The 144,179-nt window shown below is 46.4% G+C and overlaps 1 protein-coding gene across 5 annotated transcripts; it reads right to left on the bottom strand.

The window, feature by feature from the left end:
- Positions 1–48,666: 48,666 nt before the first annotated feature.
- LIN9 (lin-9 DREAM MuvB core complex component) lies at positions 48,667–116,683 on the bottom strand. 5 transcript variants are annotated; one of them, XM_056568496.1, is made up of 15 exons: positions 116,416–116,668; positions 107,909–107,941; positions 105,452–105,540; positions 104,225–104,329; positions 92,405–92,538; positions 92,010–92,135; positions 89,123–89,280; positions 88,400–88,533; positions 78,522–78,641; positions 77,758–77,859; positions 74,993–75,073; positions 64,435–64,560; positions 63,360–63,539; positions 63,170–63,267; positions 48,667–51,876 (listed from the first exon to the last, which is right to left on the bottom strand). In XM_056568496.1, the coding sequence occupies exons 1-15, from the start codon at positions 116,513–116,515 to the stop codon at positions 51,771–51,773; spliced, it is 1,692 nt and encodes a 563-aa protein (XP_056424471.1). In that variant the 5' UTR covers positions 116,516–116,668; the 3' UTR covers positions 48,667–51,770. The 5 variants fall into 5 exon arrangements, with proteins under 5 accessions (XP_056424471.1, XP_056424472.1, XP_056424470.1 ...); XM_056568497.1 differs by lacking the exon at positions 48,667–51,876 and adding an exon at positions 56,923–57,040 and having other exon boundaries at positions 116,416–116,670; XM_056568494.1 differs by lacking the exon at positions 48,667–51,876 and adding an exon at positions 58,516–60,533 and having other exon boundaries at positions 116,416–116,681.
- Between the last annotated feature and the right edge of the window lie 27,496 nt (positions 116,684–144,179).

Here is a 144,179-nt window from a genome sequence, read left to right as displayed (position 1 = left end):
AACTGTCCAGAGCAGCATATGTTTTCTATGGGGATTTTCTCCTACTCCGGACAGTTCATAAAATGGACAGAGATGTCAGCAGAGAGCTCTGTGTTCCAAAAAGAAAAGAATTTCCTCTGTAGTATTCAGCAGCTAATAAGTACTGGAAGGATTAACAAACCGGTTAGTCGCCTCTGAGCCTCCCGTTACATCCACCTGCTTCCTCGTTGTGCCTCCACTTGTTCGGTCATCTCGGCGGTGAGTTGCTGGATCCTTTCTCTTGTTTATTGCATATTTGTTTCTATTTCTTGGATCCCGGCACCACTACCGGACTATAGTTTATTATATTGGTTGGACTGCATTGTTTTTTTTTACTTTGAGACCCTAATTTTGTTTGTTCACACTACTTCCACCCTTATACCTGCACACGTGGTTTTGTTATGTGCCTCCCTTTATCACTTCTTTATTTATTTGATCATTTACAAATCTGTTAAACTTTCTGGCACCAGTTGATTAAAAAAAAAAAAAAGTTGTCCACCGGAGTACCCCTTTAATCCTATAGATTGCAAGATCTAAAATTGGCAAAATACTGGTGAAGGTTGGTTGGGAGCGGTTGGTTGGTTGGGAGCTCTGATCGGCGTTCTGAAAATACAGGCAGCCTCTGCAGACTAGAGAAGCAGAGCACCGATAACACTGATCTATGCTATGTCTATGGGGCAGCATTGTTCAGTGTATAACATTTAAAGATTCTATGTAATATTCCCTGATGGAGACTAAAACATAATTAAAATAAATGTAGTAATAAATGTGAATTAACCCCTTCAAAGTTGTAAATCACCCCCTTTTTCCAATTTTTACATAAAATTATGTAAACAAAAATAAACATATGTGGTATCGCCGCGAGCGTAAATGTCCGAACTATTACAACGTTAACCCCTTGGACCAAAGCCCATTTTTCTAATCAGAACTGTCCCACTTCAAGTTGTGATATCTTTGGGACGTTTTAACTTATCCCAGTGATTCTGAGATAGTTTTTTCATGGTAAATTTTGGTCCATACTTTTAGCATTGTTTCATGTGAAAAACTCGCAAATTACATGAAACATTTGAAAAAATATAGCAATTTTCTGAATTCCATATTCTCTGCTTCTAAGGGTACCTTCACACTTCGGACTTCCGCGAGTAGAATTACGCACAGGGAACAGTACCATCAGTGTGAATGGGTCTTCCGCGAGACCCGTTCACACTGCGGAATTTCAGCGGCGGACAATTCCGCAGCTGAAATTGTTCCGCGCAAAGAATGAACATGTTCATTTTTTGCGCAGAATTCCGTGAGTACTGCATAGCCGTCAATGGTGACGGCGCAGTGCCCCGCGATCCTGCGGAGATTCTGCAGTTTGAACATACCCTAAGAAAGATAGCCATAGCACATGAATTAGAAATTAATTCACATCTACATTGGGGGAGATTTATCAAAACCTGTACAAAGCAAAAGTTTCCCATAGCAACCAATCAGATCGCTTCTTTCCTTTTTAACAAGACCTCTGCAAAATGAAAGAAGCAATTTGATTGGTTGCTATAGGCAACTTTTACTTTGCACTGATTTTGATAAATCTCCCCCTACAGTGGGGATCAAAAGTTTGGGCACCGCAGGTAAAAATTTGTATTAATGTGCATAAAGAAGCCAAGGAAAGATGGAAAAATCTCCAAAAGGCATCAAATTACAGATTAGACATTCTTATAATATGTCACCAAAAGTTAGATTTTATTTCCATCATTTACACTTTCAAAATAAAAGAAAACAAAAAAAATGGCGTCTGCAAAAGTTTGGGCACCTGCAGAGTTAAAGGGGTTATCCAGGAAAAAACTTTTCAACTGGCCCCAGAAAGTTAAACAGATTTGTAAATTACTTCTATTAAAAAATCTTAATCCTTTCAGTACTTATGAGCTTCTGAAGTTAAGGTTGTTCTTTTCTGTCTAAGTGCTCTCTGATGACACGTGTCTCGGGAAACGCCCAGTTTAGAAGAGGTTTGCTATGGGGATTTTTTCCAAGTTTTTTCCTGGATATCCCCTTTAAACAGATTTGTAAATTACTTCTATTAAAAAAGTAATAAGGATAACCCTTTTAATATTTTGTACTGCCCCCTTTGGCAAGTATCACAGCTTGTAAATGCTTTTTGTAGCCAGCCAAGAGTCTTTCAATTCTTGTTTGAGGTATCTTTGCCCATCTTTCCTTACAAAAGTCTTCCAGTTCTTTGAGATTTCTGGGCTGTTTGTCACACACTGCTTTTTTTAAGGTCTATCCATAGATTTTCAATTATGTTGAGGTCAGGAGATTGTGAAGGCCATGGCAAAACCTTCAGTTTACACCTCTTGATGTAATCCCCCGTGGATTTCGAGGTGTGTTAAGGATCATTAACCATTTGTAGAAGCCATACTCTCTTTACCTTCAGCTTTTTCACAGATGAAATTTGCTGAAATTTTATTGAATCCATTTTTCCTTCTTCTCGTGAGATGTTCCCTGTGCCACTGGCTTCAATACAACCCCAAAGCATGATTGATCCACCCCATGCTTAACAGTTGGACAGAGGTTCTTTTCATTAAATTCTGTTCCCCTTCTCCAAACGTACCTTTGCTCATTCCGGCCAAAAAGTTCAATTTTAACCTCATCAGTCCACAGAACTTGTTTCCAAAATGCATCAGGCTTGTCTATATGTTCATTTGCAAAGTTCAAACGCTGATTTATGTGGTGAGGACGTAGAAGAGGTTTTCTTCTGATGACTCTTCCATGAAGACCATATTTGTACAAGTATCTCTTTATAGTGGAATAGTGTACCACAACTCCAGTGTCTGCCAGATCTTTCTGGAGGGATTGTGCAGTCAAATGTGGGTTTTGAATTGTTTTTCTCACAATCCTGCGAGCTGTTCTGTCTGATATTTTTCTTGGTCTTCCAGATCTTGCTTTAACTTCCACTGTTCCTGATGACTGCCATTTCTTAATTACATTCCGAACAGAGGATATTGACATCTGAAAATGTTTTGCTATCTTCTTATAGCCTTCTCCAGCTTTGTGAGCGTCAACTATTTTCAGTTTCAGATTTCTAGACAACTGCTTAGAAGAACCCATGGTGCTGGTTGTTGGGGCAAGGTCAGATGAGTCTGGGCATTTAAAACCTTTGAGAATGACATCACCTGGTCTTCCCAGATGATGATTGAGAACAATCCATGACACTGGCAGGTCTCAGCTTTGCAAAGGGGGCAGTGCATGCAATAAATTCTGCAGGGTGCCTAAACTTTTGCATTTTTTTGTTTTCTGTTATTTTGAACGTGTAAATGATGGAAATAAAATCTAACTTTTGGTGACATATTATAGGAATGTCTAATCTGTAATTTGATGCCTTTTGGAGATGTTTCCATCTTTCCTTGGCTTCTTTATGCACATTAATACAAATTTTTACCTGGGGTGCCCAAACTTTTGATCCCCACTGTATGTGTTTTACAGAAGTTTAAGCAAAATAGGCAAAAGAAAAAAGAAAAAAAAAAAAAAATATATATATATATATATATATATATATATATATATATATATATATATATATATATATATATATATATATATATATATATATATATATATATATATATATATATATATATATATATATATATATATATATATATATATATATATATATATATATATATATATATATATATATATATATATATATATATATATATATATATATATATATATATATATATATATATATATATATATATATATATATATATATATATATATATATATATATATATATATATATATATATATATATATATATATATATATATATATATATATATATATATATATATATATATATATATATATATATATATATATATATATATATATATATATATATATATATATATATATATATATATATATATATATATATATATATATATATATATATATATATATATATATATATATATTTTTTTTTTTTCCTTTTTGCATACATTCCATTTCACTTCATTTTACCTGTAACACAGCGGTTGCTGACAAAGAAATGCAACTTAACATTTTTTACCTTAATTCTGCCATTTTTAGAAATATACCATATGTGGCCCTAGAGCGCTCGATGACTTACACGCACACAGGCCTCAGACATGACGAAGCACCGTGTGGATTTTGGGGCCTTCTTTTAATTAGGATATTTTGTCAGCATCATATCAAAATACAGAGGCCTTGGGGTGCCTAAATATTTTTTTTTTGTGAGACAAATTGATGTTTTTATTGGTGCCATCCTGGAGGACATGTGACATTCTCATTGATTTTTATTCCTTTTTATGAGGTTATGTGAATAAAAGAATCAGTTCTGTCATTCTTATGTTTTTTTTTTTTTTTTAAATATAGAGCTGTAACTTTTAAATTGTTATTTACCAATGAAATTGTGTAAGGGTTTGTTTTTTTGTGGTATAAGTTGTGGTTTTCAGTGGTACTATTATGGGGTGCATGTGACATTTTGATTGCTTTGTATTTCATTTTTGCAGAGGTGGGATTACAAAAAGCAGTAGTTTTGGAAATGTTTCTTTTTATTGATCTATTTATTTATACCACGTATAAATGACTTGGTGATTTTATTCTGCTGGTCGGTGTGTTTATGATACCTAATTTATGTACCGTATTTTCCGCCGTATAAGACGCACTTTTTCTTCCCCAAAACTGGGGGGGAAAAGTTGGTGCGTCTTATACGGCGAATACGCACACCTATCGCGGCGGTCCCTGTGGCCATCAACGGCCGGGACCCGCAGCTAATACAGGACATCACCGATCGCGGTGATGCCCTGTATTAACCCTTCAGACGCGGCGATCAAAGCTGACCGCCGCGTCTGAAGGGAATGTGACACTAACCCGGCTGCTCAGTCGGGTTGTTCGGGACCGCCGCGGTGAAATTGCGGCGTCCCGAACAGCTTACAGGACACCAGGAGGGACCTTACCTGCCTCCTTGGTGTCTGCTCCGTGCCTGGATCCCCTTCATGGCCGGCGCTCTCATTCGACGTTATCACGTCATCGCGCACGCCGTCCCGTCATTCAAAGGAGCGGCGTGCGGAGCGACGTGAAGGCAGCGACAGAGAGCGTGGATCCCGGGGAAGAAGACGTCCGGAGCGTCGGGGACACAACAACAGCGATGGAGCGACATCCAGGGCAGCGGTGACGGTGCGGAGTGGCGGGGACATGTGAGTATTACCTCCTATCCAGTGGTCTTCAACCTGCGGACCTCCAGATGTTGCAAAACTACAACTCCCAGCATGCCCGGACAGCCGTTGGCTGTCCGGGCATGCTGGGAGTTGTAGTTTTGCAACATCTGGAGGTCCGCAGGTTGAAATCACTGTTGGGTTCAGAATCTTTTTTTTTTAGATTTTGCACCTTCAAAATTGGGTGCGTCTTATATGCCGGTGTGTCCTATAGGGCGAAAAATACGGTACTTTTTTATGTTTTATTATATGTACACCATATAAACTATTTTTGATTGAAAAAAACAAAAAAATATACAGTGCATCACCATATTCTGAGAGATGGATTTTTATTTTTATACCAACAATGTTACATTAGGGCTTGTCTTTGAGAGATGAGCTGATAATTTTAGTGGTACCATTTTGGGATACATGTGACATATATGTGTGTGTATATATATATATATATATATATATATATATATATATAACACAAAAGAGAAAAAAAGGTGCGCACCTAGTGCAGATTACCTAGGTAGGATATGAATGGGGAAAAAAAGGAAAAGAACCGTAAGGATGGCCCCTTACCTTACGATGTTATGCCAAGAGCGTGTAATTGAGAACGCTGCCTCTAAATCCCTCCAGTCGTCCGATGCAGGGAACCGGTAACATCAAAGCGAATGGGAATAGGAAAGAACTTCCAGGAAAAGCGGGACATCGAATAGGGCGCAGGACGATATGGTTAAATCGTTTATTGGAAAGGTGAATAGCACCAGCGCCCAGAGTCCAGCGCCCTATTCGATGTCCCGCTTTTCCTGGAAGTTCTTTCCTATTCCCATTCGCTTTTAAATATATAAAAGCAACACAACCAAGGTGAATCCGTAACAAGGTACGGGGTGCCAGCGGGGTAACAGTCCCAGTCGCAGACTGTATACAGATCCAGAAACAAATTAATTCCAGTGGCACGCCCAGAATAAGGTGCAAAATCCAAAATCTAAGGTGCTTTATTGACCCATGAAGGTGCAACGTTTGAACGGCATCCCGCCATCTTTATCCAACTCGATAAAGATGGCGTGATGCCGTCGAAACCTTGCACCTTCATGGGTCAATAAAGCACCTTAGATTTTGGATTTTGCACCTTATTCTGGGCGTGCCACTGGAATTAATTTGTTTCTGGATCTGTATACAGTCTGCGACTGGGACTGTTACCCCGCTGGCACCCCGTACCTTGTTACAGATTCACCTTGGTTGTGTTGCCTTCTACACGTGGTCATATATATATATATATATATATATATATAAACTAAGTTGCACTAAGTTCCATGTGCTGCTGGTATCTGGTATTGATATATATATATATATATATATACATTTCTTTTGTTTTTTAAACCAGATCCCATTGTCATTTTTCTGGTGGGTGTTCATTAAGTCTGTGGAGGGGACGGGGGGGTGCCTCTACAATAGACCACCATACTGGTTAACCTGTGCTTACAGTCCTCGCACATGGCCACCATAGGAGGAATCCATTAGGTCACCTATACTTTACACGATGCTGTGGGGGAGGGGGGATATGAGGGTGAGACAACTCTTTCTGCCCGAGGTTCTCACCGGTATATGATGCGTTCTGTAGACATTGTAGACTATGTGACCAAGAGCAGTGAAGAGTAGAAAGTCATTGTCACCCCTGGTCTAATGTCCTCTGACGTCTCATGATGAGGGGAATACAATGTGCTAAAACAAACACAACTAATGGACTAAATCGTCTCTGCGTACATAGCAGAAATGGGTTTCAGCCAAGTTCTTAGTATGTAAAGTTTATGATTCTTCCCTCCCTTTATTCCAGCTGGAAATGTTATGGAGTTTACTACATCAGACAATATAAAATTAAATAAACATAAAATACCTATCTATATGGGGTGTGATCGGACTCGTTCCTCCAGCAGAAGCCACAGATGATCGATCGGATGAGATCTGGGGGAATATGGAGGCCGAGTCACCGACCTGGATCTTTTTGTCATGTTCCTCATTCCCAGACAATGGGGGAGATTTATCAAAATCTGTCAAGAGGAAAAGTTGCCCATAGCAACCAATCAGCTCGCTTCATTAATTTTGCAGAGGCCTTGTTAAAAATGAAAGAAGGGATCTGATTGGTTGCTATAGGCAACTTTTACTCTGGACAGGTTTTGGTAAATCTCCCCCAATGTCTGCAGTGTGGTTGAGGACATTATCCTGCTGATAGGGACCGCTGCCATTAAGGGGGTCCTGATACCATGAAGGGGGGTAACATGGTGTGTACAATGGTCAGGTAGTCGCTATTGCAGGTTCAGGGATTTACCCCATTTACTCCCCTCTGAAGGAATCCACACCTTCCGGAAATTTTTCGGTTGGAGGGATTTACCCCGTGGAGAGAGGCTGGTGTTCATACTCTGTCTGATGTGATGGGTGATGACTCTATTCTATCTTTTCTGGATCTGCAGACTAGGTTTGCTCTCCCACACGGGACTTTTTATCAATACTTACAATTGCGCCATGCTATAGATCAACAGAGGAGGGTGACGCCTTTGACCTTGTCTTCGCATGGCCTGCTGCAGGATACGGGGAGGGTGGGTGACCAGAGGGGTGCTATTTCTATGGCATATTGCACGCTACTTGACAAACATCTTGACGCCTTTCCTCTGACGGTCAGGGATCGTTGGGTGGGGGAGGTTGGACCCATTTCTGATGAGCAGTGGAGTTAGTTGCTGGAAACTGTGCCTCTCTTGTCCTTGAGTGAGCCGCTTCGTCTCTCTCAACTATTCCTTATACATAGGGTCTACCGGACGCCAGCGTTTCTCTTTAAAATAGGTTGGCGAGCTGATGCTTCCTGTCCCCGATGCTCCGCTGACAATGCTGATCTCCTTCATATGTTCTGGGTGTGCAGAGAGTTGGAGGAGTTTTGGAGGGGTGTAGTGGCAATCATACTTAGGGCCTACTCAGTGACTATCCCCTTGACTCCTGCTGCTTGTGTGTTGGGGTGCATAGCTGGCACTCAGGAGGATGGCAGTTCCCTCTTGGGTGTGCAGCGTATCTTGTACCAGGCGTGCAAACTGATTGCATCACACTGGGCGCACCCAGCTCCTCCGACACAGCAGGAGTTCCTGAACAGGATGAATGCCATTATTAGACTTGAACGGGGGGTATATTTGAAGAGGAATGCCATGGCTAAGTTTGAGCGGATCTGGGGACCATGACTAGACACTGCGGGACTGACCACCCTGCTTCTTCTACAGTTGTGTAGGGGCCCCATGCAGGTCTTCTCCTCCGCTGGTAATAGTTAGGTTCCTTTATGCCAGGGTTGCTCCTTTACCAGGGTTTATTATTTGGGGTTTACTCGTACATTGGCGTACCTGAGGCTATAGATGTGCATCCGACTCCCTCTCCTCTGTGGTGTTGGTCTCTTCCTTCTGGCCTCTCTTCTTATCTCTCTTTTTGTAGTCTGGCTTCATGGGATTGTCTCCTTACCTGTATTGTCTATTCCGTAATGTGTTGCTGTTTCTCCTAAACTGACTGGTTCCTCCCGACATTGTCCTTATTGATACCTACCTGTTATTCCGTGCCATACTTTTATAGCTCCTTATCTTGGTTCATTGGTCGAGACTGCGCTCTGCTATTTTTGACTGCACTGTTTATGGGGATACATTCCTCTCTTTGTTTGGTCCCCCTCCCCCCTTTTTTTATGTGAGTCACATGTGCAGAATTTGATATCACTATAATATGTATAATGCTACTTAAGTCTCAGGATGACTACTATCGCTATTGCAATTTCTTCACTTGGTTGGGACGCTCTGCCGATTGTGCGGCCTCTGTAGAATGTGACTCGCATGGTTTTTTTCTGTGTTGTACTCTTGTTTGAAATGAAAAATAAGTTTAATAAAAACGATCTGATTTAAAAAACAATGGTCAGGTAGGTGGTACGTGTCACAGTAACCTCCACATGATACCAGGACACAAAGTCTCCAGCAGAACATTGCCCATCACACTGCCCCCGCCATATTGTCTTCTTTCCATAATGCACCCTGGTGCCATCTCTTCTCCAGGTAAGTGACACCCACGCACCCAGCCGTCCACATGATGAACGTCATCCATCAGACACCAGGTGCCTTCTTCCATTGCTCCAGTTCTGATGCCCATTGTAGACACTTTTGGTGGTGGACAGGGGTCACATGAGCACCTTGATCAGTTTCCGTGCCCAATATCACAAGCTTTTCTGAACGGAATTTCTGCGGAATTGCAAAAATTCTGCCGCCTGAACATATCCTCAGGATGGACAAAGGCAAAGTCACCACTCATTCTCATGGATAAGTACCAGTGATCTTGTCTATGCAATCTATGGGGCCCCATAAAATGGACATTAGCTGAACTATACAATGTAAGTGCTCTCATAAAAGCCATGAAGCATCCTTAGTGGCCGCTCATAATCGTATCCCCGGCTCGTGCGTATTTACCTTCTCAGGATCATTTCCACCAGAAATGCCCAATTCTCATGCTGTTACAATAAAGGTAAGTGGTTCCCTGTAATAGAGCAGGGCCCTCTCTCCTGTGCCCGATGGGAATTAAAGTGCTGGATTAACATACAATATTCCCCCCAAAAATAGGGGAACACCAATGTCACACACAGAACCTTCATGAACGATTAACCTTACTAATATAAATTATTGTTACGCCGAGCGCTCCGGGTCCCCGCTCCTCCCCGGAGCGCTCGCTACACTCTCGCTATTGCAGCGCTCCGGTCAGATCCACTGACCCGGTGCGCTGCGATCCTGCCTCCAGCCGGGATGCGATTCGCGATGCGGGTGGCGCCCGCTCGCGATGCGCACCCCGGCTCCCGTACCTGACTCGCTCTCCGTCGGTCCTGTCCCGGCGCGCGCGGCCCCGCTCCCTAGGGCGCGCGCGCGCCGGGTCTCTGCGATTTAAAGGGCCACTGCGCCGCTGATTGGCGCAGTGGTTCCAATTAGTGTGATCACCTGTGCACTTCCCTATATCACCTCACTTCCCCTGCACTCCCTCGCCGGATCTTGTTGCCATTGTGCCAGTGAAAGCGTTTCCTTGTGTGTTCCTAGCCTGTGTTCCAGACCTCCTGCCGTTGCCCCTGATTACGATCCTTGCTGCCTGCCCCGACCTTCTGCTACGTCCGACCTTGCTTCTGTCTACTCCCTTGTACCGCGCCTATCTTCAGCAGTCAGAGAGGTTGAGCCGTTGCTAGTGGATACGACCTGGTCACTACCGCCGCAGCAAGACCATCCCGCTTTGCGGCGGGCTCTGGTGAACACCAGTAGTGACTTAGAACCGGTCCACTAGCACGGTCCACGCCAATCCCTCTCTGGCACAGAGGATCCACCTCCTGCCAGCCGGCATCGTGACAGTAGATCCGGCCATGGATCCCGCTGAAGTTCCTCTGCCAGTTGTCGCCGACCTCACCACGGTGGTCGCCCAGCAGTCACAACAGATAGCGCAACAAGGCCACCAGCTGTCTCAACTGACCGTGATGCTACAGCAGCTACTACCTCAGCTTCAGCAATCATCTCCTCCGCCAGCTCCTGCACCTCCTCCGCAGCGAGTGGCCGCTTCAGGCCTACGACTATCCTTGCCGGATAAATTTGATGGGGACTCTAAATTTTGCCGTGGCTTTCTTTCGCAATGTTCCCTGCACTTGGAGATGATGTCGGACCAGTTTCCTACTGAAAGGTCTAAGGTGGCTTTCGTAGTCAGCCTTCTGTCTGGAAAAGCTCTGTCATGGGCCACACCGCTCTGGGACCGCAATGACCCCGTCACTGCCTCTGTACACTCCTTCTTCTCGGAAATTCGAAGTGTCTTTGAGGAACCTGCCCGAGCCTCTTCTGCTGAGACTGCCCTGTTGAACCTGGTCCAGGGTAATTCTTCCGTTGGCGAGTACGCCGTACAATTCCGTACTCTTGCTTCAGAACTATCCTGGAATAATGAGGCCCTCTGCGCGACCTTTAAAAAAGGCCTATCCAGCATCATTAAAGATGTTCTGGCCGCACGAGAAATCCCTGCTAACCTACATGAACTCATTCATCTAGCCACTCGCATTGACATGCGTTTTTCCGAAAGGCGTCAGGAGCTCCGCCAGGATATGGACTTTGTTCGCACGAGGCGTTTTTTCTCCCCGGCTCCTCTCTCCTCTGGTCCCCTGCAATCCGTTCCTGTGCCTCCCGCCGTGGAGGCTATGCAAGTTGACCGGTCTCGCCTGACACCTCAAGAGAGGACACGACGCCGCATGGAGAATCTCTGCCTGTACTGTGCCGGTACCGAACACTTCCTGAAGGATTGTCCTATCCGTCCTCCCCGCCTTGGATTCCGGATCTGCAGGAAATTTTATCTTGGCCTCTCTCATCAACAGGTTCAACATCCCGGTGACCAGTCTCGCCAGACCCCTCTACATCAATTGTGTTAACAATGAAAGATTGGACTGTACCATACGTTTCCGCACGGAGCCCCTCCTAATGTGCATCGGACCTCATCACGAAAAAATTGAGCTTTTGGTCCTCCCCAATTGCACTTCTGAAATTCTCCTTGGACTACCCTGGCTTCAACACCATTCCCCAACCCTGGATTGGTCCACAGGGGAGATCAAGAGTTGGGGTACCTCTTGTTTCAAGGACTGCCTTAAACCGGTTCCCAGTACTCCCTGCCGTGACCCTGTGGTTCCCCCTGTAACCGGTCTCCCTAAGGCCTATATGGACTTTGCTGATGTATTTTGCAAAAAACAAGCTGAGACTCTACCTCCTCACAGGCCTTATGACTGTCCTATTGACCTCCTCCCGGGCACTACTCCACCCCGGGGCAGAATTTATCCTCTGTCCGCCCCAGAGACTCTTGCTATGTCTGAGTACATCCAGGAAAATTTAAAAAAGGGCTTTATCCGCAAATCCTCCTCTCCTGCCGGAGCTGGATTTTTCTTTGTGTCCAAAAAAGATGGCTCCCTACGTCCTTGCATTGACTACCGCGGTCTTAATAAAATCACGGTAAAGAACCGCTATCCTCTACCTCTTATCTCTGAACTCTTTGATCGCCTCCAAGGTGCCCACATCTTTACCAAACTGGACTTAAGAGGTGCTTATAATCTCATCCGCATCAGGGAGGGGGATGAATGGAAAACGGCATTTAACACTAGAGATGGACACTTTGAGTATCTGGTCATGCCCTTTGGCCTGTGCAACGCCCCTGCCGTCTTCCAAGACTTTGTTAATGAAATTTTTCGTGATCTCTTATATTCCTGTGTTGTTATGTATCTGGACGATATTCTGATTTTTTCTGCTAACCTAGAAGAACACCGCCAACATGTCCGCATGGTTCTTCAGAGACTTCGTGACAATCAACTTTATGCCAAAATGGAGAAATGTCTGTTTGAATGTCAATCTCTTCCTTTCCTAGGATACTTGGTCTCTGGCCGGGGACTACAAATGGATCCAGACAAACTCTCTGCCGTCTTAGATTGGCCACGCCCCTCCGGACTCCGTGCTATCCAACGTTTTTTGGGGTTCGCCAATTATTACAGACAATTTATTCCTCATTTTTCCACCATTGTGGCTCCTATCGTGGCTTTAACCAAAAAGAATGCCAATCCTAAGTCATGGCCTCCTCAAGCGGAAGACGCCTTTAAACGGCTCAAGGCTGCCTTTTCTTCTGCTCCCGTGCTCTCCAGACCTGACCCTTCTAAACCCTTCCTATTGGAGGTTGATGCCTCCTCAGTAGGAGCTGGAGCGGTTCTTCTACAAAAAAATTCTTCCGGGCATGCTGTTACTTGTGGTTTTTTTTTCTAGGACCTTTTCTCCGGCGGAGAGGAACTACTCCATCGGGGATCGAGAGCTACTGGCCATTAAATTAGCACTTGAGGAATGGAGGCATCTGCTGGAGGGATCAAAATTTCCAGTTATTATTTACACTGATCACAAGAATCTCTCCTATCTCCAGTCTGCCCAACGGCTGAATCCTCGCCAGGCCAGGTGGTCTCTGTTCTTTGCCCGGTTTAATTTTGAAATTCACTTTCGCCCTGCCGATAAGAACATTAGGGCCGATGCTCTCTCTCGTTCCTCGGACGCCTCGGAAGTAGAGCTCTCTCCGCAACACATCATTCCTCCTGACTGCCTGATCTCCACTTCTCCAGCCTCCATCAGGCAAACTCCTCCAGGGAAGACCTTCGTCTCTCCACGCCAACGCCTCGGAATCCTCAAATGGGGTCACTCCTCCCATCTCGCAGGCCATGCGGGCATCAAGAAATCCGTGCAACTCACCTCTCGTTTCTATCGGTGGCCGACTCTGGAGACGGATGTTGGGGACTTTGTGCGAGCCTGCACTGTCTGTGCCCGGGATAAGACTCCTCGCCAGAAGCCCGCTGGTCTTCTTCATCCTCTGCCTGTCCCCGAACAGCCTTGGTCTCTGATTGGTATGGACTTTATTACAGACTTACCCCCATCCCGTGGCAACACTGTTGTTTGGGTGGTCGTTGATCGATTTTCCAAGATGGCACATTTTATTCCTCTTCCTGGTCTTCCTTCAGCGCCTCAGTTGGCAAAACAATTTTTTGTACACATTTTTCGTCTTCACGGGTTGCCCACGCAGATCGTCTCGGATAGAGGCGTCCAATTCGTGTCAAAATTCTGGAGGGCTCTCTGTAAACAACTCAAGATTAAATTAAACTTTTCTTCTGCTTATCATCCTCAGTCCAATGGGCAAGTAGAAAGAGTTAACCAGGTCCTGGGTTGATAAAGGATATAGGAAAATGGTTATATACCAAAGGGTATCCTAATGATAAAGGATATCGCCAATGATAAAGGGAATGTATAAATATATTATACTATTCCTCCTTCCTTCCTTCCTTTTCCAAGTGTTAACAACTTACTATTGTTTCCCTTTGTAGATGTACGGTTTAAGTAATTCCCAACACAGGGTTAATAATACAAAGGTTTATTCACTAACACACTATATAACTTTAGCTAACATATATACATATCCGTATAATATCAATGTATCTCAGTGTATACAACAATGGCAACTTCAATACATTAACATTATACTAGTCACATTACAATTTAACCCAATACAATATCTTACCCACCCACCTAATTACACACCAATACACTCACACAGGCGCTCAATCCAGAAAAGCTTTCTGTCCCTAAGGCTATAGGAGTTAGTGATAGTAATGAGAGGGTCAGTGCTTGAACAGGGAGAGAAGAGGTTTGTGAGTCTTGGGGTAGGAAGGATAGGGTTAGACTGTGGAGGGGAGGTTACTAAGAGAGGGAAGTTGGGGCAAAGTTATAGGTTGCAGGGAGGAAAGAGGATGAGATTACTAAGAGAGGGAAGTTGGGGCAAAGGTAGAGGAGGAAAGAGGGTGCCCAGGATTATACTTAGCAGATTATCGGAGTGTTGGGAGATGAGGCAGGACAGCAGTCTATATTTCTTGGGCCTGGATCCTCAGTGCCTCATGGAGTTGTTCCCGTGTTGGTGGCTGCCTCTCAGGATAACTCCTTCCCTCCCATTCAGCTTGGTATATATATCTAGCGTTATACAATATCCTAAGACCCTCCTATCTGGCCAAATATCCCCAGGCACCAACACAGGTTTGGTGGGCACATACCAGAGAATGTTTGTAGACAATGCCACCTGTGCTTTGGCCTCTCTATGACCTGGCCAGATATCCCAAGGCTACCATGATACGTGTATGGAACAGGTTAGGTGGGCCCATATTTTGGAATGTTATACAACATCCCAAAATATGCCCCTGGTCTAATGGCCATTATATTGTGTTTTATGACATGCCCCAAGTCATGTCCTGTTTGTACAACATTTCTATCCTACAAAGGTCTAATATAGGGCATAGTTGATGTGAGATAGATTGATATAAATATGATGATATGACACTTCCCTTCACAATCCCCCTGTTGTCGGGAACTCGACAATGCAATTTGGGAAGTGTCATATTGGGATGTATTTACCTCGTCAACCCTGTATGTTGTTGGTAATGGTCCAGGATGGAATGAAGTATAATTTTACATTCAGGTACTTAGACACCACCCATTTCCACAGGTGCACTTTTACTGCCATTCACCATAACCCACCATCTCTATCCACAGAACACACAGTCTTTGCATTGATCTTCCTTCTTCTTTGTTGGGTCTAGATTGAAGTCCTTTTAATATGAGTCCTAACTTTGCCCGGACATTTTCTGTCTGTCAACAGCCTATCCTGATGTTGTCTCCATTTAAGTTTATCTGGTCAGACTCAGGAATGGCCTCATTAATTCAACAGCAGAGTCTTTGAGTCAATCTGGGCAGCTTTAACCTTGGCTTGTTACCCAGTCAACATGACAGTCCATAGTGCTGACACATGCGGCACCACCTTGGTCCTCAGGTGTCATTAGCGCAGAGTGGCATCTTTACGACTTGTTGCAGGCATGACTCTTTTTTTAAAGCTTCTCCTTGTCACTTTGATTGAAGTAGGGATTATCACCGGTTTGGTAGTCTCCATGGACAGATAAGCAGGTCTTTACCAAGGCAGATCAGAGCTCCTAAGTAGTGGGGAATGTCTCAGTACCTAAGGCCTAATTTTGGGGAGGAATACCACCTTCCATTCCCCTGTTGCTGACACTCAATCCATCCCTTATGAACCATACCATTCTGAGGGTTTAAGTGGCAATTACCTTGTATAGTGTGGGTACCTTACCTGTCCCTATGGGTCCAAACACACCTACAATACACTCGGACATAATGGGGACTACCCACACACACACCCATATATCTTTAAAGAATATTTAAAAACAATACACCCAACCCAAGTCAAACAATGGTTATTTACTCCGGTACACATAGAGACTCATGCCAAATAGCATTTCTGGTCTACACATCCAAAAACACGTGGGTCACAAACCCTTGTGTAATTGGGCTGTAAATGTATGCACACCCAAGCAGGTGGTCACCCATTTACACCTAGAGTCTATATGTACTCTTTAAAGTAAGCACGCAACATAGATAAAAACAACATAATTAACATTTACAATAGTTTCATAGATATCTTCAAGTATGTAATATTTTGGGGCAGCAGGACCGTATCAGTATGTATTATGTCCTTGACCCCTGTCTTCGCAAAAGTTCATGATGCTGTGTCTGACCGTGCTGTAATTGGTCAGCCAGCCTCTTTGTTCTTCTGTAAATTAAGAAGAGTCCTATATACATGAGGGCAACCAGGATTAGGAGAATGATGATTGGATGAATAAACAAGTTAAAGAAAGATGTGGCTTTTGGGCTGTATCCAAAAAGGCTCTCCCACCAGGACACAGAAGAGTCTCTTTCTAAAGCATGCACAACCCCTGTAATCTTGGTTGTGTCATGTTCTAACTGGATAGTGGCTTGACTCTCCGTCTCTCTCAGCTTCTGCACAATCTTCTCTTCGCTGCTAAAATCTAAAAGAAGACGCTTTAATTCTGTGCCGAAGCCGAGAGGAATCTTCTGAAGCCTCACTGGGGTGTCAGGGCGGATGTCGAGTCTCTTCTCTGGAGTGATTGGAGTTCTCCCTTTTTGATCAGCTACATCAATTCCTAGAACGGGATTAAGGGTACAATATGCTCCTGGGAGGAGTTCTCCTCTTTCGGTGCAGTTAGTGGCATAAACAACATAAGATGCATTCCCTCTTTGGTACCAACACCAATATCCCTGACCCAGATATTTAAGGTTGGAAGAAGGGATTAAGTTTGCCTTCATCTCACAAGACCCCTCAGAATTCCAACATTGGTGTCTAAGCACCCGGTCGTACCTATCTTGACAGAGGATAGCATCCTCTCTCTTCCAACATCCTTCTGTATCAAACAGATAAGGATGGCCGCCCTCATAAGTTAGAATATCTGAGGAGAGTTGTGGATGAAGTACAGTTTGGTTGCTCACTACCACCCCCAGATTGATAGTATTAAACCCCATCCTGATACTACCAGAGGTGGGCACCAGGGATGATGCGGTACAAATAAAATTATAACAACCGTGCCACTGAGTTACCCACCATTTAGTATGGTTTACAGCAAAAGAGGGGATGAGTGTGCTCACTTTTCGAAGGAGGTTAAATGGATAGTGGCCGTGGTACAAAGAAGATACAATATGTTTCAGGTTGCCTGAGAGTTCACTTTGGACCTGCGTACATGCCAGGCTGAGCTGAGCTTTGTCTTGCTCCTCTAGAAGACCCACAACTAACCTTCTAAACTTCTCTCGTAGAGCAGAAGACAGAGAGGTTGTAGCATCTATGTGCGAATGTTGTAAACCCTCCAAAATGTGGTTTACATCAAGCTGGGTCTTAAATCCTTCACTGGCATGTCCCGCCAGATCCCCAAGTTTGCTCCGCAGGACTTCCAAGTCTATTGTGTTTAAGGCCCCTATTCCCATAGCTCCTCCTCCTAGACCCATAGCAATCAAATCTCTTTTCCCCCGGTATGTCCTGTATCTGCGTACTTGCCCTGCCTCTACCCAACCTTTTAACATGTCAATTTGATTGCTAACAAACTCCTCACAACGATGATCCCACTGATCCACCCTAAAATCATTTACAGAAATCCTCCAGGTATACAATGTAAACTTGGCTTCTGTAAGTATCGTCCATGGTGACGATAACTGAGGAGTTATAGGATCTGCCAATCTATGGGTAGGGGCATTGCAAGGGTATGTATGTAATTCTACCGGTTGGAGATCCTCTGTGTCTGAAGGGACTCTGACTACCGTTACACATATCTGCCCCTTTCCTTTAAACCGATACCACTGATCATTGTCACCTGCCTGTAGAGCCACATCACGAACAGGTGTGGTTCCAGAGAGGTAGACCCACTGAGTGAAAGTCCAGCACCCTTCATCTGCCGCCTCACAATATGGCCATTCAAACATCCCATCTATGTTGATATTGAGGTTAATATCTTTACCGTGTGGATCCCTCCAATCTGAGGATACATATATGTTCCGGTATTCCTCAGTCATAGGGGTGCCATCCATCCATACATCGATTATAGGAGAATCTACACCATTACATACGATGTCCCACCTCCAAGGGTTGGCATCTGAAATTACCATTTGTGTATCAGGCCCCCAATGGGCATAGGTGATGAAATAATATCCTGTCACCTCTGGTACACAATTATCTCTCATAATGGTTATCATAAAAGATCGTATGGATGGTGATCCCTTCACCTGAGTATACCTGGGGCTTTTTGCATCGGTCCTGACTTTTAGGACCTTTGCACGATACAGGCCTTTGAGCTTTAAGGAGCCACCTTTATCGTTCCAAAGCACCTGTCCGGTCTTACTACAATTTAACTTCAACATCAACACACTGGTTTGCAGAAAGTCAGTGGGGACATGGCCTTGTGGATAACTTGATTCCCTACTTATCAACATCTGAGAGTCTCTCAACATACAATATGCTTTCAGAGTACCCATGACCGGCACTGGTCTATCAAAATATGTCCTTTCCCTTAGATCCTCCCGTCTTTCCGAATGTGAAAAGACAACCTTTAGGATATACCAACCATTGTACTCTGCCCCCGTGGCATCCTCTGGACTCAGGATACCTTCCCTGGTGCATAGTACCTCAGTTGTATTCCTGACCGCATCCCCATAGGGGTGCAAATATGGGCTCTTAGAGACCCACCTAGTGGATCTAATGGGAGTTGGATCGGAGTCTATGTAGTACTTGTACTCTCTTAAGCACAGGTCATGCAAATCATATTGTAATGCTGAGGTGTTCTCTGCAGGGGAGTAATGCTGGACTACACCATCAGCAAACCCATCTCTCTGGAAACCATATACATACCAATGTCCTGGTGTAAATACAAAATTAGTGTATGGCTCTAATATTTTACCCTCTAGACATTGCACCATTAGTAAGGGGCTAGATATTGATGTATCAGTGTTCTTACCTCTGTCATCGTGTCTCTCACTGTGGGTGGTTTGGTCTGCTAGGGTCCTGATCACTAATACCATAATTAGGAAAACCTTTAATGTCTGTTTCCATCTGGATCCTGTCATCTGGTAAGGGATAAGTTATTTAACATGCCTATCCTTACCACCTGAGTCTATATGTGTGTATGTAAAATTGAAAAGCTGGAACCACCTCGACTCATCACCTACTCCCCCCCTTCCCCAACTTATATTGTGTGGTATTAAGTTGGGGAGGCTTGGGTGGCTTTTGCCTGGTCGATGTGGATCCAAAAGGTTGCCTGCCTTCTATGTGATTTCTTTTTCGCAGTCATCGGTCTTTGCACTTTTAGCATTGTGTCGCCCATTGCCTCCAGGACCTGATATGGTCCCTCCCAGTTTGCATCCCAGGGTCCAGCCTTACGGAACACCTTGACCATAACCATATCACCTACAGAGGGCATGGGAGTCTCCCCCTGTAGATACGGTTTGTGCATTCTTATTGCTGCATGTGGCAGTAACTCCTTCAGGTTCTGTTGAACCTGTTGGAGAAACACATCTCTGGCAATGGCGTTTTTCATCGGTTCCGATATTTGTGGCTCATTAGGAAAGCAGAGCGGCATCTTGCGCCCTGTCATGAGCTCGAAGGGTGTTACACCGGTGGTGGATGATTCCGAGGCTCTGATTCCCATAAGCACAGCTGGGAGAGAGGCTACCCAAGAGGAACCCCTTTCCATCAATGCCTTGGATAGTCGCATTTTGATGGTACGGTTCATCCGTTCCACTATGCCTGCAGACTGGGGATGGTAAGGTACATGAAACCTCTGCTTTATGTCCAAAAGTCCACAAAGAGATTTCATTACCTTGCCTGTGAAATGGGTCCCCCGGTCAGATTCAATCACTCTGGGCATCCCCCATCGTGACAGAACCTGCTCCCAAAGGACTCGGGCAGTAGTGGTGGCTGTGTCATTCGTGGTTGGGATCACTTCTACCCATTTGGAGAAGACATCCACAACCACTAGTGCATAGCGACACTTACGACTGCCAGCTGGCAGTGGTCCTATGAAATCAATTTGTATTGACGACCACGGTCCATCAGCTGGAGGAACACGTTGCAACACTGGCTTAAGGGCTGGAGCTCTTGGATTTATCTGGGCACACACCAGGCATTGTTGGGTGACTTCCTCCACCGTTTTGGACATTCCTGACCAGTATAATTTGTCCTTTAGAAGGGACAGAAGCTTATCCCGGCCAAGGTGTCCCAACAATTGGTGGTTAAGTCTTGTCAGCTCTGCTTGCAGATGCTGTGGGACCACAGGCAGAGGGAGTTGATGGGTGCCAGTGTCATAACACAAGATTCCCTGACAGATCCTCCAGGGATCCTGTGGGTTGGTAAAATGTGCTGCCAGAAGAGGATCCTTTGACTGTTCCTCTTCAAATGACACTGGGCCCTCCTTGAGACCTTTCTTTCTCACAGCAACCTGGTATGAAGGATTGTCCTGGGCATCTGGTTCCCTCAGGACTCCTTGCACTGCAGCCAGTTTGGCCAATTCATCAGCCTGATTGTAGGTGGATCAGTGGGATCATCGTTGTGAGGAGTTTGTTAGCAATCAAATTGACATGTTAAAAGGTTGGGTAGAGGCAGGGCAAGTACGCAGATACAGGACATACCGGGGGAAAAGAGATTTGATTGCTATGGGTCTAGGAGGAGGAGCTATGGGAATAGGGGCCTTAAACACAATAGACTTGGAAGTCCTGCGGAGCAAACTTGGGGATCTGGCGGGACATGCCAGTGAAGGATTTAAGACCCAGCTTGATGTAAACCACATTTTGGAGGGTTTACAACATTCGCACATAGATGCTACAACCTCTCTGTCTTCTGCTCTACGAGAGAAGTTTAGAAGGTTAGTTGTGGGTCTTCTAGAGGAGCAAGACAAAGCTCAGCTCAGCCTGGCATGTACGCAGGTCCAAAGTGAACTCTCAGGCAACCTGAAACATATTGTATCTTCTTTGTACCACGGCCACTATCCATTTAACCTCCTTCGAAAAGTGAGCACACTCATCCCCTCTTTTGCTGTAAACCATACTAAATGGTGGGTAACTCAGTGGCACGGTTGTTATAATTTTATTTGTACCGCATCATCCCTGGTGCCCACCTCTGGTAGTATCAGGATGGGGTTTAATACTATCAATCTGGGGGTGGTAGTGAGCAACCAAACTGTACTTCATCCACAACTCTCCTCAGATATTCTAACTTATGAGGGCGGCCATCCTTATCTGTTTGATACAGAAGGATGTTGGAAGAGAGAGGATGCTATCCTCTGTCAAGATAGGTACGACCGGGTGCTTAGACACCAATGTTGGAATTCTGAGGGGTCTTGTGAGATGAAGGCAAACTTAATCCCTTCTTCCAACCTTAAATATCTGGGTCAGGGATATTGGTGTTGGTACCAAAGAGGGAATGCATCTTATGTTGTTTATGCCACTAACTGCACCGAAAGAGGAGAACTCCTCCCAGGAGCATATTGTACCCTTAATCCCGTTCTAGGAATTGATGTAGCTGATCAAAAAGGGAGAACTCCAATCACTCCAGAGAAGAGACTCGACATCCGCCCTGACACCCCAGTGAGGCTTCAGAAGATTCCTCTCGGCTTCGGCACAGAATTAAAGCGTCTTCTTTTAGATTTTAGCAGCGAAGAGAAGATTGTGCAGAAGCTGAGAGAGACGGAGAGTCAAGCCACTATCCAGTTAGAACATGACACAACCAAGATTACAGGGGTTGTGCATGCTTTAGAAAGAGACTCTTCTGTGTCCTGGTGGGAGAGCCTTTTTGGATACAGCCCAAAAGCCACATCTTTCTTTAACTTGTTTATTCATCCAATCATCATTCTCCTAATCCTGGTTGCCCTCATGTATATAGGACTCTTCTTAATTTACAGAAGAACAAAGAGGCTGGCTGACCAATTACAGCACGGTCAGACACAGCATCATGAACTTTTGCGAAGACAGGGGTCAAGGACATAATACATACTGATACGGTCCTGCTGCCCCAAAATATTACATACTTGAAGATATCTATGAAACTATTGTAAATGTTAATTATGTTGTTTTTATCTATGTTGCGTGCTTACTTTAAAGAGTACATATAGACTCTAGGTGTAAATGGGTGACCACCTGCTTGGGTGTGCATACATTTACAGCCCAATTACACAAGGGTTTGTGACCCACGTGTTTTTGGATGTGTAGACCAGAAATGCTATTTGGCATGAGTCTCTATGTGTACCGGAGTAAATAACCATTGTTTGACTTGGGTTGGGTGTATTGTTTTTAAATATTCTTTAAAGATATATGGGTGTGTGTGTGGGTAGTCCCCATTATGTCCGAGTGTATTGTAGGTGTGTTTGGACCCATAGGGACAGGTAAGGTACCCACACTATACAAGGTAATTGCCACTTAAACCCTCAGAATGGTATGGTTCATAAGGGATGGATTGAGTGTCAGCAACAGGGGAATGGAAGGTGGTATTCCTCCCCAAAATTAGGCCTTAGGTACTGAGACATTCCCCACTACTTAGGAGCTCTGATCTGCCTTGGTAAAGACCTGCTTATCTGTCCATGGAGACTACCAAACCGGTGATAATCCCTACTTCAATCAAAGTGACAAGGAGAAGCTTTAAAAAAAGAGTCATGCCTGCAACAAGTCGTAAAGATGCCACTCTGCGCTAATGACACCTGAGGACCAAGGTGGTGCCGCATGTGTCAGCACTATGGACTGTCATGTTGACTGGGTAACAAGCCAAGGTTAAAGCTGCCCAGATTGACTCAAAGACTCTGCTGTTGAATTAATGAGGCCATTCCTGAGTCTGACCAGATAAACTTAAATGGAGACAACATCAGGATAGGCTGTTGACAGACAGAAAATGTCCGGGCAAAGTTAGGACTCATATTAAAAGGACTTCAATCTAGACCCAACAAAGAAGAAGGAAGATCAATGCAAAGACTGTGTGTTCTGTGGATAGAGATGGTGGGTTATGGTGAATGGCAGTAAAAGTGCACCTGTGGAAATGGGTGGTGTCTAAGTACCTGAATGTAAAATTATACTTCATTCCATCCTGGACCATTACCAACAACATACAGGGTTGACGAGGTAAATACATCCCAATATGACACTTCCCAAATTGCATTGTCGAGTTCCCGACAACAGGGGGATTGTGAAGGGAAGTGTCATATCATCATATTTATATCAATCTATCTCACATCAACTATGCCCTATATTAGACCTTTGTAGGATAGAAATGTTGTACAAACAGGACATGACTTGGGGCATGTCATAAAACACAATATAATGGCCATTAGACCAGGGGCATATTTTGGGATGTTGTATAACATTCCAAAATATGCCCCTGGTCTAATGGCCATTATATTGTGTTTTATGACATGCCCCAAGTCATGTCCTGTTTGTACAACATTTCTATCCTACAAAGGTCTAATATAGGGCATAGTTGATGTGAGATAGATTGATATAAATATGATGATATGACACTTCCCTTCACATGGGTGATTATTTACGGCATTTTGTTTCCTCCCGCCAGGATGACTGGGCAGATCTTCTACCATGGGCCGAATTCTCGTATAACTTCAGAGTCTCTGAGTCTTCTTCCAAATCCCCATTTTTCGTGGTGTACGGCCGTCACCCTCTTCCCCCCCTCCCTACTCCCTTGCCCTCTGGTTTGCCCGCTGTGGATGAAATAACTCGTGATCTTTCCACCATATGGAAAGAGACCCAAAATTCTCTCTTACAGGCTTCATCACGCATGAAGAAGTTTGCTGATAAGAAAAGAAGAGCCCCCCCCATTTTTTCTCCCGGAGACAAGGTATGGCTCTCCGCTAAATATGTCCGCTTCCGTGTTCCCAGCTACAAATTGGGACCACGCTACCTTGGTCCTTTCAAAATTTTGTGCCAGATTAATCCTGTCTCTTACAAACTTCTTCTTCCTCCTTCTCTTCGTATTCCTAATGCCTTTCACGTTTCTCTTCTTAAACCACTCATCATCAACCGTTTCTCTCCCAAACTTGTTTCTCCCACTCCTGTTTCCGGCTCCTCGGACATCTTCTCCGTAAAGGAGATACTGGCCTCCAAGAAGGTCAGAGGGAAAACCTTTTTTTTGGTCGATTGGGAGGGCTGTGGTCCTGAAGAGAGATCCTGGGAACCTGAGGACAATATCCTAGACAAAAGTCTGGTCCTCAGGTTCTCAGGCTCCAAGAAGAGGGGGAGACCCAAGGGGGGGGGGGGTACTGTTACGCCGAGCGCTCCGGGTCCCCGCTCCTCCCCGGAGCGCTCGCTACACTCTCGCTATTGCAGCGCTCCGGTCAGATCCACTGACCCGGTGCGCTGCGATCCTGCCTCCAGCCGGGATGCGATTCGCGATGCGGGTGGCGCCCGCTCGCGATGCGCACCCCGGCTCCCGTACCTGACTCGCTCTCCGTCGGTCCTGTCCCGGCGCGCGCGGCCCCGCTCCCTAGGGCGCGCGCGCGCCGGGTCTCTGCGATTTAAAGGGCCACTGCGCCGCTGATTGGCGCAGTGGTTCTAATTAGTGTGTTCACCTGTGCACTCCCTATGTATACCTCACTTCCCCTGCACTCCCTCGCCGGATCTTGTTGCCATTGTGCCAGTGAAAGCGTTTCCTTGTGTGTTCCTAGCCTGTGTTCCAGACCTCCTGCCGTTGCCCCTGATTACGATCCTTGCTGCCTGCCCCGACCTTCTGCTACGTCCGACCTTGCTTCTGTCTACTCCCTTGTACCGCGCCTATCTTCAGCAGTCAGAGAGGTTGAGCCGTTGCTAGTGGATACGACCTGGTCACTACCGCCGCAGCAAGACCATCCCGCTTTGCGGCGGGCTCTGGTGAACACCAGTAGTGACTTAGAACCGGTCCACTAGCACGGTCCACGCCAATCCCTCTCTGGCACAGAGGATCCACCTCCTGCCAGCCGGCATCGTGACAATTATATAATTCATTGAGAATAAAATGACATATCACTCCAGTGTTCTCCATCAAGTGTACCTCCAGCTGTGGCAAAATATATAGGGAAGATTTATCAAAACCCGTGCAAATGAAAAGTTGCCCATAGCAACCAATCAGATCGCTTCTTTCATTTTGCAGAGGCCTTGTTAAATCTGATTGGTTGCTATGGGAAACTTTTCCTTTGGACAGGTTTTGATCTCCCCCATAGATTTGGAGGGAAGGTGTATAGATACACTGCTCAAAAAATAAAGTGAACACTAAGATCCTAGATCTGAATGAATGAACTAATCGTATAAAATACTTTTGTCTTTACATAGTTGAATGCGCTGACAACAAAATCCCACAAAAATTATCAATGGAAATCAAATGTATCAACCCATGGAGGTCTGGATATGGAGTCACACTCAAAATCATAGTGGAAAACCCCACTACAGGCTGATCCAACTTTATGTAATGTCCTTAAAACAAGTCCCAATGAGGCTCAGTAGTGTGTGTGGCCTCCACGTGCCCATATGACCTCCCTACAACACCTGGGCATGCTCCTGATGAGGTGGAGGATGGTCTCCTGAGGGATGTCCTCCCAGACCTGGACTAAAGCATCTGCCAACTCCTGGACAGTCTGTGGTGGATGGAGCGAGACGTCCCAGATGTGCTCAATTGGATTCAGATTTGGGGAACGGGCGGCCAGTCCATAGTATCAATGCCTTCCTCTTGTAGGAACTGCTGACACACTCCAGCCACATGAGGTCTAGTATTGTCTTGTATTAGGAGGAACCCAGGGCCAACCGCACCAGCATATGGTCTCACATGGGGTCTGAGGATCTCATCTCGGTACCTAATGGCAGTCAGGCTACCTCTGGCAAGCACATGGAGGGCTGTGCGGTCCCCCAAAGAAATGCCACCCCAGACTCTGTCACATGTGCTCAGTGTGAACCTACTTTCATCTGTGAAGAGCACAGGACACCAGTGGAGAATTTGCCAATTTTGGTGTTCTCTAGCAAATGCCAAATGTCCTGCACGGTGTTGGGCTGTAAGCACAACCCCCACCTGTGGACGTCAGGCCCTCATACCACCCTCATGCACATTTGTGGCCTGCTGGAGGTCATTGTGCAGGGCTCTGGCAGTGCTCCTCCATGCACAAAGGCGGTGGTAGGGGTCCTGCTGCTGGGTTGTTTCTCTCCTACGCCCTCCTCCACGTCTCCTGATGTACTGTCCTGTCTCCTGGTAGCGCCTCCATGCTCTGGACACTACACTGACAGACACAGCCAACCTTCTTGCCACAGCTTGCATTGATGTGCCATCCTGGATGAGCTGCACTACCTGAGCCACTTTTGTGGGTTGTAGACTCTGTCTCATGCTACAACTAGAGTGAAAGCACCGCCAGCATTCAAAAGTGACCAAAACATCAGCCAGGAAGCATAGGAACTGAGAAGTGGTCTGTGGTCACCACCTGCAGAACCACTCCTTTATTGGGGGTCTCTTTTCCACATTTCCACCTATTGTCTGTTCCATGTGAAATTGATTGTCAATCAGTGTTCTTCCTGAGTGGACAGTGGGATTTCACAGAAGGGTCATTGACTTGGAGTTACATTGTGTTGTTTTAAGTGTTCACTGTATTTTTTTGAGCAGTGTACTACATATACTGATTCCACAACATAGCAGCAGCATACAGATAGAGCTGGAGAGGAGGTATATAACTACTATCTATCCTAATCCCATAGAGATAGCAGCAGTAAACAGATTTACCTGGAGGGGAGGTATATAAATACTACATATACTGATCCCACAAAATAGCAGCATCAGTATACAGATAGAGCTGGGGGGGGGGGGGGGGAGGTATATAACTACTATATATCCCGATCCCATAGAGATAACAGCAGCAGTATACAGATAGAGCTTGGGGGGGGGGGGGGGGAAGGTATATAACTACTATATATCCTGATCCCATAGAGATAACAGCAGCATTATACAGATAGAACTAGAAGGAAGGGATCTGATAGGTGATGATGTCATCCTGTAGTCAACAAGAAATTAGCTGGCCCAGGACTGACCACTTACTCTGACACATTAAACACTGTGGTTTTCTTTGACCCAGACTGGTGATCACATGATCTAGTTACAGTAATGAAACACATGGATGCAGCTGTGCTGGAATGAAACAGATGGCGCTTTAGGACCTTTATGGGGAGTGTGCATGATATGGGGGATAAAAACAACAACTCGGAGTGCATTTTTAATGTGATTCACTAGTGTGTATGGCCCCTCATGTAACATTATGCACTACTGCCAACATCAGGACATGCAGATGTGAGATGGCAGATGGTGTCCTGGGGGATCTCCTCCCAAACCTGGATCCGGGCATCACTGCGCTCCTGGACAGTCTGTGTTACTGCTCGGTGGATGCACTAAAACAAGTCCTGAAGGTGCTCGGCTTGATTCAGATGATGTTGGCCATTGTCCTGCACTAGTGTAATGTCTAATAGTGTCCCTAAGGCAGTGTTTTCCAAACAGAGTGTCTCCTGCTGTTGCAAAACTACAACTCCCAGCATGCCCGGACAGCCGAAGGCTGTCCGGGCATGCTGGGAGTTGTAGTTTTGCAACAGCTGGAGAGAGAATGTTTGGAAAACACTGCTCTAAGGATTCCATCCTGGTAACTAATAGCTACAGGTTTGTATGACCCTCCAAGGATCTGCTCCCCCCGACCATCACTGACCGACTGCCAAGATAGTCATGGGGGGAGATTTAGTAAAACCTGTCCAGAGGAAAAGTTGCTGAGTTGCCCATAGCAACCAATCAGATCGCTTCTTTCATTTTGCAGAGGCCTTTTCAAAAATGAAAGCAGCGATCTGATTGGTGGCTATGGGCAACTCAGCAACTTTTCCTCCGGACAGGTTTTGATAAATCTCCCCTATGGTGAATGACAGAGCATGCAGCATAACGTACACCCCCCCCCATGAACCTTCCAATGCTGGTGATCTTTGGGGAATGTCAGTCAAGCTGCACGGTTCTGGGCTATGAGCACAGATTCCACTAGAGGATGTCAGGCCCTCCTGCCACCCAAATGGGGTCCGTTTCTGACAGGATGGTCAGGAACATGCACAACAATGGTTCCCTGGAGGTCAGGAACATGCACACCAGTAGTTCCCTAGAGGTCAGGAACATGCACAACAATGGTTCCCTGGAGGTCAGGAACATGCACACCAGTAGTTCCCTAGAGGTCAGGAACATGCACACCAGTAGTTCCCTAGAGGTCAGGAACATGCACACCAGTAGTTCCCTAGAGGTCAGGAACATGCACGCCAGTTGTTCCCTGGATGTCAGGAACATGCACACCAGTAGTTCTCTAGAGGTGAGGAACATGCACACCAGTAGTTCCCTAGAGGTCAGGAACATGCACACCAGTAGTTCTCTAGAGGTCAGGAACATGCACACCAGTAGTTCTCTAGAGGTCAGGAACATGCACACCAGTAGTTCTCTAGAGGTCAGGAACATGCACACCAGTAGTTCCCTGGAGGTCAGGAACATGCACACCAGTAGTTCTCTAGAGGTCAGGAACATGCACACTAGTAGTTCCCTAGAGGTCAGGAACATGCACACCAGTAGTTCCCTAGAGGTCAGGAACATGCAAACCAGTAGTTCTCTAGAGGTCAGGAACATGCACACCAGTAGTTCTCTAGAGGTCAGGAACATGCACACCAGTAGTTCTCTAGAGGTGAGGAACATGCACACCAGTAGTTCCCCGGAGGTCAGGAACATGCACACCAGTAGTTCCCTAGAGGTCAGGAACATGCACACCAGTAGTTCCCTAGAGGTCAGGAACATGCACACCAGTAGCTCCCTGGAGGTCAGAAACATGCACACCAGTAGCTCCTTGGAGGTCAGGAACATGCACACCAGTAGTTCCCTGGAGATAAGGAACATGCACACCAGTAGTTCCCTGGAGATAAGGAACATGCACACCAGTAGTTCCCTGGAGGTCAGGAACATGCACACCAGTAGTTCCCTGGAGGTCAGGAACATGCACACCAGTAGTTCCCTGGAGGTCAGGAACATGCACACCAGTAGCTCCCTGGAGGTCAGGAACATGCACACTAGTAGCCCCTTGGAGGTCAGGAACATGCACACCAGTAGCCCCTTGGAGGTCAGGAACATGCACACCAGTAGTTCCCTAGAGATAAGGAACATGGGCATCAGTAGTTCCCTGGAAATAAGGAACATGCACACCAGTAGTTCCCTGGAGATAAGGAACATGCACACCAGTAGTTCCCTGGAGGTCAGGAACATGCACACCAGTAGTTCCCTGGAGGTCAGGAACATGCACACCAGTAGCTCCCTGGAGGCTCCCCTGTTCCTCCTCGTACAAAGGATGAATCTCCCACATTAAGTTACAGCTCATTTGATGTCACGATAAGTAGAGCCACAGCCTGTCCAAGAGCCCAATGAGCCAGGCTTGGAAGGAAATCCCCCAGGACACCATCCGCCATCCCATGATACCCTGACGGTAGAAGTGCATACAGGAATGTGGGGGGCCATACACACTACTGAGTCCCAGGAAAGGGGTATACCGGTATTAGAAAAATTGTATTAAAATAACATTATCAGCCTAAGATATATAACTTACTAATATAGTGTCATTGCAATTTGTATTGGCTTTAGCATGGTTTACCTGACAGGAAGTTGTGTAGTCCTCTCATTGTCAAACTAATGTTGTCTCAGCAGCTCCTCCCTATTCCCTGACAGGAAGTTGTGTAGTCTTCTGATTGTCAGCATAGTGCTGTCAAAACAGCACTCTGGCTTCTCTTTCTCTGCTGACAAGATGATGTGTGGTGTTGATTCAGCAGCTCCCTTGCTCCTACCTCTTCCCTGACAGGAAGTTGTGTAGTTCTCTCACTGTCAGTGTAGTGTTACCTTTGCCCCCCCCCCTCAAGTTGTATACTTCTCTGATTGTCAGTGTAGTATTGTCTCAGCAGCTCTCTGGCTCCTCCTTCTCTCCTGACAGGAAGTTGTGTGGTGTTGTTTCATTAGCTCCCTGGTTCCTCCCTCTCCTCTGTTAGGAAGTTTTGTAGTCCTCTGTCAGTGTAGTGTTGTCTCAGCAGCTCCCTGGTTTTTCCTCTTTTTTTGACAGGATTTTGTATGGTTCTCTCATTGGAAGTTTGTGTTGTATCAGCATGCCCCCCCCTCTTTCCCCCAAGACACATTATCCTCTGCTGTCTCAGGAGGCATAACTGTATCTTTCGTGTGATGTCACCACCTCTGACCAGTCCCTACAGCCTAAATCACAATCTCCCAGTCATATACAAGTATATCTTTATCTGGACATTTAGGAAAAATGTGGTGTGATAACAGCATGCTGCCTTGTTCTAAAAAATGCCAAAGGCAGAGAAGCAGACAGGCAATGACTACAGCAGGTGCTGCAATGTCAATCAGATGTGGAATTAAAGGGGTTATCCACCATAAGGTGATTTTAGTACTTACCTGCCAGAACTGGGTATTTCCTGTTGGATTTTGTTCTCTAAACTACACATTCCACAGTTACATGCTTGTAGCATTGTGCCTCCAGCTGTTGCAAAACTACAACTCCCAGCATGCCCGGACAGCCAAAGGCTGTATGGGCATGCTGGGAATTGTAGTTTTGCAACAGCTGGAGGCACAATGCTTGGGAAACACTGTAGCTACACCCTGGGGTGCTGCAGTTCATGTTCTATAGGATTTCAGATTCCGTAACAATAAGTTCAGCCGTTTCTGAAAACATTGACACAAACCAAGGGTTTGTTCTTTTTCAGCTATTAAGAGCCAGGGAAAATAAATGTGAGTACCAGCGCCTCCTGCTGGAATAATGCGGAGCGGCACCATCATTCACATGAACATTCGTGTTCTATGGTCATCTTTCTGCACTGATTGTATAGAAACATACGGGTAACGTCAGGGCATTCTTGTTCAGCCGTTATCATTTATTTGGAACAACTCTCCAGTCTTTGTTGTAGGACTACAACTCCCAGTGCGCACAGATAGACTGCAGCTTTTAGGGTGGTGTTGTAGTTGCAGGATTGCAGCAGAACACAGCCACTGTTCGGGACATGACTGAAGTCACAAGAGCCATATTTGTCTAAATATTACTCAATATCTATATAGAGCAGTTTCCCTCTTTCAGCTGTCACTTGCATGCAGGGAGAGAGAAAAATACATCATAATCTGATCATCCATGTCTTTGTGCCCTCAGAACAGCCCCCACCCTCCTAGAAGACAAACACCATGTGATTTCTGTATGGTCTAGGGCTCTGGCTTCACAGCCACACTTCCCCTCCCTGTGTGAAGCTCTTGCCTGGAGAGAAACAGCCCAGTTTCTCCTCAGCACATAACACTGCTCTTTTCCTGCTGTAGATCTTATCACTGACTGCTGCCATTCAGACCATAGCATGATTTATTACTGTGGGGGGTAAAGAAAAGACATGTACAGTGTGTACTGCTGACAACACCACAGCATGCACACAGATAGTAAGAGCAATTGGCTGGCAGCCGTTACACAGAGCCGCACTGCTGGGAGTTGTAGTCTGGGGTGCAAGAAAGGAAAAATTGTATTTTGGAGACAACAGGGGACACAGGAGCTGGCAAATTTATATGGATAACTACAGGGGACACAGAACAGGTACTGTGGTTGCTTTGGGGCATTTATTTTTCTTAACTTCCCCAGAGCACCTCTTTAAACACAGGATCAGTACAGGATAAGTAATGTATGTACACAGTGGGGGAGATTTATTAAAACCTGTGTAAAGGAAGAGTGGTGCAGTTGCCCATAGCAACCAATCAGATCGCTTCTTTCACTTTTAAAGAAGCCTGTGAAACATTTAAGAAGCCATTTGATTGGTTGCTATGGGTAACTGCACCACTTCCATTACACAGGTTTTGATAAATCAAAAGGAAGTACAGCTCTGGAGTAGAATATAGGATATAACTCAGGATCAGTACAGGATAAGTAATGTATGTACACAGTGACCTCACCAGCAGAATAGTGAGTACAGCTCTGGAGTATAATACAGGATATAACTCAGGATCAGTACAGGATAAGTAATGTATGTACACAGTGACCTCACCAGCAGAATAGTGAGTACAGCTCTGGAGTATAATACAGGATATAACTCAGGATCAGTAATGTATGTACACAGTGATCGCACTGTGCCCGCTTTAAATCAATGACCTGCAGCAGTGTCGAGGGGGGATAAATAGCCGATAACTTATACCGGAATATCGGTATAAGTTATCGGCTATTGGCTATTGGCCCTAACCTCCACCGATTATCGGTATCGGCCCTAAAAAGACGATATCGGTCGATCTCTAGTAGATACACAATGGGGGAAATTTATCAATGTTGGTATAGGTAGAAGTTTTTGTAGATCATTTTGGTTGGTCTAAATTTGGTGCAAATCTCCACACAGTTCTATTTGTACACCTGAGCTGCACCTCACAGGACAAAGGAATTTTGTTCTATTGCTTTGAGGCTCTGATTCCATTGAGGGTTTTTTTTTGTCCACCAGCAAAAACTTTTTGCGTGTGTGTGTGTGTGTGTGTGTGTGTGTGTGTGTGTGTGTGTGTGTGTCTGTGTGTGTGTGTGTGTGTGTCTGTGTGTTTTTGTACCCGGTGGCAATTTTTTTTTTTTTTACTGCCTTTAGGGTACCACTCTGTGGGGTGGATGCAGAGCGCCCAGTCTCCAGAGTGTAAGGTGAGTAGTGATGTATAGCATATACAGGGTGCAGAGCCTCACTTGCCTCTGTCAGCTGTATTGTATACAGGGGTGCATAGTGTACCCTTGTATACTATAAGGAGCCCAGCAAGGAAGGACTTAACCCATGCAGCTGCTGAGCAGTTCTGGGTTAAGTCTTTGTGCCCTATCCTGCATATACAGCTGTCTATAGATGACTGCATATACAGAATACAGTAAGCAGACATCAACAATTGGAGGCTCCCTGTTTAGGAACACCCCAGAGGAAAGCACCAAAAATGTACTAACTATTTTTTTTCTCATTTTAGATATGTGAATGCAGAGGACTACGTCAGAATTGGTGGATTGCGAGGATGACCAGCGTTTTTTTTTTTTTTTTTTTAAATGTCAATAAAAGGGTTAACAAATTTTTTTTGTCAATGTGTTGTGTTTTTTATAATTGAATTTTCAGGCTTAGTAGTTGAAGCCATCTTTTAGACAGAATCCATTACTAAGCTGGGGCTTAGCGTTAGCCCCAAGATCAGTTAGCGCTAACCCCCAATTATTACCCCAGTACCCACCGCCACAGGGGTTCCGTGAAGAGCCGGTACCAACAGGCCCGAACCATCAAAAAATGGCACTCCTGGGCCTAGTCGGTAACAGGCTGGCGTTATTTAGGCTGGGAAGGGCCAGTAACAATGATCCACGCCCACCCTGGTAACATCAGGCTATTGCTGCTTGGCTGTTATTGAAAAAAAATTGGGAAACCACACATTTATTTTAAAAAAACGCATAGGGTTCCCCCTATTTTCAGTATCAGCCAAATACCAACCAAGCAGGACGTTACCAGGGTGGGCGAGGACCATTGTTACTGGCCCTCCCCAGCCTAAATAACACAAGCATGTTACCACCTAGGCCCAGGAGTGCAATTTTTGATGCTCCAGGACTTTTGGTATCGGCTCTTCCCGGAACCCCTGTGGCAGTGGGTACCAGGGTAATAATTGGGCGAAAGCGGTAGCTGATTTTGGGGCTAACACTAAGCCCTGAATTAGTAATAGATTCAGTCTATAAGACAGCTTCCACTACTAAGCCTGAAAACTCTTATAAAAAAACAAGACACAAAAAAAAATAAATCTTTTTTTTTTTTCTCAAACAGTTACCGTAAAATCTCTTTCTCGAAGGATCCAATGGGGGACACAGACCGTGGGGTGTATCTTGCTGTCTCTAGGAGGTGTGACACTATGGCAACAAAAAAAGTCGGCTCCTCCCAGCAGGATATACCTGCCTTCAGGCTCTGAGGTAATCAGTTTAAGTTCTAGAGCCATAGGAGGAGACCGTCAGGTCAAGAAGAACCAAAGGAAAAATCCCAATAAGGGCAGGAGCTGTGTCCCCCAATGGATCCTTCGAGAAAGAGATTTTACAATAAGTGTTAAAAAATCTCCTTTTCTCTATCGGCTCCATTGGGGGACACAGACCGTGGGACGTACCAAAGCCGTCCCTTGGGTGGGCAGATAAGTAATCAGGCAGACGGCCGATCCACTGCCGCCTGAAACAATTAACGCCCCAGACTAGCATCAGCCGATGCAAAAGTATGAACTCTGTAAAACCTCGAGAAAGTGTGCAAAGACAACCAGGTAGCCGCCTTGCAAATCTGCGAGGCTGAGGCTCTATTCTGATAAAAAACGAGAAAAACAACAAGAGGTGCGCCCCTAGTGAGGACCGTTTGATTGTAGTGAAAGTGTAACATAAAGATGGGTTCTTACCCCTAAGTGTTGCGCTTAGAGCACAACACCTATAGTAGCGTAGAAATCACGGGACACCGCTGCCACGAGGAACCACCCGGTTTGACATCCGTCAGTCCGGTAGTAAGCAATGGAAGAAAATATGTGGATAGATTCCTCTTAGGAAGGCGCTGGTACCCAAGGATGGAGATAAACTTCTTTATTGGCAACGCGTTTCGATCCCGAACCGGGATCTTCGTCAGGCATACAATACAATGAGATACGGTTACATTTATAGTGTAAGAGATTTGATGACCACTTCCGGAGAACCGGAAAATGACGTGTCATTGCTACGTGTCAATGGGATAAACTTGACACTTCCATATTTGTAAAATAGATGCAATAAAATTATAAACTAAAACATATAATTAATACAACAATGGGACATTTGCAATAGTTGTAAAAAATCTCATTATAAAAACATTTAAACGAATGAATGAAAAACAGTACCTTAAAAAGACCATTAGGTGGCAGTGGTATTGTAGTACATAAATGTGGGATAAGATCAGTACTTGCAAGTGCACAGTAGATGGCGGTGTTGTAAAAGAGAAAAACATAGAGTGGTGTAATTGCTCACAAACCACCACTAGATGGCAATGTGACCCTGGTTGTATGTGTCAATCTTGTTTCCACATAGGAATAGCGTTCGTGGAGGAAGGAAAGCTATTGGGTAAGTAAACGCAAGAGGTTCTTTTTTAATTTATTATTTGTGCTGATAACATTGATAATTTATTGATTTTTATGGGGGAATGGATTTATTTGTTTTAATTAGAGAATAACTTCTGATAATTCATTGAGGCCATCAGGAACTAAAGTTCCCATCCTGTAGATCCAATATATTTCTTTCCGTTTTAGTTGTTCAAACCTATTGGAGGCGTTCTGTGGTATGGTTTCTAAAGGGGTAATAGTAATAGGATTTGTTTTATCCGGATGGGCTAGAGCGCAATGTTTAGAAACTCCATGTAACAAAAATTTATTTTTGATATTATGACGGTGTTTATTTAGTCTATTGTGAAGTGGTTGAATGGTTCTTCCGACATACTGAAGTGAGCATATGCATTGTATGACATATATTACATAGTCAGATTGACATGTTAAATGAGCTTTAATATTAAATTTTTCACCTGTTTTTTTTGAGATGACATGGGTGAGGCCGTGTGTAATTTCTCCGCAACATCTGCAGTTTCTTCTATAGCATTTATAACTACCCGGTTTTCTTGCGGGATTTCCATGTTTTTCATCATCAGTCTGGGAACGGTGTTGATGTAGCTGGCTTGGGGCCAACAGACTCTTTAGATTAGGAGCCCTCCGAAAGGTTAGCTGTGGATTCATAGGTAAAAGGTTTTTGAGGTAGTTATCCTGCTGTAAAATGTGCCAATGTGACTTTAAAATTTGTTTTATTGAAGGTATATTTTTATTAAAAGTTGTGATAAAATTCATAGAAAATTTCTTAGTCTCTTTTTCGGCATTTGTCTTCTGTTTTGGAACTATGCAACTTTTTTGATCTAGATTTCTTGCTTTCTCGAATGCAGTTTGAATGATTTGTTCGGGGTATTTTTTGGATCTAAAACGTTTGTTTAAAATCCGGGACTGGCTTAAAAAATCACTGTCTCTTGTGCAATTTTTCCTTATCCTCCGAAATTGGCTGAAGGGGATATTCGTAATCCATTTTCTATGATGTCCACTGTGGAAATCCAGATAACTGTTCACATCCACAGATTTAAAATAGGTAGATGTAAAAATATTTTGATCGTCATGAGAAATAGATAGATCTAAAAATGTAATGCTGGTAAAATCTGATTCCATAGTAAAAGAAATACCCCAATCATTGTTATTTAATGTTTCCAACAGTAAAGATTCTGATCCATCTTGTCCCTCCCATATAAAAAATAAATCATCTATAAAACGGCGATAAAATCTGATGTGGGGTGATAAAATGGGGTTGTCCCAAATAAACGAATTTTCGAATTCCCCCATGAATAAATTAGCGAATGAAGGTGCCACTTTAGCGCCCATCGCCGTGCCTGTTTCCTGGTGGTAAATATTTCCATTATATGTAAAATAGTTATTTTGTAAAATGAAACTCAGACCATTAATTAAAAACTCTTTGTGTGCAGTAGATAAGGTGGCATCCTGTTCTAGATATTTTTTGACACACTGTGTCCCTCTAGTGTGATTAATATTACTATAGAGTGCTTGCACATCACACGTAATGAATTTCCAGCCAGGTGTCCATTTAATGTCTAGCAGGGATTCGATTAGATGGGATGAATCGCGAAGGTGGCTCTGTAGGTTGTGAACATGTTCCTGCAAATATAAATCAATGTAGTGAGCTAAATTGCTCGTTGCTGATGATGTGCAGGAGACAATTGGACGGCCTGGAGTTTTTTTTGTATCTTTGTGAATTTTGGGTAAAAAATAAAAATAAGGTTTATTACCATTTTTTATAGTGATATAGTTGCGCTCTTCTTTAGTAAGGATACCCTCTTTAAAGGCATCGTTAATCAGTTCATGGAGATCTGTTTCCATTTTTTTTAAAAGGGTCATTTCTACTGGTGCTGTAGTACAATGTATTTGATAAGATATTCACAGCTTCTTTTTCATAAAAATCTAAATCCATGATGACTAAACCCCCACCCTTATCTGCAGGGCGTATTACAATATTTCTGTTGTTGCGAAGATCCTTCAGTGCTTTCCGTTAATTTTTAGTAATATTTTGTTTCTTTTTACGGTCTTGATTGATTTTATCTTTAAAATCCGATAAAACAAGGTCTGAAAATACTTCAATGTGGGAGCCTTGTTTATGAAAGGGATAGAAGGTGGAAGGTGGTTTCACAGGTTGGTGTCTTGTTTTTTCACCTGGTGATTTTTCTTCCTGTATATCACTCTGTGGATCATGCGGCACATGTGGCAGGCTCATGGTGTCAAAAAATATCTAGAACAGGATGCCACCTTATCTACTGCACACAAAGAGTTTTTAATTAATGGTCTGAGTTTCATTTTACAAAATAACTATTTTACATATAATGGAAATATTTACCACCAGGAAACAGGCACGGCGATGGGCGCTAAAGTGGCACCTTCATTCGCTAATTTATTCATGGGGGAATTCGAAAATTCGTTTATTTGGGACAACCCCATTTTATCACCCCACATCAGATTTTATCGCCGTTTTATAGATGATTTATTTTTTATATGGGAGGGACAAGATGGATCAGAATCTTTACTGTTGGAAACATTAAATAACAATGATTGGGGTATTTCTTTTACTATGGAATCAGATTTTACCAGCATTACATTTTTAGATCTATTTCTCATGACGATCAAAATATTTTTACATCTACCTATTTTAAATCTGTGGATGTGAACAGTTATCTGGATTTCCACAGTGGACATCATAGAAAATGGATTACGAATATCCCCTTCAGCCAATTTCGGAGGATAAGGAAAAATTGCACAAGAGACAGTGATTTTTTAAGCCAGTCCCGGATTTTAAACAAACGTTTTAGATCCAAAAAATACCCCGAACAAATCATTCAAACTGCATTCGAGAAAGCAAGAAATCTAGATCAAAAAAGTTGCATAGTTCCAAAACAGAAGACAAATGCCGAAAAAGAGACTAAGAAATTTTCTATGAATTTTATCACAACTTTTAATAAAAATATACCTTCAATAAAACAAATTTTAAAGTCACATTGGCACATTTTACAGCAGGATAACTACCTCAAAAACCTTTTACCTATGAATCCACAGCTAACCTTTCGGAGGGCTCCTAATCTAAAGAGTCTGTTGGCCCCAAGCCAGCTACATCAACACCGTTCCCAGACTGATGATGAAAAACATGGAAATCCCGCAAGAAAACCGGGTAGTTATAAATGCTATAGAAGAAACTGCAGATGTTGCGGAGAAATTACACACGGTCTCACCCATGTCATCTCAAAAAAAACAGGTGAAAAATTTAATATTAAAGCTCATTTAACATGTCAATCTGACTATGTAATATATGTCATACAATGCATATGCTCACTTCAGTATGTCGGAAGAACCATTCAACCACTTCACAATAGACTAAATAAACACCGTCATAATATCAAAAATAAATTTTTGTTACATGGAGTTTCTAAACATTGCGCTCTAGCCCATCCGGATAAAACAAATCCTATTACTATTACCCCTTTAGAAACCATACCACAGAACGCCTCCAATAGGTTTGAACAACTAAAACGGAAAGAAATATATTGGATCTACAGGATGGGAACTTTAGTTCCTGATGGCCTCAATGAATTATCAGAAGTTATTCTCTAATTAAAACAAATAAATCCATTCCCCCATAAAAATCAATAAATTATCAATGTTATCAGCACAAATAATAAATTAAAAAAGAACCTCTTGCGTTTACTTACCCAATAGCTTTCCTTCCTCCACGAACGCTATTCCTATGTGGAAACAAGATTGACACATACAACCAGGGTCACATTGCCATCTAGTGGTGGTTTGTGAGCAATTACACCACTCTATGTTTTTCTCTTTTACAACACCGCCATCTACTGTGCACTTGCAAGTACTGATCTTATCCCACATTTATGTACTACAATACCACTGCCACCTAATGGTCTTTTTAAGGTACTGTTTTTCATTCATTCGTTTAAATGTTTTTATAATGAGATTTTTTACAACTATTGCAAATGTCCCATTGTTGTATTAATTATATGTTTTAGTTTATAATTTTATTGCATCTATTTTACAAATATGGAAGTGTCAAGTTTATCCCATTGACACGTAGCAATGACACGTCATTTTCCGGTTCTCCGGAAGTGGTCATCAAATCTCTTACACTATAAATGTAACCGTATCTCATTGTATTGTATGCCTGACGAAGATCCCGGTTCGGGATCGAAACGCGTTGCCAATAAAGAAGTTTATCTCCATCCTTGGGTACCAGCGCCTTCCTAAGAGGAATCTATCCACATATTTTCTTCCGAGGCTCTATTCTGGAGAGCCCAGGATGCCCCGACAGAACGAGTGGAATGAGCCACAACCTTGAAAGGAGGAATCCTCCCCTTGCAGCGACAGACTTCCGAAATGGCGGACCGAATCCACCTAGAAATGGTGGCTTTGGAAGCACGTTGTCCCTTGCGACAACCTTCTATAAGGACAAAAAAGGAGTCACACTGACTAAATGAAGAGAGATGGAAGGATAAGCCCAAACAGCCCGGACTACATCCAGCTTGTGTAGTAAGTGCTCCTCAGGATGAGAGGGAGCAGGACAAAAGGATGGGAGGACAATGTCCTCATGGAGATGAAAAGCAGAGACCACCTTGGGCAAAAAGGAAGGATCTGGCCGGAAAAACGACCTTGTCCTTATGGATCACCAGAAACGGAGAACGGCAGGAAAGAGCTGCCAGTTCAGACACCCTCCGGATGGAGGTGATAGCCACAAGAAACGTCACTTTCCAAGAAAGGAGGCGGAGAGACACCTCTCTAAGGGGCTCCAAGGGTGCACCCTGGAGGGCACTCAGAACCAATTTCAAGTCTCAAGGGGGAGAGGAGGACCAATAAGGAGGAACAGCGTGCGCTACCCCTTGAAGGAAGGTCTGGACATGAGAATTAGAAGCCAGAGGCAGCTGGAAAAGAATAGCAAGGCCGAAACCTGACCTTTAACCCCTTTCTGCAGAATGTCATATATAAACGCCGAGTTGTGCAGTGCGTTCGCGCATCCCGACGTTTATAAATGACATTCAGTTAACCCGGCGATGCGCAGCATCGCACGGGTTAACTGGCAGAAGCCCCGCTGTTTCCAGCAGGGGACAACTTCTGCTTCACCCCCCAGGACCATCCATTGATGGTCATGGTCAGCGATCACTGTGATTGGTCCCTGTGGACCAATCACAGTGACCTGGGGTGAAAGTTCAGATCCCCCGCACTGCCCGTCCCTGGAAGTCAGGCAGAACGGGGGACGATGGCTGCGGGGGCTCGCGGGGACCTGCGGCATAGGAGGGGAACACGTAGGGAGCAGCGGCGGGACCGAAGAGCAGCGCGGGAACGGCCGCGTGGATAAAGCAGCGACGGGACCGGCAGGTAAGTATATGGGGTCCTCAGAGGCAGCAGTAAAGATCTTCACTGCTGCTTCTAGGAGTCTGAAAACTACAACTCCCAGCATGCCTAGACAGCCTTTAGCTGTCTGGGCATGCTGGGAGTTGTAGTTTTGCAACATCTGGAGGGCCCCAGTTTGGAGACCATTGTATAATAGTCTCCAATCTGTGCTCTTCCAGCCTGTTGCAAAACTACAACTCCCAGCATGCACTGACTGTCCAGGCATGCTGGGAGTTTTAGTTCAGCAACAGCTGGCCCTTCAGATGTTGCCGAACTACAACTCCCAGCATGCCCGTCAGCTGTCTGGGCATGCTGGGAGTTGTAGTTTTGCAACAACTGGAGACACACTGGTTGGGAAACATTGTCTGTTTCTAACTCAGTGTTTCCTAACCTGTGTGCCGCCAGCTGTTGCAAAACTATAACTCCCAGCATGCACTAACAGACCATGCATGCTGGGAGATGTGGTTTTGCAACAGCTGGTGCACCCCCCCTGTGAATGTACAGGGTACATTCACATGAGCGAGGGTTTTACAGTGGGTTTCTCGCTGCAAGTTTGAGATGCAGCAAATTTTGCGCTGGGAAACTCGCTGTAATCCCCCGCCCATGTGACTGTACCCTAAAAACACTACACTACACTAACACTAAATAAAATAAAAAGTTAAAAACACTACATATACACATACCCCTACACAGCCCCCCTCCCCCAATAAGAACGTCCGGTACACCACTGTTTCCAAAGCAGAGCCTCCAGCTGTTGAAAAACAACAACTCCCAGTATTGCCGGACAGCCGTTGACTGTCCACGCATGCTGGGAGTTTTGCAACAGCTGGAGGCACCCTGTTTGGGAATCACTGACGTAGAATACCCCTATGTCCACCCCTATGCAAATCCCTAATTTAGGCCTCAAATGCACATGGCGCTCTCACTTTGGAGCCCTGTCGTATTTCAGGGCAACAGTTTAAGGCCACATATGGGGTATCGCCGTACTCGGGAGAAATTGCGTTACAAGGTTTGGGGGGCTTTTTCTTCTTTAACCCTTCATGAAACGGAAATGGGGTCTACACCAGAATGTTAGTGTAAAAAAATTTAATTTTTTACACTAACATGCTGGTGTTGCCCTAAACTTTACATTTTCCCAAGAGGTAAAAGGGAAAAAAGCCCCCCAAAATTTGTAACGCAATTTCTCCCGACTACAAAGATACCCCATATGTGGGCGCAAAGTGCTCTGGGGGCGCACAACAAGGCCCAGAAGGGAGAGTGCACCATGTACATTTGAGGTGATTTGCACAGGGGTGGCTGATTGTTACAGCGGTTTTGACAAACGCAAAAATAAAAACCCACATGTGACCCCATTTCGGAAACGACACCCCTCACGGAATGTAATGAGGGGTGCAGTGAGAATTTACCCCCCACAGGTGTCTGACGGATCTTTGGAACAGTGGTCCGTGAAAATGAAAACTTGTACAGCCCACTGTTCCAAAGATCTGTCAGACACCAGTGGGGGGCAAATGCTCACTGTACCCCTTGTTACGTTCCTCAAGGGGTCTAGTTTCTAAAATAGTATGCCATGTGTTTTTTTTTTTTTGCTATTCTGGCACCTTAGGGGTTTCCTAAATGCGACATGCCCCCCGAGCAAAATTTGCTCTCAAAAAGCCAAATAGGACTCCTTCTCTTCTGAGCATTGTAGTTCGCCCATAATGCACTTCAGGTCAACTTATGGGGTACCTCCATACTCAGAAGAGATGGGGTTAAAAATTTTGGGGGGTATTTTCTGCTATTAACCCTTGCAAAAATGTGAAATTTGGGGGGAAACACATTTTAGTGAAAAACAATTTTTTTTTTTTACATATGCAAAAGTCGTGAAACACCTGTGGGGTATTAAGGCTCACTTTATTCCTTATTACGTTCCTCAAGGGGTCTCGTTTCCAAAATGGTATGCCATGTGTTTTTTTTTTTTTGCTGTTCTGGCACCATAGGGGCTTCCTAAATGCGACATGCCCCCCGAGCAAACTTTGCTCTCAAAAAGCCAAATATGACTCCTCCTCTTCTAAGCATTGTAGTTCGCCCGTAGTGTACTTCAGGTCAACTTATGGGGTACCTCCATACTCAAGAGAAGGGGTTACAAATATTGGAGCGTATTTCTTCTATTAACCCTTGGAAAAATTTGAAATTTGAGGGGAAACACATTTTAGTGAAAAATATATATATTTTTTTTTACATATGCAAAAGTCGTGAAACACCTGTGGGGTATTAAGGCTCACTTTATTCCTTGTTACATTCCTCAAGGGGTCTAGTTTCCAAAATGGTATGCCATGTGAGGGTTTTTTGCTGTTCTGGCACCATAGGGGCTTCTTAAATGCAACATGCCCCCCAAAAACCATTTCAGAAAAACGTACTCTCCAAAATCCCCTTGTCGCTCCTTCGCTTCTGAGCCCTCTACTGTGCCCGCCGAACACTTTACATAGACATATGAGGTATGTGCTTACTCAAGAGAAATTGGGCTACAAATATAAGTATACATTTTCTCCTTTTACCCCTTGTAAAAATAAAAAAATTGGGTCTACAAGAACATGCGAGTGTAAAAAATGAAGATTGTGAATTTTCTCCTTCACTTTGCTTCTATTCCTGTGAAACCCCTAAAAGGGATAAAACGCTGACTGAATGTCATTTTGAATACTTTGGGTGGTGCAGTTTTTATAATGGGGTCATTTGTGGGGTAATATGAAGGCCCTTCAGATCCACTTCAAACATGAACTGATCCCTGAAAAATAGTGAGTTTGAAAATTTTGTGAAAAATTTGAAAATTGCTGCTGAACTTTGAAGCTCTCTGGTGTCTTCCAAAAGTAAAAACTCATAAATTTTATGATGCAAACATAAAGTAGACATATTGTATATGTGAATAAAAATTTTTTTTATTTGTAATATACATTTTCCTTACAAGCAGAGAGCTTCAAAGTTAGAAAAATGCTACATTTTCAAATTTTTCATCAAAATTTAGGATTTTTCACAAGGAAAGGATGCAAGTTACCACAAAAATTTACCACTATGTTAAAGTAGAATATGTCACGAAAAAACAATCTCTGAATCAGAATGATAACTAAAAGCATTCCAGAGTTATTAATGTTTAAAGTGACAGTGGTGAGATGTGCAAAAAACGCTCTGGTCTTTAAGGCCAAAATGGGCTTGGTCCTTAAGGGGTTAAGGGAACTGAGAGACAATCCCAGTTCCAACCCCGACTGCAAAAAGGAGAGAAGACGGGAACCGCGAAGGTTACCAGAGAGAAGCCCTGAGCCGCACACTAACGAAGATAAGACCGACAAGAACGGTGGTAAATTCTTGCGGAGGAGGGCTTACGAGCCTTGAGCAAGGTGTGAATGATTGGGAAGAGAACCCGCAGCCCTCAGAACCGCGGTCTCAACCGCCACGCCGTCGAATGTAGTGACTGTAAAATGGGGTGGCAAAGAGGACTCTGAGTGAGTAGGTCCGGGCGGAGCGTAAGGCACAGGGGAGTGTCGTCCAGGAACCTGACTACGTCGGCGTGCCACGACCTTCGGGGCCAATCTGGAGCTACCAGAATGGCGGGAACGTCCTATGCTTTGATCTTCCTCAGCACCCTGGGAAGGAGCGGAAGAGGAGGGAACAAATAGGGTAGGGCGAATCCCGCCCAAGAAACCATTAGGGTGTCCACAGCAGATCCTGATGGTCCCGGTACTTGGGCATCAATGGAGGGATCAAGCGATTGAGCCGGAACGCGAAGAGGTCCACTTCCGGAATGCCCCAGAGGTCACAGAGCTGCACAAAGACCTCTGGATGAAGGGACCACTCGCCGGGGTCGTTGAGGACCGACTGAGATGGCCGGAACCTTGTTCCCAGTCCAAGTGAGAATCTTGGTCACCTCGGTCATGGCTGCCGAGCTGCGAGAGCTGTCCTGTCGATTTATGTAGGCCACGGATGTGGCGTTATCTGACAGAACACGGACAGGACGGGACTGAAGACGGAACTCCCAATGAATAAGAAAAGACGAATCGCCCGCAATTCCAATATGTTTATCGGAAGAAGGGTCTCCAGGGGAGACCAGAGTCCCTGAACCATCCAATCCCGGAACACGCCGTCCCAGCCCGACAGGCTGGCATCCGTTGAAACCACCTGCCAGAGAAAGGGAAGAAACAACTGCATTTAGAGGAGAGGGGGGGGGGGGGGGGCGGAGAGTACCCTTCTGGAACCGCAAAGCGGAGGTACCGATGATGGCCCGGAAATAATGACACATGGAGGTGGGCATCCTTGATGTCCACCAATGGAAGAAACTCTCCTTGTTCCAGAGACACCACTACCGAACGGAGAGAATCCATTCTGAAGTGGCGGATGGTAAAGACTGTTGAGACGCTTGAGATCCAGAATCGGCGCACAGAACAGACCCTTTGGGGACCACAAAAAGATTTGAAAGGAACCCCAAAAAACGTTCCCCTGGAGGAACGGGGCCAAAAAAACCCTGGAGAAGCAGGGTTTGGAGAGCCACTCTAAATTGCTTCGCTAGAGGAGGAGACCGGGGGGCCCAGAAACGAAAAAAGATCCCCCGGAAGGGAGGAGAATTCGATCCGGTAACCGTTGGACACCACGTCCCTGACCCCAGAGTCCTGAATATATGGGATCCAGATGACTCTGAAAAACAAGAGACGACCGCTCACCCGAAAAAAACCGCGGGTGAGGGCCTTACTGCATGCAGAAGTGGGTTTGCGGTTCTCCGATTTGCCCGCTCCATGTCAAGTCCGCACAGTGCTCGGGGGAATAGGGCGGGTGGCCTAAACGCCGGCAGAGACGGCCGGCGAAAGTGAAAGTAAGCCGGTGCTGAAGCGCCCGGCTCGTAGCAGCGCTGCGGCTGTCAGCCGCGAATAAGGCGCTGAGGGAAAACAAAAGTAAGCTGGTGCTGAGAGCGCCCGGCCCGAAACAGCGCAGCGCTGGGGTAGTAGAACCAAGCAACACACACACACAACATAGTAAAGTGCCCCAAAACACATGCCCTACATATATGCCCTCTTCGGTGCCACTGCTCCCCCAATAAAAAATGCAGCCCCTGTATAAACCAGCCCCATAAACTGAAGGTGGGCCAAAATCAGGGGGTCTCCAGTGGTTGCGAGCTCCGTACCTATGGAGAAAAAGGGGGGGAAATTTCTTACCTCAGTCAGAAGAACTTACCTAATGGAGTCTTTCGTGAAGTCTTCAGCCAGCTTATGGTCCCTGCATCACGCCTAGCTGCTATATTGCGAGCGAGGCGAGCAGAGACATAGGGGGACCCGGACCCAGGCGCTGGCGAGGGGGGTTAACAGCGCATATAAGCAATGTCTGTGCCCCCTTACTCGCAATGGGGAAACGGGGAACTGCAGTCCCTGAGTCCCCACCTGAAAACAGAAAAGAAAAAAGGAAACGAACACGTCCCTATACTAGGAAAACAAAAAACAGTAGACCTGGTCTGGAGCAAACCAGACCCGTCCACCTCCTTAGACACTAAGCTTAAACTGATTACCTCAGAGCCTGAAGGCGGGTATATCCTGCTGGGAGGAGCCGACTTTTTTTGTTGCCATAGTGTCACACCTCCTAGAGACAGCAAGATACACCCCACGGTCTGTGTCCCCCAGAGCCGATAGAGAAATTTTATTTTAAAAAAACCACTCCCCCACAGCCCTCGTTAACCATTTTATTGAAATTAAAAAACGCTGGTCATCGGCGCAGTCCACCGAATCTGACGTAGTCCTCCACATTCATGTATTGGAAATGGGAAGAAAAGAAAAACAAGAAATCTGGGTTAGTACATTTTTTGCACTCTCCCCTGGGGAGAGCTCACATAATGCAGTGTGTTCCTAAACAGGGAGCCTCCAATTGTTGCTAAACTACAACTCCCATCATGGGAGGCTGTAGTTAAGCAACAGCTGGAGTATCCCTGTTTGGGAACACACTGCCAGAAAGGCTCTGTTCCCATTATGCAAAACGCATAATGAGAACAGAGTCAGGCCTGGACTGTGTAGCTCTGCACCCTAATGACATCATCACAAGGGGGGTCAGAGCAGTAAGGAGTGAGTCCCCCTTTCGATCTGTCCCTCCGCCCTTGGACTACTACTCCCATTATGAGAGTCTGTCCCATCATGGGGGTAGTTGTAGTACCGGAGTAGTACAGAGTCTGTCCATGATGGGAGTAGTAGTCCTAAAAGTCCCGCAGCCAGGGGATGTGCAAGTGTCGTCCCTCAGCGCTGCGGTACTACAACTACTCCCATCATGGGACAGATTCTGTCCCATAATGGGAGTAGTTGTAGTTTAGCAGTGTTGAAGGACGGCTCCTGCATCCCCCGGCTGTCTGGGTAGAACACTTTCAAACATGGCTTTTTCCATGGTGTATTTTTGCGTTAAAAAAAAAAAAAAAAAATAAAAAAACTTATTCGCACCAAAAAAATGTGTCTAAACAAAAAACGCACATGATAAATTAGTATTCACTGTAAAATGCATTCCACAATACATGAAAATAAATAGAGTACTTGCTTTTTTGCTTTATCAAAAAAGATGCAACGAAAGTCACTGCGCTAAAAAAAAAAAGGGGTACTCTCAATGATAAATCTCCCCTAGTGACCCCACCAGCAGAATAGTGAGTATAGCTCTGGATAATAAGACAGGATATAACTCAGGATCAGTACAGGATAAGCAATGTAATGTATGTACACAGTGACCTCACCAGCAGAATAGTGAGTACAGCTCTGGAGTATAATACAGGATATAACTCAGGATCAGTACAGGATAAGAAATGTAATGTATGTACACAGTGACCTCACCAGCAGAATAGTGAGTACAGCTCTGGGGTATATACAGTATATAACTCAGGATCAGTACAGGATAAGTAATGTAATGTATGTACACAGTGATCTCACCAGCAGAATAGTGAGTACAGCTCTGGAGTATAATACAGGATATAACTCAGGATCAGTACAAGATAAGTAATGTAATGTATGTACACAGTGACCCCACCAGCAGAATAGTGAGTACAGCTCTGGAGTATAATACAGGATATAACTCAGGAACAGTACAGGATAAGTAATGTAATGTGTGTACACAGTGACCTCACCAGCAGAATAGTGAGTACAGCTCTGGAGTATAATACAGGATATAACTCAGGATCAGTACAGGATAAGTAATGTAATGTATATACACCGTGACCTCACCAGCAGAATAGTGAGTACAGCTCTGGAGTATAATACAGAATATAACTCAGGATCAGTACAGGATAAGTAATGTAATGTATGTACACAGTGACCTCACCAGCAGAATAGTGAGTACAGCTCTGGGGTATAATACAGGATATAACTCAGGATCAGTACAGGATAAGTAATGTAATGTATGCACACAGTGACCTCACCAGCAGAATAGTGAGTACAGCTCTGGAGTATAATACAGGATATAACTCAGGATCAGTACAGGATAAGTAATGTAATGTATATACACCGTGACCTCACCAGCAGAATAGTGAGTACAGCTCTGGAGTATAATACAGAATATAACTCAGGATCAGTACAGGATAAGTAATGTAATGTATGTACACAGTGACCTCACCAGCAGAATAGTGAGTACAGCTCTGGGGTATAATACAGGATATAACTCAGGATCAGTACAGGATAAGTAATGTAATGTATGCACACAGTGACCTCACCAGCAGAATAGTGAGTACAGCTCTGGAGTATAATACAGGATATAACTCAGGATCAGTTTACTCACAGGAATCACATCCACAGTGTTCTTTGTCTTTCTAACCATACGCTGCTTTATTAAAATAAAAAACCTCTCATAACAAGTCCACACATACATTACATACATATAGATATCAGCCCTCAGGTAGTGACAAGAAAGATACAAAGTACACCAGAACTCTTAGAATATTGTTTTTCTTTTTAAACTATACAAGCACCTCAGGGCGAGGCTCTGTACAATACCATAAAATACTTCATTATTTGTAGGTTCTAAAATATTGGAGGGGAGAACATTACCTATAGCTAGCTCTTAAAACAAACGTGAAATGTTTTAATTTGTCGTTCATCTCTCTCACCCCAATACACAACTTTGTACAAAATAAAAATTTCAGGGGGACACACATATACATGCGCTCTGCAATGCTTCTTCAGATAACTGCTATACACCAAACAATAAATCTCATCTACCGTGTTAACGGCCACAATCGGCAAGATGGTGACACTGCTGCCCAGTCCTCTGGTAACGTCTGCCATGACACGCCTGGGGTCCTATAAATATGGACTGATCATGACTAAAAAACTAATAAACCAGTGTTTCCCCAACCAGGGTGCCTCGAGCTGTTACAAAACTACAACTCCCAGCATGCCCAGACAGCCATCAGCTGTCCGGGCATGCTGTGAGTTGTAGTTTTGCAACAGCTGGAGGCACCCTGGCTGGGGAAATCCTGCTCTGAGCATTGCTCTTGGTCTCCCATCTACTGCCCAGACCATGATACCTGCTGCTTAGCATGCATGGAGTTGTAGTTTTGCTACAGCTGGAGGCACCCTGGTTCGGAAACACTGCTCTTAGCATTGTTGTTGGTCTCCCATTCGCTGCTCAGACCATGATACCTGCTGCTTAGCATTCTGGGAGTTGAAGTTTTGCAACAGCTGGAAGCACCATGGTTCGTTTTTAAAGCAGTGTTTCCCAACCAGGGTGGCTCCAGCTGTAGCAAAACTACAACTCCATGCATGCTAAGCAGCAGGTATCATGGTCTGGGCAGTAGATGGGAGACCAAGAGCAATGCTCAGAGCAGGATTTCCCAACTACAACTCTCAGCATGCCCGGATATCTGTTAGCTGTCCGGACATGGTGGGACTTGTAGTTTTGCAACAGCTGGAGGCACATTGGTTGGGATACACTGCTCTGAGCATTATTGGTCTCCCATCCACTGCCCAGACCATGATAGCTGCTGCTTAGCATGCTGGGAGTTGTAGTTTTGCAACAGCTGGAGGCACAATGGTTGTGAAACACTGCTTTGAGCATTGTCGGTGGTCTCCTATTCACTGCCCAGACCATGATACCTGCTGCTTAGCATGCTGAGAGTTGTTTTGCAACAGCTGGAGGCAATCAGCTTGGGAAACTGTATTAAACTATTATAACTTGACTCCTATTAAGTGCAACTTTGGAGAAACTCTAAAATATACTTAGCTATTTGTTAAAGGGGGCCTTCACTTTCCATAAATCTGCTTCTTAATATATTTTTTCAGTGTCTAACCGATCAGGTTATGGCTGAATGGACCAATGGTCTGACACGTGTGGTGAAGCTTCATTTAACTCTATGGGTCACACAGCGAACTAAAACTCCCAGCAGGCCTTTGGCTGTATCCCTAGGAATCAAACTTGCAGATGTTACTCAAGCTTAACTTATATAGAGCCGACAGCATAAAAGCATCTCGGCAGCTGACTCTGCACCTCTTTGAATAGAATGTCCCTTACAGTTTTAGCGGAACAATCGGATCCCTTGCATTTCCCCCAAGCATTGGAACTAACCCCTGATGATGTAGAGAGGGTGGGGAAAGAGAACCAGAAAGAATTGGAGGACCCCTTACAGTCAATGTGTCTCCAGCTGCTGCCGGGATTGAATGGCTTAACATTTCATTACTGTTAAACAATCTGTGGCTCTAGAGCTGTTGCAAAACTACAATTCCCATAATGCCACAACAGACTGTAGCCTTCAGTGGAGAATGAAAATTGTAGTTGGGGATTAAAAAAAACTGTGCATTAGAGCAGTTCTTCCCAACCAGACGTGCCTCTAGCTGTGGCAAAACTACAACTCCCAAAATGCCCAGGCATCCAAAGGCTGTACAGGCATGCTGGTGGTTGTAGTTTTGTAACAGCAGGAGGCACGTCTGGTTGGGAAACACTGCTTTGAGCATTGATGTTGGTCTCCCGTTCACTGACCAGACCATGATACCTGCGGCTTAGCATGCTGGAGGTTGTAGTTTTGCAACAGCTGGAGGCACACTGGTTGGGAAACATTGCATTAGAGTGATCAATTTATTAAAACTAATATTACTGGCAAAGTCGGTCTAAACTGAAACTATACTTAACTTTTATTTGTAAAAAACTAAAGTGTACTCCCAAATCTGGTCACTATTTCACAGATCCCAAAAAAGGTGTTCAAAGTTGGATGCACACTTTAACCACTGTAAATATATATATATATATATATATATATATATATATATATATATATATTCACACATATACAAACACCCAACTTTCTAATTCATTTTGCTTTTCAATTTCTCTCCATATTCTAAGATCCATACTTGCCGTCAGTGAATGGGAACCTTTGTGCAGCTGATGTATTGAGCCTTTACTGGATACAATTGTAGCAGATCAGCAGCTGTAAAGACTCTATAGATTTTTTTTTTATGTTGCTGGAATTAAAACATCAAAGAGCAGCAAGCAGAGATCATGAAAATGGGAGGAACTAAAACACAAAGTATATGAGTAAGTTTCAGAACTTTGTCTTGTATGAGGTTTAAGCTTTAAGATAAAAACAAAAAAACAAGGGTTTTTCCCTAGATTTTTTATGTGTATCCTTCACTTACAAGTGATCAAGAATAGCTCTAGAGCTCAGCTGCTGCAGCTATGGCGCCATCTACATGTTGGAGGAACTAAAGCAGGAGAATCCAGTCCATCTCGATGACAGGAGGACGGAAGGCCGTCTGCAGGGATCACTGGGTGTTCCATTTTCTTTCCAACTTGCAAAAAAAATAAAAAATTGGTGCAATTTTGATTGTGGCTCGGCAATGCTAACAGCTATTCCATGCACTCGTGTATCCATAGGACGAAGTAAATAAAAATAGGTGAGGTCCGTAATGCTGGTTCGCTTTCTCTTTTTTTTTCCCGTTATTTTCTATATATTTTTTTTCTTTAGTACAAACAAAAAAAGTTTGTCATCTGTGAGTTACAGACAAGTCCGGCTGGAAGTTAAAACGTTGGGCGGATTTATCAGTCCCTGTTTGTGTTATTGGCGGAGAAGGCATGCAGGTTTCCCATCTGACTCAGTCCGCTCTGAATGTGTGCCACGTGGATCTCAACGTTGTCCTGAAAACAGCTGCAAAAGGGGAGAGACAAAGACATTTTGGTTTAAGCTTCCGGGAAGGGTTCCATTCACTGAGAGGCAAGCATGGCTCCTAACTATGGTGAGAAATTGGTACAAAAGTATATTAGAAAGTCGCGGGACCGATTGTGATCCTCGTCCTGACATCGCCTGCTGAACAAAAACCCATTGCTAAAACGTTAATTCTTTTGGCAGAATACGGATCTATCCCCCTTCCCCAGAAGTTATGTTTTTCAGACGTGAGCACGTGATCATGAACCAGCACATGTTTAAAGTGTACCTGTCAGATACAACAAAAAAAACATATTTTTTAATATATCACTCAGTACCTGATCATGTACATCTAATTTTTATGTGTCTAGCACCTTTATTTTTTTTTTTATTACACTTAATTTAGTTCACTAGTCTGAATTCCTCTCAAAGGGAGGGGGTGTGGCCTCACTGTGCAGGTCTCCGCCCCCTCCCTCAGTATGCTGTCTGCTCACATCTCCCCTAGCATTAGCAAAACTACAACTCCCAGCATGTCCTCACTGACAGTAGTGGGACACAAGCTGACAGTGGGAGGATTTTACCTCCAGCTCTGAACCCTGCACTCACAGCTGTCAATCAAGGAAGTGTGTCCATGACATAGGTGATGACGCATGGACACAGCAGGACTAGTATGTATCCAAGCAGGCAGGGGGCGCAGTTGTTTGACTGGCTTTTTCAGTATGAAACACTAAATTTTGTAATGAAAGCAATTGCAAAACCTATTGGTTATACATGCTTTACAACAGATCAAAAGCTTTTGTATCTGACAGTGCCCATTTAACTAACACTGCAGTGTATAGATATAGCATAGCTGTATAAAACATTTTTTTTTTTTAAATCAACTGGTGCCAAAAAGTTTGTAAATTACTTCTATTTAAAAATCTTAATCCTTCCAGTAGTTATCAGCTGCTGTATGCTACACAGGAAGTGCTTTTCTTTTTTAATTTCCTTTCTGTCTGTCCACAGTGCTCTCTGCTGACACCTCTGTCCATGTCAGGAGCTGTCCGGAGCAGGAGAGGTTTGCTATGGGGATTTGCTCCTTCTCTGGACAGTTCCTAAAATGGACCGAGGTGTCAGCAGAGAGCACTGTGGTCAGAGATTGAAAGGAAATAAAGAAAAGAACTTCCTGTAGAGCATACAGCAGCTGATAAGTACTGGAAGGGTAAAGATTTTTAAATAGAAGTAAATTCCAAATCTGTTTAACTTTCTGGCACCAGTTGATTTGAAAGAAAAAAAAAAAATGTTTTCCAGTGGAGAACCACCAAACTCGATTACACTGTGAAAATCCATGCTGCTGCCTTTGTATAAGGTCATATCACAGTGTTTCCCAACCATGGTGCCTCCGGCTATTGCAAAACTACAACTCATAGCATGCCTGGACAGCCAAAGGCTTCCGTTTCTACAAAGTGCATTTTTTGGTAAAAATGTCACCTTATCTTTATTCTGTAGGTCCATACGGTTAAAATTATACCCTACTTATAAGTTTCATTTTTGTCGTACTTCTGGAAAAAAAATCATAACTACATGCACGAAAATGAATACGTTTAAAATTGACATCTTTTGACCCCTATAACTTATTTTACCGCTTACGGGGCAGTATGAGGGCTAATTTTTTGCACTGAGATCTGAAGTTTTTAGCCGTACAATTTTTGTATTGTTCGGACTTTTTGATCGCTTTTTACAAATTCTTTTAGGATATAAAAAAAGTGACCAAAAATACTCTTTTTTGGACTTTTTTGCGCGTACGAAATTGACCGTGCGGTTTTATTAACGATATATTTTTTTATAGTTCGGACATTTCCGCACACGGCGATACCACATGTTTGTTTTTATTTATACAGTTTTTTTTTTATAATGGGAAAAGGGGAGTGATTCTTACTTTTATTAGGGAAGGGGTTAAATGATCAACTTTTTTTTCTACACTTTTTTTGCAGTGTTATAGCCCCCTCTAGAGGCTATAGCACTGCACACACTGATCTGCTACACAGATCACTGCCATGCATTAACATGTCATCAGCGGTTGATTGCTCAAGCCTGGATTTAAGGCTTGGAACAATCAATTGCCGATTGGACATGCTGGAGGCAGCGTTCTAGCTGATCGGGACATCGCATTTTCACCGCGATGGTCCCGATCAGCCCGACTGAGCTGCCGGGAGGGTATTTGTTACTTTAGGTGCGGCAATTAACTTTGAACGCCGCGTCTAAAGGGTTAATAGCGCGTGGCACAATGACCGGTGACGCACGCTATTAGCCCAGGGTCCCAGCTTTCATTAGCCACCGGGACCGACCCGCTATGATGCGGGGTCACGGAGTGACCCCGCTTTATAGACCAGGACCGGGCGCATGGCATACAGGTACGCCCTGCGTCCTTAAGAGGTTAAAAAGGATCTCATTTGCAAAGTGTACCGGTCAGTTTACCAAACGTTAGACATATCCTAGAGACGTGGCAAAAGTTCTAATTGGTCTGAACACCTTTTCCTCGCTTTTTGTGCCGGTGATCGAGACAATCCCATAGACTTACATTGTAAGATTGTCTCTACCATTTGGCAGAGACAGTTTATTCTAGAGATTGGTCCGGGTCTGAACACTCAGACCTTGAACAACTTAAATTCCTGACATCTCACACACATACATTAGAGAACTCCAAACCAAAAATGTTAGTATCCATAGGGCTCCATTCAGCAATAGGGGCTAAAAAAGTAAACAAACTAAGACCAGCCAGGGAAGAACCACCTTAGAGAGAGGTTGGGGTGAAGAGCCACCAGCAACATATTGTCAATGGAATAAGGATCAGCTCATTCAGGAGAACTGTTCCATTGAGAGAGAGGTTTTGTGATAAGGTATTTATAAAATTGGGCATTTGGGACTGAGGAAGACTAGAGAGACCCTACAGTGCATCCCTGCCAGAGAAGAACAGGGGTAGGAGAATCATGGCTGAAAAAATATTGCTAGAAATCTCGAGAGAGACAGAAAGGAAATAAAATTAAATAAAAATGGACGTAGACAAGGTGTCGAGGAAAACATTAAATCTGGATAAAATCTTGATAATGTAGGCTGAAGAGATGCAGGAAGGAGCAGATAAGACTGAACACAACGGAATTTAGTGGAACATAGGAAGTCCCTGGAGTCAGATCGAGTACAAGGGTCACGTATCATTGCTGTAGGTATAAAAAGGAAGGGAAAATGACTTTTCTGACACCTAAAGGGGTACTCCGCCCCTAGACATTATATTCCCCTATACACAGGATAGGGGATAAAATGCATCATCACAGGGGTCCGACCACTGGGGACCCCCACGATCTCCCTGCTGCACCCGGCATTTGTTAAGAGCGTCGGGTGCAGCACTGGAGGATCGTGACGTCACAGCCATGCCCCACTCGTGAAGTCACAACCATGCCCACTCAATGCAAGTCTATGGGAGGGGGCGTGATGAACATCACGCCCCCTCCCATAGACTTGTATTGAGGGGCGTGGCCATGACGTCACAAGCTGGGCGTGGCCATGACGGCACAAGCCTTCGCCCCGAATCGCCAGTCATCGGGCACGGAGCGAAGTTCATTCCGTGCACCGGATGTCTGGAGTGCCGCAGTCGAGATCGCGGGGGTCCCCAGCAATCAGACTTCTTATCCCCTATCCTTTGGATAGGGGATAAGATGTCTAGGGCGGAGTACCCTTTAAATATTGAAAGAGATGTCCTTACCGCTTTGATGGAATAAACATGCCGTGCAATTCTAATGGGAGCTTTGGGGTTGCAGAAAAAACATGGAGAGTGAAGGAGCAGCTGTGCAAAGTAGCTCTTCTACAGTGATAGGTCAAGAGGGACACCTCTGGGTTCACTCTGTGCTAAAGAAGACAGTGGGCAGGATTGTGATATAGTGGAAACTGAAGCAGGGTTTATATCTTAAATCCAGGCAACTAACTCTGGACATGAACCCCAGTGATTTCAGGAGTAAGGGACTGCCGAATACCGTCTCCAATAAGAGAAGCAAAGTAAGACTGATGTGGCTGCTGAGCTTTGAGAGAATGTGAGGCCATAGGGACATAGGGCAGAAAGTGAAGAACGGTCCCCACGCACAAAAAAAAAAAAGTGGCCAAAATAAATAAATAAATGTCACAGTAGACCGTAAAGGAGAGGTTCTGTTCTGATGCCCAAGGGAGGTGGAGTAGAGCGCTTGTCATAGCAAGGTGGGACTACTCATCTGTGGGAGTTATACTTACGTTTCTCTGCAGCTCCCAGTTAGGTCCAGCAGGGTCAACCCTTGAGTGGAAGTATTGGTGAGGAGTGCAGGCTGGCACTCAGGGCGCCCCTTCAGGTTGTGAATAAAGGTGCCCACCCAACTTTGGCAAGACCAGCCAGCTAAATAATGTGTATGGGGGCCTCCTGATTTTCCCTCCCCAGAAGATGAAGCAGGGGGAAGGTTGGACATGTTCGATTCTAAATGGGTAACCCTATTGAGAGAAGCAGCTACCAGAGGAGTTTTGCAGTGACGTGTCCCCTTCTCTCCATTGAGAAAAGAACGTTCAGCCAAACAAAACGTGAAGGGATCAGGAGTGATGGCTGACGGCCAAATGAAAGTTCGTCTAACAGCTGGTGAAGGTGTATCGCCACCTTAGAGGTGCTCTCGTCTTCTTAACAGAGCAATGGCGTTAACATTTGTCCACCCTGAGGAAGGGGGGAAACAGGGGGACTGCATTGTCTGTGTTCCCCCTATAGGAAGAACCAATAAAGAAAAATAGAGTCTTGTGGAAACAGTATTGTCTACGTTCGAGGACACCATACTGGTTTAGGTCTGTGCCAGCAGGATGGGTATGGTATAGTAAGACAAGCTAACAGTCCTGTGTTCCTAGCAGCAGCACATACCTATGGTGGCCAATTTCATTAGCAAAAAAACAAAACACAAGTTTTAGAATTGTAGTCAGTGGGCAACATATACCAATGTATGTCCGAGCCTTCAGCCAGATATATATGCTGGACTACACAAATCACACTTTTGTATCTCAGTATGTAGAATCTATGGTGGCTCCTCACCTGTATTGTGGTACAATGATCACCATACACAAGAAGTTGTCTTCATCACCCCATAAATACAGACATGAGCAGATAGAGTGCCTAAATACCAGCCATTTTCTGAAATGTGTAGGGATGCAACGATTAATATAATTCATAATATTTAATAACTGGATTAAAATCTCATTATCGAATAATCGGACGATTAGTTGTGCGGGCGCTGGCAGTCATAAGGCTGCTGCGGGCGGGAGCAGGCGGTCAGGTGCTATGCCTGCAGGTCCCGCAAATCCCGCAGCCTCTGTAAGTGAAGTCCCTGTCCCAATGTTCAAACAATCACATGCGCTGCTGCTGTGCCCTCCTCCCCTTCCCCCGCCTTGCATTGCAGTAGAGACTCTGTAGTAATACAGACACAAGGGTGCAATGCTCTGCACATACCGCCATGTGTATAGCGGTGTGCAGTGCACACTGCAATACACATGGGGATATGTGCAGAGCATTGCACCCTGTAGTGTACTACAGAGTCTGTACTAAAGACATGGGTGCATTGCTCTTCAGTCTGCACATACCCCCATGTGTATAGGAGTGCTATATAACAAGTGTAAAGTGAAAAAAAAAAAAAGTTCTAGACTTCTTTCACACTGCCGTTATGATACGGCAGTGTGACTGCCATCGGGGGAGCCGGGCAGAATAGCTGGAGAAAAATTAATGCTTATGCCATCTTTTTCTCCTGCTATACCCGTCAAAAAACAATGGTGCCCGATGGTTCCCATAATAGTAAATGGGAGCAGTCAGGACCCGTTGTTGCTTCCAGTCACAAGAACGGCCGTTAAATTCACACACAAAAATAAAAAAAATAAAAAAAAAACAGACTTTAACGGCCACTCTCGACGGGGAGCAACGGCAGTGTGAAAAGGGCCTTGTAAAAATGTAAATAAGCTGCTCCCCTAATAAAAATGAGTCCCCCCTTTTCCTATTGCTATACAAAAAAAAAAAGTTAAAAAATTCTAAAAAATAAAATGATAATGATTCACTAACGTTAACATTTTAAAATAGTTTAGACAGTTACCCCTGCGGCAATATCAAATTTACGCTGGTTGCTGTTCTGCTGTTTGGTCACTTAATATGGCCACTGTACATAATTTTTCAAGAAGAATCAGCAAAACCCCTTTTTTTTGGCATTTTGACGTTTTTTCCCCCGATTAATAGATGGAATAATCGACAATTGATCTATTATTAAAATAGCCGTTAGCTGCAGCCCTAGAAATGTGCGACAACAGCCTTATTTCTTGGAATCACGGGAGGGGTCCCAGGATCCATTAGACACTCCTCTTACAGAACGGCCATCCCAGAACCCATTACCATTCAGCTGAGATGCTCTCTTTCCCTCTACATTTAGGGAGCTCCTTCAGGTTTGCAGTTCTTTAATCTACCACAATAGGAGGAGTCGTCTCGATGCCAGGATCCCCACAACCAGCTGAACCCACACACACACATTTCTAAAATGACAATTTTATGGTAAAAATGACTAGAACTTACTAAAATTCTGCTTTGGTGCAAATTTTATGATTTTACAGTATCTGAGGTCATAATAAAAACTTCCATCCAGGGGTAAACTAAAATTCTTTTTAATTATTTTGGGGATCTCAACTGTATGCAAGTTCCTAATGTAAAACGGGAAGGGTTGTACAAAAATCATTAAAGGGTTGAGTGATAAACTCTAAAGCAATCTTTCATACAGAGTCCAGGTTTGACAGGGCAGGTGTCGCACTGGTATATAGTGTCCTTTCTTACGCCCTTCTTGGAACACACTCGGCACCGTTTTTGCGACCGTCCCTTCTTCCCAGTTTGGGGAACTTCACTGGGGAAATGCTGCCCTGGCACAATACGGGCGACGTCTTCGCTCCCAAGAGATGTACTTGGGACATCCCGTTCCTGGTCACCTAAAACTAGTGATGTGTGATAAACTCTAAAGCAATCTTTCATACAGAGTCCTGGTTTTACAGGGCAGGTGTCGCACTGGTATATAGTGTCCTTTCTTATGCCCCTCTTGGAACACACTCGGCACCTTTTCTGGCTTCTTCCCTTTTTTCCAGTTGGGGGAACTTCACTGGGAAAGTGCTGCCCTGGTACAATACGTGGGTCCACACTTACGGAGGGAGTACTTGGGACCTTCTTTTCCTTGACTGGAAATATAAGTGTCTTTATTATCTCCTCTTGGAATTCCATAAACGTTCCCTCATGGCCGGCACATTGGGATAACACGTAAGCATTGTACAATGCCATGTGTACAACATACACCGCCAGCTTCTTGTACCACACCCTCAATGACCGCATATCGCTGTACGGCTCCAACACTTGCTCCGAAAAGTCAAACCCTCCCATGTGCTTTTTAAAGTCCAAGACACAGTCAGGCGTAGGGGTTTCTAGAGTGGTTCCTTGTGGAGGGACAGCACTGCCTTCACGGTGTATTGTTGTTAACACATGTACATCCCGCTTGTCCTTATAGCGGACATATAGTAGGTGGTCACTGCTCAGTGCCCTGCTCTCGCCCTTTCTGAGTGTTTGTCCAAGTAGTGGCCGAGGGAAGCTTCTCTGATTTTTCCTTATTGTGCCACACGCCACAGTATTTCTTGACATCAGGCACTTGAATAGTGGGACACTGGTAAAAACTTTATCGAGGTAGAGGTGGTAACCCTGGCCCAGGAGAGGGTGCACCAAATCCCACACCACCTTCCCGCTAGACCCCAGAGAGGAGGGGCATTCTGGGGGTTCTATGCCGGAGTCTGTCCCTTCATGAATCTTAAACCGGTGGGTATACCCCGATGTGCTCTCACATAGCTTAAATATCTTGATGCCATACCTTTCTCTGTTACTCTGGCAGAATGGAAGCTCCTCTTTTAATTGTATTAGAGACTCTTTGACAGCTATACATTTCTTGGGGGTGTACAACTTGGCAAACTGTGCTTCAAAATGCTTAAGGAGGGGCCGGATTTTGAATAAGCGGTCAAAAGTAGGGTCACCTTGCGCTGGGCACTGAGCATTATCATTGTAGTGGAGGAACCTAAGTATTGATTCAAAACGTATCCTAGACATAGCAATCCAGTACATCGGGGTGTGGTACAAGAGGTCGACGTTCCAGTAGGCCCTAATAGAAGGCCTCCTCGATAGCCCCATATTCAGTAAGAGTCCCCAGAATTTCACCATCTCCACTGCATCTACAGGGGTCCACTTGTAGAGCTTGGCATAAATAGATGTGGGGTTTTCGACAAGAAACCGCTGGGCATACAAATTTGTATGGGCCACCATTAATTCAATGAAATCATCAGTGAAAAACATCTTGAAAAAGTCTATCTTTCTGAGCCCTGTCACGGAAAACTTGATCCCTGAGCTGCCTGTAAACTCAGGGATCAGAGGCTCATAATTCTCGGGTGGGGGGATCCATGTGGGGTCACTAGTCTCGGGGGCTGCCTCTGTGGTTGTCCCGGGGTGCCTTCTCTGGGGTTCCTCCTCCTCGCTGGATGAGGAGGATGATAGGATGAATGGGTGGTCATCCTCACTTGCTGACTCCGTGTCGGAGGCAAGAAATGCATATGCCTCTTCAGCAGAAAATGACCTGTGGGACATTTTCATTATATGTATGCTGTGCTTCAACAGGTGGAAAGTTTTGTACAAAAAGTACAAACGAGTGTACTGGTGTTAAAGTTAAGATATATGTGAAGGTGTTAATAAAAAAAAATAGATATATATGTATATAAATATACAGTAAAACCTCTCCAGAAGACCACCCCCTTTATCCAGACCAGATTTTCTTTGACCAATTTTTTTGTTCCATCATATATTGTGCATACTGGCCATCTAGTTTGAGAAAACCACCTTTTTGTGCAGATTTTGGTGGTTGTCTCCCAGAGGTTTCACTGTATAACGCTTTAAGAACCAATATAAAATGGGTTGTTTGTTCTTTAAGAAATACTTTAAAGTCTCTGACACAAGCCATCCCTAAGGCTACTTGATGCTTGAACTAACTATGCTTTTAGACATGAACTCTCCAGACACTAAATCTAACTATGAAGCAGTGGACCCCTGCCTAAATTTTTTTTTTATATATATATTAACATAACTTTGTCCAAGCAGCAAGTAAAATTGGCTGATCTCAAGTAGGAGGATCATTGATCAAAAATATGGGGGACACAAGGAAGTGGATGTAGGGGGGGGTAAACAAATAATTTGGCACAAAAAAAAGAAAAAGGTGGAGGTGTTTAGTTTGTGGACAATGAGTTCTGATAGAGATCAATACAGTAATTCACCTTTAAGCATTACTGTCATTTATATAGACGTCATGTCAAAAGTTTTGATCGGTCAGGGTCCGAGGCAGAAGAATTGTTTTGCTGACTTTAGGAACAAAACCGCAAGAGTATTGAGCTTTACCTGGCTCTATATAGCAACGGGTGTTGACATGTCCAAATTATTATTATTTTTTTTTTTTTTAAGTGATAGTAAAACTTGTTGCTAGCCCCTCACAACAATATAATGGTACTGTATATACTCGAGTATAAGCCGACCCGAATATAAGCAGAGGCCCCTAATTTCACCCCAAAAACCCAGGAAAAGTTATTGACTCGACTATAAGCCTAGGGTGGGAAATACATCATCCCCCCCATGTCATCATCCCTCCCTTCCCCCTTCATCATCAACCCCGTCATCATCACTGCCTGACATGATCCCCCCCTTCATCATCACCGCCTGTCGTCACCCCCCTTCATCATCACCGCCTGTCGTCATCCCCCCTTCATCATCACCGCCTGTCGTCATCCCCCCCTTCATCATCACCGCCTGTCGTCATCCCCCCCTTCATCATCACCGCCTGTCGTCATCCCCCCCTTCATCATCACCGCCTGTCGTCATCCCCCCCTTCATCATCACTGCCTGTCGTCATCCCCCCTTCATCATCACCGCCTATCATGATCCCCCCCCTTTCATCATCACCGCCTGTCGTCATTCCCCCCCGCCCCCCTTCATCATCACCACCTGTCAATCCAGTGGTCTTCAACCTGCGGACCTACAGATGTTGCAAAACTACAACTCCCAGCATGGTCTGACAGAGTTGTAGTTTTGAAACATCTGGAGGTCCGCAGGTTGAAGACCACTCCGGCCTTCGTCATCATCCAGACCGCGCCCCCCCTTTAGTTTTCTACTCACCTCCCCTCGGTGGGAAGCAAGGGTGAGCTGGCCCGGGCAATCTATGCTGCAGGGACCGTCCGGTGGGGAGGGTTAGTCATTCTGGGCTGTCCATCTTCACCGGGGGGCCTCTTCTCCACTCCAGGCCCGGACTAGTGGCGTTGCCTTGACGACGACGCACAGGGGCGTTCATGCGCAAGGATGAACGTCCCTGTGCGTCGTCGTCAAGGCAACGTCAGTAGTCCGGGGCCGGAGCGTAGAAGAGGGGCCCCCCGGTGAAGATGGACAGCCCAGAATGACTAACCCTCCCCACCGGACGGTCCCTGCAGCATAGATGGCCCGGACCAGCTCACCCTTCCTTCCCACCGAGGGGAGGTGAGTAGAAAACTAAAGGGGGCTGTCCGGGCATGCTGGGCGTTGTAGTTTTGAAACATCTGGAGGTCCGCAGGTTGAAGACCACTGAGAAGGGATTGACAAGCGTAGAGTTCACTCGAGTATAAGCCGAGGGGGGTGTTTTCAGCACGAAAAATCGTGCTGAAAATCTCGCCTTATACTCGAGTATATACGGTATGTTAAATGTGGGAAAAGTCTAAAGTCTAGCGGAAATAGGACAGGTGAGCAAGCATACTCATTTGTTTGTGTAGCCAAATCATGTGGAAACAGGCGGTTAGGTACAAACCCAGCTAAGTGTATGGCCAATTTCAAAAGGATGTAATATGCACAGAATTGTGTCTGTATTATGGCCTAATCGAGATTCTAATGACATGAACTAGAAGTATAGATTTCTGTGATGCGTTTAGTTCAGGTGGTTGAGGAAGGACTTAAGGCCCACCATATAGAGGCAAAAAAATACCCATAATACACTTGTCTGAAACTGGCCCTACTAATCTTTCCACTGGTTGGGCTTTCAACAATCACACTCACGGCATATCCAATAGCAACAAATATTCGTCATGGGGACATTTTTTTTTTTTTTGTGCCAAATATAACAATGAACAAATTTAAATGTGGGATGCAGATAATGTGGATATAATAAAGGTGCCATGTAGCCTTCCATTTTCTGCGATGACTTACCTGATATTAGAAGGGTTTATCGAATCCTTTATGTCGTTAATTGAATCTGTTAAAGACTTGAACTCAAAAGAATTGAGGTCTCCTCCTTCCGCAAGGCACTGCAAAGAGAAGGAGTTACATCGGTTACATGAGAAGGAATAAACAATGCAGGTCAGCAAACAAATCTCAAGCTACAGCGTGGAAGTCGTACTTTTATCTGTAGGAGGATAGCCGTGAGTCTGGATATGAGGTCTGTCAAGCTCTCATTCTGCACACATGGCTGCCCGCTGGACGTGTTAGCTTGACGCACCATCTCCTGAGCCTCTTCTTCGCAGCGCCGTCTCATGTTGGTTGGCTGATTCGCTGGCTGAAGTCCCTGATCTTGTGCAAGCTAAACAAAAAATAAAATAAAAATTATACATGATGGAAGAAAAAAAAAAAAAAAACAAGTATACTCTAACATAACTGATGGACCAGCGGCAGTATAACCACAGGACTTAAAGGGGTATTCCAGGAAAAAACTTTTTTTTTTATATCAACTGGCTCCAGAAAGTTAAACAGATTTGTAAATTACTTCTATTAAAAAATCTTAATCCTTTCAATAATTATCAGCTGCTAAAGTTGAGTTCTTTTCTGTCTGGCAACAGTGCTCTCTGCTGACATCTCTGCTTGTCTCAGGAACTGCACAGAGTAGAAGAGGTTTGCTATGGGGATTTGCTTCTACTCTGGACAGTTCCCGAGACACGTGTCATCAGAGAGCACTTAGACAGAAAAGAACAACTCTACTTCGGTAGCTCATAAGTACTGAAAGGATTAAGATTTTTTTTAATAGAAGTAATTTACAAATCTGTTCAATTTTTTGGAGCCAGTTGATAAATATATAAAAAAGTTTTTACCTGGAATACCCCTTTAAGGGTATGTGAACTTATCCATTATTCATTGCAATTAGTTTTATATTTCTGTGTAAACAGCTTCTATGGGTTTAGATCAGTGTTTCCAGCTGTTGCAAAACTACAACTCCCAGCATGCCCGGACAGCCAAAGGCTGTCCGAGCATGCTGGGAGTTGTAGTTTTGCAACAGCTGAAGGCACCCTGTTTGGGAAACACTGAGATAGATGAAAATTTTCAGATCATTGTGGTTCTGACAACTAGGACTCCACAAACAAGAGGACAAAAGGTCCTATGTTTCTTTGGATAAATTGAGAGGTGGGTGGTGGAACATGTGCATTGTTTCATTCAACACTAAGGGCCTGAACAGGATAGCAAAAGAAGAGGGTTTATTTTACCTCAGAGCTATATTGCTGGACTTTATGAAGAACTTTGTTAAGATCCTTGTTCAGCTGCTCTAGTTCGAGAACAATTGTGGCGTACTGCCTCTGAAACTCAATGCCGATTGGTGCAGAGTAGGATTTCTACAACAAAAAAAAACAAAAAAAGCGAACATATTAGTAGAGTGGAAAATGCAACAAAGTTTCAGATGTAGGTCATATAAGTCAACGAGCTTCCAGTGCCCACCACAAGCCACCACTTTTCGCTTAGCGGTAGCAAGATCAAGTTGTATTGCAGCCTTCATTCACCCACTTATAGGCCGCCAACTAGACCAGCAACCAGAGGTAATGAACAGATGGCTCTAGTCCTGCAGCTCGGGCCCACATATTGCCTACATGACCCGAACCAGAAAATGATGGTGCAAAACCAGGACTACCTCAACTAAGACTCACCCAAGCCATTAGGTTGCATTAATTGTAGGTCGCTCTTCATTGGGGGACACCTATACTGATGGGTATATGCTCTTGCCACTAGGAGGCGTTGACACTAGGGAAAAAAAAGTCGGCTCCTCCCTGGCAGGATATCAGTATAATCAGTTTTATCTAGTGTCAGGAGGCAAGTTGTTCTAGTAAGGGATGTTTAGTTAGGTTGTTTTGCACTTTTGTTTCCCTTTTTCAGGTGGGGGTTCAGGAGCATGGCGCTACCTGTTCCCCCATGTGAGATAAAGGGTCACGGAACATAAGAGTATGGGCCGTCAAACCCCTTAATCGCCAACGGCCAGTGCCTGGTGGTTGTTCCCTGGGTCCGGGTCCCCCACGGTCCAGGCTCGCCCCACTATATTAGCCTGGTATGATGCAGCGTGGCCATAAGCTGTTTGAAGACGCCTGGGTATGAGAAGATGGAGTCTGTTGGTGAGTATGTCTAACATCCACCCCCCCCCCTCCCCTTCTGTACTCCGCTAGGGTTTCTCCATCCTGGGGTCCCTTTTCCCTACTCCAGCTCCTCAGCCGCCATTACACGTGGCTGTGCTGGGCCAACCTCATGGCCATCCAATACAATGAAGGTAGAGGGTGTAGTTAGCACCTGGGTGTGATGTAGTGCACCCGAGTCTCCACAACTTCTCAGCATTACACAGTCTAATAGGAATTGCACTCAAGCCACAGTTATAGTGTTCTTAATAAATCACTTTACTTTAGCCGTATGTCTTCATACAAAAACTTCAAGTTACGGAAACAATGTGATAGAACACATAATATTCATAGTCGCTTGATGAGGTCTACGGAGTCACTTCAGAGCTTGTGGCTCCAACCGGAGCTCTGTTTCATAATGTCCAAGTTAGCTGTGTCTCATGCCTTCTTTCCGAACAGCAAATAGTAGCTCACCCAGAGATGAGAATAAAGGGCAATGTTTCAGGATCTCTCCCTTTCTCAAGCCTCATGGCCTCCTGTCACGCTACCGGCAGCACCCTGCCTGCAGCAATCCTCCCCGTCACAACTGTCACACCCCCCCCCCTCCCTTTTAGGGGCTCGGTGGGCTGAACAGTAGCTCATTCTCTCGCCGCACAGCGGTACTGTACATATATAGACAGCAGTCTCTGCTGGCCGCCTTTTTCCGCTGCTCACACTTTCACTTTCCTTCCATCGGTGCCATTATGTGCCTCTCATGTTCCGCTCCGCCCCTTTCCCTCACCTGATTCCCGGGGCGACGGGAGCTCGAACACCTTGACAATGGGGCCCGCCATTCAGCTCCGGCATCTCCCCGCAGTGCACGAGTCCGCTCGGCAGTGACTGGGCACGCTGCAGGGGCGCTTCGTTAGCAGTTCTCAGTCCTTCTCTCCCAGGGGTCAGGCGGATTCCGGCCTCTGGGTCACAGGGCACTGCTTCCTGCGCTCTTTATTTACAAAAAAAACAAAAACAATCTTTCATGTCTCAGTCCATGTTCTTACCCCCCCCTCTTGTGGCCATTCAGTAGATTGCAGACCCTACTTTCTGGTCCCTTCTTTGGCTTCCCCTTGTGGTGGCAGACAGCTATTGCAGCCCTTTGTTGAAATGTCTGTTTTTTACTGATTTAATCTTGCTGGGTTTCCGGTCTGGGGACCATATATTAAATGTTTTTTTTCTGGGGACCGCTTTACTATTTGCTTCCACCAACCTGTTTTATTACCTGAAGAGGAAAAGGTCTAGAGATATTGTGCATGGCATTTCTGCCATGAGATGCCTGCCGCGCCCACAGCTGGATTCCAGCCCCTTCCCCAAGGCGAGACACCGGTGAGATGCTCCTCCAGATGCATTCGCATCCTTGACCTTAGCTGAGGGCCTTTCCCAGGTGTCTTGTTCTCTTGTGTCTTTGGCCATCAAGTGTCCACTATGTGGTCTTTATTCCCGGGATGGTGCTGGGAAACCTCAGTGGTATAAATTCTCTCCCACAGGTCTTTATAGGTGTTTGAAATCTGTGGCTAGTGTGCTGGACCCCCGACTTCTAGTGCGAGGTCTTCAAGCACGTGTTCCTACGTGGACATTGACTGGACCCAATACCAAAGACAGTGGTCTGCACGGTTTCCTCTGCCGCCACTCATCACATTACTGCTGCATGCACGGCTGGAATTACAACTCCACTAACAAGTGGTGTCCGAAGGAGTGGCCCGACACGTACAATGGATTTTGTGCAGGGCGACGGGGGGATACAATCCACGGCTCCTTGGCCTCCCCCGATCTCCCAGGATGGCGGGGATACTATCCAGGCCTCCCCGCCCCTCCATATACAACAACAGGGCACAGTGTTATTTCATCTGGGCCGTTGTCCCCTTACAGCCACTGGCCAGCGCCTGGGGTTGTACTCTATTGATAAGCCAGACTGTTGTCTGCACGGTTTCTGCCGCCATCTGTCTCCCATCATGGGGCTGCCGCGTGCTTGGCAGTTGGAGTTCCTGTACCCCTCTTCTAATGGGAGGAGTCCAGAAGGGTGTCATTATAGGTACAAGGGGACCCTGTGCCAGTAAGCCAAACCGTGATCTTAATAATCTCCTACACCTCTAGGTCGCCCTTCAGGAGTTACGGTCCCATTGCTAGGGTGCGGTGTCCACAGAAGTGACCCGACGTGTCCTATCGACCCTTTTCGGGGTGACAGGGATGCAATCCAGGGCTTCTCTGCCTCCCCTGATCTCCCAGAGTGACTGGGATTCTATCCACTGGGCTGCCACGTGCTTGGCGGTGTTTTCCCGTACCTTTCTGAGGCGTGGGTGGACTCTGGACAAGGGTTTCTACAAAGTACACAGGGATGATGCCAGTCAGCCAGACGTTAGTCTGCATGGTCTCCAGCACCACCAGGTCGCCCATCGGATCAGCCGCATTCCAGTACCCCACAGAAAGGGTTCGAAGGAGTGATACTGTGCGTTCAGGAATTCAGTCAGCCAGACTGCTTGATTTACTGCTATGTCGGGTCAACTACCATACACTTCCCATTCCGTGGATGGAAATGCAGGTAACTCACTGCCGAGGTGTAGTTCTGAGTGAGTCACCCCATGTTGCTTCCATGGGCCTTATACAAAGCACCATATACTGGTTTGCAGGGTTCCCTGCTTTACCAGGTCCCTCTCTGCATGCCTGCCACTCTCACAGCTGAAGACTGGTAATCCACTTTCAATGTGTGGTTCTGAATGCAGGACCCGGTGTGGCCATGACCCCTATGCCATTTAGCCAGACTGTGTCTGCATGGTTTCCAATCCACCAGGTCACCTCCCCCTTCCCTGCCAATCCCGTGACAACATCCCGGTCACTCACTTTCCATGTGAAGTTCCACGAAGTGTGTCTGTGGGTTCATTGAACATGTTATACTAAATCAGACTTCCTTCATCTCTTGGATCTGCAACAGCGGTCCTGATGTGGGGCACCATTAGGAGACTGGCTGTGGGCGTTTCCTACAGGTTCCATAGATTTTCACGACAACAGCAGCACTCTCTGTTCCCCTTTCTAAGAGTGCCACATTGGACTGCTGGAGGGCATGGTTATGCCACACCATTGGGTGCTGAGCCTGTTTTTCAAACTGCCGGACTTTGGATGTCTGCGATTCCTTTTGTGTCTGCAGTCTTGCTTCCTCACTATCATATTGAGGTATCCATGTGTCGGCACGTGTAGAGCCCACCTTCCCTTCTGTCGGTGGGGTGAGCCTCGGACCTTCCTGTAATCTTGTTTTCACAGGTAAGCGGCGGTTGGGAACCTCTGTGGGGGCATGGGGCCTGGTGAGGAGTCAGACAGTTCAGCCCCCCCCCCCCCCCCCTTATGCCTTCAGGTATCTTCCTGGATTCCTGTGCAGGGTGACTCAGGCGCTTGCTCGGTTGGCCGACACACGATCAGACTGTTGGCGCCCATGGTTTCACCTCGATGGGGTATTCCTCTCAATGCTGTTAGTGCTTCTTCCTTGCATTTGTAGTCACGCCTTTGCATCTTTTACCCAGCTCCAGTGTCCAGGATTCCGATCCCTCTTGGGACACAATTTGGCTCCTTGTTATGTTCTCGCAGAGTTCCTGGGGGCTACATCCACCCAGTACTTTGTCCTTCCACGGGGTTACGAGGATCAGGGGGCTTAGCATGGTCAGTGCCTGAGTTTCATCTCGACCACCCCTTGTTTTCCCCTCCACTAGGGGGACTATTTTGCTGGTTGCTTTCTACTACCAAAATGGAGCCATCTCTCTTTTCCCACTTTATAGATGGGATATCTGGCTGGGCCCTTGTTTTTCCCTAAGAGCATTCAGAAGAGCCTTTTGCTGTCTGCCTATGTGCTTACTGCCCACTATTTCAACCTGGCTATTTTCCTGTTTCTGGGTTATCTACTGCTGCTCAGGTAGCCTTGGCACTCCTCTGTTGGGAGGGGTTTCTGCTATCACGTGTGGCTCGGCGACAGCTGGTCTAGCCACTGTCGTTTGGGTCCTTCCATTGCTCTCTCCAACCCTCGGCACAAGCTCCCTGGTAGGGTGTGTTCCTCCTTCCCTTTGACGGTGTCAGTTGCACTACACTGACTCCAAAGTTTTCTAGAGTAACCTTCCTGTGCCCAGAGCCTGGGAGTCCCAGACAGGTTTCATTTTGTTCCCTCTCCGTTCCCAACCTGACAGGTTGTTGCTTCCGAATGCTCTGGACCGCTGGGGCCCAGGACCGGTTGGTCTCCTTGTCTTAGACACTATCCTAGGATCCTGTGGAGTACCTCCTGTTCTAGGTCAGCCCTCCTGGTTCTTTGGGCCTTAGTGACGGTTGAGGTCTGGGGCATGTGTAGCGGTCCTGCCCAGACTTCTCCACGATCCCAATTAAGGGGCGGTCTTTCTGTACCACACTTTTGTCTCGGCATGGATGTTTGTCACCTGGAGCGTTTCACAGACGTTGTGTTTCCTTACCCTTCGGGTGTAAAGTCTCCTTCGGGGTCCATGTTCTCTCGAGATGGAGGGCGTTCCAGTCATCCGGATTACACCAGTTGAGCTATGTCCTCCCAGGTGGGGTTGAATAGTAAAGTAGCAATCTTTGCAGATGATACTAAACTCTGTAAAGTGGTAAACAATATAGAAGACAGTGAACTGTTACAAATGGATCTGGATAGGTTTGAGGTTTGGGCTGGGAAGTGGCAGATGAGGTTCAACACTGATAAATGTAAAGTAATGCACATGGGGAACAAAAATCCGGGCTGGGATTATGTATTAAATGGGAGAACACTTGGGATGACTGACGTGGAAAAGGACTTAGGAGTCTTAGGTAACAGTAAATTTAGCTGTAGTGACCAGTGTCGGGCAGCTGCTGCCAAGGCAAATAAAATCATGGGGTGCATCAATAGGGGCATAGATTCCCACGACAAGGAAATAATTCTACCGCTGTACAAATCACTAGTCAGACCTCACATGGAATACTGTGTACAGTACTGGGCACAAGTGTAAAAGAAAGATATAGTGGAGCTGGAGAGGGTTCAAAGACGGGCAACCAGAGTAATACAGGGAATGGGAGGACTACAGTACCCAGAAAGATCAGAATTGGGGTTATTTTGTTTAGAAAAAAGAAGGCTTAGGGGAGACCTAATATCTATAAATATATCAGGGGACCGTACAGGACTGTATCTATAACAAGGGGGCATCCTCGACGTGTAGAAGAAATAAGGTTTCTACACCAGCAGAGATGGGGGTTCTTTACTGTAAGAGCAGTGAGACTGTGGAATTCTCTGCCTGAGGAGGTCGCCATGGTGAACTCTGTAAGGGAGTTCAAAAAGGGTCTGGATGCATTTTTGTTGTTCATTTTCCTATATATATGTATTGAGGTCATTCATTTATGTGAACCTGATGAAGACTCCGGCTTGGGCGTTGAAACGCGTTGTTCGAATAAATTTTCTATATTAATCCATCTCTCTACTGCCTGAGTGTCATTGGGACTACTGCTGTATATCACCTGTTGCGCCATTCAAATCCCTGAAGTGGTTGGAGGCTATATTAGAGTCTGAGAGATGGACAGGAAGGAACACCCCCGAAAAAAATGAGGGGGAAAACAAAGTCACCATAGAAGGGACCAACATGACTGACGAGAGAGGACGATCTTGCGGCCGAGAAACAATGGAGACCTGTCACACCGGAAGAAAATCACCAGTTGAGGTCGGTGATCAAAACTGGGCAAATGGCACGGCCTCCATGGCCGCCGCCAATCGACCCAGGATATCCCTGCAAAAGCGAATGGAAACTGGAGCAGGGAGCTGAAGGCATCAGACTCTTGTCGGCGGAGTCGAAAGCGGGCAGAGGCCGCATCGAACTGGAGCCCCAGGAGAGCGGTTGGGCTTGTCCCAAATGACCATCCAACAGAAGTGAGACAAAGGTCTGGAGGTTGAGACTTAGACTATCCAGGATCTGGGTCCTGGCTGGAGCTCAGATCAGGAGGTAGTCCAAATAAGGAATCACGGAAACAACTGTTGTCCGTAAAAAAGGCTATCACAGGCGCCAGAACTTTGGTAAAGGTCCGCGGAGAAGTGGCCAGACCGAAATGGATAGCCACAATAGAAAATGACCGTCCGGAACTGCAGAGCGGAGGAACGGCTGATGACCGGGAAACAATGAGAAGTGGAGGCAGGCATCCTTGATGTCCACCGAGGAACGAAAACTCCCCATGAACCATGGACGCCAGCACCGAACGGAGAGACTCCATTCGGGATGGGAACGCAAGATGCTGGCTGAGATACTCGAGAACCAAGACTGGGCGAACAGAAACGCCTGTCTTGGAGACCACAGAGAGGTTGGAATAAACCTCGAAAACGTTACCCTGAAGTTGCATGTCCAGGCATCCCAGAGGGTAAGAGGCGACCAACCACCCGAGAGAGGTCGGCAGGTGGGGGCGACCCTTCAGGCCGAGGAAGGCCTACGGGTGCCTGATGGGGCCGCCAAACGGATAGTCGACCTCCGGGAGGAATGGGATCGGAAAGAGGAGCCCTCTTCCCATGAAGGCGCCTGGCTGGACCCTTTGTTGGTACCAAAGGTCCGCAGAACTGGAAGGAGAACTTACGACAGAAAGCGGTTCTGTGAGTCTTACCCGAGGTAATAAGGAACTCTTTTTCCGCCAGTCGCCTCACTTCCTGAAGGTGGCGTCCGCATTCCAGGCCACATGAAGGGACGGTGGCTACAAGGTAGCTTGTGGTAAAGGCAGCACAGTGGCTGCACATGGAAGCGGAACACAGAAAAATCTCCGGCTGCAGAGCATCGGAGAGCTAGATTAAATAAATCCTCCAGAGGGATCTTGAAGACTACCCTGGCGGAGTTGGAAGACCATACTAAAAGGGCCTTTGACACCCAGGCAGAAGCAAGAGCAGGAAAAACCTGCTGCCTCAAGGGCAGAGATTGCCAAAATATCCACCTTCATGTCCGCTGGATTCTTGAAGGCAGCCGCATCAGCCAACGGCCGAGTAGGCACCTTAGAGAGGCTGGAGACCGGCTGATCCACAGTTGGAGAGGAGGTCCACCGAGCAATGAGGTTCTTGGCAAAGGAATACCGCGCTTGAACCTTCTTCATTTCCTGAAACTTCTTGTCAGGGTGACTTCAGGCGGATACCCGCAGGGCGTAAAATTCCGCGTGAGAGCTGAAAGTCTTGAGTGCCGGTCAGGCACAGAGAAGGAGACTTCTGGAGCCACGTCCGAAGTTCCTGGGTCCTTTAGATGGAAGGTGTCTCTTATGGCCGCAACCAATGAGTACACCACATTAGGCACATCCGTGCGGTCCTCTGAGTCGGAGGCCGAATCAGAAACTTCTTCCACAAGTTCTCCAGGTGAATGGGAACGTGTGAGGAGGGCCTGGAAGAGAGAGAGACTGACCTGGTACGCGGGTCTGGAGAGCCAGAGCGACGACCCTGGGAGCATTCTCTAGAGGAGCAACGCTTGCTACAGGTCGGAGTAATGGGGCGATGCCTGCGAGGGGAGGGCCCGTGCCTGCCAGAAGACTCGGGGGATGAGTCAGATGACACACCCATATGATGCTGCGAAAGCGTCAGAATAGGGGGAGAGCAGGACCCTCCGGAGGGCCGGTGTAGGGAGGGCCTCTCCAAGGCAGTCACCACATAATGGGAGACCTGAGCCAAGTCGGATATAGACTGGGAGAGGGAGGGAACCCAGGCTGGAGGGGCGGCCGAACCCACCGGGTCGGGAAGAACAACCGAGATAGAGTAGCAGGGGGGGTCTGGGGGAGCAGTGGTGCAGGCAGAACAAGTGGTTCAGCAGAACCAGACAGTTTAGAGTTACAGTATTGACAGAGTAAAGAAGTGGCTAACACTCCAGTTAACTGTTTAGAGGGAGGCCGTTCTGGGCCTCTCTCACCCAAGACTGTGTTCCATTTCACTGTGTTGCTGATACAGTCTGCTTATCTTACTGTTTCAGATGCCTTGAGATCCCCATAGACCACAATGGGCCTATTTAAAAAATTAAACCACAACACTAACACTCTGTCCCACCCCGGGACTCGAACCCGTGGTGGTCTGCAGGCTGTCAAAGAGGAGAAATGCCGGCCAATAGCAAGTGAGGGGCGTGTTAGGAGCAGGGGGCACCGCTGATTGGCCCCTGCCACCATAATCGCGCGCACAGTGCTGATTGGTGTACAGTTCGCGCCCAGAGAAGCCTCGGCGGGCCTGGGTGGGCGGAGCTAAAGCGCACCGGGCCGCCGAAGCATTAACAAGAAGTCTGTAATGGCGCCCGCTCCTTGCCCCGAGCGCACATGCGAATGCATGTGCGCTCGCGGGGAGCTGAGCGGACTAGACGCCGCCGGCAGCAGCCGTTGCCGAAGTGAAAGTAAACCGGCGCTCAGAGAGCCCACATAGAGAACGCCACGGCTGTCAGCCGCTTCAATGAAAAAACACACACACAGACGTTCCACACACACTATATATGAATAAAGTGTAGAGAGTTGTGCCCCATCCAAACTGCCACTGCTCACCCCAGTAATAAAGGACCCCCTGTCCAGGCCAGCCCCATTAGACCCATGAGAAAAGTGGGCCAAAAACTGAGGGTCTCCAGCTGTTGCAAATCTGCACCTAAGGAAAAAGGGAAATATACTCACCTAAGTCAGAAGAACTTACCTCATGAAGTCTGCCTATGAAGTCTTCAGCCAGCTTTTATCACCTGCATCATGCTGGGCTACCATGTGCGAGCGAGGCGAGCAAGGAGATAGGGTGACCCGGACCCATGAGGTACAACCCCAGGCACTGACCGTTGGCGGGAGGGGGTGAACAGCGCATATACGCAATGTCTGTGCCCCCTTACTTGCAATGGAGAAACAGTGAGCCGCAGTTCCTGAGTCCCCACCTGAAAACAGGAAAGAAAATGGAATAAAAAAAAACTAACACATTCCCTAAATAGGAAAATAATAAAACATAAGACCTGGTCTGGAGAAATCCAGACCATGTCCACCTCCTGCAGACACTAAGCTTAAACTGATTAGCTCAGGGCCTGGAGGTGGGTATATCCTGTTGGGAGGAGCAGACTTCTTTGTTGCCATAGTGTCATACCTCCTAGAGACAGCAGCATACACCCACGGTCTGTGTCCCCCAATGGAGCCGATAGAGAAAAGGAGATTTTTGTACTCAGCGTAAAATCTCTTTCTCGTAGCCTTCATTGGGGGGACAGCGCACCCACTCATTTCTTCATTTTTTTTGTCCGGATACTCTTTTCCGATTACTGGGTTTTTATCCGGGATTCTTTTCTAGGGTCCTTCGGACATATTTCTTTGTTGGCTTCTCCTACTGCTTTGTGACAAAACTGATTACCTCACTTCCAGTGGGCGGGTATATCCTGCCAGGGAGGAGCCGACTTTTTTTCCTAGTGTCAGCGCCTCCTAGTGGCAAGAGCATATACCCGTCAGTATAGGTGTCCCCCCAATGAAGGCTACGAGAAAGATTAAATACATATTAGGAGTATGTATTATTTTTTCCCCTATACCAATGAAACCACAATGCATTTAACTCATTAACATTAGGGACCCCAAAGTATACAGAGGAGACATAGGATCATGTGTGATATTTTGTATAAAGTCTCTGTTTCTATAGAAATGAAAAGAATATGTGGCACATAGACAAAAGTCTCACCAGTTTTTCAGCTTCTGTATTCATGTCTTTTAGCTTTTTGATTTGTTCTTTCTTAACCATCAAGATCTTCGATAAACGGGTCTGGAAGAAATTATTTTTTTTATTATATATTTAAATATATTAACCAAGTCAAGGGGTTTTCTAATGCAAAACTAAATATATATTAATAATAAATGATTGTGGTTAGCAGAGATGACACCACAGGTTTATACTATGATAAATTACTGCCTAAAGCTTTAGGTCACAACACTTATCCCCTCAGACAGGAGACTTTACATGATTGGTAACAGACTTTACACCAGTGAGTTCCTCAAGGCTTTTAGACCAAGCAGATAATGAAACTTTCTTAAACTATTTATCACATAATTATTTCTGATTAAAGCCAGATACTGAAACATTTTTTTTCTAACCTTTTTAATTGCATTTTTGTCCATTATTATGGGGAAAGCCATCTTGCCCGAGATGTATTTAACAGCATTTTGGAGATATTCTTCACAGCAAGCCCCATGGACACAGGTGACAACAGACAAAAGCTGTGCCATTGGCACGAATGGGAAAGGTTTCTGGGCGTGCTCAGTGACATTTGCAGAGCGCATTCTACAAGTACAGTGGTCCCTCAACATATGATGGTAATTGGTTCCAGGAGGACCATCATATCTTGAAACCATCATATGTTGAGTACATATGTCTATGGAAAACTGGTAATTGGTTCCTGGGAGGGGGGCGGCTGTGGGCCAGGCCCGAGGAAGGGGGGCGGCTGTGGGCCAGGCCCGAGGAAGGGGGGCGGCTGTGGGCCAGGCCCGAGGAAGGGGGGCGGCTGTGGGCCAGGCCCGAGGAAGGGGGGCGGCTGTGGGCCAGGCCCGAGGAAGGGGGGCGGCTGTGGGCCAGGCCCGAGGAAGGGGGGCGGCTGTGGGCCAGGCCCGAGGAAGGGGGGCGGCTGTGGGCCAGGCCCGAGGAAGGGGGGCGGCTGTGGGCCAGGCCCGAGGAAGGGGGGCGGCTGTGGGCCAGGCCCGAGGAAGGGGGGCGGCTGTGGGCCAGGCCCGAGGAAGGGGGGCGGCTGTGGGCCAGGCCCGAGGAAGGGGGGCGGCTGTGGGCCAGGCCCGAGGAAGGGGGGCGGCTGTGGGCCAGGCCCGAGGAAGGGGGGCGGCTGTGGGCCAGGCCCGAGGAAGGGGGGCGGCTGTGGGCCAGGCCCGAGGAAGGGGGGCGGCTGTGGGCCAGGCCCGAGGAAGGGGGGCGGCTGTGGGCCAGGCCCGAGGAAGGGGGGCGGCTGTGGGCCAGGCCCGAGGAAGGGGGGCGGCTGTGGGCCAGGCCCGAGGAAGGGGGGCGGCTGTGGGCCAGGCCCGAGGAAGGGGGGCGGCTGTGGGCCAGGCCCGAGGAAGGGGGGCGGCTGTGGGCCAGGCCCGAGGAAGGGGGGCGGCTGTGGGCCAGGCCCGAGGAGGGGGGCGGCTGTGGGCCAGGCCCGAGGAGGGGGGCGGCTGTGGGCCAGGCCCGAGGAGGGGGGCGGCTGTGGGCCAGGCCCGAGGAGCGGCTGTGGGCCAGGCCCGAGGAGGGGGGCGGCTGTGGGCCAGGCCCGAGGAGGGGGGCGGCTGTGGGCCAGGCCCGAGGAGGGGGGCGGCTGTGGGCCAGGCCCGAGGAGCGGCTGTGGGCCAGGCCCGAGGAGGGGGGCGGCTGTGCGTGAGGTGAGGTGTTAACACTGCCGCTGCCACGGGGTGAAGGGTTAAGTTAACCCCTCACCCCATGGCGGCAGCGGCGGCTTTAACCCCTCACCCCGCGGCAGCGATAACACTGCCGCTGCCATGGGGTGAGGGGTTAAAGCCGCCGCTGCCATGGGGTGAGGGGTTAACGCCGCCGCTGCCATGCAAATGAGCACTCACCAGCTCCGCGTCTTCCTCTCCCGGCGGCGCTCCTCGACTGAGGCGCAGGCCGGCAACATCATTGTCATGTGAAAATACATTGTCACATGACAGTGAGGATCCGCGCGCCGCAAGGAGGCTGCACCGGCACCACGAGGGTTAGCTACTCCGGCATGCACCGGTATGTAAACCTGCTTAATAGCCCAGCGGTAGTCCGGTAGCAGCTGCGGCAGCCAGCGCTACCGGAGGACCGCAAATTTTAATGATGGCCCGACAAAAAGTATGTACATACTGCTTTCAACATACAATGGCCTCTGAGAGGCCATGTCGAGGCCATCGCATCTCGAGGGATTACTGTATTCTACACTAGTGCCACCTTTCACTGTATTCCTGTATTTAAATAAGCAGGCATTTCTGGAAAATACAGAGCAGGAAGCCTCAGCTTAGTTTTAGACCTAGTGGCCAGAATGGAAACTGCAAGATTTCAGGATTATTTTAAAATATAGATAATAGAACGGAAAGTTTAAACATTACCAAAAATTATTTTAAATTGTTTTACATAAAACAAACAAGTTTCAGAGAAACACCTGTCCTCATTCATGGCTTTTCCTGAGCATGAGTCAAGCAGCAGGTCTTGGGATACCTACGTAAGCAGAAATGATTGGCCATAATGTAAAGTTCTTAGCTCTGGAGCGCTCCTTGAGCCATGTGCCCCTGAACTATGCTCAGGAAAAGTAATGAACAAGGACATGTGTTTGAAGTGCGTCAATTTTCTGACCTTTTCAGGAGTTCACTTAAGTTTATTCCATACATTGTGCAACAATATCTTGTGATCTGGAGAAAACTTTAGTGTACTCCCGGACAAACTTTGGATCAGCTGTGCTGATCATTCTGTTGTGTTTTTCCACTTACCACCTGAACAAGGAACTCAACAGGAAATCCACCTATAGTGTCGCCGTCCGAACTGGACGATTTTGTTTTCCAAGATGACTGTGCCAACAAGGGATCCAATTCCTTAAAACAATAATAAGATACAATTTTATAACTTTTTTATTTTTATAATAAAGTAGTTAAGTAAAGTTCCGGGCAAAAAGATTTTATCCCCTATCCAAAGGATAGGGGATAAAATGTCTGATTGCGGTGGGCCCGCTGCTGGGACCCCCACGATCTCTCTGCAGCACCCACATTCTATGCGGTAGCTGCGTCTCCAGTTTCGGGTTTCCAGGACAGGGGACGTGACGTCTCACCACGCCCCCTCCATTCATGTCTATGGGAGGGGGCGTGACGACCGTAGACATGAATGGGGGCGTGGCGTGACATCAAGTCCCCAGTCCCGGAAACATTGCAACCTCTGCAATGTTTACTTGCGCTTGTTCTTGAAATCGCTGTAATATTAACTGCAGCAGAGCTATTCCATTCAAGTAAAAAGTGCAATGCTGCACTACTTTGCCTCTCCACTACAAATAGTATAGCTATGCAAAGACGAGCATATGTAAACACTGAAGAGGTTTTGGCATCTCCTTGTACTTGCTGCTGATGGGTATGACATCTGCACAACTAATATTGATGGCATATTCTGATAACTAAGATAAAAATGTATAAAGACCTCCTTTCTCTTATAAGTGTTAAAACTTTTTTCTGTTTCCATTTGACAAAGAGTATGTGATGTTTCTTACCAGGATGGGTGACTGGACGTGAGGCGGATGATGTAACCGTGGAGGAGTCATGTACATTCGGGAAGGCCGCTGTTTTTGACCAAAGGCAGCAATGGGCATAGTCTCATGGGGCTCATTACTCTGAAAACAAAGCAAAATTCAACATGAGCTGTGGCTGCAGGAGCTGCATGTGATGCATGACGTTACTGGTTGTGAGCTGGGAGCTGTACAGGGAAAGGTATAATGGGCAGAGGTTAAACACATTACTACATTGTAATGAGCTTATAGAATGTGTCGGCAGATCTTATATGAAGGATAGCCTTATGCCTATCCCATGCATGTTTAAACTCCTTCACTGTATTTGCAGCGACCACTTCTGTAGGAAGGCTATTCCATGCATCCACTACTCTTTCAGTAAAATACTTCCTGATATTACTTTCAAACCTTTGCCCCTCTAATTTAAAACGATGTCCTTGTGGTAGTTTTTCTTCTTTTAAATATGCTCTCCTCCTTTACCGTGTTGATTCCCTTTATGTATTTAAAAGTCTCTATCATATTTGCTTGTTTTATTTAATTTACAAGACTGTATACAGCCACCAGTTTATATTACTCTGTTGTGTAGGGGGCAGCATAAATAGAGTGGATAATTTTTTTTTACACTGATTCAGACATGAAGTTTAAGGCTAGGTTAAGACTACAGAATTTCCTCCTGCAATTCCGCTTTGAAATTGCAGGCGGAAATTCCACTTGCTAAAATGCATAGTGTAGCGAATGGGTTTCCGTTCACAAATTCACACTTCGGAATTTGTGAAGCGGAATTTGTGAACGGAAAATCTGCTTGGTAATTTCTGCCTGAAGAATGGCGTTGCTCTTTCTTCAGGCGGAAACACTTGCGGAACACATTGCAGTCTATTGGAGCCTGCAGTGTCCACGCGGTCTAAGCCCGGAGATTCCGTAGTCTGAACATAGCCTAACCAAGTAAGATCCCAGCATTTAACCACTAGAGGATGGAGCCTTGTCTCTCTCTCTCTTTCCACTATATAGGTGGGGTATCGAGCTGGGCCTTTGTGTTTCGGCTGTGAGCATTCAGAGGAGCTTTTTGCTGTCTGTACTTGTGTGCTTATGGCCCACGATTGCAGCCTGGCTCTCTTCCGGTTTCTTCGTTCTTGCTTCTGCTGCTCATGCAGCTTTGACACACTCCTCCGTTGGCAGAGTTTATACACTCAGGCATGGCTCAACGACAGCCGGTCTAGCTACCGTCTGTTGTTGGGGTCCTTCCATTGCTCTCCTCCTTCCTCGGTGCAATCTCCCTGGAGGGTGTGTTCATCCTCCCCTTTGACAGTTTCAGTTGTCCTACACTGACACCACTGTCTCTGGAATAACCTTCCTGTGTCCGGCTGGGTTCCCTGTCATTCCCGTCCTGGCGGGATGTTGCCTCCGAGTGCTCTGGTTCGCTGGACCACTGGGGTCCAAGGCCGGTTAGTCCCCTTGTATTGGACACTATCCCAGGATGCAGTGGTGTGCCATAATTTCTAGGTCGGCCCTCCTGGTTCTTGGGCCTTAGTGATAGTTCAGGTCTCAGGCATGTGTAGAAATCCTGCCCAGACTTCTTCGTGATGCCAATTGTGGGGCGTTCTTTTCTGTTCCGCTCTTCTGTCTCGTCACGGAAGTTTGTCACCCGGAGCATTTTGCGAACCCTGGGTTTCCTTACCCTTCGGGTGTAAGCCTTACATTAGACTCAGGACCTCCAGCTGATTACCTCACTTCCAGTGGGCGGGTATATCCTGCCAGGGAGGAGCAGATTTATTCCTAGTGTCAGCGCCTCCTAGTGACAAGAGCATATACACATCAGTATAGGTGTCTCCCAATGAAGGAGCAACCGAGAGAAGGAGATTTTTTTAGACTTACTTTAAAATCTCTTTCTCTAAGGATCCATTGGGGGACACAGAACCTTGGGCATATGCTGCTGTCTCTAGAAGGTTCGACACTATGGTAACCAAAAAGTCTGCTCCTCCCAGCAGGATATACCCGCCTCCAGGCCACTGAGCAATTCAGTTTTAGTCCCAGAGCAATAGGAGGAGACAGACAGGTCAAAGGAAAAAAAACACAAACTGTTCGAGTACCAGAAGAAAAATCAACTGAACACTCCCTCGGACAGATAACCGAAAAGGAACCCCAGAAAAGGGCGGGAGCTGTGTCCCCCAATGGATCCTTCGAGAAAGATTTTACGGTAAGTCTAAAAAAATCTCCTTTTCTCTATCGGCTCCATTGGGGGACACAGAACCTTGGGATGTACTAATGCCGTCCCTTGGGTGGGCAGAGAAAAAAGGGTCAGGCAGTCGGCTGTACCGCCTGCAACACTTTACGGCCCAGACTAGCATCAGCCGATGCGAAGGTATGAGCCTGGTAAAGGCTCGAAAAAGTGTGCAAAGACGACAAGGTGGCCGCTTTACAGATCTGCGAGGCCGAGGCCTCGTTTCGGAGAGCCCAGGATGCTCCCAAAGAGCGGGTGAAATGAGCCAAAAACCCTGAAGAGCGGGACCTTCCCCATGCAGCGGTAAGCTTCCGAAATAACACATCGGATCCACCTAAAAATGGTGGCCTTGGAAGCAGGCTGTCCCTTCCGACAAACTTCAGTAAGGACGAAAAAAAGAATCGCACTGGCGAAGGGAAGAGGTGACAGAAAGATAAGTCTGAACCGCTCGTACCACATCCAATTTGTGGAGTAAGTGCTCCCTGGGATGAGAAGGAGCGGGACAAAAGGAAGGAAGACGATGTCCTCGTTGAGATGAAAAGGCGAAATGACCTTCGGTAAGAAGGATGGATCTGGCCAGAAAACCACCTTGTCCTGATGAACTATCAGGAAAGGAGAACGTCAGGAAAGAGCTGCCAGTTCAGATACCCTCCTAATGGAAGCAATAGCCATACAAAAGCCACCTCCCAGGATAGGAGGCAAAGGGGAACCTCCCTAAAAGGCTCAAAAGGTGCGTCCTGGAGAACGCCTAGGAGTTCAAGTCCCGAGAGGGAGAAGGGGACCTGTAAAGGGGGGACAGCGTGTGCCACGCCCTGAAGGAAGGTCCGGACATGCGAATTGGAAGCCACAGGACGCTGAAGAAAATGGAAAGGGGCTGAAACCTGACCCTTAAGGGAGTTGAGTCAGCCCTTGTTCCAACCTCGACTGCAAAAAGGAGAGGAGACGGGAAACAGAAAAGGTAACTGGAGAAAAAAAGGGTCTGAATTTCGCACCAACGAAAGTAAGCCCGCCAGGTACGGTTATAAATCCTCGCAGACGAGGACTTGCGATCCCAGAGCATGGTGCGAATGACCCGGGAAGAGAAGCCGCGGCCCCTTAGAACCGCGGTCTCGACCGCCACGCCGTCAAATGCAGCGATTGTAAAAAGGGGAGACGAAGTGGACCCTGTGGCAGTAGGTCTGGCCGAAGTGGGAGACAGAACGGAACGTCGTCCAGAAGCCAGACCACGTCGGAGTACCATGCCCTTGGGGGCCAGCCTGGAGCCACCAGAATGGCGGAAACTCCTTCCACTGTGAGCTTCCTCCGAACCCTGGAAGAAGGGGGAGGGAACAGATAGGGCAGGAAAAACACCCGACCATGGAATCACTGGGGCATCCACGGCAGAAGTCCATGGACTTCCACACAAACGTTGGAATCTTCCGGATGTGTGGAGTTGCGAAGAGATCCACGTCTGGAGTCCCTCAGAGGTCGCAGATCTGTGCGAACACCTCCGGAAGAGGAGACCATTCTCCGGGGTCGGCAGAAAACAGACTGAGGAAATCCGCTACCCAGTTGAGCCCTCCCGGAATGAGAATAGCCGAACTGGCCGGAACTTCGTGTTCCGCCCAAAGGGGGATCTTTGTCACATCGGACATGGCTGCTGAGCTGCGAGTGCCGACCTGCCGATTGGTGTACGCCACGGCCGTGGCGTTGTCCGACTGGACACGGACAGGGTGGCCCTGAAGCAGGACTCCCAATGCTTCAGACAAGATATATCGCCCTCAGATCCCGGATGTTCATGGAAAGAAGGACTTCTTGGGGAGGCCAGAGGCCTTGAACCGTCTGATCCCTGAAAACACTGCCCCAGCTCGACAGGCTGGCAACAATCATGACCAACTGCCAGTGGAGAGGAAGGCGGAGCCACCAGCACAGGGACCGACGGGTCCGGAGAGGGAGAACAATCTTGCAATTGAGAGAGACACACACCTGTCCCACCAGGTAAGAATCGCCAGCTGAAGAGGACGAAAAGAAACTGGGCAAAGGGTACGGCCTCCATGGATGCCACCATCCAACGCAGGAATTCCATGCAAGTACGGATGGAGTCGAGGATGGTATCCGGAGGGAGCGAACTCCCGACAAGAGGGCCAGACGTTTATCCGGCGGGAGGTGAACTCGAGCAGAGGCCGAGTCGAAACTGAAGCCCCAAGAATACCAGAGACTGGGTGGGAGAGAGAACAGACTTGTCTCTTGACAATCCACCCGAAGCGACAAAAGGTCTGAAGAGGGAAGATCACATTCTCCCAAGCCTGGGCACTGGTGGAGGCCTTGACGAGGAGGTCATCCAAGTAAGGAATCACTGAGACACCCTGCGCCCGTAGGAGGGCTATGACGGGTGCCAAGACCTTGGTAAAGACCCGCGGAGCAGAGGCCAGACTGAAGGGGAGGGCCACAAATCGCAAATGACATCCCGGAACCGCAAGCGGAGGAACCGCTGATGACCGGGAAATATAGGAACCTGGAGGAAGGCATCCCAGATATCCACTGAGGAAGAAACTCCCCTTGATCCATAGACGCCGCCACTGAGTGGAGATATTCCATTCGGAAATTGCGGATTAGAAGGTGTTGCTGAGACGCTTGAGACCCAAGATGGGCCGCACAGAACCGCCCTACTTGGGAACCCTGAAAACGCTCCGTAGAAGGGACCGGGACAATGACTACTTGGATGAGAAGGGACTGAAGCGCCCCCGAAATTCCCCTCCAAGCGAAGGAGACCAGGGGGCTACGGGAGAGAAGCAATTTCGATCCGGTATCCGTTGGACACCACGTCCCTGACCCAGGAGACTTGAATGTGCGCAAGCCAGACGTCTTGAAAAATAAAAGACAAACTCCCACCCGAAAAAAATTTGCGGGTGGGGGTGTCCCTTCATGCAGAAGTGGATTTGCAGGTGCCAGACTTGGCTGCAAAACGGCCAGAACGATTTTGCGATTTTCAAAAGGGGCGCGCCCAGAAGGAGGGAACCTTTTTGTCCCGCGAGGGCGCCTGCCCCGACCCATTATTGGGACTAGCAGTCCGAAAGGCCCGAAAGGCAAAGGACTACCTACGGGAAGTAGTGCGAGCTCTATTCTAAGGTAATAAGGAACTCTTGCCGCCCGTCGCCTCAGAGATGATCTCATCAAGTCGCTTGCCAAAAAGTCGGGAGTAGGCAAATGGAAGCTCGGTAAGAGACTTCTCAGAAGCGGCATCCGCGTCCCATGCCTTAAGCCACCTGGAGCGACGGAGGGCCACTAGGAAACCAGTGGCAAGGGCAACACAGTGGGGACTGACTGCATGGGAGCAGAACATAGAAAGTCTCCAGCCCTGGAGCACTGGAGCGCTAGGTCAGACAGTTCTTCCGGAGGAGATCCAGAAAGACACCTTGACGGAGTTGGGAGGACCAGCTGAAAGTGCCTTCCGACACCCAGGCAGAAGCAAAGGCGGGAAGCAGAGAGGAGCCCTCCGCTTCGAATGCAAACTTTGCCAAGGTCTCTACCTTTTTTGTCTGCCGGATCTTGAAGGCAGCCGCATCCGCCAGCGGCAGAGTCGTAGTCCTAGAGAGGCATGAGACTGGCGGGTCCGCTGAAGGAGGAGAAGTCCACTTGAGATAAGGTCCTTGGCTAAAGGAAACTGCACCAGAACCTTCTTGCTTCCTGAAACCTCGTCAGGATGCCTCCAGGCGGATTCCAGCATCCAACATCTTGGGTGCTGGATGGGCATGATGAAAGGATAATTCAGGAACTACGTCCTGGGTCCTCTAGATGGAAGGTGTCTCTTATGGCAAAAACCAATGAGTTCACCGTGTCAGCCATATCCGATCGGTCCTCTGAATCAGACTCCGGATCGGAGACTTCATCCTCAAATTCTCCAGGAGAATGGGAGCGATTTGAGGCGGCCCTGGATGAGGGAGAGGCTGACCTGATGCACGGTTCTGGGGAGCCAGAGTGGCGACCATGAGAGCGTCCTCTGCAACCTGCAGAGCGATTCCTCAGAGAGGAGCGTCCATGCCTGCCAGAAGACTCAGGGGAAGACCCTGAAGAAACACCCCGTTGATGCTTACGAGTGCGGTCAGCATAGGGGGGGGGGGGGGATTTTAGGGTTAAAAGCCTTAATAATGTAAGAAGAAAAACAGCCTCACCCAAGTCTGGTCCCTTAACCAGGCAACTGCTGGAAGAACTCCTGTGAGCTAGCTGGGAATTGGACCAAGGAGTAGGGGAGGGGGGCTGGGCTAGAATAAGGCACACTGATTGGCTGGGAAAACTCCTCTCTCTGTGCGCGCAAGGCGCTTGTAAGAGAGAGTTTTTGCGCCGGAGAAAGTGCAAGGCGGTGGGCGGAGCTAACCGCACTATTGTGAAGCCCCTGCAATGGCGCCCGCTCCTGGCCCCGAGTGCACCTGCGAACCGCATGTGCGAAGGTTGGGAGCGGACGGAGATAACCCACCGGCAGTTCCCCAGCTGACGGCGGCCAGCGCACACACACGGCCGCCGAGACAAAGTGAAAGTAAAAGCGCTGCTGAAGCCGGCAGCCGTGCGAATAGTAATCCCTGGCCTGAGTGCAGGGAAAAACCACCACACAAGCACCACTGTACATTCCCTACATGAATAAAGAGCCCCACATGAATAAAGAGCCCGTTTCCATATAAAAAGGGGGGCTCCTAAGAGAATAAGAAGGGAACAATACCCTCCAGGAAAACCCCAGAAAAATAGTATAAGAGTGGTCAAAAGTAAGGGGTCTCCAGAGGTTGCAAGGGCTCATCCAGGACCTGTGGGGAGAGGGAGATATACTCACCTTGTCTGAAGAACTTACCGCATGGAGTTTTCAATCATGGAGTCTTCAGCGCTGACCGTTGGCAAGAGGGGGTTAACAGTACATCCAAGATGCCTGCCACCTCTCGCAAAGGGGAAACAGTGAACATTGCGTTCCCGAGTCCCCACCTGAAAACAGAAAGAAAAAGGAAGAACCAACACATTCCCTAACTAGGAAAAAAAAAAAAAAATATGAAACCTGGTCTTGAGAGAACTCCAGACCGTGTCTACCTCCTTAGTCACTAAGCAAAAACTGAATTGCTCAGTGGCCTGGAGGCGGGTATATCCTGCTGGGAGGAGCCGACTTTTTGGTTACCATAGTGTCGAACCTCCTAGAGACAGCAGCATATACCCAAGGTTCTGTGTCCCCCAATGGAGCCGATAGAGAAATACTGTTTTACCCATGACAGGAAGTCCCGTCCCGGTGGTTGATATACGGCCCTGCTGTGCCGCTGTCCATCTGTATGCAAACTGGAAAGCCAGTAAATGGGAAGAAAAGAGTGGCTCTAAGAGGGCAGAGGGGCTGAAGACTCCACCAGAGATCCCTGTGAAGCCAAGGTGGCATGAGAATCCACCTGATCCATGAGAGGAGAGACCTATGCCACAAAGAGCAGGAAGAGGAGGGCAGGAATGGAACTGAGCCGTGCAAAGCAAAATGGGGCAGAACTTCCAGAATGAACAAGATTTGGAGGGACCTTTGTCTTGGAAGTGTGATCGCCTATCAGAGCAGGCTGGTGGGAGAGCTTGGAAGGAACCAAATTTGCAATGGGAGACCTGGGGAGACGATGCTTTTTTATGTCGGGCCATCGCATTAAGTGCTATCCGGCAGCGCAAAATGTCTTCTCGGCCGTCTCCTATGACGTCAATACGCTGCTGCGCACGTCATCCAATAGGAATGGCGTACGCAGCGGCGTAATGACGTCGCTACGCAGGCCCAGTAAGGCCTTGCGGAAGACAGCAGAGGACCGGAGAAGACCAGGAGAGCCCAGCGGAGGCCCGGGGATACCTTCGCGAGCGGCGGGGACACCATCGCGAGCGGCGGGGACAGGTGAGTACAGCTTCCTATACTTTACATTGCACGAATCCCACAACATACGATGGATTCGACAGACGATGGCTCGTTTGGAACGAATTACCATCGTATGTTGAGGGACCACTGTACACACAACATTGGCCGTGGAGGCTTTCCAAGATGTGGTGCTGGCAAGCGTAAGATAGGTAGATCTGGACAGCCAGGAGACCAAAAGGTCTACAGAGAAATAAAAACGATCCAGGAAAGAGCATACCCATGCACCTCAGTTTGAAGAAGGGCTTATCAGGAGATTTTACATTTTTTTTGCAAACAACTTGGCAAACTTGCATGGTTCTCAAAGGTTTTGTGGACATATCTGAAGTTTCAACTGATGACAACTTCACCCAATGCCCACCATGCATTGCCATCTCACCAGGTTCCGAGGGCAGTTCCAAATCAGAGTAGGACAATTTGCCAGGAAAACAAAAAACTGATCAAAGGCCATTTCGGAAGAGAAAAGCGTCCCTAGGAGGCTCAGAAAAAGATCTGGATGCTGGTGTCCATGTGCATGCAAGAAATGTTATACATCTTAACAGTGGAAAGTGGCATCTTCCTCCCCTACAGCAATAGCTAGTCATTGCCTGCAACCTTTATCTGTTAGGGCATGCTGGGAGTAGTAGTTTTGCAACAGCTAGAGAGCCAGAAAGTTGGGGGACCAACGATTTAGAAAATGTAACAAGGAGGAGGGGAGAGGAGGAGGATGACGCTGCAGACTTTTTCTGTGCATGCTGAGAGGAAGAGGGAGCAACAGGGGAATATGGCTGTCTAGTTGAATGCTCTGCACAGTTCTAGGAGATTCTTGGGAAGCAGGAAGTGACGCCATTCCTTTTACAACTGCATAATGGAACTATATTTGCTGTTGGTGTGGGACTAGTGGCAAAACATCCTGTTTTCTTTGTTTTTAGGACCCTGCTTTGGTCCGGATGGCAACCACGTTGCAGATAATTTTCCTTATTGGAGGTGAATGAATCTTATATGACTGGTACACATGCACTTATATGTTTTCTGTGTTTCAAGTGTGACTGCGCTATGACTGTATTGACAGCCATGGTCTCCATTAGAAGTGCATGATCTATATATAACAACTGGTAAACATGCACTTTTCCATATGCTTTTTTCTGATGTGTAACTGTGCAGAATCCATTATTTACTAGTAGTATCTCTATACCTGTTTTGTTTACACATCCCCTTGCTTCTCCTGAGGAGGCCACACAAACCAGTGGACCGAGTGGATTTGTGGTGTAAGATACGTATATAGCATTGATACAGATAAGTTCACACAGTACCCTATAGTAATTTTTAACAGCTGGTGTAGGGTATTGTCTTTTGACATCCATAAACTGGAGTCCTTAAGTTAGGCCTCCGTTAACATGATACTGTTACTATTTTTTTTTTTTTTTTAAGTATTATTAAAAGTATTACACTCACCCCCCTTTTATTGTTTATCGATGTGTATTGTTAGAAGCTTTAAAAGATTAGGTGTGTAGACACCAGTACATTTATCTACGACTCTATAAGCAGCAAGTAATACCAACGTAAATGCCATACGTAAGTGCATCCAAGCAAAAGATAGAACACATTTCTTGCTGCGCTACATCCACAGCTGTCTGAAGGAGCATTGAGATTTGTTATTATACATTAATATAATCACTATACTGAGTGAATAAGGTAAGCAATAAGGTAAGCACCGTAGAAGCTACATCATCATATAGATATATGGTAAAACCAGACATAACGTGCAAACTTATCACTCACCAACACTTCATAATCTGGGATGGTATGAGTGCCGAGGCCATTTCTGTCGAAGGTGACCCTGTAGGTTGAATTCTGGGTATCTACAGCATCAATTTGACCAGTGAACAAGCCATCATGCATCCCACGCAACCGGGCTGTGAAGAAGAAGAATAATGATACTGAATAGTGGATAAAAAAAAATGTATTTTCCTTTTAGGCAAACAGCGGATAATAAAGCCTTTCCATGGGCATCTTGTCCAGCATAGCTTAGTTCACCTGGGCGGATTATATAGTGGACAGGTATCAAGACTTCAGCGAATTACCTTCGGGGTTTCCCCACCAGTCACCGAATTTTCCCCCATTCCACTCTGGTTAGTTTTCTTGTCTTAAGATTTGGAAAAGATTCTTTTAGGTAATCACAGTGTATAAAAAAAAATCCTCTTTTTATACTTCACTGAAATAACACATTACTGACTACGTAAAAGGAGAATAATTTTGATTGGTTGCTATGGGCAACTGCTTCTCTGCACAAGGTTTGATAAATCTCCCACTTAGTGCTTTGTTTTAATGAACATAAATTCTAAATAAGATTGTAATCTAAAAATCAGACAATCAGTATGGTAAGTGTCCAGCCCTGGTTGTAGAGCTAGCACGTGACACAGTTTTAAGGCATGACCATGTAAAGCAATGCATGTACTGCACATACAGTGTCTTTTTGGTGGAAGTCCTACTAAATAATCTTACCTGTAACTTTCGTTCCTATAACCAGGGAAAGGGGGATCTCATCTGGAAGGTCTTTAAACTGTGAAACATCTGCCACCTTCCTCTGCTGCAGCAGTCTGATCTTTTGACGCTTTTGCTCTAGAGCGGACCTCTCCTCTTCAAAGAAAGCAGCAGAGCATCTACAAATAGTAAAGAATACAGAAATGTATTAACACAGAAAGACTTAGAACATTTTACACAACTACATCAACTACTATAATACTACACCCTTGTGCAATAATATAACTACTATAATACTGCCTCCTATATACAAGAATATAACTAATATAATACTGCTCCTATATACAAGAATATAACTACTATAATACTGCTCCTATATACAAGACTATAACTACTATAATACTGCCCCTATATACAAGAATATAACTACTATAATACTGCTCCCAAAATATACAAGAATATAACTACTATAATACTGCTCCCAAAATATACAAGAATATAACTACTATAATACTGCTCCTATGTACAAGAATATAACTACTATAATACTGCCCCTATATACAAGAATATAACTACTATAATACTGCCCCTATATACAAGAATATAACTACTATAATACTGCACCTATATACAAGAATATAACTACTATAATACTGCTCCTATATACAAGAATATAATTACTATAATACTGCTCCTATATACAAGAATATAATTACTATAATACTGCTCCTATATACAAGAATATAACTACTATAATACTGCTCCTATATACAAGAATACAACTGCTATAATACTGCTATATACAAGAATATAACTACTATAACGAGAATTCGGGTAGAAACAGACATGGTGCACATCTACAATCTTGTATAATTATCTGATTGCTTCTCAGCATAATATCAAAAACTAACAGGTTGTTAGTATACATTTTTGATCAAAAAGTACAAGCCCACTCGCCACGTCAAGGCCACCTATTTAGAGTGGGTCCCTAACGTCCCCTAGCATAAAATGGCGCAGCACTGGGCGGCGACCACCACCGCCGCGACACCAGTGTCCACGGGGGGGGGGGGGGGGGAAATGACCCACTGGCAGAGCGGCCCCAATGCCACTCAAACCAGTCTATCGGCCGCACCCCCCCCCCACAGACACGACGCCACGGGGCAGCAACGGACGCCGCACAGCACCACACCAGTGTGAACAAGGTGTAACAGCTCACTTACCATGCTCTACCAGTCAGACTGGGAGGCTGCTACGAAAGAAATGGCCCTTGTGTAGCTAACTACTACTTATATAGGGTTGGGCTGAGGGGGTGGGGAAGAGTGCAGACACATATTTAAAAAAAAAAAAAAAAGAGGGGATAGAAAACACAGTGTGAATTCGGGTAGAAAACAGACATGGTGCACATCTACAATCTTGTATAATGATCTGATTGCTTCTCAGCACAATATCAAAAACTAACAGGTTGTTAGTATACATTTTTGATCAAAAAGTACAAGCCCACTCGCCACGTCAAGGCCACCTATTTAGAGTGGGTCCCTAACGTCCCACTGTATACTAACAATCTGTTAGTTTTTGATATGCTGAGAAGCAATTAGAACATTATACAAGATTGTAGATGTGCACCATGTTTTCTACCCGAATTCACACTGTGTTTTCTATCCCCTCCTTTTTTTGTTTGAACATGTGCTGCGCTCTTCCCCACCCCCTCAGCCCAACCCTATATAAGTAGTAGTTAGGTACATATGGGCCATTTCTTTCCTACCAGCCTCCCAGTCTGACTGGGAGAGCATGGTAAGTGAGCTATTACACCTTGTTCACACTGGTGTGGTGCTGTGCGGCGTCCGTTGCTGCCGTGGCGCTGTGTCTGCGGGGAGGTGCGACCCATAGACTGGTTTGGGTGGCATTGGGGCCGCTCTGCCAGTGGGTCATTCCCCCTGTGGGCACTGGTGTCGCGGCGGTGGTGGTCACCGCCCAGTGCTGCGCCATTTTATGCTAGGGACGTTAGGGACCCACTCTGGATAGGTGGCCTTGACGTGGCGAGTGGGCTTGTACTTTTTGATCAAATATGTATACTAACAACCTGTTAGTTTTTGATATTATGCTGAGAAGCAATCAGATCATTATACAAGATTGTAGATGTGCACCATGTCTGTTTTTCTACCCGAATTCATAACTACTATAATACTGCTCCTATATACAAGACTATAACTACTATAATACTGCTCCTATATACAAGACTATAACTACTATAATACTGCCTCCTATATACAAGACTATAACTACTATAATACTGTTCCTATATACAAGAATATAACTACTATAATACTGCTCCTATATACAAGAATATAACTACTATAATACTGCTCCTATATACAAGAATATATCTACTATAATACTGCTCCTATATACAAGAATATAACTACTATAATACTGCCTCCTATATACAAGAATATATCTACTATAATACTGCCTCCTATATACAAGAATATAACTACTATAATACTGCCTCCTATATACAAGAATATAACTACTATAATACTGCCTCCTATATACAAGAATATAACTACTATAATACTGCCTCCTATATACAAGAATATAACTACTATAATACTGCTCTATGTACTAGAATGTAACTTTATACTGCCCCTATGTACGACAATATAACAAACATGGCATGTTATGATAATCCCACACAAAAACCCTACAAACATAAGATCACGGCCATCTTTTTTGCATAAACTAGATTTATCTTTTACAAAGAATGGAATCACATCCGGTCATGTAAAGCCTTTCCCCAGTGCTGCTCTACATGTTAACACTCATCGTCTCTAGGCATCTCATCCAGTATGGTTTAGTTCACCAGGGGGATCACATAGTGAACAGGTATAAAAAGACTAAAGTGAATTACCTTCGAGGTTTCCCCATAAGTCGCCGGATTTTACCCCATTCCACTCTGGTTAGTTTTCTTGTCTTAAGATTTGGAAAAGATTCTTTTAGGCAAACACAGAAATCATTATCACCTTCAAAGAGAGGCCTGAAAGCGAGAAAAAAAAAATTTAAAATTGCATTGATACAATTCAAGCATTCAGCAGTGTTTTCCCCCAAACAGCGTGCCTCCAGTTTTTGCAAAACTACAACTCCCAGCATGCCCGGACAGCCGAAGGCTGTCCGGGCATGCTGGGAGTTGTAGTTTTGCAACAGCTGGGGGCACCCTGGCCTACAGATACCCACTACTTATGCAAGATGAATGTGTTGTAACATCAGTGACATCCAGTGGCTTCTGGTCATAAAATGGGTACTTACTTGTCAATATTAGAATAAAACCACTCGTATATACACCATTTATGGGCCTTGGGGAGCTTTAATAAATTTCGGAGCCTGTAACCTATTTTCTGTGATGCTTTTTTCACTGGTGTGGTTGTAGTCGCTGTAAACTTCTGAGAGAAAAAAAACAAAAACAAAAAAACAAAGGGTTAACATTAAATTTAGTATAACACACAAAAACCCTTACACAAACCGTAAGCTAAGGGCTCATATATCCTTGACAGCTGAAGGTGGAACAATTATTTGACCATCAACTATTCTTCATGAATTCCCACATACACATGCAGGCTGAGGTCTGTAAATCATCAAACGTGTATTTGGGGGGGGGGGGGGGGGGGGGTAAGTGTCTGATGGTGGGGGCATCCGACCACTAGGACCCCAGTGATCTTCTGCCCAGCTCCCCACTCTCCGCATGAACAGAGCTGTAAAAACCCCCCCCCCCCCCCCCCCGATGGGAAGGCTGAGAGACACACACCCTCAACGGGAGAGCTGGAGAAACATGAACCCTGTATCTCCGGCATGGAGGGGGTGTGGTGACCACTGCTTTGCGCGTGGGTCGAGTGTCTCTGTGCACCGGGACGCAGGCCAGGAGAACGTGGGGGGGGGGGGGGGTAATGAGGATTTCGTGGCATATGGGGACGGAGGACAGGTAAAAGCAGGGGGAGGTGGTTCTGTGAATCAGTGAATAATATTGGCACACGGGGGTGTGTGAAACAGAAGGGCACGGGGGGGGTTAAGTAAAATGCCAAAAATGGCACGTGGGGTGAAATAGAATGGCACAGGGGGGGGGGGGGGATGAAATAGAATGGCAAAGGGAGCATCAGAGAAGGGGGGAATATAATGGCACAGGGTGTGATAAGGGGGGGGAATGAACTGGCACAGGATGGCAGCAGCTTTTCTAATGCTGATACTGGAACTACATTGTGCATTGTAAACGCGCAACGCATGCAATTGGCAGTATAGCAAGGAGAATGTCACCAAACTATGCAAGGGCGTCACCATGAAAAGTCTGGAAAGCTCTGACTTAGGGAGTATAATTGTTTAAATGGGAGCCCTACCTGCCTACCTGATGGGGGTCATATCTATCTGGGGCCTGTCTACCTACTGGGGGAGCTCTACCTACTGGGGTCATTTCTAACTGGGGCTCTGTCTGGGAGTCCTACCTTTTTACCAGCTGGAGGGACAATAAAATAAAAAATAATATATTATATAATATATTATATTATATATTATATAATATATTATATATTATATAATATATTATATATTATATAATATAATATATAATATATAATATATATTATATAATATATATATAATATAATATATAATATATAATATATATTATATAATAAATATATAATATAATATAATATAATACATTATAATATAAATATATATATATATATATATATATATATATATATATAATTAGGGATGCACCGATATATCGGCGGCCGATACATATCGGCCGAAAATAGCTATTTCGGCAAAATGCCGAAACAACAAAAAATGTGCCGATAATGACCACCTCCCCTGCCCGCCCACAGCACAAGTTACAAACACTGCCAGTGGCAGAGGCACTCGTGGGGGGTGCAGGGGGGCCGGCCGCAACATCTGGGGGGGGGGGGGGGTGTCGCGCTCTCCGGGATAGGATTAGGAGTACTTCTTTTTATGTGCCCGGGCCGGCTCCCGTGTGTGGCTGCAGGCGGGGGCCGACCAGAGCATATAAAAACTAATACTGTGTACTAAAAACCAGGGGGCCTCCAGCTGTTGTGAAACTACAACTCCCAGCATGTCCGGACAGACTTTGCCGGTCCGGGCATGCTGGGAGTTGTAGTTTCACAACAGCTGGAGGCCCCCTGGTTTTTAGTACACAGTATTAGTTTTTACCTGCTCTGGCCGGCCCCCGCCTGCAGCCACACACGGGAGCCGGCCCGGGCACATAAAAAGAAGTACTCCTAATCCTATCCCGGACATCCCTGTGTCCCGAAAAATCTTTTCGGGACATAAGGATGTCCGGCGGTCACTCACCATTCCCCGGCGTCCTCCTGCGATCCTCCCGTGATCCTCCTTCGGTCCTTCGCTTCTCCGCCTCTATGGTCGTACGCATGGGACATCATTGACGTCCCGTGCGTACAACCATAGAGACGCAGGAGGACCGCAGGATCGTCGCAGGAGAACGCGCGCTGGCCGGGGCCTGGTAAGTGACCGTGTCATCTTCTTCAGTGTTCCGGTCACCGCTCCCCTAGTCCCGGCACCTACTGCTATGGTCCATAGGCCATAGCAGTAGATGTGACCCCGGGCCGGAGGAGCGGTGACCGGAACACTGTGGGGGCAGCAGTACAGACATACAGCCTCCAGCCATACACTGTATATGGCTGGAAGCTGTATGTCTGTGGGGTGGGGGGGAGCTGCCTACTACTGTTGTGGGGGAGCTGCCTACTACTGTTGTGGGGGAGCTGCCTACTACTGTTGTGGTGGAGCTGCCTACTACTGTTGTGGGGGAGCTGCCTACTACTGTTGTGGGGGAGCTGCCTACTACTGTTGTGGGGGAGCTGCCTACTACTGTTGTGGGGGAGCTGCCTACTACTGTTGTGGGGTAGCTGCCTACTACTGTTGTGGGGGAGCTGCCTACTACTGTTGTGGGGGAGCTGCCTACTACTGTGGGGGAGCTGCCTACTACTGTGGGGGAGCTGCCTACTACTGTGGGGGAGCTGCCTACTATTGTGGGGGAGCTGCCTTCTATTGTGGGGGAGCTGCCTTCTATTGTGGGGGAGCTGCCTTCTATTGTGGGGGAGCTGCTTACTATTGTGGGGGAACTCCCGACCTAATGTGGGGGAGCTGGCAATCTAATGTGGGGGAATCTAATCTAATGAGCGGAGCGCTGCATTTTACCAGAAGACGGGGAGAAGTCATTTTCGGTACCGGTTTCGGCCGGATATTTTTTTTTATTTCGGTTTCGGTTCTGAAATTTCCATTTCGGTGCACCTCTAATATATATATATATGTATGTATATATGTGTGTATCTATATATATCTATATCTATATCTATCTATATCTATCTATATCTATCTATATCTATCTATATCTATCTATATCTATCTATATCTATCTATATCTATCTATATCTATCTATATCTATCTATATCTATCTATATATATCTATCTATATCTCTATATATATCTATCTATATCTCTATATCTATCTATATCTCTATATCTATCTATCTCTCTATCTATCTATCTGGGGCCCTTTTTACATACTTGTGGAGCCCTACATGCCTGCCAACCTGATGAGGGGACGTACTTACCTGAGGGAGGGGGGGGGGGGGAACTTATCAGGCGCCCTAATCCACCTAACGGGGTAACATACTGGTCTGCCTATTAATTTTCTATTAAAGACTATTTTGGTTGAAATTATTTTATGTACCAGGACAAGTGGATCGTCATGAGGGATAAGTAGATTGTGCTACGTTTTAGTCCCTTGGACACGTAGTTTTTTATTTCCACACCCTTGCAGACCCATATGAGGGCTTGTTTTTTGCGCCACCAATTGTACTTTGTAATGACATCAATCATTTCCCCACAAAATTTACAGTGAAACAAAAATTCCCTTTGTGGGTAAAAAAAAAAAAATAATGTAATTTTGTAAATTTGCAGGGCTTCAGATTATACGCAGTGCTCTTTTCAGTAAAAATGAAACATTATCTTTATTCTGTAGGTCCATACGATTAAAATGATACCCAACTGAGGCTGGGTTCACACTACGTTTTCTCCCATACGGGAGCGCATACGGCAGGGGGGAGCTAAAACCTCGCGCTCCCGTATGCCTTCGTATGCGCTCCAGTGTGTCATTCATTTCAATGAGCCGGCCAGAGTGAAACGTTCGGTCCGGTCGGCTCATTTTTGCGCCGTATGCGCTTTTCCCCTGGACCTAAAACTGTGGTCAACCACGGTTTGAGGTCCGGTCGTAAAAGCGCATACGGCGCAAAAATGAGCCGACCGGACCGAACGTTTCACTCCGGCCGGCTCATTGAAATGAATGACATACGGGAGCGCATACGAAGGCATACGGGAGCGCGAGGTTTTAGCTCCCCCCTGCCGTATGCGCTCCCGTATGGGAGAAAACGTAGTGTGAACCCAGCCTTATTAGGTTTTATTTTGTTTTACTTTTTAAAAATTACTATTTGTACGAAAATTAGCATGTTAAAAAATTTCATCTTCTGACCCCCTATAACTTATTTTTCCGCATAATGGGCTGTAGAAGGGACTCATTTTGCGCCATGGTCTGTAGTTTTTATATAGATACCATTTTTGTTTCGATGGGACTTTTTGATCGCTTTATATACATTTTATTTTTTTAGAGTATACAAAGCGACCCAAAATATGCAAATTTTGGACTTTGGAAATATTTTCCGTGTACGCCATTGACCGTGCGGTTTAATTAACATATTTTTATAGTTCGGACATTTACGCATGCGGCAATAAGGAGATTTTTATGCTTACCGTAAAATCTCTCTCTTTCTCGAAGGATCCATTGGGGGACACAGACCATGGGTATGTGCTGCTTTCTCTAGGAGGCTTGACACTATGGCAACAGAAAAGTCGGCGCCTCCCAGCAGGATATACCCGCCTCCAGGCCACTGAGCTAATCAGTTTTAGTCCCAGAGCAAAAGGAGAAGACCGACAGGTCAAAAGAAAGACCATTAAGAACCAGAAGAAAAAATAACTGAACACACCCTCGGACAGATAACCGAGAAGGAACACCAAAAAAGGGTGGGAGCTGTGTCCCCCCCCAATGGATCCTTTGAGAAAGGGATTTTACGGTAAGCATAAAAATCTCCTTTTCTCTATCGGCTCCATTGGGGGACACAGACCATGAAACAGTCAGGCAGTCGGCTGCACCACCGCCGCCTGCAGCACTTTACGCCCCAGACTAGCATCAGCCAATGCGAAGGTATGAACCCGGTAGAACCTCGGGAAACCTCGAGACGACCAGGTGGTCGCTTTACAGATCTGCGAGGCCAAGGCCTTGTTGCGGAGGGCCCAGGATGCCCCAACAGAACGGCTGTAATGAGCCAAAACCCTGAAGGGTGGGATCTTCCCCTTGCAGCAGTAAGCTTCCGAAATAGCAGATCGGATCCACCGCGAAATGGTGGATTTGGAAGCAGGTTGTCCCCTACGATGACCTTCCGTAAGGATGAAAAAGGAATCGCACTGACAAAAGGAAGAGGTTACAGAGAGATAAGCCCTAACAGCCCGCACCACATACAGTTTGTGGAGTAAACGCTCCCTGGGATGAGAAGGAGCGGGACAAAAGCACGGAAGGACGATGTCCTCATTTAGATGAAAAGCCGAAACGACCTTTGGTAAAAAGGACGGATCTGGCCGGAAAACAACCTTGTCCTGGTGAATCACCAGAAAAGGAGAATGGCAGGAGAGAGCTGCCAGTTCGGATACCCTCCTAACGGAAGTAATACCTATAAGGAACGCCACCTTCCAGGAAAGGAGGCGAAGGGAAACTTCCCTGAAAGGTTCAAAAGAGGGGCCCTGTAAGGCGCCCAGAACTAGGTTCAAGTCCCAAGGGGGAGAAGGGGACCGATAAGGAGGGGCCGCATGCGCCACTCCTTGGAGGAAGGTCCGGACATGAGAATTGGATGCCAGAGGACGCTGAAAAAAAAAAGGGAAAGGGCCAAAACCTGACCCTTAAGGGAGCCGAGAGACAGCCCCTGTTCCAACCCCGACTGCAAAAAGGAGAGAAGACTGGGAAAGGAAAAAGTAACAGGAGAAAAAGTCTGAGCACCAACGAAAATAAGACCGCCAGGTACGGTGGTAAATTTTCACAGAGGAGGGCTTGCGAGCCCTGAGCATGGTGCGAATCACTTGGGAAGAGAAACCGCGGGCCCTTAAAACCGCGGTCTCAACCGCCACGCCGTCAAATGCATCGATTGTAAACTGGGGTGGCAAAGGAGATCCTGTGACAGAAGGTCTGGACGAAGTGGAAAGCGCAACGGAACGTCGTCCAGGAGCCTGACCACGTTGGCGTACCACGCCCTTCGGGGCCAATCTGGAGCCATGAGAATGGCTGGGACGCCCTCCGCTTTGAGCTTCCTCAGGACCCTGGGAAGGAGAGGCAGGGGAGGGAACAGATAGGGCAGGGAAAAACCCGACCACGGAATCACTAGGGCATCCACGGCTAGGGCCAGGGGGTCCCGGGACTTTGACACAAACGGAAGAATCTTCCGGTTGTGTTGAGATGCTAAGAGGTCCACGTCTGGAGTGCCCCAGAGGTTGCAGATCTGTGTAAATACCTCCGGATGTAGGGACCACTCGCCGGGGTCGGCCGAGGACCGGCTGAGAAAATCCGCTTCACAGTTGAGGACTCCTGGAATGTGAATCGCCAAGATGGCCGGAACCCTGAGTTCCGCCCAAAGAAGGATCTTGGTCACCTCTGTCATGGCTGCTGAGCTGCGAGTGCCGCCCTGCCGATTGATGTACGCTACAGCCGTGGCGTTGTCCGACTCGACACGGACAGGGCGGCCCTGAAGAAGGGACTCCCAATGAAGCAGGCAAAGATGGATTGCCCGCAGTTCCAAGATGTTTATGGGGAGAAGGGCTTCTCGGGGAGACCATAGGCCCTGAACCGTCCAGTCCTTGAAAACGCCTCCCCAACCCGACAGACTGGCATCTGTCGTGACAACTTGCCAGCGGAGGGGAAGGAAAGAACACCCCTGAAGAAGCAGGGGACAGCGGAGCCACCAGAGAAGGGACTGACGAGACGGCCGAGAGAGAACAATCTTGCGGTCGAGGGACAGGAGACTTGTCCCACCGCGAGAGAATCGCCAGCTGAAGAGGGCGGTAATGGAACTGGGCACCGCCTCCATGGCTGCCACCATCCGACCCAGGACTTCCATGCAAAGATGGATGGAAACTGGGGCCTGTGTCCGAATAGAGCGGACTCCTGACAAGAGAGTCAGTTACTTGTCCTGTGGAAGACTAATCCGTGCAGCGGCCATGTCGAACTGGAGCCCCAAGAAGACCAGAGACTGGGTGGGGGAAAGGACGGACTTGTCCCGGTTGACCATCCACCCGAAATGAGATAAGGTCTGGAGGGTGAGATCCACACATTCTCCAGATTCTGGGCTCTGGTAGGAGCCTTGATGAGGAGGTCGTCCAAGTAAAGAATCACTGAGACCCCCCTTGACCGTAGCAGAGCTATCACGGGTGCCAGGATCTTGGTAAAAACCTACGGAGCAGTGGCCAGACCGAAGGGGAGAGCCACAAATTGAAAATTACCTTCCAGAACTGCAAAGCGGAGATATCGCTGATGTCCGGAAATATTGGAACGGGGCGGTAGGCATCCTTGATGTCCACTGAAGAAAGAAACTCCCCTTGATCCATGGACGCCACCACTGAATGGAGAGATTCCATTCGGAAATGGCGGATCAGAAGATGTCGGTTGAGACGCTTGAGACCCAAGATTGGCCGTACAGAACCACCTTTCTTGAGTACCACGAAAAGGTTGGAATAGAAACCCCGAAAACGTTCCCCGGAAGGAACCGGGACAATGACTCCCTGGATGATAAGGGACCGGAGTGCCCCCCGAAATGCCTTTACAAGCGAAGGAGATCGGGGGGCCTGGGACAGAAAAAAAAAAAAAGCATTGATCCCTCGTAAGGGAAGCAAATTCGATTCTGTAACCGTTGGATACCACATCCCTGACCCAGGAGTCCTGAATGTGTGCGGTCCAGACGTCTCGGAAGAATAAGAGACAACCTCCCACCCGAGAAAAATCTGCGGGTGGGGGCGTCCCTTCATGCAGAAGTAGGCTTGCGGGTGCCCGATTTGGCCGCAAAACGGCCGGGACGGTTGTCCGACTTCCAAGAGGGGCGTGCCTGGAAGGAAGGAACCTTCTTGTCCCGCGATGGACCTGCCCAGCCCCCTTACTGGGAGCAAAAGTCTGAAAGGTACGGAAAGAAGAGGCCTTCCTACGGGAAGTAGTGCGAGCCTTATTCTGAGGCAACAAGGAACTTTTGCCGCCCGTCGCCTCTGAGATGATCTCATAGAGGCGTTTGCCAAAAAGTCGGGAACCGGCAAATGGAAGCTCGGTGAGAGACTTTTTGGAAGTGGCATCCGCGTCCCAAGCTTTAAGCCACATGGAACGCCGGAGGGCCACCAGGTTACCAGTGGCAAAGGCAGCACAGCGGGCTGACTGCATAGAAGCAGAGCACAGGAAATCTCCAGCTTTGGAGCACTGGAGAGCTAGGTCATACAGTTCCTCCGGAGGAGATCCGGAAAGAATACCCTGACGGAGTTGGGAAGACCAAACCGAGAGAGCCTTCGACACCCAGGCAGAAGCAAAGGCAGGAAGCAGGGAGGAACCCGCTGCTTCGAAGGGAAACTTTGCTAAGGTCTCTACCTTTTTGTCTGTCGGATCCTTGAAGGCAGCCGCATCCACCAGCGGCAACGTAGTAGCCTTAGAAAGGCGGAAAACTGGTGGGTCCACCGATTGGGGGGGGGGGGGCGTAGTCCACTTTGAGACGAGGTCCTTGGTGAAAGGATACCGCACTTGAACCTTCTTTGCTTCCTGAAACCTCTTGTCAGGATGCCGCCAGGCGGATTCCAGAATGGCGTCAAATTCAGCGTGAGAGCTGAACATCTTGGTTGCCGGATGGGCATGGTCCTGGTACGCGGTTGTGGGGAGCCAGAGCGGCGACCATGGGAGCGTCCTCTAGAAGAGAGACGCCTGCAACCTGCTGGAGCAGCGGGGCGATTCCTGCGAGGGGAGCGCCCGTGCCTGCCAGAAGACTCGGGATGAATCAGATGAAACACCCCTATTACGCTAACGAGAGCGGACAGCATAGGGGGAAGGGGAACGTGTCCCTCTGGAGGGCCGGTGCAGGGAGGACCTCTCCAAGGCTGTCACCACAGAACGGGAGACCTGAGCCAAGTCAGATATAGACTGGGAGAGGGAGGAAACCCAGACTGGAGGGACGGCCGAACCCACAGGGTCTGGGGAGGACATCATGAGCAGAAGTGACAGGGGGGTCTGGGGGGGCAGTGGTGCAGGCAGAACAAGTGGGTTCAGCAGAACCAGACATTTTTGAGTTACAGGCTTTACAGGTATAATAAGTAACCAGGGTCCCAGGTATCTGTTTGGAGGGAAGAACAGGTCTGGGCTCGGACATAGTAAAAAGAAACTGTCTCACCCAAGTCTGTGTCCCCAACAGGGCAGCTGCTGTGAGGAGAACTCCGGCGAGCTAGCTGAACACGCTGGACCCAAGGGGCGGGGGGCTGAGCTAGAACAAGGGCATCGCTGATTGGCCCTGAAGCCCCTCTCTCTGAGCGCGCACAGCACTGATAGGAGAGAGTTATCGCGCCCGGAGAAACACTGTTAGGCGGGTGGGCGGAGCTACGCCACACGGACATATGCACCCTTAGTAATGGTGCCCGCTCCCGACCCCGAGCGCACATGTGAATCACATATGCGAAATTCGGGGGAAAGGAGCGGGCGAATATAAACGCCGGCAGTCCCCACAGCTGACGGCGGGACAGAGCGGCACATGCGGCCGCCGAAGTGATAGTGAAAGCGCCGCCGGCGCTGAAGTCGGCAGCCGGGTGCATAGGGATCCTGGCCCCGAGAACAGGGAGAATGTCCCCACAATATGCTGCACCCTGCATGTCCCCCACATTTAATAAAGTATAAGAAAGACCCCCTATAGGAAAATAAGGAGGGAACAATTCCCTCCAGGCAGGGCCCCAGAACTATACATAAGAGCAGGCAAAAGTCAGGGGTCTCCAGAGGTTGTAAGTGCTCATCCAGGACCTGTAGGAAGAAGGGGAACAAACTCCCCTTATCTGAAGAACTTACCTAGTGAAGTCTTCCTGATGAAGTCTTCAGCCAGCTTTGTCACCTGCCTCATGCCGGGCTGCAACAGCGAGGCGAGCAGGGAAAAGTGGGGGACCCGGACCCAGAGGTACAACCCCAGGCGCTGGCGAGAGGGGGTTGACAGTACATCCACGATGCCTGTGCCCCCTCAATCGCAAATGGGGAAACAGTGAACGCTATGTTCCCGAGTCCCCACCTGAAAACAGGAAAGAAAAAGGAATAAAAAACTAACATCCCTAAACCTAGGAAAATAAAAAAATAAAAGACCTGGTATGGGGAGAACCCCAGACCATGTCCACCTCCTTAGACACTAAGCTAAAAACTGATTAGCTCAGTGGCCTGGAGGCGGGTATAGCCTGCTGGGAGGAGCCGACTCTTCTGTTGCCATAGTGTCAAGCCTCCTAGAGACAGCAGCATATACCCATGGTCTGTGTCCCCCAATGGAGTCGATAGAGAAACCACTTTTTTTTTTATTTAATGGGAATAGGGGGGTGATTTAAACTTATTTGGGAAGGTGTTAAATCACATTTATTAGCTTTTTTTAGCCCCAATTGCCACAGCATAGCCTTGATCAGTGTTATCTGTGCTCAATTGCTCCAGCCTCAGAGCCTGGCTGGAGCATAGAGGGACAGAACGGAAGGCAGGTAAGGGCCCTCCTGCCATCTTAGCTGTTCATGACATCGCTATTTCCCCTCGATGATCCCGATCAGCTCCGCTGAGCTGCCTGGAGTCTATTTTCGGCATTTTAGATGCCTCGATCAACTTTGATTGCGAAGTCTAAATGGTTAATGCCGGTCATCAGCCCGATCGCCGGTGTGTCCGGCATTAGCCGCTGGTCCTAGCTGCTGATAGCAGCCAGGACCGAACGGCTATGAAGTGAGCTCAGCTCCTGAGCTTGCTTCATAGATCTGCCGCATGACAGCGCTGTATATACGGCGCTTGTCGTTAAAGGGGTACGCAGGTTTTTTTTTTAATCAACTGGTGCCAGAAAGTTAAACAGATTTGTAAATTACTTCTATTAATAAAATCTTAATCCTTCCAGTACTTATTAGCTGCTGAATACTACAGAGGAAATTATTTTCTTTTTGGAACACAGAGCTCTCTGCTGACATCATGACCACGGTGCTCTCTGCTGACATCTCTGTCCATTTTAAAGGAGTACTCTGGTGCAGACTACTCCTGCTCCGGGCTGCAAAAAAAAAAAAAAAAAAGAAAATAAACCATCACTCACCTTCCTGGGTTCCCGCGGAGCGCCACTACAGCTGATCAGTCCTCCGGTCCAACTTCTTCATACTTCCGTGTGAACGAAGAGTCACGTGGTGCTCAGCCTATTATGGGCCGATGCAGAACCATGTGACGCTTCGTTCACACGGAAGTATGAAGAAGATGGACCGGAGGACCGATCAGCTGTAGTGGCGCTCCGCGGGAACCCAGGAAGGTATGTGATGGTTTATTTTCTTTTTTTTGCAGCCCGGGCAGGACGGAGCAGGAGTACTCTGCACTAGAGTACTCCTTTAACAACTGTCCAGAGTAGGAGAAAATCCCCATAGAAAACACATGCTGCTCTCGACAGTTTCTAAAATGGACAGAGATGTCAGCAGAGAGCACTGTGCTCGTGATGTCAGCAGAGAGCTCTGTGTTACAAAAAGAAAATAATTTCCTCTGTAGTATTCAGCAGCTAATAAGTACTGGAAGGATTAAGATTTTTTTAAAGAAGTAATTTACAAATCTGTTTGACTTTCTGGCACCAGTTAATTTAAAAGAATAAGTTTTCCACCGGAGTACCCCTTTAAAGGGGTTAACAGGAGCCAAGGCACTTTCCTTTATCACTTAGGAATATCTGCTCCAGGATGTGGATCAGAAACAAACTTCAGGTTGGGGCTCTGTCTAAGTGATCGTGACTTACCTGTGGTGTCATGGTAGTTTTCTGGTTTCTTTTTGGTGATCTGGTGTTTATCTGGCGATCCTCTTCTTCACTTATAAGTTTGCTTCTTTTAGAACTCCGATGTGGCTGCAGAAGTGAAGTGTGTTAGGGTTCCATGGCAGTAAAAGGCAGATTTGAAGTCATAGGGAGGAATTTATCACTGTATTTACACAACTTTTTATATAAAAATTAATCAAATTTTTATGCATAAATGGCCATGTGCTTAAAAATGGTGCAACTTATTAGTTTCCACAAAGTATTTTATCAAAACTTTATAGGATGAAGTTAAATTTGCTTAGACTATTGCAGTGGTGACTGATTTATCAAATACATCAGTTTATAATGGTCACAAATTTTTGCATAAGATCCTTTTTACAATCAGGCAGAAATACATGACACATGCACAGGCAAACTGAGGGAAAAAAATAACTAGTTACACAGACAATATACAGTGACCCCCCCCCCCCGACCTGCGATGGCCCCGACATACGATCATTTCAACATACGATGGCCTCTCAGAGGCTATCGCATGTTGAAGGCAGCATCAACATCCGATGCTTTTTTTTTTGTCAAGACCATCGCATAAATGGCTATCCTGCAGAGCAGACTGCTTCAGCTGCCACGGTGCCCCGTGTGGTCTGCTGACGATCACTCACCTGTCCTCAGGGCTCCGTAGTGTACTCCTCGGGATCCCCTGCATCGCCGCACTCTCCATCGGCGTCATCTCGTCGCCGCGCACGCCGTCCCGTCATCCAATAGGAGCGGCGTGCGTAGTGACGTGATGGAGGCGACGGAGAGCGACGTTTCCAGGCAGCAGAGACCTTTCCGGAGCGTTGGGGACAGCCCAGGGACGCGGCAACAGCGATGGAGGGCGACATCCAGGGCAGCGGTGACGGTCCGGAGCGGCGGGGACACGTGAGTATAACCTCCAATACCAGTGGTCTTCAACCTGCGGACCTCCAGATGTTGCAAAACTACAACTCCCAGCATGCCCGGACAGCCAACGGCTGTCCGGGCATGCTGGGAGTTGTAGTTTTGCAACATCTGGAAGTCTGCAGGTTGGAGACCACTGTCCTATACTTTATATTGCACGGATCCCTCAACATACTATGGTTTCAACAAACAATGGTTCATTTGGAACGGATTACCATCGTATGTTGAGGGAACACTGTATTCCCCCCTATAGACCTATCAGAACTTTATACTCACCAACTCAGAGACTGGGCTGTTCCCACCTTTCCAGCTCAGGGTTTTTTGAGGAGAGAACTTATCATTCCAAGTATTGGATAGACTTCCTTCTGTATAAAAAAAAAAACAAGTTTGAGTTCATTTTTAATCCCTTAAGGACCAAACATTTTTTTCAGTTTTTGCACTTTCGTTTTTTCCTCCTCACCTTTTAAAAATAATAACCCTTTCAATTTAGCACCTAAAAATCCATATGATGGCTTTTTTTTTGCGCCACCAATTCTACTTCGGTATGACTAAGACCAGACGCCAGGGCCAAAACGCGTCACCTGTGTCCATGTCCTGCATGTACTGAAGTTTTATCGCAATAAAGAGCATCGTTCTGCATCCATTTGCGCTAGACATCCCTTTGTTTTCTACCAATTCTACTTTGTAATGACATTTTACCCAAAAATCTATGGCGAAACGAAAAAAAATTGTGCGACAAAACTGAAGAAACTTTGACACCTTATCTTTGTATTGTAGGTCGATAACATTAAAATGATCCCCTACTTATATAGGTTGGATTTTGTCGTACTTCTGGAAAAAAAAAAAAAAACATAACTACATGCAGGAAAATTAACACATTTACAAATTTCCTCTTCTGACCCCTATAACTTTATTTTCCCGCGTAAGGAGAAGTATAAGGGGCCCATATTTTGCGCCGTGATCTGAAGTTTTTATCAGTACCATTTTTGTTAGCTTTTTATTCATTTTTTTATGGTATAAAAAGTTGTACTTTGGATTTTTTTGAAGCGCATACGCCATTGACTGCAGTTTAACCCCTTAAGGACACAGCCAATTTTATATTTGCGTTTTCGTTTTTTCCTCTTATTCCAAAATCCATAACTCTTTTATATTTCCATTCACAGACCCATATGAGGCTTTTTTTTTTGCGTGACCAGTTGCACTTTGTAAGAACATCACTCATTTTACCCTAAAATGTACGGCAAACACAAAAAACTATTTTTTGTGTAAGGAAATTTAAATTCGTTTTCACTCTGTACACTTTACGGTAAAAATTACATGTTTTCTTTATTCTCTGGGTCAATAAGATTAAAATTATACCCATGGTCACATTTCTATTATTGCACGGCTTTTAAAAAATCTCAAACTTTTTTTTTTTTTTTTTTTACAAAATCTGTCCCTTTTTGACCACCTCTAACTTTCTTATTTTTCCATATTGAGGGATGTGTGAGGGCTCATTTTTTGCGCAATGATCTGTAGTTGGTTTTAGTACCACGTTTCCGTATAAGTGACTTCATGATCGCATTTTGCAGTTAGAAAAAAAGCAGGAATATTTTACTTTTTTTTTTTTACATTTACGCAGTTCGCTGTAAGGGGATCATTAACATTATATTTTTATAGTTCGTACATTTACGCAAATATGTTTATTATTTCTCTTTTTTTATGCTTTTGTGTATTAATATGGGGAAAAGGGGAGAGTTAAAACTGTATTGGAACTTTTGTTTTTTTACATTTATTTTACACTTTTATAGTCCCCATAGGGGACTACTTATAGCAATCATTAGATTGCTAATACTGTTCAGTGCTATGCATTGGATGTAGCACTGATCAGTATTATTGGCAATCTTCTGCTCTGTTCTTCTGGAAGGCAGATCAGTGCAGAAGACCCCAGGATACGGACGGAGGCAGGTGAAGGGACCTCCGTCCGCCATCTTGGTTGAACTGATGCCCGCGGCAGTGCAGCGGGTGATCAGATCAGCCATTTTAAGTGCCACACATGCCACTATCTGTATTGATCATGGCATCTGCAGGATTAATGGCAGACATCAGCATGATCGCTGATGTCTTCCATTACCAGAGGGACTGCGGTTGCTGACAGCCGTCAGGACAGAAGCAAGTGCAGCTCCTGTACAGGGCTGTGCGCTAAGTGACGCTATGCAGCGCTGTAAATTTATGCCGCATGTCCTTAAGGGGTTAATTAACTATATATTTTTATAGTTCGGACATTTGCGCATGCGACGATATCACATGTTTATTTTTATTCTTTTTTTTTTTTTTTTTTTACACAGTTTTTTAAAAATGGAGCAATCTAACACCGATCAGACAGCGTCGAGACAGGTAGGGAGCCTCACGCTGTTCTCTCAGCGGTTCGGTATGCCGTGATTTCACCGCAGCAGTCCCGAACAGCTCCACTGAGCTAACCGGCAGCATATTCTCCCGTTTTAGACGCCGCAATCAACTTTGATCGACAAGGGTGCTGCACAAGGACTGTGAAAGTTGTCATGTTGTTACACACTGTGTGCTACGACAACTGTAAGGAGTCCAAAGTTGCAGGATTTTCAGACGCAGAATTCTAGCAGAGTTCAATGTGAGTAGTGTGCAAATGCACAAAAACAATTATAAACAAATTACTAATATCGCAGACATGATGCACCAGTCACAGTCGCACACAACTTACAGAAGGGGAACTCTCACCTTTGAGACTGACCAGCGCCTTTGCTGAAGAATCTAAGGAGAGAAATAACAGAATTACAGCAAAATCACAGGAGTCTTCACCAATACAAAAAGGTGACATACATGGACAGGACTTAAGCAGTAACATCCCCAAAACACATTAGAAATCGTCTAATCACGGACCCATCCACTAATCTCGGACCCATCCACTAATCTCGGACCCAATGTCCACTCCCCCCCCCCACCCCGGTCTGTACAATGGTCAGGTAGGTGGTACATGTTACAGTAACATCCACATGATGCCAGGACACAAGGTCTCCAGCAGAACATTGTCCATCTCACTGCCCCCGCCATATTGTTCTTCCCAGAATGCATCCTGGTGCCATCTCTTCCCCAGGTAAGGGACGCACACGCACCCGGCTGTCCACATAATGGAGAACGTCATCCACCAGACCATGTGGCTTTTTCCATTGCTCCAGGTCTGATGTCCATTGTAGACACTTAGGTGGTGGACAGGGGTAAGGCTGGTGGCTCTGACCAGTCTGCAGAGCCCTATACATGTCCTGTGTGATCTGACTCCTTTCTGTCATACCCAGCAGGAAGATTTTCAGCAGTTTGCTTTACAGCAGATCTGTGGGATTGGACCAGACAGGCATACACCACCCACACATCAATGAGTCTTAGGCCCCCATGTCCCTATTCCCAGTCGTCCTTCCTCGGACACTTATGGAGGGTACTTACATACCGAGAAAAACCCACAAGTTATTCTGGAGATGCTCAGACCCTGGAGTCTACACATCACAATTCCACACTAAAAATTAAATACAAATATACAAATGGCCTGTTAATCATCACTTCTGCTGAGGAACAAAATACAATGCTTTTGTGTGACAAAAAGTGACAAATGAGCTTTGAAAATACAGCGCAAAGAGCACAAAAAGAGGACATACCCTGTTTTACACTAAATGATACAAAGCTAAATTTAGTGTAATCTCTTGTAGTGTAAACATTGAGTGCCCCTTTTCAACCAAATAGGACACAATTTGCACAAAAAAAAAAAAAAAAAAGGTGCTAAATCCTTTGCTCATCTCACCCAAAGTCTCCAGACCCGATTAAACCTGCATCACCACAATATATAGAGGCAGTCACACAACTCAGCCCTGGCCCCTCTACATAACCAAACAAAAGCAGCACAAGCCTATGGCTACAGACACAACAAGCAAGGACAATGACGGCCTCTCTGACCCCGGGAAGGGATATTTTAGGTACAGCAGAGGGTTATTCATCCCAAGGGGAGGAGAACAGCTGAGGACAGAGGAAGGCGGAGGGGGGGGGGATGACTTGTAGACCCCGGGATAAACAACTCCAGCCCCTGTGCCAGGAATGACAGACACATGGGCTTAGGCTCCACCAATAACATTACTCAGACACTGCCATCTGGTGGTGACACCTCACACATACACCTGACGATACCAACATGTCAGATCAATGACAGTAAAGCATTTTTAGTTCTTTGTCGCTCCTGTGTACAGGGCTGTGGAATATGTTGGTGCTATACATACATAATAGGTAATAAATGCATTTAAATAACTATAGATATTCCACGTACAGCAGGGTCAGAGGATGCAGACGTCTCAAACCCTTGACCCCAGAACTGAAGCAAGAATGTCACTGGGGATCAGTGTTCCCAAACCTGTGGATTCCAGTGGTTGAAAAACTACAACTCCCATCACACCCTGACAGCCTCGCTGAGGGCTGTAGTTTTGAAACCAGTGAAAGCCATAGGTCATTAGGGCATGTTATGAAATGATGGGTGCTTGATGGGATTTGTAGTTTTACAAATTCTGAAGAGTCACGTGATGTAGAGGTATGATGGGAGTGGTTATGTTTCAATCACTGAAGACCAACAGGTTGTTAGGGAAGTGTTTCCCAACCAGGGTGCCTCCAGCTGTTGCCAAACTACAACTCCCTGCATGCTGGGAGTTGTAGTTTTGCCGGAGCTGGAGGCACCCTGGTTGGGAAACACTGTGTTAGGGTATGAAGGGAGTTGATTTACATATTTGGTATCACTACCTGCAGAATTGTCTGAACTTAACCTGTTAACGATCATGGACGTCTATACTCCCGACTCGAGCCCACGTCATACCAGCGTTAGTAGCAGACATGCTGCGATCGCCGCGGCCGCCTATTAACCCTTTAGATCGCTTCTGTGAAAGCTGACAGCGGCGTCTAAAGGTGCCTTTATCCCGTCACTGGTGGTCCAATGGGATGGATTACCCCCCCCCACCCCACAGCGCGATCGCCGGGGGGAGGTCGATCCACTGTGGAGGTAGCCTGAGGGCTTACCTCTCCTTCCATGCCGGCTCCTGCACTGAGAGTGCTTTATCAATCGAGCACAGAGCACACAGATCAATGTGGTTTTATGGAGCCACATTGATCTGTATGAGGAATCAAATGATTCCTCCTAAAAGTCCCCTAAGGGGACTTAAAGTTTAAAAAAAATAAATAAATAAAAAGGTTAAAAACACACATTAACCCCTTCCTTATTAAAGGTTTAAATCACCCCCTTTTTCTCAAATTCCATATAAAAAATATATAAACATAATAAAAAAAACATCCAAACTATAAAAATATATCGTTAATAAAACCGCACGGTGAATGGCGTATGTGCAAAAGAATTCCAAAGTCCAAAATAGCGTATTTTTGGTCACTTTTTACACCATAAATATATGAATAAAAAGCGATCAAAAAGACGAATCAAAACAAAAATGGTACCGATTAAAACATCAAATCACGGCGCAAAATATGAGCCCTCATACCGCCCCGTATGCGAAAAAATAAGAAAAATTATAGGGGTCAGAAGATGACAATTTTAAATGTATTAATTTTCGTGCATGTAGTTATGATTTTTTCCAGAAGTACGCCAAAATCAAACCTACCGTATATACTCGAGTATAAGCCGACCCGAGTATAAGCCGAGACCCCTAATTTCAACCCAAAATCCCAGGAAAAGTTATTGACTCGAGTATAAGCCTAGGGTGGGAAATACCTCATCCCCCCCTGTCATCATCCAGACCCGTCATTAACATCCTCATCATCATCCCCTTGTCATCATCCCACACATCCCCCCTTCATCATCCCCTTATCATCCCACACATCCCCCTTCATCATCCCCTTGTCATCATCCCACACATCCCCCCTATCATCCCCTTATCATCCCACACATCCCCCCCTTCATCATCCCCTTATCATCCCGCACATCCCCCCTTCATCATCCCCTTATCATCCCACACATCCCCCCTTCATCATCCCCTTGTAATCATCCCCCCCCCTTCATCATCCCCACCCCCCTTCATCATCCCCACACCCCCCCTCATCATCCTCTTCTCATCATTCGCCCTCAGTGGTCTTCAACCTGCGGACCTCCAGAGGTTTCAAAACTACAACTCCCAGCAAGCCCGGGCAGCCATCGGCTGTCCGGGCTTGCTGGGAGTTGTAGTTTTGAAACCTCCGGAGGTCCGCAGGTTGAAGACCACTGCGGCCTTCAACATCATCCAGCCCCCTCTCACCCCATTTAGTTCTGAGTACTCACCTCCGCTTGGCGCTGGTCCGGTCCTGCAGGGCTGTCCGGTGAGGAGGTGGTCCGGTGAGGAGGTGGTCCGGGCTGCTATCTTCACCGGGGGCGCCTCTTCTCCGCGCTTCCGGCCCGGAATAGATGCGTTGCCTTGACAATGACGCAAATGACGCACCTCTGCGTCGTTGTCACGGCAACGTGACTATTCTGAGGCCGGGCCCGAAGCGCTTAGAAGAGGCCTCCCCGGTGAAGATAGCAGCCCGGAACCACTATCCCACCGGACCACCTCCTCACCGGACAGTCCTGCAGGACCGGACCAGCGCCGAGCGGAGGTGAGTACTCAGAACTAAAGGGGGTGAGAGGGGGCTGGATGATGTTGAAGGCCGCAGTGGTCTTCAACCTGCGGACCTCCGGAGGTTTCAAAACTACAACTCCCAGCAAGCCCGGACAGCCGATGGCTGCCCGGGCTTGCTGGGAGTTGTAGTTTTGAAACCTCTGGAGGTCCGCAGGTTGAAGACCACTGCGGGTGGGGGAGTTCACTCGAGTATAAGCCGAGGGGGGTGTTTTCAGCACGAAAAATCGTGCTGAAAAACTCGGCTTATACTCGAGTATATACGGTATATAAGTAGGGGATCATTTTAACCGTATGGGCCTACAGAATAAAGATACGGTGTCATTTTTACCGAAAAATTTACTACGTAGAAACGGAAGCCCCCAAAATTTACAAAATGGCTTTTTTTCTTCCATTTTGTCATACAATTATTTTTTTTTTTTCCGTTTCACCATAGATTTTGGGGTAAAATGTCTGATGTCATTACAAAGTAGCATTGGTGTCGCAAAAAAAAAAATAAAAATACAAAAAAAAAAAAAAAACTTAGGTGCAAAATTGAAAGGGTTATGATTTTTAAAATGTAAGGAGGAAAAAACGAAAGTGGAAAAACACTTGGTTCTTAAGGGGTTAACCAGTGGAGAGCCACAGGTTGTAAAGGCTTGATGGGATTTGTAGTTTTGCAAATGCTGAAGAGTCACGTGATGTAGAGGTATGATGGAGTGGTTATGTTTCAATCATTGGAGACTAACCGGTTGTTAGGGCAATGTTTCCCAACCAGGGTGCCTCCAGCTGTTGCAAAACTACAACTCCCAGCATGCCCGGACAGCCAAAGGCTGTCCGGGCATGCTGGGAGTTGTAGTTTTGCAAGAGTTGGAGACACACTGGCTGGGAAACACTGTGTTAGGGTATGATGAGAGTTGATTTACATATTTGGTTTCACTACTTGCAGAGTTGTCTGGACTCAAAATATAACATTATTGATCCCGCACTGAAAAATAATTCCATATACCAGAAATGCGTTTTGATTACATATCAAGAAGTCTGACCTACACCAAATTGGTACCGATAAAAGCTACAGATCATACTGCTATATTTTTTTTTAAACCAATTAATCTAAAAAAAATAACCAACTAATCAATTATGAAAATAAGAGTCCCCCACTTTCCCACAGACACGTCCCCCACTGATCCCTCTTCCTATTTGTAGGCAGATGGGTTATCTCCACTAGGGATGGCTCCACAGGGCAGTGCCCCCCAACTTGTGGCTTTCCAGCTGTTGCAAAACGCGGGAAGTGGCGGGCCGCAAGGGGGAAGGGGGCACGCCGCAAGGGGGAAGGGGGCACGCCGCAAGGGGGAAGGGGGCACGCCGCAAGGGGGAAGGGGGCACGCCGCAAGGGGGAAGGGGGCACGCCGCAAGGGGGAAGGGGGCACGCCGCAAGGGGGCACGCCGCAAAGGGGAAGGGGGCACGCCGCAAGGGGGAAGGGGGCACGCCGTAAGCCACAGGATGTTAAGAGCAAGATAAGGGGTTCAATCTTAGAAACTGCTGGAAAGTAAGACTGGTAGGGCAGGGAGCTGTAGTTTTGCAACAGTAAGGCCAAGTTCACACCATGTTTTTGCAGTACAGTTCCCGTATACCTTTTCAATGTGAAAACCGTACGGAAGCGTATTGAAAACCGTATGCATTGACTCTCCAGTTAAACTTTATTCATAATGGAGTGAAAAGTTAAAAACGTATACTTTTTTTCTTAAAAGACTGATGCAACCGAACATCATTTTTCAAACCGTATACTGATTAAAATTTGTACACACGTTTTGATACAGTTTAGTCAGGTTTTGAGGAATCTGTTTTTTTAATCAAAAACCTGATACGGGAACTTAGGAAACCACAGGTCACTGAGGCACAATGGGAGTTGTAATTAATTAACAGCTGGAGAACCACAGGTTAGGGAGCGGAGTAGACTTGGCAGCCATATTGGTCGTCACCCAGCTTTTCCAAACACAAGACTTGGACCCCCATTACACTTATTGTTAGGGTTGGCCACCTCAGGGGCTTAGATACACAGGAGGCACAGCTGAGATTTCTGTGTGTGAAAGGGGTGTGGATGTTATTATGGGGGTCCCTGTGTTGCTGTAATTTCAGGTGGGCTTATGTGTGATAAGGTGTTGCTGTGATTTCTAAGGGGCTTTATGTGCAATGGGGTCTGGTGCTGCTATCATTTTTGGGGGACTATGTGTGATGGGAATTTTGATGCGTGTTGCTGTGATTTGTGGGGGGGGGCTCTATGTGATGGGGTGTTGCTCTTATCTGAGGGGCTCCATGTGTGATGGGGATGTTGATATTTGGGGGGGCCCTGTGTGTGTTGATGTGATATCTTGTAGGGGCACTGTGTGTGTGTGATGGGGATGTTGAAATTTGGGGGCCCTGTGCGTGATGGGGATGTTGATATTTGGGGGCCAAGTGTGTGATGGGGATGTTGATATTTGGGGGGCTCCATGTGTGATGGGGATGTTGATATTTGGGGGGCTCCATGTGTGATGGGGATGTTGATACTTGGGGGGCCGTGTGTGTGTGTTGATGTGATATCTTGGAGGGGCCCTGTGTGTGTGTTGATGTGATATCTTGGAGGGGCCCTGTGTGTGTGTTGATGTGATATCTTCGAGGGGCCCTGTGTGTGTGTTTTGATGTGATATCTTCGAGGGGCCCTGTGTGTGTGTGTTGATGTGATATCTTCGAGGGGCCCTGTGTGTGTGTTGATGTGATATCTTCGAGGGGCCCTGTGTGTGTGTTGATGTGATATCTTCGAGGGGCCCTGTGTGTGTGTTGATGTGATATCTTCGAGGGGCCCTGTGTGTGTGTATTGTGATATCTTGGAGGGGCCCTGTGTGTGTGTGTATTGTGATATCTTGGAGGGGCCCTGTGTGTGTGTGTATTGTGATATCTTGGAGGGGCCCTGTGTGTGTGTGTATTGTGATATCTTGGAGGGGCCCTGTGTGTGTGTGTATTGTGATATCTTGGAGGGGCCCTGTGTATGTGTTATTGTGATATCTTGGAGGGGCCCTGTGTGTGTATTGTGATATCTTGGAGGGGCCCTGTGTATGTGGTATTGTGATATCTTGGAGGGGCCCTGTGTGTGTGTGTGTTATTGTGATATCTTGGAGGGGCCCTGTGTATGTGTTATTGTGATATCTTGGAGGGGCCCTGTGTGTGTGTATTGTGATATCTTGGAGGGGCCCTGTGTATGTGTTATTGTGATATCTTGGAGGGGCCCTGTGTATGTGTTATTGTGATATCTTGGAGGGGCCCTGTGTGTGTGTTATTGTGATATCTTGGAGGGGCCCTGTGTGTGTGTTATTGTGATATCTTGGAGGGGCCCTGTGTATGTGTTATTGTGATATCTTGGAGGGGCCCTGTGTGTGTGTTGATGTGATATCTTGGAGGGGCCCTGTGTGTGTATTGTGATATCTTGGAGGGGCCCTGTGTGTGTATTGTGATATCTTGGAGGGGCCCTGTGTGTGTGTGTATTGTGATATCTTGGAGGGTCCCTGTGTATGTGTTATTGTGATATCTTGGAGGGGCCCTGTGTATGTGTTATTGTGATATCTTGGAGGGGCCCTGTGTGTGTATTGTGATATCTTGGAGGGGCCCTGTGTGTATTGTGATATCTTGGAGGGGCCCTGTGTATGTGTTATTGTGATATCTTGGAGGGGCCCTGTGTATGTGTTATTGTGATATCTTGGAGGGGCCCTGTGTATGTGTTATTGTGATATCTTGGAGGGGCCCTGTGTGTGTGTTGATGTGATATCTTGGAGGGGCCCTGTGTGTGTATTGTGATATCTTGGAGGGGCCCTGTGTGTGTGTGTATTGTGATATCTTGGAGGGTCCCTGTGTATGTGTTATTGTGATATCTTGGAGGGTCCCTGTGTATGTGTTATTGTGATATCTTGGAGGGGCCCTGTGTGTGTGTTATTGTGATATCTTGGAGGGGCCCTGTGTATGTGTTATTGTGATATCTTGGAGGGGCCCTGTGTATGTGTTATTGTGATATCTTGGAGGGGCCCTGTGTGTGTATTGTGATATCTTGGAGGGGCCCTGTGTGTGTATTGTGATATCTTGGAGGGGCCCTGTGTATGTATTGTGATATCTTGGAGGGGCCCTGTGTATGTATTGTGATATCTTGGAGGGGCCCTGTGTGTATTGTGATATCTTGGAGGGGCCCTGTGTATGTGTTATTGTGATATCTTGGAGGGGCCCTGTGTGTATTGTGATATCTTGGAGGGGCCCTGTGTATGTTGTGTGGTCCGGTCTTTGTGTGTTTACCTATGGAGGAGACAGGAAGGACCCCCTGAAGGCCCCTCCCCCTATTATCTGACAGGAGGGCCCCCTCCGGGGCGGGTCTCTAGCTCTGAGGTAACAGTCGGGTATAGGGGTGCGGGACCCCCGGAGCGCTCCCCTATTGTTCCCCGCTGCAGCGCCCCCTGCCGGCCGGAGTGGTAGCAGTGTGGGAGGTAGCGGAGCCTCCTCAGTGACAGGAGCCCCGGTCCCGCCGCCCCCTCCTCCCGTGAGGTGATATCGGCGGCGCCTCCGGCTTCTCCCCTCGTCCTGTCACTCTCCCTCCCGCTTACCCTCCACGTCCGCCAGATCCGGGCCCTGCACGACCTCCTCGTCGTCCTCCCCCTCAGCTCCGGTGGCCGCGGGGGCCCGGGCCGTCTTCATCCGCTTCATGTTGCCGAGTCACGGGCAGGACGAGCCTCCGTTGGGTTTGAACTCCCCTCTCTGCGCCGCCATTCGCGATCCCGCTCGCGTTGCTGGGCGAGAACGTGACGTCACCACATACACACGACGCGGCAGCATACGTGCGCGGTCACGTGAGGGGGGAGAGGGCACGCGCGCAAAGCGGGAACCGGGTGAGGGGCCGGGCTGCGCATGCGCGTCCCGAGAACTGATATAAAGTCAGTGTCCTGTGCTGGAGACTGAAGTGATGACAAAATGGACAATAAAGCGATTGTGTGACCCAAAATGAAGATAAAATATCATCCCAGGCACTGCCCAATGCGATCAATATATTTAACCTCTTCCTAACCCACTGAATTTTTCTGAATTTAGAGAATTTTGTGGGCCAATAATTTTTGTGCGGAGTTTCCCGTACAGTAAAGCTTATACGTTTATTCTATGGTTCAATATGATTCCAAATTATACTAAATTTAGATAATTTGTGTTTGGTTTTTCAATTTAGAAAAAAAAAAGGAAAAAAAAAAATAGGGCATCACCATGTTCTGTTACCTATAATAGAGATGAGCGAACTTACAGTAAATTCGATTCGTCACGAACTTCTCGGCTCGGCAGTTGATGACTTATCCTGCATAAATTAGTTCAGCTTTCAGGTGCTCTGGTGGGCTGGAAAAGGTGGATACAGTCCTAGGAAACTCTTTCCTAGCACTGTATCCACCTTTTCCGGAGCACCAGAAAGCTGAACTAATTTACGCAGGATAATTCATCAACTGCCGAGCCGAGAAGTTCGTGACGAATCGAATTTACTGTAAATTCGCTCATCTCTAACCTATAACTTTGATTTATTTACACAGTTTTTGCGCCGTGAACTGTAGTTTTTTCCCTACCACTTTTGTATAGTTCAGATTTCTTTTTAGCACTTTTTATTACAATTTATCATGTGACCAAATATCAGCAATTTTGGCGTTTTAGCTGATGGGATCAGGAATGTAATGACTTATTAGTCAGGATAATTTTGCATGCATCGTTATCTTATAGGTTTATTTTATTAGATTTTTTTTACAATTTTTTTTTATTTGGTAAATAGGAAAAGGGGGGTGATTTAAATATTTATTAGGCTGGGTTCACGCCACGCTTTGTTAAATACGGTTCCCTTATACGGCTGGGAGGAGGGGGGGGGGGGCTTAATCGCGGCACCCGCACTCAGCCGTATTCGGGAACCGTATTTAATGTATGTCTATGAGCCGACCGGAGTGAACCGCAGCCTCCGGTCGGCTTCGTTTTCGGCCGTATGCGGTTTCCCGACCGCAGGCAAAAACGTGGTCGACCGTGTTTTTGCCTACGGTCGGGAAACCGCATACGGCCGAAAACGGTCGGCTCATAGACATACATCAAATACGGTTCCCGAATAATGCTGAGTGCGGGTGCCGCGATTAAGCCCCGCCCCCTCCTCCCAGCCGTATACGGGAACCGTATTTAACAAAACGTGGTGTGAACCCAGCCTTAGAGAGAATTTATATGTGTTGAGGAAGCGTAAACCAGCGCGAAACAATTTGCAAACTTGTCCCGGTGTGCCCCTGCCTCCGTCTATCCATGCCTGTTGTGCGCTGAATAAACTCGTGGATGGTGAGTGCATTTCGTTTTGGACACTTCTTTACTGCATTATGTATACTGTTTTCCGGAGTTGCACCGCCTTTATCCACTTTTTGCCTTACCTGCATACATACCTGTCCTAGCTTGTACATGCTGCCCTAGTCCTACAAGTGCCGGATCATTGTTTCTCTCCTCCCCCAGTTCATAATATAGTGTCTGTACCTGTGTGTGACGGATTTCTCGCAATTCTTCTTATGATTTTCATCCCAATATTTATTTTTACCAGCATACAAAATGACTGCTGTCTTGGATTTTTCCCAGCTTGCAATGCGGCCGAGACCTGACATCACTAGTCAGCTGATGACAGGGAGCCTGTCTGCTTCAATGGGTGGAGAGAGCAATCTGCAAGTAATGCAACAGCTGGAGGCACCCTGATTGAAAACCATAGGTCTGCAGCTCATTTATCTTTCAATGGGTGGGGTGGCTGATGTGTGGGAAGGAGGAAAATGGAATTATGGGATTTGTAGGCAAACAAGAAAACTGAAAACAGGAAATACCAGTTCACACAAAGCTAGCCACAGTGTTATGGTAATCTCACAGCATAGCCATTTAGCCCCAAGACAAGCGCAGATCCTTCCTAAGCATGTCCATCACTGTCTGCCAGGTACGTACTAAAATTACCTTATCCTGGAGAACCCTTTTAACGGCCAAGATTACCAGAGATCCCCGCCATGGAACGGGACAAGGTAAGTACCATTGTCATCAGTGTCACCTGCACTATCTGTGGGTACAGACAGGTTAGTGCAGGTAACACTGGTGACAAATTTCTTAACCATCATATAATTTTATTTTGCGTGACTACGTTTCAACAAAATATCTCCAGCCATTTGGAAGTTATAGGAACATTCATTTCCTATAGACATGAATGGGGTTTCAAACAAAAATCCCGACCGTCGCAAATAGGGGTAGGTAAGGGTTATGTTATCTATCCTATGTTTTAAGTAGCATGTGATCAAGTTTTATCAAAATAGCCATTTGAAAGTGATGCTGGAACATACACACAGACATATACACATACAGGGGAGCAAAAAAGTATTTAGTCAGCCACCAATTATGCAAATTCTCCCACTTAACCCCTTAAAGGGTAGCTCCCACCATCATGATTTTTTTTTTCTGTCCCTGCCTATTGCCCTTCTATCCCTAACACCCTCACTGCCTTTATTTTAATTTTTTTACTATTTTTAAAATGGCATTTAGTCTGCCTGGTAGTGTGCTCACTACCAGGCAGACTTCCCCAGCAGGCACCATGTCACTGATGTCTGCTAGGGCCGGCACTTCTGCCCTTAGTTCTCCTAACAGGGGGCCTCCAGCTGTTTCACCACTACAACTCCCAGCATGCCCTGACATCTATTGGCTGTCAGGGCATGAGGGCATGCTGGGAGTTGTAGTGGTAAAACAACTGGAGGCACCCAGGACAGGAGTTTCATGGGGGAAGGAGTGAGCCAGGAGCCGATGCGGGAGGGACGGGTGCGGGGGAGCCTCTTCCTGCCGCTCGGTAAGTAACATCTTTATTCAAACATATAGACCATAGGTACAGAAGACAGGGTAGTCACAGGTGACGCGTTTCAGCCCACCAGGGGGCCTTAGTCATACAACATTTACAAGTGGAATGAATCCTTTTAAAGGTTCCAGAGGGGGAGGTCACCTCCTCCAGGAGTGGGCGAGGCCTCCTCCCCCTCTGTCCAGGTGCACATTTAGCGAAATATGAGACAGGTTTATCAGACCAAGTGCACCGCTACCTTCCATAATTCATTCAGAACCACACAGACACATTATAAAATATTTAAAATAATGACAATATGTGCCACATACCATTAGCACCGGTAAGTTGTTCGTGGCTGAAATATTCTTTAAATAAATTTCTATTAAGATAATAACTAGAATACTCCAAGAACACACATTACCGCACACATAGCCGCACAATGTGTATAGGTCATTACAACCTAAAAATGAAACTGACAAATGGTACCCGGCATATTGGTCAATCAATGAATAAAGCTTTATTTCTAGCACTATATTATATAAATGCCGAGTATACATCTGGGAGTTTCCACACATGAATGACGTAGCACTTATTCCTTGCTTCATACCATTATTGAATATTATATTATATATATATGCTAAAAACAGTGCTATTAGATTGTTTAAGATTACATTTAGAGGAGAAGATTCTCACTGGCAAGTAATACAACTATCCTGAGTATATATATGTCTCATACGGGCAGACAGCTGTCAGTATAAAATAATCTAAGTAGATGTCCTCTTAATAATGCAGGATGGTATCCAATCTTTTGTTCAATCCCTTCGGTCTCCGACTTCCCAACTTTAATATCCAGTATACTTCCCTATCCAGAAGTTTTTGTTTGATGTTACCTCCTCTGATTGGTACCGTGATCCTTTCCAAGCCCTGTACTATGAGTGTTTTGGTGCATGTGCTTCTGCACAATGCCGGGACACCATGGATACGTGCCGGGAGCTGAAGTGCAGTATGTCGGATAGATGTTTCCTAACTCGAACCTTCAAGGGGTTAGAGGTACATCCGACATACTGCAGTTCAATTACATTCCTGGACTTGTGTTTGCAGGGAAATAAGCAAGAGGGACAAGTCACCACACTCACCCACAGAAAAAGTACGGCGGTCAACTCAATTCTCCATACCACCTCGTGCCATACTGTGCACGTGACGAAAAATCTGCCCACGGGCGAAATTATTCGCTCACGTAGAAATTGTTCAGCAGAGTTAGATTTTCGGAGAGAAGCAGACCAGATTAGAGAACGTTTATTGGCAAGAGGCTATAGCCCGTGGGATATTGAGAGAGGGAAGAAGAGGGCCTGGTGTAAAGATCAGAATTCAATGATTAATAAGATTGATAGTCGCAGTCATACACATAGACCTCCTAAAAAACAGACACCTATTATTTTTTCCACTCAGTACAGTAACGAGTTTAAGGACATCTGCAGCATAATGCACAAATACATGCCGATAGTCACTAGTGATCCGATTTATAAAGATGTGTTCTCCAATGGCTACAAATGTGTAGCCAGGAGGGCACAAACTATTGGACAAAAGGTGTCCCCTAGTTTGTTTATGGAGAAAGGAGGATCACACATGACTACTTGGCTCAGGCATGTGGGGTCCTATAAATGTGGCCACAATAAGTGCATATGCTGCAGTATTATGTCCAATTCCTCTATTGTCAAGTCTTCATCTGATGGCGCGGTGTATCCGATCAAGCAGTATATCAACTGCAACACAGCGTATGTGGTTTATGTTTTTACGTGCCGCGAGTGTGAACTGCAGTATGTTGGATGTACCTCTAACCCCTTGAAGGTTGAAGTTAGGAAACATCTATCCGACATACTGCACTTCAGCTCCCGGCACGTATCCATGGTGTCCCGGCATCGTGCAGAAGCACATGCCGGGAGCACCAAAACACTCATAGTACAGGGCTTGGAAAGGATCACGGTACCAATCAGAGGAGGTAACATCAAACAAAAACTTCTGGATTGGGAAGTATACTGGATATTAAAGTTGGGAAGTCGGACACCGAAGGGATTGAACAAAAGATTGGATACCATCCTGCATTATTAAGAGGACATCTACTTAGATTATTTTATACTGACAGCTGTCTGCCCGTATGAGACATATATATACTCAGGATAGTTGTATTACTTGCCAGTGAGAATCTTCTCCTCTAAATGTAATTTTAAACAATCTAATAGCACTGTTTTTAGCATATATATAATATAATATTCAATAATGGTATGAAGCAAAGAATAAGTGCTACGTCATTCATGTGTGGAAACTCCCAGATGTATATGTCACGATTCGGCTGGCAGGAGGTGGATCCTCTGTGCCAGAGAGGGATTGGCGTGGACCGTGCTAGTGGACCGGTTCTAAGCTGCTACTGGTTTTCACCAGAGCCCGCCGCAAAGCGGGATGGTCTTGCAGCGGCGGTAGCAACCAGGTCGTATCCACTAGCAACGGCTCAACCTCTCTGACTGCTGAAGATAGGCGCGGTACAAGGGAGAAGACAAGAGCAAGGTCGGACGTAGCAGAAGGTCAGGGCAGGCAGCAAGGATCGTAGTCAGGGGCAACGGCAGGAGGTCTGGAACACAGGCTAGGAACACACTGGGAAACGCTTTCACTGGCACGATGGCAACAAGATCCGGCAAGGAAGGGAAGGGGAAGTGAGGTTATATAGGGAAGTGCACAGGTGAATACACTAATTAAGCCAACTGCGCCAATCAGCGGCGCAGTGGCCCTTTAAATCGTAGAGACCCGGCGCGCGCGCGCCCTAAGGAGCGGGGCCGTGCGCGCCGGGACAGGACCGACGGAGAGCGAGTCAGGTACGGGAGCCGGGGTGCGCATCGCGAGCGGGCGCCACCCGCATCGCGAATCGCATCCCGGCTGGAAGAGGTATCGCAGCGCACCCAGTCAGCAGGTCTGACCGGGGCGCTGTGATTGCGAGGATGTTGCGAGCGCTCCGGGGAGGAGCGGGGACCCGGAGCGCTCGGCGTAACAGTATACTCGGCATTTATATAATATAGTGCTAGAAATAAAGCTTTATTCATTGATTGACCAATATGCCGGGTACCATTTGTCAGTTTCATTTTTAGGTTGTAATGAGCTATACACATTGTGCGGCAATGTGTGCGGTAATGTGTGTTCTTGGAGTATTCTAGTTATTATCTTAATAGAAATTTATTTAAAGAATATTTCAGCCACGAACAACTTACCGGTGCTCATGGTATGTGGCACACGTTATCACCATTTTAAATATTTTATAATGTGTCTGTGTGGTTCTGAATGAATTATGGAAGGTAGCGGTGCACTTGGTCTGATAAACCTGTCTCATATTTCGCTAAATGTGCACCTGGACAGAGGGGGAGGAGGCCTCGCCCACTCCTGGAGGAGGTGACCTCCCCCTCTGGAACCTTTAAAAGGATTCGTTCCACTTGTAAATGTTGTATGACTAAGGCCCCCTGGTGGGCTGAAACGCGTCACCTGTGACTACCCTGTCTTCTGTACCTATGGTGTATATGTTTGAATAAAGAATTCTAATTACAAACGGGAACAGAGCTGGACATCAGTTTCTTCTCTATTGCACTTGGGTACGGTCCGTACCAGTCCGTGCGCAGTAGGACGTAGGAGGTGAGATGAATACCTTCTGCACAGCTTCAGAAAAATTTATAGGTTTAAAAATGTCCTCTTCTGACCCCTATAACTTTTTTATTTTTCCACCCACTGGCCGGTATGAAGGCTCATTTTTTGCGCCGTGTTCTAAAGTTTTTATCGGTACCATTTTTGCATTGATCGAACTTTTTGATCGCTTTTTAATGATATAAAAAGTGACCAAAAATACTCTATTTTGGACTTTGGAATTTTTTTGCGCATACACCATTGACTGTGCGGTTTAATTAACAATATATTTTTATAGATCGGACATTTACGCACGTGGCGATACCACATATGTTTATTTTTATTTATACTGTTTTTTTTATGGGAAAAGGGGGGTGATTCAAACTTTTATTAGGGAAGGGGTTAAATGACCTTTATTAACCCCTTAAAGGGTAGCTCCCACCATCCTATTTTTTTTTTGCTAGCCCGTTTAACCCCCCCCGCCCCCCCCCCCCCGCTACGGCACTAGCCCGTTCCCTCCTCCGTCCCCCGCCCCGCATACTCCGTTCCCTCTTTACACTTGCAGTTACTGCAGAGTCCGGCAGCGGGCCTGCAGGGACAGCGGCGGCAATGAGGCGGCGGCAGCGATGTGCGGGAGGAGTGGCCTCCCAGCCAGTGGCCGGGGAGCCAATGCGCTCGCTCCCGCCTGTCTGATTGACAGGCAGGGAGCGAGTGCAGCCTAACTAAAAAAGGACTGATTGCCATTCCAAAATCAGTCCTTTTTCAGTAGCCGGTTTTTAAATGTAAATTAAACCTTTTTAATGAAAAAAATAATAATAAAAGTATATTAGAGATATGTTGTAGTACATAAGTACTACAACATATCAAAAAATAAAGTTGGTGACAGTGCCCATTTAAGGACTCAGGGTTTTTCCGTTTTTGCACTTTCGTTTTTCCTCCTTACCTTTTAAAAATCATAACCCTTTCAATTTTCCACCTAAAAATCCATATTATGGCTTATTTTTTGCGTCGCCAATTCTACTTTGCAGTGACATTAGTCATTTTACCCAAAAATGCACGGCGAAACGGAAAAAAAAATCATTGTGCGCCAAAATCGAAGAAAAAATGCCATTTTGTAACTTTTGGGGGCTTCCGTTTCTACGCAGTGCATATTTCGGTAAAAATTACACCTTATCTTTATTCTGTAGGTCCATACGGTTAAAATGATCCCCTATTTATATAGGTTTGATTTTGTCGCACTTCTGGAAAAAATCATAACTACATGCAGGAAAATTTATACATTTGAAAATGTAATCTTCTGACCCCTATAACTTTTTTATTTATCCACGTACAGGGCGGTATGAGGACTCATTTTTTGCGCCGTGATCTGAAGTTTTTATCGGTATGATTTTTGTTTTGATCGGACTTTTTGATCACTTTTTATAAATTTTTTAATGGTATAAAAAGTGACCAAAAATGCGCTTTTTTTGACTTTGGAATTTTTTTGCGCATACGCCATTGACCGTATGGTTTAATTAATGATATATTTTTATTGTTCGGACATTTACGCACACGGCGATACCACATATGTTTATTTATTTTTTTTTTTTACACTTTTATTTTTTTTATGGGAAAAGGGGGGTGATTCAAACTTTTATTAGGGAAGGGGTTAAATGACCTTTATTAACACTTTTTTTTTACATTTTTTTTGCAGTGTTATAGGTCCCATAGGGACCTATAACACTGCACACACTGATCTTTTACACAGATCACAGGCGTGCATTAACACGCCTGTGATCAGCATTATCGGCGCTTGACTGCTCCTGCCTGGATCTCAGGCACGGAGCAGTCATTCGCCGATCGGACACCGAGGAGGCAGGTAAGGGCCCTCCCGGTGTCCTGCCAGCTGTTCGGGACGCCGCGATTTCACCGCGGCGGTCCCGAACAGCCCGACTGAGCAGCCAGGTCACTTTCACTTTCGCTTTAGAAGCGGCGGTCAGCTTTGACCGCCGCTTCTAAAGGGTTAATACCGCACATCGCCGCGATCGGCGTTGATGACCGTTGATGAGCGCCGGGACCGACGCGATATGATGCGGGATCGCGGCGCCATCCCGCTTCCTATCGCGGGAGCCGGCGCAGGACGTAAATATACGTCCTGCGTCGTTAAGGGGTTAACTTTTTTTTCCCCCTTTTTTTTTGCAGTGTTACAGCTCCCATAGGAGGCTATAACACTGCACACACTGATCTTTTACCCTGATGCTTGCAAAGCTATAGCTTTGTATGGATCAGCGTAATAGGGGGTTGATTGTTCAAGCCTGTTGCTCAGGCTTGGAGCAATCAAACGCCGATCGGACGCGACGGAGAAAGGTAAGGGGGCCTCCGCTCGCCTCCTAGCTGATTAGGACATTGCAATTTTATCGCCATAGTCCCAATCAGCCCAACTGAGCTGTCGGGAAGCTTTTACTTTCGTTTACGATGCGGCGATCAACTTTGATCGCCGCATCTGAAGGGTTAATAGCGCGTGGCACAACGATCTGTGCCGCGCGCTATTAGCCCAGGGTCCCAGCTATCAATAGAAGCCGGGACCGACCCGGCGTGACCCCGTTTTTAAACACCGGGACTGGGCGGAGGGCGTACAGGTACGCCCTGCGTCCTTAAGAGGTTAAAAAGATGAGAGGCCTGTAATTTTCATCATAGGTTATAACCTCAACTATGAGAGACATAATGAGAAAAAATATCCATAAAATCACATTGTCTGATTTTTAAAGAATTTATTTGCAAATTATGGTGGAAAATAAGTATTTTGTCACCTACAAACAAGCTAGATTTCTGGCTCTCACAGACCTGTAACCTTCTAGAAGGGTGCGTTCCCACCTGGCGTATACGCAGCGTATTTCACGCTGCGCAACATTTACGGAAGCGGGAAATACGCTGCGTATTCCTTGCTCACTGTACACACAGGGCTTTCCGGTGGCAGCCCTATGTGTGTAGTGAGTTTTGGAGGTGGGGCCATGTGCCGGCATGACTGGGCCGGAAAGCCCTGTGTGTATAGTGAGCAAGGAATACGCAGCTTATTTCCCGCTGCTACCGTAAATTTTGCGCACTCGTTACCTGTATTAATGGCTCCAAACTCCACTATGGCCAAGACCAAAGAGCTGTCGAAGGACACCAGAAACAAAATTGTAGACCTGCACCAGGCTAGGAAGACTGAATCTGCAATAGGCAAGCAGCTTGGTGTGAAGAAATCAACTGTGGGAGCAATTATTAGAAAATGGAAGACATTCAAGACCACTGATAATCTACCTCGATCTGGAGCTCCACGCAAGATTTTACCCCGTGGTGTCAAAATGATCACAAGAACGGTGAGCAAAAATCCCAGAACCACATGGGGGGACCTAGTGAATGACCTGCAGAGAGCTGGGACCAAAGTAACAAAGGCTACCATCAGTAACACACTACGCCGCCAGGGACTCAAATCATGCAGTGCCAGACGTGTCCCCCTGCTTAAGCCAGTACATGTCCAGGCCTGTCTGAAGTTTGCTAGAGAGCATTTGGATGATCCAGAAGAGGATTGAGAAAATGTCATATGGTCAGATGAAACCAAAGAAGAACTTTTTGGTAAAAACTCAACTTGTCATGTTTGGAGGAGAAAGAATGCTGAGTTACATTCAAAGAACACCATACCTACTGTGAAGCATGGGGGTGGTAACTTCATGCTTTGGGGCTTTTTTTCTGCTGACTGATCCGTGTAAAGGAAAGAATGATGGGGCCATGTATCGTGAGATTTTGAGTGAAAAACTCCTTTCATCAGCAAGGGCATTGAAGATGAAACGTGGCTGGGTCTTTCAGCGTGACAATGATCCCAAACACACCGCCGAGCCAACGAAGGAGTGGCTTCATAAGAAGCATTTCAAGGTCCTGGAGTGGCCTAGCCAGTCTCCAGATCTCAACCCTATAGAAAACCTTTGGAGGGAGTTGAAAATCCGTGTTGTCCAAAATTGTAAAATGTATTTTTGGTCACTTTTTATTTCATGAAAAAATTTATAAAAAGCGATCAAAAAGTCCGATCAATACAAAAATGGTACCGCTAAAAACGTAATATCACGGCGCAAAAAATTAGCCCTCATACCGAGATGACAATGACAATTTTAAACGTATTCATTTTCGTGCATGTAGTTATGATTTTTTCCAGAAGTAAGACACAAATCAAACCTATATGAGTAGGGTATCATTTTAATAGTATGGACCTACAGAATAAAGATAAATTGTCAATTTTACTGAAAAATGCACTGCGTAGAAACGGAAGCCCCAAAGAGTTACAAAATGGCATTTTTTCTTCAATTTTGTCCCACAATTAATTTTGGAGAAGCCAACAAAGACATATGTCTGAAGGACCCTAGAAAGGAATCCCGGATAAAAAAAAATAAAAATAAAACAAGAACCGGAAAAAAAACTATCCTGAAAAAAGATGAAGAAGGGGTGGGTACGGTGTCCCCCAATGAAGGCTACGTGAAAGAGATTTTACAGTGAGTACAAACAAAATCTCCTTTTCTCGGTCGCTCTTCATTGGGGACACCTATACTGATGGAACGTACCAAACCAGTCCCCTATGGTGGGAAAAAACACAATCAACAGAGAAAGGGGAATCAGTTCAATGACCGAACCCACTTGACCGTAAGGCCTGCGGACGAGATCCTGGCAGAGCCAACCGAGGCCCACAAACTGAGCTCCCGGAAGAACCCTGGCTTAATGTAGAGATGGTACAAGGTAAGTTAAGTAAAGTAAATGTAAGCAAATCTCCAGGGCCGGATGGACTACACCCAAGAGTTCTTAGAGAGGTAAGTTCAATAATATCTGTACCCCTGTTCATGATTTTTAGAGATTCTCTGGTGTCTGGTATTGTGCCAGGGGACTGGCGCAGGGCAAATGTGGTGCCAATCTTCAAGAAGGGCTCTAAGTCTTCGCCAGGTAATTATAGACCGGTAAGTCTAACGTGCATTGTGGGTAAATTGTTTGAAGGACTTATAAGGGATTACATACAGGAATACATAGGGGATAATAGTATTATAAGTGATAGCCAGCATGGGTTTACTAAGGATAGAAGTTGTCAAACCAATCTAATTTGCTTTTATGAAGAAGTGAGTAGAAGCCTTGACAGAGGAATGGCTGTGGATATAGTGTTTCTGGATTTTGCCAAAGCGTTTGATACTGTCCCTCATAGACGTCTGACAGGTAAGTTAAGGTCCTTGGGCTTGGAAACTTTAGTTTGTAACTGGATTGAACACTGGCTCATGGATCGTACCCAGAGAGTGGTGGTGAATGATTCGTACTCTGATTGGTCCCCGGTTATTAGTGGTGTACCCCAAGGTTCAGTACTGGGCCCGCTGCTGTTTAATTTATTTATCAATGATATAGAGGATGGTATTACCAGCTCTGTTTCTATCTTTGCAGATGACACCAAGCTTTGTAGCACGGTACAGTCTATAGAGGATGTGCATAAGTTACAAGATGACTTGGATAGACTAAGTGTCTGGGCATCCACTTGGCAAATGAGGTTCAATGTGGATAAATGTAAAGTTATGCATCTGGGTACTAATAACCTGCATGCGTCGTATGTCTTAGGGGGGATTAAACTGGCAGAGTCACTGGTAGAGAAGGATCTGGGTGTACTTGTAGATCACAGACTACAGAATAGCATGCAATGTCAGGCTGCTGCTTCCAAAGCTGGCAGGATATTGTCATGTATCAAAAGAGGCATGGACTCAAGGGACAGGGACATAATACTCCCCCTTTATAAAGCATTGGTACGGCCTCACCTGGAATATGCTGTTCAGTTTTGGTCGCCTGTTCATAAAAGGGACACTGCGTAGTTGGAAAGGGTGCAGAGACGAGCGACTAAACTAATATGGGGCATGGAACATCTTAGCTTTGAGGAGCGATTAAAGGAGTTACAATTGTTTAGTCTTGAGAAGAGACGTTTAAGGGGGGATATGATAAACGTATATAAGTATATAAATGGCCCATACAAAAAATATGGAGAAAAACTGTTCCAGGTTAAACCCCCCCACAGGACGAGGGGGCACTCCCTCCGTCTGGAGAAGAAAAGGTTTAGTCTAAAGGGGCGACACGCCTTCTTTACCGAAGGTCTGAGCGGACTGAAGCAACGTCCCGTCAGGACGGGGAACAAAGGGAAGGTTACTCTAGAAGACTGTAGTGTCGGTATAACACAGCTGACACCGACAAAGGGAAGGAGGAACAAACCTCTCCAGGGAGATTTCACCGTGGGAGGAGAAGAGCACTGGCAGGACCCAAACCGCCTGTCGCCGAGCCATACAAGATCGTTTAAACTCCGCCAACAGAGGGGAGTGCCAAGTCTGTATCAGCAGCAGTAGATAACCAAGAAACAGGAAGAGAGCCAGATTGCAAAGGTGCGCAGCTCAGCTGATTGCTCTCAGCAAAAAAACAAGGGCCAAGCCAGGTACCCCACCTATATAGAGGAGGGGAAAACAACGGGTGGTCGCAATGAAGACCAGGCCCAGACCATGCCAAGCCCCCTGATTCCCGTACCCCCTGTGGAAGGGGAATGGTCAAGTGTGCCAGGTACTACAGGAGAAGGGAAATGCCGCCCAAAGGCAAGGGGGCAAATTACAGGGCGGACGTAGTCCCCAGGAACCCTGCAAAAACATATCGAGGAATTGAGGATCAAATTTGTGTCCCCGAGAGATCGGAAATCTGTACACTGGTGCTGGGCAAAGATACCAAGACGTGACTATGAATGGAATTAAGAAGTACATGCCCCCACAGCAACCAAAGCGTGGAGGGGAACACCCCAACGTGGAAAACACCGGACCAGAAGGGCGTCAACTGAGCCGTCCTGGTCGTTCTAAGGCAACAGAGCTGGTGTCTGAACCATCCCACAGAGGGGCCCAGGACAGGTACCTGGAGGCATGGGGGGGGGGGGAATGAACCGACTGTGTCGCCCCATTATGCCCTAAGCCAGAACAGAGGTGCTTAACCGTCGGAAACCTGTGGAAACAGGATGGCCTGAGGAACAGCCCACCGAAGGAAAGGGTAGGTGGACTCTACACGTGCAGAGTGGCCCAGCACATGTAGGGACACCAACATGGTTACCGCCTGATAGTAGTGGGGTACAAAAGAAAACGCAGACATCGGGGTGTGGCTTGGCACTGATGAGTGATTGCCACATAGTCCATCGGCTCCCGCTCCCCGAGGCTGAACAAAGCTATAATGCGCCGTGACCTGGTGCTCTTTTATGGGGAGACAGCAAGAGGTCGCCGTCAACACTCCTCGCCGGCATCCCTGGATCCTCCAGTTCTGACAGCGCTTCCTGTGAGGCAGCTGCGGCATTCTCCTTCCCAGCAGGTCTTGCGGCCCCGCAATGTCTGGACTGCAGTAAGGACTCCCCTGCTGCCCTGCAGAGTGCTCTGGTTAGTGGATCTTCTGGGGCTCCTGAGGACGACGTTCCCTGCCTGGGCGAACCACCGGATTAAATTGGAACGTGCTCACCAAGCCCTCTGTCCTAAGCCTTCTCATGGTCCTCCCAGAGATGTAATTTGCTGTCTTGCAGACTTTCAGGTGAAGGAGGCTAAAGCTCGGTCCACGAGACAGTTTGACTTTGATGGTGCTCCTGTGCAGCTATATCAGGAATTGTCCTGGGTGACCCTACGGAAGCGAAGGATGCTTCAACTTCTCCTGGTGGTTCTCCACCATTTCTTTCTGGTGCGTTCCTCGGTTTTCCCCATATGGCAATGATAGTGTCCTGGATAGGATGTTGGTTATCCTTGCCTTTTCCCTGTTCTTTGGCCTCAGCTGACCGTTCGGTCATTGGTTTGTTTCCTACTATGTTGTCTATATGTGTGGTCCTTTCTGTCATTGTCCATCCATTTCCTGTCTGGTCTCCAGTTTTGTGCTCTCTGTTTCCCACTTTCTTTTTTCTGTTTCTTTCTTAGGTGCATCGGATGTGAACGACTGTGGCTGGTTCGCCTCAGGCTGATGGTTCTCATTATCTTGGACGGCTTCCTTGATGGCCTACGTGAGTATTTTGCTACCATAGCAGTATCTGTCCCTCTTGGCTCCTCATGGCTAAGTGTGTCTCCTTGAATGTCAAGGGTCTTAACTCCCCCATGAAGAGGCGCCTCCTACAATGGGAGCTGGTTGTGCAATGGGCTGATATAGTCTACCTTCAGGAGACGCACTTTGACCATTCAGGCTCCTTTTAATTTCTCCATCACTTGTACCCCCAGGTTTTTATGGCTTCTGCTCCTCGGAAGGTTGCTGGGGTGGCTATCCTTATCTCTCGCACCTGTCCTCTTATGGTTACCTCCTATTATGCTGATCCCTTGGGTCGCTTTATTATAGTTTAGGGTTCTCTGGGGGGGAAGGAGCTCCTTCTTTGTAATCTCTATGACCCCAATTCCTCTCAGATCCCTTTTCTGCTAAGGGTCCTAGCTCGACTCCACTGGTACCCGCCCTCTGCTTGGTTACTAGGGGGGACTTTAATCTATTTTTTTCCTCTACTATGGACCGCCATTCCACTGTGGCCTCCTTTCCATCCTCTGCTCAGTTGCTCCTCTCTTCTGTCTTTCGGCGCTTGGTCCGTGCTTCCTCTTTTTATGATCTCTGGCATATTGGCCACCCCGCAGACCGTTCTTTTACTTTTTACTCTCACCCCCATAAACTTCATAACCATATTGACTATTTCTTTGGCAATCTCCCCATGGTTCATATGCTTGCAGGTGCCTCCCTAGAACCCATCTCATGGACAGATCATGGTCCACTCCTCTTTTCCTTTTCCCCTTTTACCTCCCATTCTAGATGTTGCCATTGGCATCACAATGACTCCTTGCTTAAGTTTACATTTTTCCGGGACTCGATACTACAGTGCTTAAAGGGGTACTCTGGCGCTTAGACATCTTATCCCCTATTGAAAGGATAGGGGATAAGATGCCTGACCGCTGGGGACCCCCTGTGATCTTGCATGCAGCACCCTGTTAAAATCAGTCCCCAGAGCACGTTCGCTCCGGGTCTGAATACTGGCGATCACGGGGGCCAGAGCATTGTGACGTCACGGCTCCGCCCCGTGTGATGTCACATTCCGCCCCTTCAATGCAAGCCTATGAGAGGGGGCGTGACAGCTGTCGGAGTACCCCTTTAATAGACTATTTTGCCACTAATGACGGATCTGTGTCCTCCCAGGCGGTGCTGTGGGAAGCTCATAAATCTGTGGTACGAGGCCATTGTATTGCATTGGGCTCTAGAATTGATTGATTCTGTGGCTCATAACCGGGAACTTCGGAAACAGATTGCGGACCTAGAAGCTCTTCTGATATCTTCCCCCTCCCTGTCGGTGTTGAGGCGGCTGGTTGCTGCTCGGTCCCAACTAGCAGATTTGGCCCTGCGAAAGGTGGAGCGTAACCTACTCTATGCCACGCAGCGCTTTTATGAAAAAGGCAATAAGGCTCACACTATGCTAGCTAGATGCCTACGGGACAGTGCAGCCGCCCAGTCTCCCTCTGCGCTGAAGGATTCCTCGGGGGTACTTCATCACCATCCTGATAAGATTTCCCAACTCTTTGACTATTACTCCAAACTTTCTTCCTTTCTTTCTCAACTTCCGTCTGATCCGGGTGAGCGTACTGCGGTGTTAGACTCCTATCAGTCCCGATGCAGTCTACCGACTTTGTCGGAGTCTGATCGTGAGGTACTTAATGCTCCTATTACTTTGGAAGAAATGTCGGAAATCCTTAAGACTCTACATGCGGGGCGCTCTCCTGGCCTAGATGGATTCACCTACTTATATTATAAGACTTTCTCTTCCATCCTTCTGCCTAGACTTGTTTCCCTTTTTAATTCCTTCATGAGGGGGGAGGGGGGGGGGGAAGAGATCAGACGGTCCTTACTGCATTCACTGATTACTTTGATCCCTTAGCCAGACAAAGACCCGCACAATTGGTCTAGCTATAGGCCCATAGCTCTTCTTAACTCAGATATTAAGCTTTTTTTTCGAAGGTTCTGGTGGCACGCCATTTCTGTTTTCTTCCCTCCCTTATGCATAAAGACCAAGTGGGGTTTATCCCTTGTAGGCAGTGTGGGGACAATACAAGGAGAATTGTGGGCCTTGTAGATTTGATTAATCGAAGATCTGAGCAGGCCCTGATATTGAGCCTGGATGCTGAAAAGGCGTTTGATAGGCTAGGATGGCCTTTTCTTTTTTGCCACCCTCCAACATTTTGAAGTTACGGGAACTTTCTTACAGCGCTACGGGGTCTTTATTCCTCTCCCACTGCGTCTCTCAAACTTCCTCACACTTCCTCCTCCACCTTTCCTCTTTTTAGTGGCATTCGACAGGGTTGTCCGCTTTCCCCCCTGATCTTTGCCTTGTGTATCGAACCCTTAGCGGCCATGATCCGGGGGGATGGAGATATCTCTGGGATCTCCATCCATGATAGGGAATATAATATAGAGAGGAGAGAAAAAAAAACAACAATAGGAGGTGCGCCCCTAGTGAGGACCATTTATGGGTGCATCCGAAAAAAGTAAAGATGGGTTCTTACCCTTAGGTGTTGCGCTAAGGGCACAACACCTACAGTGGCGTGTGGAGAGAAGGAGACTGCTGGACAGCTGCCATGAGAAACTTCCCGGGGTGACGTCAGTCTATCCGGTGGAAGTACAATATGAAAGTTTATAAAATAGGTTCCTCTGAATGAAGGCGCAGGTCCCCAAGTATGTTAAGAAATTTTTATTAACAACGCGTTTCTATCGGGGGCTGGGATCAAAAAGCTTTAATAAAAATCTCTTAACATACTTGGGGACAAGCGCCTTCATTCAGAGGAACCTATTTTATAAACTTCCATGATAGGGAATATAAGATTTGCCTTTTTGCAGATGATGTTCTTCTTACTCTCTCTAAACCTCTGGTCTCTCTTCCTAACTTATATAGGGCTCTTCATTCTTATGGTGTTGCCTCGGGGTACAAGGTGAACCTATCTAAGTCGGAAGCACTCCCTCTGAACCTGCCTCTGTCTCTATCCTCTCTTTTTCAAACCAACTTCTCTTTTAAATGGTCGCCTTCTGCCATGAAATACCTGGGGGTACTGTTGTCTCCTTACTCATCGCTCTATTCTACAAATTTTCCTTTCCTTTTTCGTGATCTGCGGGCTCTGGAGAAATGGTGGTCCTAATATATTTTGTTTTTTGGTCGCATTGTGGCAGTTAAAATGACCATACTCCCCCAATTGCTTTACTACTTTGAGACTTTACCTGTGAGAATTCAGCTCTCTGTTCTTCATTCCTTTCAATCTGCTATATTTCGATTTATTGAGGATGCAAAAGGGCATTGGCTCCCGATGTCAGTTTTCTAGCAAGTAGATCTCTGGGAGTCCCTGATGTCACCAAATATTACTGGGTGGCCCATTTACGTCATCTAGCAGCAGGGTCTACGTACTATGCCTACAGTCGCTGGATGGAGCTGGACAAAACTGTGGTTGGCCCCAAATGCTCTCTTGTGGAGCTTCTCCTCCCATTATGTTTCCTTAGATCCACTGTTGGGTACCATGTCCTTTTCCCTCTATGTCTGGGAGTACTGCTCTCAGAAGTTTAGTCTTTCCTCCTCCTTCAATCTTTTTTGTATCACCCTGCTTTTCCCTCTGGGTTGACATCTGGGATGGTCCGGGAGTGGGGCTCTTGAGGTCTCTTTTGCTTGGCGGATGTCGTGGATCCCCTTTCTCGCACCCTTCTATCCTTTGAACAATTAATCTTTTGCAAGAATCTCCCCCGACTGAGGAAGTTCACTACCAGCAGCTTCGACACTATTCTCTCAAAGGGGGAATCTGGCTGTATCCATTCCCTCCCGTTTTGAGTGGCTGTGTCGGAATGGGCCTCAGGCGAAGGGACTTCTGATATTTATTCTATTCTGCTTCTACCCCCAGATGGTGAGACTCTGTCCCACCGATATATGCAGCATTGTGAGGAAGCCCTTCATACCTCTATTTCTCTACCTCAGTGACCGGTGATATGGGAACGGGCCTCGTACGCTTCTCTTTGTACAGCCTATAAGGAGACCCAATTTAAAATGCTAATGAGATGGTACCACATTCTGGAGCTCCTAAACAAGCTTAACCTGGCTATTCCTCCCCAATACTGGCGTAGTGGGGTGGGTCTGGGTACTGTTTTTCATCTCTTTTGGTCCTGTCCCGTTATAGTGGGTTTCTGGGGAGTAGTTCAGAGGCTCGTCTCTGCTGTCTTGTGTGTATCTGTTCCACTATACCCCCTTGTCTATCTTCTACATCTCTCTTATAGGGGCCTTTTGAAGAAGCCGTTCAAGCTCTTTATGCAAGTAGTCCTTGCTGCTAAAACGCTCATTGCTAAGTACTGGAAGAAGACTACACCACCGTCCGAGGCTGATCTTGTTGCTCGTGTGCGTGAAATTCGCTCTCTTGAGTCTCTCACCGCTTCCTTGAACGACACTGTGCCGCTATTTCTCTCTGTGTGGGAGCCATGGGATCGTTTCACTGATTGGAAGCCTCCTTGATCATGTCCGGTTCTTTCTACCTCTTCATTTCTCCTTCTCTTTTCTTGCTCTCTATTCTACTCTAGTCTCGTGTACTTGTTCTGTGTCTCAGTGTCTAATCTCCCCTGTTTGTTTTGAGTCTTTTTGTATCTGGGCGCCTTTCTGTGCCCTCTGTGGTTTATGTAAAACCCTGCCTACCCCTCCCCCCCCTCCCTACCCTTACCCTCCCCACTGATTTAATATAGTTGTGCCCCTCGTACCAGTTTCCACTGATATTCCTGCCCGGCTATGGCTTGGTCTAAGAGTGACCGGGGGGCTGGTGTTGCTTACTAATGTCTAATAGCTATAATACTGCTTGACTACTTTTGCTTGACTACTTTTTTTTTTTTTTTTTTACCTTTGGGTCCCTTATGCGGTTCTGATTTTGTTCCTATTGTGTATCGTGAAAACTCTTTAATAAAAATTTACAGTTGAAAAAAAAAAAAGAAAAAAGGCAGACATCCAAAAGTCCGGCAGCCTGGAAGAGAGGCTTAGCACCCGACGGTGTCGTACAACCATGCCCCAAGCAGACCAGAGATACACCCTAGAAGGGGAACAGAGAATGCAGCCGTTTCTGTGAAAGTCCATTGAACTTGCAGCAAACGCCCACACCCCATCTCCTAATGGTGCCATACACCAGGACTGCTGTAGCAGATGCAAGAGACGAAGGCTGCATGTTGGAAAGGAAACATGCAGACAGTCTGACAGGCAGGTATAAAAGATCCAATGAAACCTCTGAGACACTCTTGAAACTTCACCTGGAAAATGAGTCACCAGACTGTAACCGGGGGAGCGGCAAGAATGGGGAAAGTGACCTGGCAGAGTAAAAACCATACAGACAGAGTCTATCTGGCATTGGGACCATGGCCACACCGGGTGCTGTAGACAGAATCACACACACCAAAAAAGGTCTACCAGCCTTCAGCCTAGAGAGCGGCAGGCATGTAGGGAGGAACCTGGTAAAGGAGGGAACCCTGCTAACCAGTATGTGGTGTTTTGTGTAGGGCCCAACATGGGGAGATTCACTTGAAACTGCACCATAGCAGTGGATAACCTGCACTACCGTCCACGGTGTGGGAAGTGTATGGTAGTGGACCCGACGTAGTAGTAGAAGACAATGCAGACAACCGTAGGGCTGACTGGTATAGGATTCCTGAATGCTCAGGAACACACCATCGAACCGAAAGTGGGGTATTGGAGCACAACCTAACTAACGGGTTACCTGGTGGCGTAAGAGACCCAGCAGACAAAAGTCTGGCTGACTGGTCCCGAGTACCTGCAGGGACCGTCATCCAGAGTCCTTACACCAGCAGGGAGGTACTGAAAACCTGACCAAGCACGCGGTAGCCCAGAGATGGGAGACCAATAGCGATGGGGACCGTGCAGGCAACACGTTGGATGAACAAGTACACTTTCAGGCACTAAATATAAGGGGACAGCCAGATAGGCGATCCCTGTGCCCCACTGCCATATCTAGGAGGGAAGGGAGTCCTAGGAGCTGTGAATAGTCTCCCCACCACCTTGGGAGATCGGTGTAGGCTGAGGAACCATGGAATGCCTGCCCGTTACCGCGTCTAGGATCCATAGAACATGCTGGAACACGTCTTAGTACGCCTCGCAGAGCAGTGGGGTACTGGAACTTCCAGTGACAGATACATCAGCTGTGTCACGTGAGGAAACCACGCAGACCACTGTCTGGCTTACTGGTACGGGTCCATAGTAGACAATGGGTCACTCCTTTAGACACCGCACACAGCAGTGGCGAACCGGAATTCCATCCGCAGATACATCAGCTGTGTGATGTGAGGAAACCATGCAGACCACTGTCTTGCTTACTGGTATGGGTCCATAGTAGACAATGGGTCAATCCGTCAGACACCTGCACTAGTAGTGGGGTACCGGAGTACCAGATGAGCCTACTTTCAGACATATCGACATCAGGCCAAAACATGCCCATGCAGGGACGCTTCCACGGAGACATGAGGGTCAGGAGCACTAGCCACAGATGCGGCAGCCGGTAGAGGAGGGAATCATATTGTATGACATGCCAGGACACCCCCTTGATGGATGACCGGACGTATTCTTATGGAATGCTTCACAAAGTTACACGTCATCCTAGTGCAGGCTCCATGCAATCTGCACGGTGAGCAAGAGGGAGGGAGAGGGGGAAGGGGGGTTGTAGTACATTCTCACCCTGAAGTCTTCAACCAGCATATGGCCACACTGCATCATACCAGGCTAAGATAGCGGGGGGCAGTGGTGGACCCAGAGACAGGGTACAACCCTCCAGGTGCTGGCTGTTGGCGAGAAGGGGTATATAGGGGAACAGGTAGCGCCATTCTCCTGAACCCCCACCTGAAAAAGGGAAACAAAAAAGGAGATAAAAACAGCCCTAATAGAAGATAATAAAAAAAAGACCAAGTCTGGGGAACACCCAGACCTGTGTTTAGCCCCCTACTGACACTAGCTAAAACGGATTACCTCACTTCCAGTGGGCGGGTATATCCTGCCAGGGAGGAGCCAACTTTTTTTCCTAGGGTCAGCGTCTCCTAGTGGCAAAAGCATATACCCATCAGTAAGGTGTCCCCTAATGAAGAGCGACCGAGAAAAATTGGTTTCCACCAGAGTACCCCTTTAACCCCTTAAGGACGAAGCCCATTTTGACCTTAAAGGAAAACTGTCACTAAACTCCCCCCGCACTAACCAGAGGTACCCGCATCCGTCCAGCCGTTCGCCTGTTATCTTCATTATTCATGATATGCAAATGATCTAATTGGCAAAGGCGGGGTTACATGCATCCATCTGGCACTGTGATGTCAGTGCTGCTCGTCCGCAGCACTGCCTGACTTATGAATATTCATCCACTCCTGGCGCCTCTACCTCCGTTCTGTACAGGACTCCACTGCGCATGTGCCGCTTCTTGTGTACACCCTGAAGCTGCCTCAAAGCAGTGGAGTCCTGTACAGAGCGGGGAGGAGAGGGGGCAGAGGGAGGGGATGAATATTCATTGGCCAGGCGGTGCTGCGGACGTCTGACATCATAGTGCCAGATGAAGGCATGTAACCCACTGCTTCCGTTTCTACACAGTGCACTTTTCGGAAAAAATTACACCTTATATTTATTTAGTAGGTCCATACGGTTACAAGGATACCCAATTTTGTTAGGTTTTATTTTACTACTTAAAATTTTTTTTTTTTTAAATTGTCATCTTCTGACCCCTATAACTTTAAAATTTTCCGCATACGGGGCTATTTGAGGGCAAATTTTTTTTGCACCGGGGTCTGTACTTTTTATCGGTATTTTTATTTTGGTGGGTATTTTTGAATGCTGTTATAATTTTTTTTTAATGGTATATGAAGTGATCAAAAATACAGTTTTGCAATTTGGTGTTTTTTTTTTTACGTGTACGCCATCGACCAAGCGGTTTAACTGACCTTTTATTTTAATAGTTCGGACATATACGCACACGGCGGTACCTCATATGATTATTTTTTATTACATTATCCTATTTAAAAAAATGGGAAAGGGAGGTAATCCAAATTTCAAGTAAGGAAAGGGGGTTAATTCACTTTAATAAACTAGGGGGCTATAACATGCAATCTGAAGATTGCATACACTGATCAATGCTATGCCAGGCAAAGGCCTGCCCGCTGTCCACTCCAACCCCAAAAAAAACACATGCCATTTTGTAAATTTTAAGGGATTCTGTTTCTACACATTGGGGGACATGTATCATTATGGGTCTATTGTAGACACAGTTCTACCCCTTTACACTGCTGTCTAATTTACACTCTTGCTCAAGATTTACTAAAGTTGTGCATGTCCTTTGATAAATTTTGTGCAAATATAGAAATGTCCCCCCCCTCGCTCTACCGTGCATCCTTCTCTACCTCACACGGTACACTGCTCATAGCTAGAAGTGCTGGAGCAGCAGTGTGCGCTGAACAAAACTCTGATAAATAGTAAAATCATAAATCTGTATAAAGTACACAGAGGGGGAGATTCTCGAAGAATTTTGTGCCAAAAAATAAAATAATGAATTTTTGCGCGAAAAGTATCACCACATTTTTAAAGAGCTTTGTGCCGCGGTTTACACTGTTCACGTCAGTTTTGCAAAAGTGGGCGTGTCCATGTATATTTTCTGCTTTACATGATATTTATACGTGGGGTGAGTCCAGTTTACATCAAAAATTTCACACAAGCTTTTTGATAGTGTAGAAATCAAAGAAATGGTTGTAGTTTTATTTTATTTTTATTCTTTGTTTTTTGGGGGGGGGGGAAAAGGTGTTATGTAAGTAATTATATAAAAAAAAAAATAAACATTATTATTGAAAAATGTTATATAAAAAATATATATATATATACTTTTATTTTTATTCTTAGTCACTGCACCTGCACTCGCATTTAAGCTCAGAAATGTTTTATTTATACAGTTATCACTTGTCTGGGCACTAGTAACCATGGAATATTTCGTGAGATGTTTCCATCAGAATTTTCTTGGATGTAAAAGTTGGCGTAAAAATTGACAATTTTGGCACAAAAAAGAAAAAAAAAAGTGGTGCAAAAATGAATTTTCGCGTATTTTCAAATCAGCAAAAGAGACCTTTGAAAATGTGAGGAGAAAAAAAAAAGGTGTGAATAATATCGCTGGAACAGAAATTACAGGAGTTTTTGTGAATCTCCCCCAGAATGTCTGGGATTAAAAAATATGTAATTTTGCAGCAGAGCTGAATGTGTGATTATATGTAAACATGACCACGCACACACTCAACTCTGCTACATACGCCTGATCACACTCAGCTCTGCTAAATACACACACCGCAATCCACGCTGAAAAATGACATCTTTAGAGCATCTCCTTAACCCCTTCCCGCAGAATGTCATATATAAACGCCGGGTTGTGCAGTGCGTTCGCGCATCCCGGCGTTTATAAATGACATGCAGTTAACCCGGCGATGCGCAGCATCGCACGGGTTAACTGGCAGAAGTCCCGCTGTTTCCAGCAGGGGACAACTTCTGCTTCACCCCCAGGACCATCCATTGATGGTCCTGGTCAGCGATCACTGTGATTGGTCCCTGTGGACCAATCACAGTGATCTGGGGTGAAAGTTCAGATCCCCCGCACTGCCCGCCCCTGGAAGTCGGGCAGAACGGGGGACGAAGGCTGCAGGGGCTCGCGGGGACCTGCGGCACACGGGGGGAACACGTGGGGACCGGCGGACTTACCTGGAGCAGCGGCAGGACTGAGGAGCAGCGGCAGGACCGGCCACGTGGACGAGCAGCGACGGGACCGGTAGGTAAGTATGTGGTCCTCAGAGGCAGCAGTGAAGATCTTCACTGCTGCTTCTAGGAGTCTGAAAACTACAACTCCCAGCATGCCTAGACAGCCTTTGGCTGTCTGGGCATGCTGGGAGTTGTAGTTTTGCAACATCTGGAGGGCCCCAGTTTGGAGACCATTGTATAATGGTCTCCAATCTGTGCTCTTCCAGCTGTTGCAAAACTACAACTCCCAGCATGCACTGACTGGTCTTTTAGTGCATGCTGGGAGTTGTAGTTTTGCAACATCTGGAGGGCCCCAGTTTGGAGACCATTGTATAATGGTCTCCAATCTGTGCTCTTCCAGCTGTTGCAAAACTACAACTCCCAGTATGCACTGACTGTCCAGGCATGCTGGGAGTTTTAGTTCAGCAACATCTGGCCCTTCAGATGTTGCCGAACTACAACTCCCAGCATGCCCTTCAGCTGTCTGGGCATGCTGGGAGTTGTAGTTTTGCAACAACTGGAGACACACTGGTTGGGAAACATTGTCTGTTTCTAACTCAGTGTTTCCTAACCTGTGTGCCTCCAGCTGTTGCAAAACTATGACTCCCAGCATGCACTAACAGACCATGCATGCTGGGAGTTGTGGTTTTACAACAGCTGGTGCACCCCCCCCCCCCCCCCCCCTGTGTACATTCACATGGGCGAGGCTTTTACAGTGGGTTTCTCGCATCTTGAGATGCAGCAAATTTTGCGCTGGGAAACTCGCTGTAATCCCCCGCCCATGTGACTGTACCCTAAAAACACTACACTACACTAACACAAAATAAAATAAAAAGTTAAAAACACTACATATACACATACCCTTACACAGCCCCCCTCCCCCAATAAGAACGTCCGGTACACCACTGTTTCCAAAGCAGAGCCTCCAGCTGTTGAAAAACAACAACTCCCAGTATTGTCGGACAGCCGTTGACTGTCCAGGCATGCTGGGAGTTTTGCAACAGCTGGAGGCACCCTGTTTGGGAATCACTGGCGTAGAATACCCCTATGTCCACCCCTATGCAAATCCCTAATTTAGGCCTCAAATGCACATGGCGCTCTCACTTTGGAGCCCTGTCGTATTTCAGGGCAACAGTTTAGGGCGACATATGGGGTATCGCTGTACTCGGGAGAAATTGCGTTACAAGGTTTGGGGGGCTTTTTCTTCTTTAACCCTTCATGAAAAGGAAATGTTGGGGTCTACACCAGAATGTTAGTGTAAAAATTTTTTATTTTTTACACTAACATGCTGATGTTGCCCTATACTTTACATTTTCACAAGAGGTAAAAGGGAAAAAAGCCCCCCAAAATTTGTAACGCAATTTCTCCCGACTACAGAGATACCCCATATGTGAGCGCAAAGTGCTCTGGGGGCGCACAACAAGGCCCAGAAGGGAGAGCGCACCATGTACATTTGAGGTGATTTGCACAGGGGTGGCTGATTGTTACAGCGGTTTTGACAAACGCAAAAAAAACAAAACCCCACATGTGACCCCATTTCGGAAACGACACCCCTCACGGAATGTAATGAGGGGTGCAGTGAGAATTTACCCCCCACTGGTGTCTGACGGATCTTTGGAACAGTGGTCCATGAAAATGAAAACTTGTACAGCCCACTGTTCCAAAGATCTGTCAGACACCAGTGGGAGGCAAATGCTCACTGTACCCCTTGTTACGTTCCTCAAGGGGTCTAGTTTCCAAAATGGTATGCCATGTGGGTATTTTTTGCTGTTCTGGCACCTTAGGGGCTTCCTAAATGCGACATGCTCCCCGAGCAAAATTTGCTCTCAAAAAGCCAAATATGACTCCTTCTCTTCTGAGCATTGTAGTTTGCCCATAGTGCACTTCAGGTCAACTTATGGGGTACCTCCATACTCAGAAGAGAAGGGGTTACAAATATTGGGGGGTATTTCCTGCTATTAACCCTTGGAAAAATGTGAAATTTGGGGGGAAACACACATTTTAGTGAAAAAAAAAATTTTTTTTTTTACATATGCAAAAGTCGTGAAACACCTGTGGGGTATTAAGGCTCACTTTATTCCTTGTTACGTACCTCAAGGGGTCTAGTTTCCAAAATGGTATGCCATGTGAGGGTTTTTTGCTGTTCTGGCACCATAGGGGCTTCCTAAATGCAACATGCCCCCAAAAACCATTTCAGAAAAACGTACTCTCCAAAATCCCCTTATCGCTCTTTCCCTTCTGAGCCCTCTACTGCGCCCGCCGAACACTTTACATAGACATATGAGGTATGTGCTTACTCGAGAGAAATTGGGCTACAAATATAAGTATACATTTTCTCCTTTTACCCCTTGTAAAAATTTAAAAATTGGGTCTACAAGAACATGCGAGTGTAAAAAATGAAGATTGTGAATTTTCTCCTTCACTTTGCTTCTATTCCTGTGAAACACCTAAAGGGTTAAAATGATGACTGAATGTCATTTTGAATACTTTGGGGGGTGCAGTTTTTATAATGGGGTCTTTTGTGGGGTATTTCTAATAAGAAGACCCTTCAAATCCACTTCAAACCTGAACTGGTCCCTGAAAAATAGTGAGTTTGAAAATTTTGTGAAAAATTGGAAAATTGCTGCTGAACTTTGAAGCCCTCTGGTGTCTTCCAAAAGTAAAAACTCGTCACTTTTATGATGCAAACATAAAGTAGACATATTGTATATGTGAATAAAAATGTTTTTTACTTGTAATATACATTTTCCTTACAAGCAGTGAGCTTCAAAGTTAGAAAAATGCAAAATTTTCAAATTTTTCATCAAATTTTAGGATTTTTCACAAGGAAAGGATGCAAGTTACCACAAAAATTTACCACCATGTTAAAGTAGAATATGTCACGAAAAAACTATCTCGGAATCAGAATGATAACTAAAAGCATTCCAGAGTTATTAATGTTTAAAGTGAGAGTGGTCAGATGTGCAAAAAACGCTCTGGTCCTTAAGGCCAAAATGGGCTTGGTCCTGAAGGGGTTAAGTGCAGTCCAAGACGGCTTATATTTGCGTAAAAAA

The sequence above is a fragment of the Hyla sarda genome, chromosome 3 (genome assembly GCF_029499605.1).
Source record: "Hyla sarda isolate aHylSar1 chromosome 3, aHylSar1.hap1, whole genome shotgun sequence".
Lineage (NCBI taxonomy): Eukaryota > Metazoa > Chordata > Amphibia > Anura > Hylidae > Hyla > Hyla sarda.
The sequence above is the reverse complement of the archived record's forward strand: the minus strand, read 5'-3'. Positions and strand labels throughout refer to the sequence as shown.

Excerpts from the sequence above, each read along its gene's own strand:
- LIN9 (XM_056568494.1), bottom strand. The coding sequence starts at position 116,515 with ATGAAGCGGATGAAGACGGCCCGGGCCCCCGCGGCCACCGGAGCTGAG. Across the intron at positions 92,136-92,404 it reads TTTTATTCTAATATTGACAA|GCCTCTCTTTGAAGGTGATA; the intron begins GTAAGTACCCAT and ends TCTCGCTTTCAG. Across the intron at positions 63,268-63,359 it reads CTATCCTCCTACAGATAAAA|TGCCTTGCGGAAGGAGGAGA; the intron begins GTACGACTTCCA and ends TTCTCTTTGCAG.